At 33.4% G+C, this 144,179-nt stretch overlaps 8 protein-coding genes, 5 long non-coding RNA genes and 1 other non-coding gene across 27 annotated transcripts; 5 read left to right on the forward strand and 9 right to left on the reverse strand.

The window, feature by feature from the left end:
• The first annotated feature begins 365 nt into the window (after positions 1 to 365).
• Positions 366 to 2,337, forward strand: LOC105971339 (uncharacterized). Its single transcript, XM_088820983.1, has 7 exons — positions 366 to 427; positions 520 to 583; positions 906 to 1,038; positions 1,216 to 1,373; positions 1,471 to 1,744; positions 1,834 to 1,982; positions 2,095 to 2,337. Exons 1-7 carry the CDS (start codon positions 416 to 418, stop codon positions 2,250 to 2,252), a joined length of 948 nt encoding a protein of 315 aa, XP_088677109.1. The 5' UTR covers positions 366 to 415; the 3' UTR covers positions 2,253 to 2,337.
• Positions 2,338 to 6,585: 4,248 nt separating this feature from the next.
• On the forward strand, positions 6,586 to 11,599 carry LOC148769747 (uncharacterized). Of its 10 annotated transcripts, none has more exons than XM_088820982.1 (7): positions 6,586 to 6,934; positions 7,102 to 7,165; positions 7,344 to 7,382; positions 7,503 to 7,553; positions 8,087 to 8,190; positions 8,870 to 8,992; positions 9,399 to 11,599. In XM_088820982.1, the coding sequence occupies exons 1-7, from the start codon at positions 6,882 to 6,884 to the stop codon at positions 9,571 to 9,573; spliced, it is 609 nt and encodes a 202-aa protein (XP_088677108.1). In that variant the 5' UTR covers positions 6,586 to 6,881; the 3' UTR covers positions 9,574 to 11,599. The 10 variants fall into 10 exon arrangements, 1 of the variants encoding a protein (XP_088677108.1); XR_016032287.1 differs by adding exons at positions 7,915 to 7,994; positions 8,688 to 8,766 and having other exon boundaries at positions 6,587 to 7,010; positions 7,102 to 7,270; positions 7,344 to 7,553; positions 8,087 to 8,522; positions 8,870 to 11,599; XR_016032286.1 differs by adding exons at positions 7,915 to 7,994; positions 8,465 to 8,766 and having other exon boundaries at positions 6,588 to 7,010; positions 7,102 to 7,270; positions 7,344 to 7,553; positions 8,087 to 8,382; positions 8,870 to 11,599.
• Positions 11,600 to 21,332: 9,733 nt separating this feature from the next.
• LOC105953869 (uncharacterized) lies at positions 21,333 to 23,668 on the forward strand. Its single transcript, XM_088820429.1, has 5 exons — positions 21,333 to 21,459; positions 21,905 to 22,065; positions 22,147 to 22,420; positions 23,159 to 23,307; positions 23,384 to 23,668. The coding sequence occupies exons 1-5, from the start codon at positions 21,338 to 21,340 to the stop codon at positions 23,542 to 23,544; spliced, it is 867 nt and encodes a 288-aa protein (XP_088676555.1). The 5' UTR covers positions 21,333 to 21,337; the 3' UTR covers positions 23,545 to 23,668.
• Positions 23,669 to 30,861: 7,193 nt separating this feature from the next.
• On the reverse strand, positions 30,862 to 31,267 carry LOC105967806 (uncharacterized). Its single transcript, XR_001173691.2, has 2 exons — positions 31,227 to 31,267; positions 30,862 to 31,120 (listed from the first exon to the last, which is right to left on the reverse strand). It is a non-coding gene; the product is annotated as an uncharacterized LOC105967806 (long non-coding RNA).
• A 143-nt stretch (positions 31,268 to 31,410) lies between these two features.
• LOC105967805 (uncharacterized) lies at positions 31,411 to 31,945 on the reverse strand. Its single transcript, XR_016032292.1, has 3 exons — positions 31,875 to 31,945; positions 31,693 to 31,735; positions 31,411 to 31,459 (listed from the first exon to the last, which is right to left on the reverse strand). It is a non-coding gene; the product is annotated as an uncharacterized LOC105967805 (long non-coding RNA).
• A 591-nt stretch (positions 31,946 to 32,536) lies between these two features.
• On the reverse strand, positions 32,537 to 33,084 carry LOC148769748 (uncharacterized). The gene is made up of 2 exons (XR_016032293.1): positions 32,900 to 33,084; positions 32,537 to 32,635 (listed from the first exon to the last, which is right to left on the reverse strand). It is a non-coding gene; the product is annotated as an uncharacterized LOC148769748 (long non-coding RNA).
• A 1,724-nt stretch (positions 33,085 to 34,808) lies between these two features.
• Positions 34,809 to 34,882, forward strand: TRNAM-CAU (transfer RNA methionine (anticodon CAU)). The gene has a single exon. It is a non-coding gene; the product is annotated as a tRNA-Met (tRNA).
• Positions 34,883 to 41,165: 6,283 nt separating this feature from the next.
• On the forward strand, positions 41,166 to 44,811 carry LOC148769750 (uncharacterized). Its single transcript, XM_088820328.1, has 7 exons — positions 41,166 to 41,198; positions 41,326 to 41,410; positions 42,958 to 43,090; positions 43,236 to 43,393; positions 43,794 to 44,067; positions 44,370 to 44,536; positions 44,639 to 44,811. Exons 1-7 carry the CDS (start codon positions 41,166 to 41,168, stop codon positions 44,809 to 44,811), a joined length of 1,023 nt encoding a protein of 340 aa, XP_088676454.1.
• A 7,283-nt stretch (positions 44,812 to 52,094) lies between these two features.
• Positions 52,095 to 58,057, reverse strand: LOC148769751 (AT-hook motif nuclear-localized protein 2-like). 4 transcript variants are annotated; one of them, XM_088820988.1, is made up of 7 exons: positions 57,788 to 58,057; positions 56,137 to 56,800; positions 55,914 to 56,033; positions 54,237 to 55,332; positions 53,278 to 53,424; positions 52,891 to 53,043; positions 52,095 to 52,393 (listed from the first exon to the last, which is right to left on the reverse strand). In XM_088820988.1, exons 4-7 carry the CDS (start codon positions 54,432 to 54,434, stop codon positions 52,304 to 52,306), a joined length of 588 nt encoding a protein of 195 aa, XP_088677114.1. In that variant the 5' UTR covers positions 54,435 to 55,332; positions 55,914 to 56,033; positions 56,137 to 56,800; positions 57,788 to 58,057; the 3' UTR covers positions 52,095 to 52,303. The 4 variants fall into 4 exon arrangements, with proteins under 4 accessions (XP_088677114.1, XP_088677111.1, XP_088677112.1 ...); XM_088820985.1 differs by lacking the exon at positions 56,137 to 56,800 and having other exon boundaries at positions 54,237 to 56,033; XM_088820986.1 differs by lacking the exon at positions 57,788 to 58,057 and having other exon boundaries at positions 54,237 to 56,033; positions 56,140 to 56,237.
• A 6,945-nt stretch (positions 58,058 to 65,002) lies between these two features.
• Positions 65,003 to 66,178, reverse strand: LOC105960464 (uncharacterized). The gene is made up of 4 exons (XM_088820984.1): positions 66,009 to 66,178; positions 65,838 to 65,930; positions 65,605 to 65,763; positions 65,003 to 65,354 (listed from the first exon to the last, which is right to left on the reverse strand). The coding sequence occupies exons 3-4, from the start codon at positions 65,707 to 65,709 to the stop codon at positions 65,019 to 65,021; spliced, it is 441 nt and encodes a 146-aa protein (XP_088677110.1). The 5' UTR covers positions 65,710 to 65,763; positions 65,838 to 65,930; positions 66,009 to 66,178; the 3' UTR covers positions 65,003 to 65,018.
• Positions 66,179 to 80,746: 14,568 nt separating this feature from the next.
• On the reverse strand, positions 80,747 to 115,592 carry LOC148769752 (uncharacterized). Of its 2 annotated transcripts, none has more exons than XR_016032296.1 (3): positions 115,452 to 115,592; positions 81,451 to 81,603; positions 80,747 to 80,917 (listed from the first exon to the last, which is right to left on the reverse strand). It is a non-coding gene; the product is annotated as an uncharacterized LOC148769752 (long non-coding RNA). The 2 variants fall into 2 exon arrangements; XR_016032295.1 differs by lacking the exon at positions 115,452 to 115,592 and adding an exon at positions 81,859 to 82,001.
• Positions 115,593 to 122,487: 6,895 nt separating this feature from the next.
• Positions 122,488 to 123,987, reverse strand: LOC148769753 (uncharacterized). Its single transcript, XR_016032055.1, has 3 exons — positions 123,842 to 123,987; positions 123,305 to 123,460; positions 122,488 to 122,793 (listed from the first exon to the last, which is right to left on the reverse strand). It is a non-coding gene; the product is annotated as an uncharacterized LOC148769753 (long non-coding RNA).
• Positions 123,988 to 131,383: 7,396 nt separating this feature from the next.
• LOC148769754 (uncharacterized) lies at positions 131,384 to 131,971 on the reverse strand. The gene has a single exon (XM_088820330.1). The coding sequence runs from the start codon at positions 131,969 to 131,971 to the stop codon at positions 131,384 to 131,386; it is 588 nt and encodes a 195-aa protein (XP_088676456.1).
• Positions 131,972 to 132,109: 138 nt separating this feature from the next.
• Positions 132,110 to 135,212, reverse strand: LOC148769755 (uncharacterized). The gene is made up of 7 exons (XM_088820331.1): positions 135,207 to 135,212; positions 135,067 to 135,123; positions 134,760 to 134,966; positions 134,252 to 134,684; positions 134,067 to 134,096; positions 133,722 to 134,006; positions 132,110 to 132,675 (listed from the first exon to the last, which is right to left on the reverse strand). Exons 1-7 carry the CDS (start codon positions 135,210 to 135,212, stop codon positions 132,110 to 132,112), a joined length of 1,584 nt encoding a protein of 527 aa, XP_088676457.1.
• Between the last annotated feature and the right edge of the window lie 8,967 nt (positions 135,213 to 144,179).

Raw genomic sequence — 144,179 nt, forward strand, 5'->3', positions numbered from 1 at the left:
TACCCAAACAAGAAGGGAGTTTTCGTAATTTGACCATACCTCAGGGGTGGTTGTAATGTACCCAAATTTTAAATATTGCATTGACTTTTCAATTTATATTTTTGATGAAATTGTTTAAATTATTTTTTTAATTATTCCATCCAATGAAAGTGGAATATATATCAAGATTATTATTAATTTTTAAATTTCAAAATACAAAATAATTATATTAAGGGATAAGTATTATAAATAATAATTTAAGGGGAAAATGTTACATAGAGTATATACTTCAGGGGTGCAAAGCGTATTTAACCCTAAATTAAATTCACTTGGTGAGTAACTTTTACCAATATTCACGGTTCCAAACTTAAATTTCAAGAAAACCTACGAATTAATATTCCCATTGGACAAGAACTCTTCATGCATTAGAATTCTCATGGAAGTCAAGGTAAGTTACGTACGGATGAATATTAATTTTCACATTCATGCATGTATATAATAATATATAAAGAGTACTCTGATTTTACAAACTTAAAGTAGGGCAAAAAACAACAGAAGAAGACGATGGGAAACTGTTTGTGTGTGAAGCCAGCAACGAAGGATGGTATGACAATTCTCTTTACAAAAAATCTATTTTTTGCTTCTCGTGTATATACAGTTAAACCTCTACAAATTTATACAGTCGGAACTAGCAAAATTCTATTACTTTAACGAAATATTAAATTGTCGAACTAATAATTTAGTACGTTTTCACCGATTCGGGACTGGGAGAAGTTAATATTTAAGCGAGGTTATTAATTTATCGATTTATCGAGAGGTTATTAATTTATCGATTTATCGAGATTCTACTGTATGTATGTATGTATGTATGTATGTATGTATGTATATTTTTGTGCTGAAATTATATGTGCATCTACTGTTTTTAGATGTGACCATCCTGAATACAAGAGAGGCACCACCTGGTCACTTCATGATAAAGATTGAATCTTTCTCCGTGTTTGAAAAGTATGGAATTACGAAATACGAAACAAAAGAATTTGTCGCCGGCGACTACAAGTGGTATATTCTCTCTCTCTCTCTCTCTCTCTCTCTCTCTCTCTCTCTCTCTCTCTCTCTCTCTCTCTCTCTCTCTCTCTCTCTCTCTCTCTCTCTCTCTCTCTCTCTCTCTCTCCTTAATAAGCCACTTAATAAGGCAAAATAATAAAGAAGTAATGGAGGATGTTTGAATTTGTACAGGAGACTAATATTCAATTTTAATGGAAGAGAAAGTGATTATATATCTATAAACTTGGCTATGACGGACATAACTTCTCTCCCTACAAACTGGGAAGTCAATGCTCTCTTCAGCATATTTCTATTTAATCAGATTTCGGGCAATTATCATTCTTCAACAGGTATTATATATTACTGACTTTTATTTTTTCTCTTTTTAGTCATAAATTATTTGTTTACTTTAATTTCTAAGGACTATTTTTATAATATTATTGGCAGGAAAAACGAAGTGTTTCCAAGCAACAAAGTCCGAATGGGGAATTTCAAAATTGATCTCTAAAAAGGTTTTGTCTGATCCATCAAATGGATACATAATCAATGACAGCTGTGTGTTTGGTGCTGAAGTTTTTGTGGTCAAAAGAGAAGCAGTCATTGAACGTCTGTTGTTTTCGAATGTCAATACTTATTACAAACATGCTTTGGAGATTTCGGGTTTCTCCCAATTGCCCCGAAGTTGGGAGTCTGAAGAATTTGATGCCGGAGGCCAAAAATGGTACAATTGTTTTGTTTGTCACAACTATTACCTTTTATTTTTTTATTTTTTTTTTGTGTGATTAAATATTTTTATCTATGTAAACGTAGGAAAATCCTTCTTTACCCGAAAGGAAATGGAGAAGGAACTGGCAGCCATGTTAGCATCTATTTGTACTATCTTGGTACCGAAAGAGTGCAGACATGTTTTACCGTATGCATGAAAAACCAGTTTGATGATAAACAAACTAGACGATATTGTAAGTACTTACAATATTTCGTTTAAAATGTTTGAAGTTTCAAAACGGAAACCGAAACCGAAAACTAATTCTTTTTCCTTTTTTTTTTTTTTTTTTTTTTTTGTTTTTGCAGTTTTTAGTTATTGGTTTTCAGCTTCCAGCAGTAGTTGGGGAAGGCATGCATACATTGATCTTGCAACTATTAATGATCCTAACAAAGGATTCATTGTCAAAGATTGTTGTCTTCTAAATATAGAAATCAGCGTCAAAGCTGTTGCGCGAGTATCTTAGTTACCTATTAAAAAGTTGGATTAGACGATTTTGTTGTGTATATCAAACACAACTTTATATTCTCATGATATATATATTTATTGCGATGGTATAGTATTTGCACATTTTTTTTTTATGAAATCGGAATCATTTTCCTTGGTTCAAAGTGCAAACTTGAGAAATACGAAAAGATAGAAATTTGTATCGATCTGTTGATCTTGCAATCTTGAATTCTATCATAACAGAAAAGCCATTACATTTTATGAACCAGAAAAGATAGAATAAGGTTACTCTTTTCTTCGATCTCGTTTATGAGAAAACAACAAAGGAAATATTGACTCCTTTTTTTTTCATGTAAGATAAACTAATTAGTGACCTGACATGGCTGAGAACGGCAAAAAGAAATAGTTGTTAATAGCATTTTGCCACCTATATTTTGCCCCATTTTGCGTTTTGCCTCCTTAAATTTAAACAAGTTGCACGGGCATAGCAAAACCCGTTTTTTTTACGCGCTCGTGCAACTCTTTTTAGTTAATGTTGCAAAGCGCAAAAAACGAACAATGTACAGGTGACAAAATGTTATGAACAAAAAATAAAATAAAACTTGGCCCCACGACATTAGCACCGTCTTTATTTGGACTAGGGTTTGATAGACAACGTAATCAAACGTCATTAATTTTGGGCATATGTTCAAGCGCGTGTTAAAAAAATGAGCATACATTTCAATCAAACACGTCAATGCATGATATTTAGAGGGTGTTTGGTTGAGCTTATAAGTTAATGAGTAAAAATACCTTATAAGTTAATTATGCAAACACTTTAGAAATTAATCTAAAAATAAGACCTAACAGTTTCTCAACTCTTAAAACAGCTTATCAATCGTAAGATCTTATCAACTATTTAAATACGTTTAACGAAACGAACTCTTACTCCATGCCTAACCTTTACTGGCCAATTATTACATAACCCTAAAGTTTATCTTCGGAATCCAACAATTTAAACTAGTGTATGTGCGTCATATTTAAAATAATAAGGCTACTTAATATTAAGGGTAAATAGCATTTGACTCTCCTGTGGTTACAAGCTTTTGCAGATGACCCCCTTGTGCTCGTAATATCAGCACATAACTTCCTTGTGGTTGATTGGGGGTAGATTCCGTTAACTTTTTCGTCAAAATTAACTGAGCGTGTCAAACGTCAAAATACTATATTTTGCATGTCTCCCTTGTGTGTTTACATTTTCCCTTTAACTTCTACAGATGACCGACCCCCTTGAAGTTTGACACGTGTGGTTTAGTTTGATAAAAAAACTAAAGGAACCTCTATTAACGACAAGGGGGTATTGTGCTGATATTACGAGCACAAGGGGTTCATCTGCAAAATCTTGTAACCGTAGGGGTTAAATGCTATTTACCATAATATTAAATAGGGGTCATTGCAAATAAGCACATCAATGGGTACTTATTCATAAAGAGATCCAGACAAAAAACTCCTTTACCAATAAGTCCACACATGGTCCAGATTTTTGTAAAAGACTAAAATAGCCCCTCATACTTTAATATGCTCAAATTTTATCCTTAACTTAATTTAACCTCAATTTGACCCCAAATTTTACAAATTATTCAATTTTAACCCAAAACCTTTTTTTTCAAAAAATAATTTTGTTTCAAAAAAAAAAAAATTGCCGCTGGATTCCGGCGGTCAACGACGGTCTCTGGCGTTGACTTTTCATTTTTTTTTCTTGGATTTTTTCGCCGGTTTCCGGCGTTGACTTTTTCGATTTTTTTTTTCTGGAACATTTTTTTTTCGTTTAAACAACAATATTGTTGTGATTGACATTAATAGTAACTATATTACTGTTAAACACAGTAAAATTAACTAAACTACAGTTAGAAACAGTAATATTGCTCTATTAATCTCTAGCACAGTAATATTAATACAACAAAACTCATTATTATTGTGTAATAGAGTAATATTACTATGTTGACCGTTTAACAAATGTAAACATAATAAAAAGCCAAAAGAATTAATATTACTGTGAGTGACAGTAATATTACTATAACAACAGTAATATTACCGTCAACCACAGTAATATTATTATGTTTACAGTAATATTACAATAATAGACAGTAATATTATTACGTTACTCCGTGAATAACTCAAAGAAAACAAAAAACCCAAAAAAATAATAATATTGATATTATTGACAGTAATATTATTGTGTTTACAGTTATTTTACTGTCAACGACAGTAATATAATTATGTTGACTTGTCAACAAATCAAAGAAAATAAAAAAATAAATAATAAATAAAAAATAATAATATTACGTTAATTTACTGTCAACGGCAGAACAATTACATAAATGTATTGTCAACGGCAGTACAATTACGTTAATTAACTGTCATTAACAGTATTATTACGTTAATTTACTAGCAGTGACAGCAAAATTACAGTCAACGTTTAGCGGCGGACGTAAAAAAAAACAAACAAAAACAAAAAAAAAAAAGAAAAACTTAAAAAAATCAACGCCAGAGACTGCCGAAAAAATCCCGAAGAAAAAAAAAAAAAAAAGTCAACGCCGGAGACCGACGAAAAAATCCGAAAGAAGAAAAAAAATCGAAAAGTCAACGCCGGAATCCGGCAGCAAAAAAAAATTTGAAAAAAAAAGTCAAAATTGGATTTTTGTGGACAAAATTGATTAAATTGGGGTTACAATTAAGAATTGTGTATAAAAGGGTTGGAGGTAATATTGGCATATACATGAATGTTTCCTTTATTTATAATAAATTTTAAAGGGATGGACTTATTGGTGAAAGAGATATAGCCCTAAACCTAGAATAATAAAGATGCTTGGTTGGGGACTTATGTACAAAAACCCCTATCTTATATATAAAAGAAAGAAACGCTAGGGCAACCCTAAGAAACCTTAATGCCATATTTGTAATTGTTTTTTTATTATTTTTGATTTTTATCAAATTTATCTTTTAGATATTATTTTGAATATTATTTTAGATTTTTATCAGATATTTATCTCCAAAATATTATTTTCTATTTGTATCAGATTTTTATCTCCTAAATATTATTTTTCGATTTTTATCAAATTTTTATCTCCTAAATATTACTTTAAATATTATTTTCGATTTTTATCAATTTGTTATCTCCTAAATATTATTTTAATTATTATTTTCGAATTTTATCAAATTTATATCTCCTAAATATTATTTTTTATTTTTAGCAGATTTTTATCTCTTAAATATTATTTTAAATATTATTTTAAATATTATTTTCAATTTTTTATCAAATTTTTATCTCCTAAATATTATTTTAAATATTATTTTAAATATTATTTTCGAATTTTATCAAATTTATATCTCCTAAATATTATTTTAAATATTGTTTTCGAGTTTTATAAAAAAATATCTCCTAAATATTATTTTGTATTTTTATCAAATTTTTATCTCCTAAATATTATTTTAAATATTATTTTTTATTTTGACCATATTTTTATCTCCTAAATATTATTTTAATTATTATTTTCGTATTTTATCAACTTTTATCTCATTAATATTGTTTTAAATATTATTTTCGATTTTTATCAAAGTTTTATCTCTTGAATATTATTTTAAACATTATTTTTCGATTTTTATCAGATTTTTATCTCCTAAATATTATTTTTCGATTTTTTTATCTCCTGAATATTATTTTTTTATTTTCATCAAATTTTTATCTCCTAAATATTATTTTCGATTTTTTATGCCCCCAATCACTCCTATTTTCAGCCATAAATATCTCTAATGCACAAACAATTAAATCTCCTAAATATTATTATGGGATTATTTGTCAAAAGTCCTCCATTACACAAGTCTAATTACAGTAGGTCCAATATTTTAGAACTTTTTGAGATAAATCCATTTCAGCATTAAATAACAAAAAATAATAAATTATCACTATTATACCCCTAACTTAATTAATGAAGGGTGTTTGGCATATAGCCCCATAAATTAATGGGTAAACTTCATTTTACCTACCTGTACTATACCCAACGTATAAAATACCCCCCTGAACTTCAAAATGATTCAAAGAAGCCCCTCCGTTTAAGGTCCGTCTGCTAATTGTGACGTGGCAGTTTGACTTTGAATTTATAATTATTAAAAAAAGGAATTGCAGCTGTATTCACATTTTTACCCCTTAGTCTATATAAATATATATATATATATATATATATATATATATATATATATATATATATATATATATATATATATATGAAGAACATATATATGGGGATCTGCTATTTTCTTTTTATGCCTTTTCTTATTCCTTTTTTTTTGACCCATTTAATTCCAAAACTGCACCGTTTCAATTCCTTCCTCCAATCAACGTCTCCTATTATTTTCTTTTTCATTTATTTTCCAAGTAGCTTGACCACGACACGCCTGCTTAATTTCTGGCTTTTCTTTTATTCCGCTAATTGAAAAACGACGTCGTTCCTTTCTCTTTTACTCTGCTCGGTACAGAACGACGCCGTTTTAGCGCCCGACGTCACATATCGCCCACAACTGTTGACCTCCGCCACCCGCTGTGCCCGGCGTCCGCCGGCGCTTCGACCGATGCCCCTATCACGTGGCGCCGCTTTTTTCCTCCAGTAGTATGGCTCGCCGCCCTCCTCGTCTATATCTCCAGCCACTCCCTTTTTCCTCTACGTGCGTTGTCCTCCTTCTGCCACTGCTTCAGAAATATATTTTTTCCCATCTATATCTCTTAATCCTCAGAACTGAGGTTCATTGAATTGAATACGATGTTTTCTTCCTCACCCATTTCTGATTTCTTATTTAATTTCGATTAAACCTGTTTTCCGGCGATTGTCCAGGTGTTCCATTGACTTGCTTCAAATCTCGGCCAACCCTCGCACCGCCACTGCCACTCCGTTCGGGGTCGGCACCCGTTTCGACGCCAGCTCCAATTTTTTCTTCCAACACTTTTTCTCCTCAAGAACCTTTTAAAGTCAATTTTTCTTCCAGAGCTGCCATCGGAGCGAGGTCAGTTTGATTAGCATCTTTGTTTTTCAGTGGTTTATTCATCAGAAATTCAGAATTCTTCTTTGATTTTCAGGTTCAGTGGAGGATTTCCTGGCGGCGGCGGTGGATGCTGGTAAGAGTGCTGGGAGGTGCTCTTCGGCAATTTTTTGAGGACATAATTAGATCAGCTTTCGCCCACATTTCACTGTTTTTATTATTATTTTTATTTAATTTTTTTGTTTTGGGTAAACAGGTAATTCATTATGGGTTTTACGAGACGAAAAACGTGGAGCACAAACGCGAGGTAAAATATTAGCTTATTTTGATTTATTGATTTATGTATAATATCATTTCATATTCCTAGGTTTAAACATTTTGTGTAACCCTTCAATTTATGAACAAGGGGTATATCTTCAGTAATCTGTAATAGATTTGTTTACTGTTACATAAATTTCGTATTACTCTAAAAACTGTTGGGACTGTGCTATTTATGCTCACTGTTAAGCACAGCTTTCCGATTGTCGACTTCGGTAATGCTTCGATTGCTTCTTCGGGTTTCGGAAATTTGTTCTGATGAATGATGATGTTAGGAGTTTATATATTGGGACGCGTTTGTTTGTTTTTAATTTTTTTATATGCAGATGTGTGTCGATCGTTCCGTGTAGGTACATTTGGTCACAGAGACTGACAAGAAATGCGAAGAACTCGTTTTCAATTTTCTCAAACTACAGTTTTGGATTTCTTGGTAACGTTTTTTTTTCCAGTTGGATGCTCGCTATAGTGAACTCCGCTATAGTGAACTCCGTATCTTGACGTTAGTCTTTTGTTTCATGTTAGTTCATTGGGGAAGAAACTACTGCTGCTTTTGGCACCACAGAATTGACCGACGAAGCGACTTGGATTGTCGATCCGCTATATGGAACCACTAATTTTGTTCACGGGTTCGTATCTTTATTATTATTAGTATCTTGTATTTAATCGAATTGCCTACTGCCTCTGATGTATTTCCACTTATGTTCTATTGTGAGCATTTATTTTATTTTTCTCATGCTACAGCAAGTAAGGTTTCTATTTCCCTGATTTTCCTGATATTTGCAAGGTTGCTGCCGAGACATTCCTAGATATCCTCCATCGTATGAGTCGATCTTATTTATTATCTTTTGATTCTTTACTGATGAATACTATTGGTTCATTTTTATTATCTCCTTCTTACAGTTTGTCCGTGTTATTATACGCCTCTGTCTTTTCTTTTCTTTTCCCTTCTTTTCACGAGGTGTATGATCGACCTCTTTGCTTCTTCTTTTCTCTTTTCTTTTATTCTCGATTTTATTTTTCTTCTCTTGCTTCTTTGTCCTCACTCGTCGCCCACAATTGCTGAATCGCCGTTGAATATTTCTCGATTTTGCTTACAATTTTGGTTCTTCTCTGTGGGTGCCAGTTCCCGGGTCTGAATTGGATTTCCTACAATCTTTAACGAATCATTGAAGCGCGATGTCTATCCGTTCTTGTTTTGTTTGGTAATGATGCAGCTATTTTTATGTGCCTATTTCGAGTTGCAAACTTATTTTCCTGATACCTATCGGTGTTTACGCATATTTAAACACTTTATTTTTGGCACAGATTAAAACGCATGGCTTCGGAAAGGTTTATGTCCAGTATGAAGGAGGTTGGAGAGTTGCATCTCTTCTCTCACATCCTGTTTATTAGACTATGTCTGTTCTTTGTTTGTTACTCAAGTCTGATGTAAGTCAAATTGTACTTTTATGCTTGCATTTTACCTTCCAAGATACCTAATTGATCTGAAATTTGAAATTATATTTTCGTGTGTTTTGGTATATGATTTTAAAAGAAAATTCACTCCGACATCTCAATCACGATTCTGTGTGAAGCAACTAATTAAGGAACCGGATGTTACTATATAAAACCTTTAGCCACCTTCATTAATTATTTACAAATGGCATTTCATGTTTTCGCTTTATGATTGTTTAAAAGAACAATAGATTGCGACATTTAATTTGTTATTAGCACCAACCGTTGTCTTGAAAAATTCCATTAGTTTTCCTATCTTGTTAGTTTCTGATCTTGGTTTATGCACCATTTATCTTACTCTATAGCTACAACTTATTTATGATTCTTTCTTCTCAATCAGTTTATGTGGATCCATCACCGGAGAAGAAGAGGGTGTACAGCATATAATCTTATTCCTCTGTACATATATGTTCATTTCGACATATATATGTTATACGTCCTCCTTTAATTCTTTAAAATATTTTCACTCATTAATTGCATATCTCCTGCTCTTATCTTCGCCAGCAAAACTTTAGCTACCGCTCATTTTTCATTATTTTTTAGTTTATGGATTTACTGATTTGTTTTGTTCCTTACTTTTTTTGGCGTTTAATAAACTTATCTATTTTGTATTTCGAATTTTTGTACACCATGGATCGGTGCAAAATCTGGAGAGGCCAAAGGTAGATACACCAACTAATGAGAATGACTCTGCTTCAGATATTCGTTCCCCTATAAGTGCTTCGTGCCATGTTATATCACGGAAGGAAGAAATCATTTCGTTATCACCAGGTTTTGTTTATTACAAGATATCAGAAAAAACGAGTGAGTTTGGGTATTTAAGAATTTTTCTTGCTCATTGAGTAATTTTGATTTTATTTTTGTTTGTTTAGCGCATAGTCTTGCTCGTTGGCATATGGTTCTAAATAAGTACATTTTTTTATCCAATATCATTTTTTATAAATGTATAGGGAGTTGCAGAATTAGTAAATTTCTTTATCCAATACCATAATTTTCTGAAATGTATAGGGAGTTGCACAATTTTTGTTTCCGTTATGCTCTTTTATTATTTACAATTTATTCTTTGAAATTGTAATCGGTTATTGTTTTTTGGCTGCGAATCTGCCAAGAGGGTACAAGTTCTTCAAAAACTGGTATTGTTGCTACTTTATGATGGTGTTTGTGCTACACCGCCAATTGTTCAACTCGGCAATATTACTAGGTAAAGAGTTATAATTGTATGTCTTTGCCGAAACATCTCTATTTTTGTGTACTCTTTTGTGGTTTTGATGTTTTTGTTTGTGAAGTTTGGAATTTCTTTTTAGTCACGAAGACGTGGATGTTTGAAAGTTTGAATAACAAAACATTGTCGATCCATCACTTTTGTAAGGAACACTTTTGTTTGCTTCTCCTTTATTCTGGACTCCGTTTGTACTATCTACTTCTATGGAACTTTTGAAATTATGTCAAAAAATTCGACCATGATTCCCTCACGACAATTTTTCAAACTTGGGGTTGCATACATACCTCTATTTGGATCCGAGGTACGTCGCTAAAATTCAGCTTCAGACGGATTATTACAAGGAATTTTGAATTATGTGATCTTTGTTATTTATATATCTTACAGATTCTCTTCTTTGACTCCAAACTCGCACAACAATTTCATTTGTTACTATTGTTTAATATTCTTTTCATATGCTGGATAAAAAGTCGGAACTTCTTTGCTTATGGCTTCCAAAGGTTGAGTCGTGGTGCAGGTGACTCTCTTCTGTTTTCCTGTAATTTTCTCTTTTTTGTGTTCACCCAATCTAATTTTATTACTTTCTTCATTCGCAACCATTGTTTCCTTTCTTTTCTTTTTCTTCGTGTTTTCTATATTCAATTACAGGTTAGCCCTTTTTTGGTGTTTCGGCTTCGGTTTGCTGTTGCTCTCTCTGTTCGTACACAGGTTTGCCGCTTGTTCAAGAATTATATTGATGTCTTCCAGTGAAGTTTACTTCTTATAGCTGATTTTATTCGGCTGAGTGAGTTCGTCCACATCTGTAGACGGCGCCACTCTGACGAGTAGCTTTGCGCTTTCGACGACTTCGTTTGACGTTGGACTTCTTTATATTACTTTGGTTTATGCCTCTTATATTTGTATTTTTTCCTTACGATTTACTTCTTGTACATTATCCTTCAAATTATTTGCTCCCTCTCCACCACCTCCTTATTTCCCGGCCTCCGTCGACTGGACACACGAGGCACACATTCCGGCGGTTTTCGATTTGTGTTCTCATATTTTCCCATTTTCTATGCACATATTGGTGCTTTAGGGAAGTGGATGAATCGCTGCTCGATCTCAAAAGGCCTTCCCTATTTCCTTTTATGATTGTATCTTTTGTTCAGGAAAGCGGATGAAATTGCTATTCGATCGCAAAAAGCCCTCCCTCTTTTCTATGAATATTTGTTTTCGTAGTTGGGGCTATTAGGTCTATAATTTAAGCAACCTGTATCGTATAATTGCATTTTCAGAACTTTTGAATGCAACAAAATCAGGTCAGGAATCACACGTTCACCTCATATTCATTCTCTGTTTTCCGGTTTATTATTTTCTTCTTGTTTTTCAATTTCCTATACATCGGATTACAAAAAGATTTCAAGCACTTGAAGGTATTCACAGTAGACACTTAACCAAAAATTTGATTGTACGTCGCATAATTTTTTGAATTGTCTATAAAGTTCGTGGCGTACGTTTAATTTTTGTTTTTAGGTCCCTATATTACATATATTTTTTTTTTAATTTTGGTCCTTAAAAAAGAAATGCGCACCCCAAGTGGGGGTCAATTTGTAAAAAAAAGAAATGCGCACCCCAAGTGGGGGTCAATTTGTAATTTCTGGTAATCTACAGAAACAGTTTTGAAAATTGAAGAATTGCCGCTATACTTACTCCATCTTCCCATTCGTTCCACCCAAATAGCAAATTTAACACAAAGTAGGTCTCTCTTGTAATATCCGAAATATCAGCCACAAAAGCAGTATGCTTCGACTCCTCAACTATAGTTGCATATGACTCATTTACGAAAATTCGCAATACTATCAAATTTTACGATTTACGATTTAAGAAAACAATAATTTATTATATTATTTATAATTAACGTGTTATAATTTCTATTTTGGTTCCTATATTATATCCCATTTTTAATTTGGTCCTTAAACCGGAAATGCCCCAAGTGGAGATCAATTGGTAATTTCCAGAAAATCCACCTCCCTAGCTGAAGCAGTTCTGAAAATAGCATAATCACTCCTATACTTATTCAATCTTCCTAACAACTCCACCCAAATTACAAATTTGACCCCATAGCGGATCTCTCTTTCAATATCCAAAATATCCGCCACATTTATGAAAATTCGCAACACCGAGCATAAAATCGTATGATTTACGATTCAAATCTTACGATTCAATTCATTCATATCTATGTTGATTCAAATGTTAAAATAAATCTTAAATATCAACAAATCGATTAAATTTTACGATTTTTGGTCCCTATTATTATTATTATTATTATTATTATTATATATATATATATATATATATATATTTAATTCCGGTCCTTCAACTATAAATGCACCCCAAGTGGGGGTCAGTTTGTAATTTTTGGAAATCCACCTCCCTGACTGTAACAGTTTTGAAAATTTCAGAATCAGCCCTATACTTACTCCATCTACCCAGCCGCTCCAGCCCAATTGCAAATTTATCCCCAAAGTGGATCTCTCTTGCAATATCTGAAATATCCGCCACCAACGCAGTATGCTTCTACTTTTCAACTATAATCGCGTGTGACTCATTTATGCAAATTCGCAATACCGTGTTTAAAATCTTATGATTTACAATTCAAATCTTACGATTCAATTCGTTCATACCTAAATCGATTCAAAAGTTAAAATAAATCTTAAATATCAACAAAACGATCAAAGCTTACGATTTACGATTTAAGAAAACTTTAATTTATTATATTATTTTTATGATAATTACAGTTTTGGTCCCTATATTATATACATTTTTTTAATTTTGGTCCTTAAACCGGAAATGCCCCCCAAGTGGAGGTTAATTTGTAATTTCCGAAAATCCACGTCCTTGGCTTAAATAGTTGTGAAGATTGCAGAATCACCCCTATACTTACTCCGTCTTCGGCTCCACCCAAATTGCAAATTTGAACCCAAAGTGGATCTTTTTTTCACTATCCAAAATATCCGCCACATTTACGAAAATTTGCAATAACGAGCATAAAATCTTATGATTTACGATTCAAATCTTACGATTCAATTCATTCATATCTATGTTGATTCAAATGTTAAAATAAATCTTTAATATCAACAAATCGATCAAATTTTACGATTTTTGGTCCCTATATTATTATACCTCTTTTTATTTTTGGTCTTTAAACCAGAAATGCACCCCAAGAGGGGGTCAATTTGTAATTTTTGGAAATCCACCTCCATGGCCGAAACAATTTTGAAAATTACAGAATCATCTCTATACTTACTCCATCTTCCTAGCCGCTCGACCCAAATTGCATATTTAACCCCAAAGTGGATTTCTCTTGCAATATCTTAAATATCCGCCACCAACGCAGTATGCTTCAAGTCCTCCTCAGCTATAATCGCGTGTGACTTATTTACGAAAATTCGCATTACCGAGTTTAGAATCTTATGATTTACGATTCAAATATTACGACGTTTATACGTAAGTCGATTCAAAAGTTAAAATAAATCTTAAATATCGACAAGACGATCAAATTGTACAATTTACAATTGAAGAAAACTTTAATTTATTATATTATTTATAATAAAATTACGATAATTACAAATTTGATCCATATATTATATACGAATTTTAATTTTGGTTTTTCAACCGGAAGTGCCCCCAAGTGGAGGTCAATTTGTACTTTCCGAAAATCCACCTCCCTAGCTGAAATAGTTGTGGAGATTGCACAATCAACCCTATACTTACTCCATCTACCTAACTGCTCCACCCAAATTGCAAATTTGACCCCAAAGAGTGGATCTCTCTTTCACTATCCAAAATATCCGCCACATTTAAGAAAATTCGCAATAACGAGCATACAATCTTATGATTTACGATTCAAATCTTACGATTCAATTCATTCTTATCTATGTCGATTCAAATGTTGAAATAAATCTTAAATATAAACTAATCAATCAAATTTTACGATTTTTTGTCCATATATTACATACATTTTTTTTAATTGGATCCTTAAACAAGAAATGTACCCCAAGTGGGGGTCAATTTGTAATTTCTGGAAATCCACTTCCTTGACTGAAACAGTTTTGAAAATTGCAGAATCACTACTATACTTACTCCATTTTCCTAGTCGTTCCACCCAAATAGCAAATTTAACACCAAAGTGGATCTCTTTTGCAATATCCGAAATGTCCGCCACCAACACAATATGCTTCGACTCCTCAACTATAATCGCGCGTGACTCATTTACGAAAATTCGCAATACCGAGTTTAAAATCTTATGATTTACGATTCAATTTTTCATGCCTAAGTCGATTCAAATGTTAAAATAAATCTCATATATCGACAAAACGATCAAATTTTACGATTTACGATTTAAGAAAACAATAATTTATTATATTATTCATAATTAACGTGATATAATTACTATTTTGGTCCCTAACCCAAATTGCAAATTTGACCCCAAAGTGGATCTCTCTTTAAATATCCAAAATATCCGCCACATTTATTATCACAAGTTTATCATGAATAATATAATAAATTAAAATTTTCCTAAATCGTAAATCGTAAAATTTGATCGATTTGTTGATATTTAAGACAACAAAGTCACCTCCCTGTCTGACACAATTTTGAAAATTGCAGAATCACCCATATACTTACTCCATCTTCCCAGCCGCGCTACCCAAATTGCAAACTTAACCCCAAAGTGGATCTCTCTTGCAATATTTGAAACATTCGCCACCAACGCAGTATGCTTCGACTCCTCAGCTATAATCGTGTGTGACTCATTTGCGAAAATTCGCAATACCGAGTTTAAAATCTTATGATTTACGATTCAAATCTTATGATTCAATTCATTCTTACATAAATCGATTCAAAAGTTAAAATAAATCTTAAATATCAACTAATTTTACGATTTACGATTTAGGAAAACTTTAATTTATTATACTATTTATAATAAACTTGTGATAATTACAGTTTTTATCTCTATATTATATACCATTTTTAATTTAATAATACACCATTTTTTAATTTAGTCCTTAAACCGGAAATGCCCCCAAGTGGGGGTCAATTTGTAATTTCAGGAAATCTACCTCCATGGCTGAAACAGTTTGAAAATTGAAGACTTACCCCTATACTTGCTCCATCTTCCCAGCCGCACTACCCAAATTGCAAATTTGACCCCAAGTTGGATCTCTCTTGCAATATCCAAAATATCCGTCACCAACGCAGTATGCTTTGACTCCTCCTCAGTTATAATCGTGTGTAACTCATTTACGAAAATCCGCAATACCGAGTATAAAATCATATGATTTACGATTCAAATCTTACGATTCAATTCGTTCATGCTTACGTCAATTCAAAAGTTAAAATAAATCTTAAATATCAACAAATCAATCAAATTTTACGATTTTTGGTCCCTATATATATATATATATATATATATATATATATATATATATATATATATATATATATATATATATATATATATAATTTTGGTCCCTAAACCAGAAATGCCTCCCAAGTGGGGGTTAATTTGTAATTTCTGAAAATCCACCTCCCTTACTGAAACAGTTTTGAAAATTGCAGAATCACCCTATTTGCTCTATGCTTCTACGACTCCTCAGCTATAATCGTGTGTGACTCATTTACAAAAATTCGCAATTCCGAGTTTAAAATCTTATTATTTACGATTCAATTCGTTCATACCTAAGTCGATTCAAAGTTCAAAAACAATCTTAAATATCAACAAATCGATCAAATTTTACGATTTACGATTTATGAGAAATTTAATTTATTATATTATTTATAATAAACTTGTGATAATTACATTTGTGTCCATATATTATATACCATTTTTTTTTTGGTCCTTAAACCGGAAATGCCCCCAAGTGGAGGTCAATTTCTAATTTCAAAAAATCCACCTCCCTGGCTCAAACAATTTTAAAAATTGCAGAATCACCCTTATACTTACTCCATCTTCCTATCCGCTCCACCCAAATTGCAAATTAGACCCCAAAGTGGATCTCTCTTTCAATATCCAAAATATCCACTACATTTTCGCAATACCGAGCATAAAACTTTATGACTTACGATTCAAATCTTACGATTCAATTCATTCATATCTATGTCGATTCAAATGTAAAAATAAATCTTAAATATCAACAAATCGATCAATTTTTACGATTTTTGGTCCCTATATTATATACTTATTTCGCATCGCACGCGCCGTCATTTAGATAGCTTTAACGGAAGGAAGAAAATTAACTCCTGATTAACCAGCTTTCATTAACACAGAAACGAGTTTGTATTTTGACAATCATTTGTGCACCAGCAAATTACCTTGTTTCTAAGGGAGTGGACCCCACAGCACCCTCCGTAGACAACTTCGAATCGTCACTTCCCATCGCCACATTCGACACAAATTTTACATAATCGTAAAAATGCAGCCTAAAAATCGATATATGAAAGTATGTCGAAAATACATAATACGATAAGTTCTTGTTTTCACCCGAGGCACCCGGCACCGCGCATTGCGCGGTGCTCTACCCTAGTATATATATATATATATAAACTGCAAATCGAGAACAACACAATTTAAGCACTTTTCTTCACACCAACAAAAAAAAAAAGAAAAAAGGAAAAAAAAAAGCTCTGGAACTTGTTAAATATAAGAGATGAATTCACCCCAATAGCCCATATTCAAGATGAAAGAGATGAATTCACCCCAATTGCCCCATCTTTCTCGATAAAAGAAACATTGGGTTGAATCTTTCTCCCTTCGACAAGGTTGTTGAGAAGCTCGACGGCCTGCTCAAATTTGGCGAACACACAGCCAGCCAATATCCACCCTCCTCGACCTCGCAATCTACGCAGCGAAGGGTCGTGGCAGAGCCTCTTGCGTAAGAAAATGGTAGAGAAGGGTGATGAAGAAGCACCGCGGGGCTTAGTCCTTGCTTAGTGTGGGTTGTAATTTTGCTGCTGCGAGGGTTGGAATTCTCATATGGGTTGTTCTTGAATTTGTGATTTTTTATGAGTTTTGAGGATTTGATTGATTGGGGATTTCAGATTTGGGTTTGGTGATGTATAATTCTTCGGTGATTTCTAAGAAAAGCATCTTGAATTCCTGGGATTTGCTGGAATTTGAAATATAAATTCCTGGGTTTAATTATGTTGAAACTTTTCAGCAAGAAAGAAAAAATAATAAATAAATGAAAGGGACGAAGAAGAACAAAGAACTGGAAGAACAAGACAAAGTTGGAGGGTGAAAATGTAAAAGAACTTAAAAACTAACGGAGTCACTTTTTTAACTGGAATTAACGTTGACCCAAAATCGGGAGGGGCTACTTTGGTTCGTTTCGAAGTTCGGGGGGGTATTTTATACGTTGGGTATAGTTCAGGTAGGTAAAATGAAGTTTACCTTAAATTAATTACTAATTAGCACCGAAAAACAAGTCTCCAAAAGAATTCAACCCAAATCCAACTCCTCAACACTGACTCGTAACGGAAAACCCATTCACACAAATTTCACTCACTGTGTGAAGAGAAAACCAAAAATAAAAAAAATTAATGGCTATAAATATTCCAAATCCGGCGGCGGAAGGTGGAGGATATGCATGTGGAGGAGCGGCGGCCGCCGTGGTGGAAGTGCACAGAGTATGTCTTCCGCCGCCGAGGACCACCGTGGAGAAACTCCGGCGCCGCCTAGCGGACATCTTCTTTCCAGACGACCCGCTTCATGGGTTCAAGGATCAGACTCGGTTCAGAAAATTGGTAATCGGGCTACAGTTTTTCTTCCCGATTTTTCAGTGAGGCCTGGATTATAGTTTTGAATTGTTGAAATCGGATGTTGTTTCTGGGGTTACAATTGCGAGTCTCGCAATTCCACAGGTATATTAATTAAATAAATATCTAGAACTTTTAATTTTTTGTATTTTCCTTTTTTTTTTTTTGATTTTGTTAAGGTTGTGTTTGGTTCAGTAAAAGAATATTGGATTTTTGCTACATCACTTGCACACACACACACACACACACATAAAGTGTTTTTTATTGATGATTTTTTTTAACGAAATTGCTGGTGGGAGGAAGAAGATGATGATTTTTTCAAATAGTGGTTTACGTTTCAAATAACGAGACGAAGATGATTACACGGACTATAATCTAGGGTTCATTGGAGAGAAGATTGTGTCCTTTATAGTGGTTTTATAGCTTCTTTTTCGCAGAATTTTTGATGTTTTCTTGTTAGAATTCATACTGATTTTCGATGTTTATATAGTTGTGTATATAAAATGATTTTTATATTTATATAGTTGCTTTATACAGAGTGGTTTTCATATTTATATAGTTGTTTATACGGAGTGATTTTCATAATGTCGGGCTTTGTCTTTGATAAATTTATAGTGGTTTTCAACAAATTTATAGTGGTTTTCAATAATTTTTTTACAGATTTTTATATAACTGTATACATAGAGTGGTTTTTATGTTGACATAGTTGTTATACAAAGTGGTTTTCAAGTTTACATAGTTGTTATACAGAGTGGTTTTCATGTTATATAGTTGTTATACAGAGTGGTTTTCATGTTTATATAGTTGTTTATACAGAGTGGTTTTCATGTTTATATAGAGTGGTTTTTATTTAAAAAAACTGGAAAGAAAATAAAAAAAAACATTTAAAAAAAATTGAAATTAAGAAAAAAGAAAAATCATGAAAAAAAAAACCATTTTTTTAAATTAAAATAAAAAACATGAAAAATATAAATAAGAAAAAAAAGTTTAAAATAAAAAACGAAAAAATAAAATTAAAAAATAAAATAATTACAAAATTTTCTTTTAAATCGAAATAAAGAAAACTATTAAACAAAATAAAATAAAAAAGAAAAGGAAAAAAAAAACTTAATTGGCGTGATAAGGGGAATAATTTTTTGAGAAGATTTGGGTGTAGATCATGTGTATAATTTTTTTTTAAATTAAAAAATTATACTAATTAATAGTTAGTGGGGGCATATATGGTTTTTCAGGCCCATTGAATTTATTTCAAATATCATTTATAAATAAATGATTTATCAAGAATTAAAATCCCAATGAAGGGTGTTTGACATATAGCCCCTATTATTATATCTCCTAATTTATAGCCATAAACATCTCAACACTAAATATTATTTTTTGATGATAAAATACTAATTATCATATTCCCAAAGATGGACGATTCCCAAAGGCTTCCCTTAAGAGTCTCAACACTTTCAACTTCTCTCTTCCACTTTAACATATTTGTGTTTTCTCTTTTTTTTTTTTTTTTTTTTTTATATCCCACCTCTGCAATATTTGAATTTTATTTCTTCATCCTACCTAATTATTCTTCTTTTGGTAATCCGACTTTAGAATTTTTGTCTTATTTTTCTTCTTCATCCTATTGACTGTGTGGTAATTAGTTTGCATCTTTTTTCATCATGGCTTATAGGTAATTTCATTTTGTTAAATTATGTGTTTCATTAATTTATACCAAAGATTTCAAATTGTGTGTATAACAATTATTTCCTTTTAGATGTTATTGGACATGTTATTGAAAGGGATGATTGGAGAGAACTAAGCAAAAATTGGGCGGAGCCACAAGCTATTGGAAGTCGGCCTTCAAGAAATATTGTTTGTATGCGATATTTAATTTATTGTTTATATTTATTTTTGTTTCTTAATTTTCCAATCGTTAATTCCAGTGGCAAAACAGGACCAAAACGAGGCAGTGGAGAATGGCTTAATTACGATGCAAGATGTATAGATGGCCTTTTACGTTGGTATGTTGTCGATAGTTTAGTTTTGATTAGGTTAAGTAAGTTATTAAATCTAATTACTTTCAAGCGCAACATGAAAGATATAGTTGATGATTTTGTTCCTGGTTCAATTTTTCAATCTACTGGTATTAGCTGATTCAATTCATTTGGAAAATTATCCAACAGTAAAGTTATTTGGTTTTTTTTTTTTTTTTTGGGTAGTATACTTAGTAATGTTCCATTGATGAATTATTAATGAATGATTATAATAGAATTTTGATCATACGATACATCAAACGTTTGTTTATATTCTTACAACATCAAAACAATGCAATTTGTTGTCCCGTGCATCGCACGGATACAATTACTAGTTAAATATAAATATATAATACTATGGCCTATGGGGGGCAGTTTGAACGTTCTATGAACAATATATGTTCATAAGCATTATAACCAAACATTAGATTACGGCCTATTATTTTAGGGCAAGCCGCAAATCAACGCACGCGTGTGACTTTAGTTATATTTGCTAATCCGTCCACTGCAAAATCTCTTCCCCAAAAAGGACATCAAACTCAACCTAAGACTAAAATACTCCTCAACATCTAATTTACTCCAATTTCATTACAAAAATCATCATTTAGTCAATATTACACATTGACCCCAATTCAAAATCATTATTGCATATTCACCCCCGATCGCTCTCGTTTAAGTTGTGCTGGAAAGTCGACATAAAAATCTACAACCTTTGAATTTTGCTAATTTTTAGATTCCTTTTGGATCATGCTCTATAATCAATGCAAAGTATTTTAAACAAGACGAGGGTATTTTTATCATAAGGGACCTAGAGATTAAATTTTGTTTTTTTTTTTTGTGTGGACCTATTTGCATGAATATTAGTTCTTAGGGCAAATAAAAAAATTCCCCTATTTCGAAGGTGCTAGTTCAAAAAAAAAAAAACAGTTTAATTATTTCCGTGAAATAATATACAAAATCTTATGCAAAATTATTGACACTTAAAATTCAAGAAAACGAGTGAATTGAAAGTTACTGATAAATAGTCCTAGTTGGAGTGTTGAACAAGAACTCTGCATACGTAAGCATTGGCAAGAACCCTAATTCCTCCAAACACAAAAGCTAGGGCACAATAATATGGCAGTGAATCCAGCAATAGATGGTACGGAAATTCTCACAAAACCTAATTTATTTTTCAATTTATTTTTCTCATATGTTTATATATATTGCTGAATTTATACGAATCTATGTTTGCTTTCAGAAATCACAAATATGGAAACAAGAGAAGCACCACCTGCTCATTTACTGATTAAGATTGAATCTTTCTCCTTGCTTGGCACGTGTGGAATTGACAAATACGAAACCAGGGAATTTGTGGCCGGAGACTATAAGTGGTATATGCATATTCCATGGATTCTTTCTCGGGAAAATTATAGTTTTCATTCCTCAAGTGTTCACCGATTTCACGTTTGGTCCTGTTAAAAAAAACACATTTGGTCATCATGTTCCAATAATTTAACACTTATAGCATTTCCGTCAATTTTACAGTTACTTCATTAGTTGAGACAGTTGAGACAGTGATGGGCACATGCTTGATTCCTTAGTTTAACGGGAAATTGACAGAAATGAGTAAAAGTGTTGAATTATTGAAACATAAGGGACCAAATGTGTTTTTTGTGAACATATCGACCAAATATGAAATCGATGAAAACTTGAGAGATGAACACAATATTTTTCTCATTCTCTCTATATATATGTGTAATTATAATGACACTCGTACAACTGAAGCCATATTGAAAGAATTATATATAGTAATAAAGGATGTTTGAATTTGTACAGGAAACTAATAATCTATTTTAATGGAAAAGATTGCGAGTATGTTTCTGTGAACTTGGCTATGGCGGACACAAGTTCGGATCTTCCTGCAAATTGGGAGGTCAATGTTGTATTCAGCTTCTTTCTCTATAATCAGATTTCCGGCAATTATCTTTCTTCACCGGGTATTTTTCTCTTTCTATATATCATTTTCATCCTACACTTGGCTATTTGTATTTTTATAATACCAAAAAATTCATTGACAGGAAGAACAAGATGTTTCTTAGAAACAAAGTCCGAATGGGGTATTTCAAAATTTATCTCTAAGAAAATTCTGTCAGATCCATCAAATGGTTACCTAGTCAACGACAACTGTGTGTTTGGTGCTGAGGTTTTTGTAGTAAAAAAAGACGCCATCATTGAATGCGTGTCTTTGAATAATATCAATATTCATCACAAGCATGATCTCAAGATTTCGGACTTCTCCAAATTGAACGAAAGATTGTTTTCTGAACAATTCATAGCCGGAGGTCAAAAATGGTACAACTTTTTAGTATTATTGCAACTATCTTTCTGGAAGTGTTATTTCATTACTACTCTACTCTTTTTTTTCCTTAATTTTTTTCATTTAATTTAATTTAATAATAATAATAATAATTATTATTATTATTATTATTATTATTATTATTATTATTATTATTATTATTATTATTATTATTATTATTATTATTATTATTATTATTATTATTATTATTATTATTATTATTATTATTATTATTATTATTATTATTATTATTATTATTATTATTATTATTATTATTATTATTATTATTATTATTATTATTATTATTATTATTATTATTATTATTATTATTATTATTATTATTATTATTATTATTATTATTATTATTATTATTATTATTATTATTATTATTATTATTATTATTATTATTATTATTATTATTATTATTATTATTATTATTATTATTATTATTATTATTATTATTATTATTATTATTATTATTATTATTATTATTATTATTATTATTATTATTATTATTATTATTATTATTATTATTATTATTATTATTATTATTATTATTATTATTATTATTATTATTATTATTATTATTATTATTATTATTATTATTATTATTATTATTATTATTATTATTATTATTATTATTATTATTATTATTATTATTATTATTATTATTATTATTATTATTATTATTATTATTATTATTATTATTAAATTTTTTTTTTATGTAAACTTAGGAAGATTATTCTTGATCCGAAAGGAAGTGGAATGGGAACCGGCAGCCATGTTAGCATATTTCTGAGCTATCTTGGTTTAGAAAGAGTGCAGGCATGTTTTAACGTATGCGTGAAAAGCCAGTTTGATGATAAACAAACAACGCGATATTGTAAGTTACGTTGCAACGTTTTAAACTCGTTTTTAAAGAGGCCGAAAAATTAAACTTTTTTTTTCTTTTTTTGCAGCTACTAGTTATTGGTTTTCAGCTGTCAGCAATGGTTATGGATGGCCTGCATGCATTGAGCTTGCAACTATTAATGATCCAAACAAAGGATTCATAGTCAATGATTGTTGTCTTCTAAGTATAGAAATCCATGTCCAAGCTGTTGCAAACGTAATTAATTAAAAAAATTGTTTTAAACAATTTTGTTTTCGTTACGGTTTTCGTCTATTTATATCGAATACTTATGTTACCAAGTATTTTTGTATATTGACTTTCATATTTTTAGTTATTTTGAAATTTCAATGCATTAAAATATTTACATTATATGTATTATTATATTGTATTCAACAACCTTGTGTTTACATTCATTGTTGAACTCTATGTTATTATGTTAGGGGGGTCTTCGCTAATGTTTTTAACATGGACGACATTGTTTCGGAAATTCGACATTACAGGGTGTGGTGACGGCCGAAAATCGGTGTATTTTGTCCACCTTGGAATAACTGACATTGGGCCAAACATTAGGGACCAAAATTGTAATTCTCTATTGTTTTGCACTTATTCAGACGTATTTGGGGTCACGTGCGCTACAATGGGACTCAGTGGGACCAAATGTTTTTGAAAATTGGTATTTTAATGTGTATTTCTCTACGTTGAAACAACAGGGACGAATTAAAAGTGAAATCAGACCAAATATTAGAGACATAATAATGCTAATAACTCATCGACTATGATGGGGGCAGTTTTAACGATTGTGTAGATTTCAAACTACTCCAATTACGAGTGCGAACGTGCTATAAACAATCTGTTATAATGGTTTTTACTAAGAAAATCTTATACTACAAAGCTTCTTATTTTAGCGGTTAATGAAGTCAAGCAACACTAATGAAATTCAATCTAACGAGTTTTATTGAAGTTAACAATGATTCGAGCTCCACGTTCATCGATTTTGTAGAGATTTTATTATTTTGGACAAAATTGTAGGAATAAATGGAACTTGGGGCTAGATCGATCAAAAATAGAATTAAGGAGTGTGCTGAAGGAGTTATTTTAGCATGCTCATGTGCTCCACACGAGCGTTTCCCGTCAAATCCTGTAATGCACTCACAATCCACTAATTGTTCGATAAGACATTCTGAAGTAAAATATGTCGAATAAAACCTTATATGATCATGACATGAACAGCACAACCCCGGTACCATAAAGCGAGCACATCGTCTGGTTGGAAGCCTACCCTCATATAGTCCAGCTCTACAGAGCCACTACTAGATATTACGAAACGGCCTGAAAAGGATGCTATGGAATAAGTTAATTACCGCGCGTGCATAACAATAATTGGATTCGTAAGTTCAAAGTATTGTATAGATGATGAACTACTTTTCATGAGTTCTTCGATTAAATCTGCACAATTTCCGCACTATAAAATAATTTATTTATTTTTATTTAAATTAAAAAATATTGCCTATAATAATTTGTTATATGAACATGCCATTTTCACTATCTTATTCATTAGTCTCTTTAATCCAAAGACCACATTAGAGAATAAGGTTCGAAGAAACATGCACTAATACTGTCATAAATTTACACTTATGCAGCTTATGTGAAGCGGAAATAAAAAAGGTTTCGATATTATCAAAAAATTAATACTCAAAGTTACGAGTCCCGAAATCAAAATCATGTAATGCTGTCACAGTCTACTAATTGTTCTATAATATATGTCGAACAGTCATCCAGACGAATATAGTCTGCAGTCGAATGTAGATAGCAAACCAATCTAAAACCCTCGATAACATTTCAAATTAATTCAAATTATTACTAGGGCATCTTCGTTTACGGCAAAGCCCTCAGAGGTGCACTGTGGTGACTGGAGGAGAGGTGCTCGTTTCTCCGTTATCCAATCTGGCATAACCCAGAGTGACCTGCATGATGCGATCTCTTGAGTATCATAAGATTTCTTTACTAAACGTAAGAAAACTCTTCTTTATTATTTCTCTTCATTATAAAACCCTAGCACAATACGACTATTTAAAGAGAATAAAACCCTAGAATCATAATCTAACTAGGAAAGATAATTACCTAAACTAATAAAATACTTAATATCTATCCTATAATCATTAAACCTACGGCTCTAACTAAATTAATACTTAAATAATATATATTAAATAATTAAATAATAACTAATGAATAAATATACGATATATTAAATATATATCGTATCAAACCACCCCTCTTGAAATGAACCTTGTCCTCAAGGTTCGAGTCAATTTGATCCCTCTCCTTTGCGTTTCCACCTATGTTTGACTTCATTGACTTGCTTCACGATTGACTCCGAAAAACACGATGAACGACCGAGCTTTTTAATATATTGTTCATGCTGATCCATCGAAATTCCAAAGGCTACTTCAGCGAAAATATTCAATCTTTTTCCCGATAAATAAACTTTTTCAATCGTCTTTGTAGATTTTGTCTCCTCCAAACTGACCATCGGTTCTTCGTCTCCTTTCTTTTGAACACCATGGAAATCTCCCAATATCCATAGTAACTCTTTGCTCTCCTCTCTGGTTAATTTCTCGTCTTCGTCCCACTTTACCTCGGTTGACTCCGATTCTTCTTCTTTCGGTTCTTCGTCCCACTTCATCTCAGTTGAATCAGATTCCTCTTCTTCTGGCGAACTCACAAAAAATTGGAGTTCTTCGAAAAAGTCATCGTCGTCCTCTTCCTCTTCTTCCGGCGATAGGCTTGGCAGCGGCGGCGGCGGTGGCTCTTTGAAAAATTCATCGTCGTCCTCTTCCTCTTCCTCCGGCGATAGGCTCGGCAGCGGCAGCGGCGGTGGCGTTGGCGGTAATGGGTGGTGGTCCCTTCGACTTTTGTGTTGGTGTTGACGTCGTCTGTGACTTTGTTCGAGCAATTTCTGAAAATCAATCCGTAATTTCTCCACGGATTTCTCCAATCGCTCCAACCGTCTTGTTTCTGACATCATAATTTTCACAAAGTTTTGATGTGATCTCAACTTTGCTCCAGCTTAGCTTTGATATAATCGCTGCCTTGCTAACGAAGCGTTGGTGTCAATCGCAACTTCGCTCTGATACCAATTGATGCGATCTCGATTCAATCCCAAGTAAGTATGTTTACCTCAAAATAAGTAGCTAAGCCTTTTATATCGATTCTCGGGTTCGATATGTCACCTGATACAGTATATATACATCCCTCGACCGACAAAGCGCCACACCTTGGGTGGATACGCTCTTGAAAGAAATCTCGTATCCTTTTTCCAATGTCCTAAAAGCAGAAAAGAAATAAAAGAAATTTATACACAAAAAGAAGAGTCGTAAAAGCAAATCGAACATCAGATTACTGTAACTAGTTAACTACTTATACGTCAACTGAACGATCATAGTGGTGCTCGATTTCTTGTTTTTCCCGTACTTCCATCCACGTAAATAGTCTTATTTTTATTTCTTTTATCACAATTTTTCTTCTCTCGGAGTTCAATTATAACTTACTATATTATAAATCTTCTGTGAAGTTAAGACCCTGAAATTTAATGTTGAAATTAATCTATCACGAAGTTGTTCGAAAACGGATAAAAGTAACACCACATTAACATATAATTTGACATAATCAATTTCTTTTTTAATGATTTACCAAAACTCGAGGAGACAATTATTATGAACTATTGATAGAAACTAAAGAGGCTCTTATTCGAGTCGAACTTCTAAAATCGAGTTAAGTTTGCTTCGAATATTGAGATCGAACTCAAGCTTGTAGAGATAAATTATACCACGTCGGGTAATCCATTTGTTTAGCATTAATGGCCCTCCAAATTTTCATAGAACGTGAAAATGAAACCGTATTTACTATATTACTAGTTTGCTAAACACGATTTACGATGGTAAGTTCTAATAACTTAACTTCGAATCTTTATTGCGGTCTTAGAAAACAAAATTCCAACTTCCGATCTGTCACGTATTTGTATACGAGTGTTACCTTTTATTGGTTTTGTGCCCTAATTTGTGACGCCTAGTCGATTTAATTATGATAAGATAGATCTATTCACACAAAATATCGTAGAGTCAAATAAATGCAGCCGTATCCAAAAGGACTCCTATTTATTCACATACTATAAAAGCTAGGTAAAATATTCAAGTTTGAATTCAAATAAAATCAAAAGGTTTCACAATAATACAGATAATCAAATCAACACAGAGAAGCAAAAGTACCCTACCTTGTATACAAAAATCAAAAAATCAAAAATCAAAAATCACAAAATCAGAAATCGAAAAAGAAAATCAAAAAACAAAAAAAAGAAGTCAAAAATAGAAAAAAAAAATCATAAAAAACACAAAAAATAAAGGAAACGAAGACAGAAAATTAAGAAAGGACGCAACCTCTCCAGTCTTTATAGTAACAATGAAAGGGGAGAGCTCGGCAGCAAACGAAGTAAAGGGGTGTTTAGGAATCCTCGGTCGAGGTATAGAAGGTCGACGAACGGAGCTCGATGCATCGAATTTTGTATATTCAAGTGCCAAAATTACGGGACGCTCCTCCGCTGATGGATTTTTTTTACTCCCACGTACATGTGACATTTTAAATTTTATAGAAAATATTCCGGAAAAAATGAAAAAAGAAAATTGCAGATGCAAGGGCTTGAAGATGTTGAGAGAGTGAGAAATAATCGAAATGAAAACGAGGTTAAATAGATAAAGTTCTTGTCTTGGTTGACAACATATTAAGAAATTAATTACAGATTTAGCAAATACGAGAATAGAATCGAGGAATGGTTTTGCAAAATCTAGACTGAAATGGGAGGAAAGTCAAGAGATAGTTATTACGAAATCCGAAAAGATGGATTTCGTAAATAATTTCGTGTGTTTTTGAATTATTTCCATGACTAGCTACAGCATTTAAAACATTATTTGAATTATAGACAAAATAACAAATACATAAAAGTTGGCAAATAATATAAAATTAAATGTTTTATATAATTGAAGCTTCATATTTTAATTTCGACAAAATTCTTCAAGAATAATGTGAAACGGAGTTTTGGATGGCTAAATTAGGCATGTATACGCATACACATATCTTACGTATATAGTCGTACATGTACATACATATATTTTACGAATCCAAAACCGTAAACCCTAAATACTAAACAATTACGCGCATGTTGATATACATATTTGGCATCTTTTATTTCATGATCCCATGCAGCATCGTTACGAGTACTTCTCGTATAAGTTATAATAAAATTCTTCACAGCTCCATTTATTTAGACTCTAATAAACTTCTTTTTACTTTCCATTTTGACCTTGACCTTCTTTTGCTTCATTGGAAATTAAACATACATTAGATTTGAAATCGGACTGCTTGAAAATTCATAAATTTGGGCATCATATATCGAAAATCTTATACCAAAAATCCACAATCATATTCCTCAATAGAATCATTATTATCAGCATTTATTAGTGACCAATGCATTCGACAATAGGAAGTAATTAATCAATTAAAAAAATCATTATTATATATGATAATTATAATAATCATTTATTAGTGACCGATGCATCTAATGATTTGCTTTGATCATAACGAAAACCAGGTCTTTAACATTCAGTTCATCGAATGGCCTGAAAACTATTATCAACTAAGCCCTGAAAACTGACGAACTAAAATTAAAATTAATAAAACTCAACATTAAAGAAATAGTCTATGAGAACTAAAATCCAAGTCCGTGATCTCTCAAACATTACAACTTACAAACGGGGTCGAGAAGCACTAGTTATTTTAACATACGGCTGCTAAAGTATATAAATAATGAAACGGGGTACAAGTTTAATGCAATTAAAACTACAAATAGAGCTGCTAAAATATACATCAACAAAAATGTACTAATTTCGACAAAAATAAAGAGAGAATTATTTATTTTGCATTTAGAAAGTGGCAATGAATAAATGCATTCTTTTAGTTTTAAAACATTGCATATAGAACTGACTAATATGCCTTTCAGTTTATACTAAATGTACAAGTTAAATTCATATACGTACCACCTTATATTATAACGCATGCTTTCCTGTATCTGTCTCATTCCTCGAGTCAAGCACATATAATATATATATTGTGTTGTGTGTATGTCCGCGTGCCAAAATAATATGTATTTGTTGAAAAGAGAAGGTAGGTGTAGCTTTACATGCACGATTAGAAAAAAAATGTCTAAACGAATATTTATTGTTATGAATTCATTATGAAGGTTCGATTTCTGCTAACTACACAGGATTACATCATTGGTTATTTTCAAATCTTACAGTCTTAATTAAGAATTTTTTACAGCAATCATCTGATAATTTTTCAGGTATTCCAAAATGGTTTTTCGAAGTTATATTTGAGACAATGGAATATCAAACGGCACGCTAAGCATCTAAATCGAAAATTCGATTTATGTAAACTGCAGAACGATAGCAACTAAAGCAACAACGAAGTGAATAAATAGAAGACTGAATGTACTTACGTACCTCAGCGGATTCATCATGTAGAAGGGAACTTAGTGCTCGTTCGAACTTCGAACAAAGCATGCACGGTTTCTATCATCATTCAATCGGCACAAGAAATTAGCATATCTGGAAAATAATGAGGTGGTCATATTAATATACCATAGATCGTATAATGAGGTGGGGCCCGCCCAGTTCATCGACACTGATGTTTTGTAAAGATCAACTAGTCGATCATCAAAGCACACTCGTTCCAAATAATAAAATAATTAAAGGAGCACTAAATTTCATGCGAAAAACTTGTCAGCTTATTTGGAAGATAAATATTCCCAATTAAAGTCCACTGGAACTAATGGGATTGACTAAATTCACCGAGCGCAGATTTTGTTTGCAGTTAACAACATTGCTCATGCAAAATTCCGGGATCTGAAATCAGGTACAAATCCGGAATAAATTGGCTTAAACATCCCTATTGCATTGAGGAGAAGAAAAAAAGAATTAGATCTTGCAAAAGTAATTTATGGAGTATAAATTAAGCAATGATATTACCTATGATGAATTAATTAACGAAATGTAAGCTTTAAGTAGCACACTGCAAATTAAGACTATAGCCTAATCATTTCATTTGCATTTGCATTTGCAGCAGAAAACTATAAACCAGAGATAATTAACATTGAATAAAGGGAAAAAAGAAATACTATCACTACAACAAAAATCGTCTTTGTGGACACAAAAATTTGTCCCAATACATAACATTTTGGGACACTTATACTTTTAGAGGCAAATAAAGTATATGTCGCGTAGTTGTGTGTCGCATTAGCTTTGGGATATTTATTATATGCCCCTAAAAGTTTCTCTTTTCAAGGCACTCGTATATGTCCCAATAAATGTTATTAAGACACAAATATATGTCCTCTTAAGAAACTCATGTTTATGCTAATCAGCTTTTTGAGACCGTTATAAATGCTAATATAATTAAAATACATATAAAATTAAAATTAAAATAACAATCAAAACATAACAATAATCTTGATTTTCATAACCAAAATTTCAAATATATTCAACTCAGTAAAATCATAGTACTACAAAGGATCTTCCAAACCAACCAACATTATGGAATCATAGTGTGCTACAATGTAAAATTTGAATATCTTGATTAACTAAAATTTTAATCTCTAACAGCTCTAAACTTCAACAGTATGATTCAACTCCCATCATATTCTAGATGGCTTGCATCAACAATGAAATTCATCATTCAAAGCAACTGCATAAGCAACCTGTAGGAAGAAAAAAAAAATTGCATCACTAAGGAATACAAAACTATGTTACAAATAACAGTACCTTCATTAATGAGTAAACATATATTAATACAAAATAACATACCATCTCCCATTTATTTAATCATTGGGGAAATTCCTTCTCTAGCATAAAAAATCCATATTCAATAACTCATAAAAAAAATAAAAAAGTTACTAAAGATAAGGAAAAAATAAAATAATACATACCAGTAAAAAGGTCCAAATAATATGTATTCTTTGATTATAATTAAACGAGAAACTTATTCTTACCTCTTTTTTTTTACCTGATACTAAGAATCTCAACTTTATCAACACCTTCTGTAAAAATAAACAAGATAGCGGATGAAAATAATCAAATGTAAACTCTAACATATTGCCATGTTTCTAGACTAAATCAAAATCCTTAAAACTTAGGTCAACAAGACATGACATAGTTCAACACACAATCAAGCAACAGTAAATGATAAGAAACAGCTCTTGATGCCACAAGTACAAAACAAAGAATATGAAAGATAATCTTATAAGGAACTATAATTGAAAACAATTAATACCCGAATAGTCTTCACTATAGGATTTTTGAAAATCAGCCTTCCTCTGTAGCAACAAAAAATGTTTAAGCAATTATAAACGAAGAAAACAAGTAAGAAAAGAATAAAGTCGAGTATTACATTAGTTGTTGCTTAAGATAAGTCTAAGTAATAAGATCACTCCGTTAAATAAATTATAGACATACCAGATGCAATAAAGAGATTATGCAACCTGATGCACACTAGGCAAGGCACAAGAGACATCTCCTAAGAGACCACCTATATAACCAAACATACACTAAAATTAGTCTAAATATTTTTATTCCATCAAAATAACAGTTGATGCAAAAATAAAACAACATACCAATTAGATAAGACTAATTAACAAACATGATATTTGTTCATGGTTATTATCCAATAACATTGTGGGGAAAATATCTTGGCAAGCAAAACAAAATAAATGCATTTCTCAAGAACTCCATTATCAAAATCTCATATTCAATATTAAACTTAGTTACGCAGAACCCATCAGTTGTTTTTAGCTTTAAAAACTATTTTTTTTTTTGCAAAAGAAAAATTTAAATTGGTGTATTTTTCTTAACCATAAAAATCATATGTGGAATAGAAAAATCCAATCAGTTATATAACCAATTCCATTTCAAAATTTATAATAGCTAGGCGGTAATAGGGGACCAAATCAAAGAACTCATCACATTAGAGTGAAAAATCGGACAAGTCACACGCATATTCCTTCACACGTGCAAAATTATGGTTAAACATAAAAAAATCCCAAGCAAGGTCTTCGGAGATATTCAAGAAATACATATTATAATCTAAATTTCCATTTGTCAAAAGAAAGAAAAAACAATACCTTTCGTTGTCATTGCTACCATAGCTGAAAAAACTATTAAACTCTTACATCGTAACTCATCAACGCTCGAACATCCCTGACATTGTTGTCATTGAACTGCAAATAGGGAAAAACGTTCATAATCCCAGCCCTAAACCATTTTCGTCAAATTTAAGTGTTCTTTAAACCCTAATATCAATTGATTGAAAGATAGGTGAGAGAAACAAAAATCGATTGCCGTCGAACTGAAAATTGGGGAAAACGTTTCAAGCCCTAACTTCGTTTCGCCCAATTTAAAATTTTGTTTATAAACCCTAGTTTCTAAAAATTACAAGGATTGGAGAGAGACACAAAATCGTAAGATATGAACAGAGATCTTACCTTCATAAGTTTTAATTAATCCAGAAATTCTCCACTTCAAGGAGATGAGACGTTCGTTGCGTAAGAAATGAACGCCGGAGAGATTAAATGGGATGGAAAGAAAATGTAACTAATAAATCAGAATTTATTTTATAATTTTTTTTAGTGCAAATTCCATTTGAGGTATAAGTGCCCCGATAAGTTTAATAATTAGATGCAATTTTGAAGTGTCCCAATATCCTTTATTTGGGACACTTGTGAAAAAGTGTCTCCAACTATACGTCCTAATAGATGTTTTTTGTTGTAGTGTATATTTTCTGTAATGACTCGTAAAAATCACAACTCAAAACTCCCTCGTATTATCTAGTATTTCTACATTGCATACAAAATTACATTTTTCATATGTATAACGTGCATGAAACTGGGAAAAAGAAAACACATAAAGAAATCAACGAAGAATTGAATTTTTAATTCGCCTCGCCGCACTCCTAAAACCAGTGGGCAGTGCTTTTATTTGAATGGTAGAGAGTAGAAATTCGTACCTCAGAGTCCGATGATAGAGATGAAGTGCATTATTTTCTAAATGGTTTGCATTGATGTTGGGGCTAAATACCTAACACGCAGTGCACGTATCGCAAACAAGTAGTAAAAGTGGACTCGTGAGAGTCGGATGTCGATCCCACAGGGAATACTCAAATTATCTAATCCTAAGTACCAAATTCTAACAATTATGATTTTTATCCAGCCTACGCAAAGTTGTCAAATTTAATCAACTAAATAATTAAACTAATTATGAAAGCAAATAAACACGAGAAAATATCAATAAAAACGGACCTAGGATTTTATCTCCCCCCTATGCAAGAATTGCTCACCCAAAACCCCTCAATTATGAAATATATGATTCATGATTATTAACCCGAGACACTAATTTACTCATAACCCGCTGTCGCGTGTATTATGAGTCTATTATTCATAAACGGTTCACTATATGTCTATGCAAACAAATTATGAATAAAGCATTAACCAACAAGTCTCGTAAATGGCTACCTAATGTGATATATGTATGCCTACGACACCACATGCAATTGACACACTCATCCGGTGAAAACTACTCGAAGGTTCTTATACTTACCGTATAATTATCAAAATAGCTCTGTCGAGTCAATCCCAATAATCACAGATAAAGCACATAAATTGATCAAGTTCATGCACTAACAGTCATAACAAGTATAAGAAATAATCATAAAATCATAATTGCGTAATCTCAAGAAAACGGGTTCACCATCCCCACATAGGGTTCCAACAAAATCCTAGATTAAAAGCTTAGCTACTCGAAATTCTTATGATAAACAAAATAGAATAAATAAAATAAATAAGAAAAACTATGCTTGAGTCTTCGTTGATCTTCGTTCTTCGCGTTTTGGGTGTAAAATTTCGTGCTTATGGTGTAGAGACTTGTTGCTTTTATAGGCTTTTCTTGATAAGGAAGTAGTGGAAACCTAATAGGAATCAATTTCCGCCACTTTCCTCCATCAGGATTTGTTCGTCGATTTGTGCCATGTTGGAGTCCGAATGTTGGAATATTGTGTAAATAAGAATTGTAGCCCTTGAAATTAGCATTCCAATGCCGTAAAAATCACCTAATTCGGAGTTCGTATGAGAGAGATATGGTCGAAATGGTGGACAATGTCAAAGCTGTGGCGAGATTCCTTCTTCCAATTTGATTTGTTTCCTTATTTGCTACTTTTTCCTTTATTTTTGATCATTTTTCCTTCATGGAAACCTAATTCTCGTTTTTCACCTATAAAACAAAAAATCAATCAATTAAAGCACAAATATAATTAAATCTAAACAAAAGATCCACGTAAAGTAAACGTATTGAGTGTAATATCTACACTCAACATTCACCATGTACGAGGATCCCCGCTAAGCATCCATGGCTGAATGGTTAAAGCGCCCAACTCATAATTGGCGAATTTGTAGGTTCAATTCCTACTGGATGCACGCCAATGGGCTTCGGGCAATTTGCCGAAGAAAAAACTACTCGGATAAAGGGCAGAATTAATATAGATCAAACTAACGATATTAAGCATAAAAGACATTTTGTTCTTGAGATAATTGCATTTTGATTGAGTTTTTGATATAAAGAACTAGGAAGAAAGTAAGTAATGGTCACAACGTTGTCACATATTGGTCATAAAAAGTTTATAAATCTTAGTAGTACATTCCATCACTTATTTGTCACTCATTCGGTCACTAATGGTGACGGATTTAAGCCGTCACAAAATATCCGTCACAAAAACCCTGTTTTTTGGTAGTGTAAGGTAGACAAAAAATCCTTCTTTTTCTTTGAACCCACCCAACCAAAAATGAACTCGAATTTTGGTGCAATCCCCCGGGAATTGAGACAATTGAATTTTACTAAAATAGTTTCATTAGCTCCCGAGGTATTATAAAAAAAATGAGATCGTGATATCTTTGAGGTATTTGAAAAAATAAATCTTAAGAACTAGATTAATTCGTAGATTGTGTCTCACGCATATACCTCAAAAATTAATATTCATAAACCAATAAAAAAAGAAAAACATGTTGATTTTATCCAATTTTGACAAGATAAATTCAGATACGTACCATCGTATATTATAACTCATACTTCTATGTATCCGCCTTATTCTTCGAGACAAACATCACTTTGCCATGGGAGGAGAACCGAACTATGGTGTAGTGTTGGCCGAAAACCTACACGCAAGTGCACGTATCGTACAAGTAATATAGTGGACTAAAAGTCCGGATATCGAACCCACAGGGAATATTTAATTATCTAATCCTAGACGCTAAATTCTACCAATTATTATCAAGCTCACCCTACACAGTCAAATTTTAGAGAGAATTAACTAAATTAAACTAAATTAAAAGCAAGCAAAAACAAGAAAGCAATTTAAAACGAAGATTTAATCAAGATAAGCAAGCCTAGGATTTTATTCTTCCCCTATGTGATTATTACTCCCCCAATTCCTTCAATTATGCAAGCAAATAACCCGGATTATTAACCTGAGATGCTAAAATAATCGTAACCCGCTTCCGCGTGTATTACGATTCTAATACTCTAGATTCAATTACTATATTCCTATGCAATTAATTCTAGAACACAGCATTAAGCACAAATCTCAATAATGGCTACCTAAGAGATTAACTATATTCCTATGTTAATACCACAAAGGCTCTTCTACCACAGTTCTAATTATTAACCCGATCTTCCGATTCATGCGATTAACAATACCATAAAAGCGCATAAAGTGGCCAGTTTCATGAACTTAATAAAACAAGTAGAAGAAATAATTCGGAATTAAAACTTGCATAAAATCATAGAATTGGGTTCATAAATCCCACATAGGGTTCCAAATAAAATCCTAGAAATAAGAAATTTAGCTACTCATGATTAAAGGAAAAACGCAAATAAAATAAATCATAGACGATAAATCTATGCTTGAAGTCTTCGAATTCTTCGTCTTCGTTATTGCTTTGTTGCTCTTGAAATTGCGTAAAAAGATATTCCCAATTGTGTGCTTGGCTTGGTCTTATATAGGGTGAAGAACTTGGGGAAGAAGGCAGTTTCCTTGTGCAATTAAAATCCCTTTACTGCGCAGCTTCGGAGTCTCGGACGGGGGTCCCACAAGTTGAACTAAAACTCGGACGGGGTCCGAGCTTTAAATTTTCAGAATTTTGATTTTTTCACTTTTGGCCCATATTTTCTCCAAAATTTCAATTTTGACCCCATACTTTTCCAATTCTTCAATTTGTACCTAAAATACAATAAATCAACTTTTTAAGCACCAATTATCGTTAAAACACACCAAAAGCTCAAATAAAAAGGTACGATAAAGTGTAAAAATATACACTTAACATGTAGACGCACGACTCCACCTAGGATCAGAACTGTCGTAATAAAAACAGTATTCGTCTCATTTGACAAGTTCAATGATCCGTAAATAAAGATTTAATCGAGATTTATTTAGATCTAAAAAGTGAAATTGTTTATGACTCTAAAAAATGAAGAAACAATTTTTCGATCGTGCAGATTATACGTGCTGCATGTAAATCAAATATTCCAAAGTGAAAAAAAAATAGATAAAGAAAAGGAAAATAAAGTTTTAACGGTATACAAAATTATCTATTGTGCCAACAAAATCTACCATATAAAAAAATAAGTAAAAGTAGGTACACTAAAAGGTGAACTTGATATAAAACAAACACGGAAATACGTAACTGTAGCGTCATCTCAATACAATAATGGGAGATCGTTCAATAAAGTAACCGTCTTCGTTTTATATTCTAATATATTATACAGGGAGCGGGTTAGAAACAATATATAATTATAAAAAGAAAAGGGGAGAGATTAAAAAAGCGAAATTTAGCCACAGCGTGCTCAAAATTATGTTACGTAAGAGTCTACTTCACCTCTTTTCGGATAGTATATATGTCTGAAAACATGTAGCCTGGATAAAATACATAAGTTTGTTTGCAAACTATATCAAAATAAAGCTACATGCAAATAAAGTATTAACGTAATATTTTTTTATAAAATTAATCATGTTCCTGTTTCACACTCGTTCATATCAACAGCCCCTAAGTATCTAAATCGGAAATTCGATATATGTAAACTGCAGAACGATAGCAACTAAAGCAAAAACAGAGTGAATAAATAGAACTTAGTGCTCGTTCAAACAAAGCACGGACTTTTATATCATCATTCAATCGGCACAAGAAATCAGCATATCCGAAATATAAGGCGACTTAATTCAGCATAGAATTTATAAAAGATCTGCACATAGATATTACCCCAAATAATGAGGTGGCCATATTAATACACGATCGATTGTATAATGAGGTGTTCATTGACACAAATTCTTTTTTCTTTTTTAAAGGAAAAAAAAAAATTATATTTTCTGTAATGACTCGTAAAAATCACAACTCAACACCCGCTCGCAGTATCTCGTATTTCTACATTGCATTTATAATTAAATTTTCATATGTATAACGTACCTCAGAGTCCGATGATACACATAAAGAAATCAACAAATAATTAAATTTTTAATTCGCTTTGATTTGAATGGTAGAGAGAGAGAGAGAGAGAGAGAGAGAGAGAGAGAGAGAGAGAGAGAGAGAGAGAGAGAGAGAGAGAGAGAGAGAGAGAGAGAGAGAGAGAGAGAGAGAGGAGAGTAGAAATTCGTACCTTAGAGTCCGAGATGAAAACCCATTCGTAACTTTGGGAATTCACTACATAATTTTCTTAATGGTTTGCATTGAGTTTGAGATATGAATCTTGTGATGAATTAGGGCTGTTTGATTTGGGAATTTAGGTTTAGTTTTGTACTGAAGCTACGTCGTTTTAAAGAAAAGGGGGGGGAACTCCACTTGTTTCTAATCAGGGCAAATTATGGTCAACGCCCTGAGGTAAGGTCAAATTATGAAAAAATCCCTTATATTTTAAAAATTATAACTACACCCTTCACATATGTATTCTCTTACGGAAAAACCCATTTTTCAGTAAGTAAATTTGATAGTAGACGTGTAACACAATACATATATGAGAGGTGGTTGTAATTACCTAAACATGAGAGGGTTTTTCATAATTTAACTTTACCTTAGAAGTGGCCATAATTTGCTCTTCTAATAAATCGCTTCTGTTTTCATGCTTTTGAGAATCAAACTCAAACTATATCCTTCACGATTCCTCAAGGAAAGATTGATCTTCTTTATGCATTACCCGTTTCCTACTCAAAAAAAAATCAAGATAGATGCCCGCATACGTATAACTCAATTGGTTTCAATGGTAATAAGCCAATGTAAGATTCTGGGATTGATTACCGACAGTTACAGTGTGAAAACTTCAACACCAACGAAAGTTAGTTTTCTGGGGGCATCAGGGTCAGGTTTGCTACCCTAATGAACCGTTGAGTCACCATAATCTTACATTAATCCATCAAATACACGTCGGGCCAGGGGATGGGGTTCCAGAGTGGTAAATTAGTGCAAGATTCTAGGATCGAGTACTGATAAACATAGTGTGAGAATGTCAACTTCACAAAAGATTGGTTACCTTGTGGCCACCAGGCCCAGATCGACTATCCTAACCGACCGTTAAGTCACGATATTTTACATTTCTCCATTAAAATCCTATCTGGCCAGGGGAAAGGGCCCTAGGAATAAAAACATTCGCCTTTTAGTGCAAGAAACCAAGATCGATAAGTCGGTTTCAACTATAATTATAGTTATCAATACTTTTGTCTCCCATCAATTTAATATCCTGGACTAATCTAGTAAACTGATCTATGTTCTCATCAATATCTTTGCTTAGATCCAATTTGAATCTGAAAAAAATTTCAAGTAAAAATAATTTTGAGGGCAGAGAAGTTTTAGTGTATACCTCGTCTAATTTATCCCACAGACCTTTAGCTGAATCATGCATACCTACCTTTCTAATCACAGAGTCAGAAAGATTCAATATACTGGCAGAGTAAGCAAGTTCATCAAGTTCCTTTTTCTTAGTAGCACTAGTGTCAGCAACATAAGATTTATCAAGAGCCACATAGCATCTTTGTTGAATTAACACACCTTTTATTTTTTGTTTCCAAATAGAAAAATCACCTTTACCATCAAAAGGAGCCATGGAATAAGCAGATATAGCAGCCATAGTAATTTTAGCACAAAACAAGATATTTGACCAATTTTTCACAATAGGCCACAAGAGGGCAAGAGGGATAAGTGCATATGCAACAAGTATGAAGGATAGGCAATCTTGGAGCCCCCCCCCCCCCGCGGGTTCCAGGGCACTTGCAGTCCGGTCAAGTGAGGTCGAGAATCCTTCAATATTTATATAAAAGTGAGCAGTTTATATATATGCAGCGGAAGAATAAGATTCACACAGAAGCAAGAGTGGCACACAGACCACAACAGAACACATAGAGTGGCTCACGGACAACGGCTCACATACAGTGGCTCACAGACCACATAATCTAAAAAATAAGGCAGTACCAATCCCAACAACAATTTGAAGAAATAATAATCACAGGAGAAAATTAAATCCCAGTCATAGGGGGTTTAGAGTACAATACCTTAACAAATAAATTACAGAAATAATAATAATAATAATAATAATAATAATAATAATAATAATAATAATAATAATAATAATAATAATAATAATAATAATAATAATAATAATAATAATAATAATAATAATAATAATAATAATAATAATAATAATAATAATAATAATAATAATAATAATAATAATAATAATAATAATAATAATAATAATAATAATAATAATAATAATAATAATAATAATAATAATAATAATAATAATAATAATAATAATAATAATAATAATAATAATAATAATAATAATAATAATAATAATAATAATAATAATAATAATAATAATAATAATAATAATAATAATAATAATAATAATAATAATAATAATAATAATAATAATAATAATAATAATAATAATAATAATAATAATAATAATAATAATAATAATAATAATAATAATAATAAAAAAAACAAGAACTAATCTAGGGCAGATCTGGAAATCTGACCGTTTTCAGCTCCGGTGGAGAAGATGACACAGCAACGGTTCAGTCCTCGTTTTCCCGTGTCCACGTCCGGAGTCCAGTCGGCGGCAGCCAATACACTCCAGGTGTCAAGCTCACAGATCCACGCCCAGCCGTCGTAACTTCCCCCGAGTGCTCAGATCTCAGCCTCACTCCGACTGTAGTCTCAACCCAGCACAAAACCCCATGGAATCGAACTCACACACACAGTGTTTTCCCAGATCTATTACCCTCAGTCACAAGGTCACGAAACCACTCACAACAGAGAGGTTTGAGACAAGAAGGTAGAAGATAGGAATATTTCGTTTTGCTCTTCATCTCCAAGAAGAGATGTATATATACCCATGCAGCTGCAGCAAGAAAAGAAAGAGAGTCGACCGAATCTCCGACCGCCATGGAATTCGGCGAACGATTCGACCGTCGAGAAGAGAGAGAAGAGGGGAGGCGCCTGCTAGGGTTAGGGTTTTGAGGATTAGAGAGACAGGGATGATATATATATATATATATATATATATATATATATATATATATATATATATATATATATATATATATATATATATATATATATATATATATATATATATATATAGTGTGAATGGCTGAGATCGAGAGTTATTAACGAACGGTCCAGATTGAATCTGCTTTGGGCTTTAAGTGATCTGATGGGCCGACACCAAAGGAGTGGGTTGCACAAGGTGGGTTAGCAATTTTGGGCCTGTTTATAGAATAAATATTTGGGCCCCTTTTATCTAAGAGAGATGGTTCACTCGGCTTAAGGAATGGTTGAATGCTTGATAATGTTCTATGATTGTTGCATGGTAGGCGTGGGCTAGAAGAAATAAGGAGGTTAGAAGTGAGGAAGGTATGCGTCTGGAGGATATGGTCTACTGGAGCGGTGGCTACATGAGTAACTACACGGGAGACCAGCTACTTCCAAATCCTAAATTCCACAAACAATTTCCGAATGTTTGCATTTTTTCATGTTACTCTTCCGAACCTATGAAAGAAAGAGCCAACACAAAGAATGCAATATTGAGGATTAAATTATAAACCAACTTTCAATAGAGGGACGAATATCTAATAAATTGTATAGTATATGGAAGAATATTAAATTAGCTCATGAAATTGTACAAAAAAATATATTCAAAAATTACTGTACTTGACAAAATTAGAGTCCCATTAAATTTGAAGAAAACTTAGTAATTTTAGTCCCGAATCGACAAGAACTCTTGGTGTATAAGAATTAGGGTAAATAGCATTTAACCTCCCTGTTGTTACAAGTTTTTGCAGATGACTCCCTTGTACTCGTAATATCAACACATAAGCCCCTTGTGGTTTATGGGGTAGTTTCCGTTAGTTTTTCCGTCAAACTTAACCACGTGTGTCAAACTTCAAGGGGGTCATCTGCAAAAATGAAAGCACAAGGGAGTCATCTGCAAAAAAAAAAGTACTTTAACGTTTGACACAGGCGATTAGGTTTGTCGAAAGAACTAACGGAAGTTACCCATAAACTACAAATGGGTTATGTAGTGGTATTACGAGCACAAGAGAATTATCTGCAAAAGTTTGTAACCACAGGGGGTTAAGTGCTATTTACCCTAAGAATTAATTAAACTTGATTAATTGAGTCAAAATGACAATGAATGTATTTAGAGTTTCTAAGTAATCAAAAGTGGAGATTCATGTATGTGAGTTTTATTATGCAGTAAAGTCAAGAGTCTTGTTTTGGAATTTGTAGCGATTTATTATCCTAATCAGTTGTATAAAATAAGAGGTTCAGCCATGCATTACTTTTGCAAGCAAAAAAATCAGCCGAAAATAAAAATTAAAGAGTAGAGAGTGTTGATTGAGTTGAGCTTCCAAAAATTCTTTTATTTAATTATTTTATTCCAACCTTCCAACATGTCTGCTAAACTCCCAGCTTCAGATGGTATGACAATTCTTACCCGATCCGTGTATTTTTGACTTGGTGTGTGTTTTTGTGTGTGTCTATATATATATATATATATATATATATATATATATATATATATATATATATATGGACAGAATACACTTTATCCCCTATAAAATTTTCATTTTGGCACGTTTCCCCCTAAAATTTGAGAAAAAAAATAATTCCTTCGAAATATTGTTTTGGTTGCACTTTACCCCAAAGCTAATTTTCGGTGGGCATCATGCAACAAAAATAACATTTTAAAGAGGCAATGTGTAGAAATATAGTATTTTGAAAGGGCAGAGTGGAAAAAATAACACTCAATTCCGGTTAATAAATAATAATCCATTGAAATTTTACTATGGGGACAATGTGCATCAAGTGTAACATTTTAAAGGGGGCGTTCACTTTTTTAAATTTTGAGGGGTTAAAGTGCGAAAATTAAGATTTTATAGGAGGTGACATGCAATTTGCCCTATATATTATACTGAAATTTTTTGATATATTTTTGGTGTCAGAAATCACAGCCATGGAGACAAGAGAGGTACCGCCTGCTCATTTTCTGATCAAGATCGAATCCTTCTCCTTGTTCGACAAGTATGGAATTAAGAAATACGAAACAAACGAATTTGTGGTTGGCGAATACAAGTGGTATTCTCTCTCTCTCTCTCTCTCTCTCTCTCTCTCTCTCTCTCTCTCTCTCTCTCTCTCTCTCTCTCTCTCTCTCTCTCTCTCTCTCTCTCTCTCGTAAGCCAAATAAAGTAAGAAGTAATGGAGGATGTTTGAATTTGTACAGGAAGTTAATATTCAATTTTAATGGAAAAGATAGTGATTATATATCTGTAAACTTGGCTATGGCGGACACAAGCTCTCATCCTTCAAACTGGGAAGTCAATGTTGTCTTCAGTATCTTTCTCTTTAATCAGATTTCGGGCCATTATGTGTATTCACCAGGTATATACACTAGTAGAGAAATTGCTTTTTACTTCGAAATTTTTTTGCTGCAAATAAAAGCTATTACAAAAGGTACATTTTACGATGCTACAATCTAGGAGTCCTAGTAAATACTAGGATTTATCGTAGCAAAGTTTATGTCACACCCCTATATGCTATGGGATTGGGACAAATTCGTAGCAAATTATTGGTAAAAGTTTTTTTACTACGAATTTGGTACTTTTTACTACGCCTTAATGATTGTAGTAAGAAGTCACTTTCTAGTAGTGATATTATCTTTATCTTTCTTTTTGTTTCTTCTTTTTTTCTTTTTCGTGTAAATTAGTTTGTTTTAGTCCTATAGAGTAGTTTCATTAAATTGTCAAGGAGTATTTTTTTTATTTATAATATTATTTGGCAGGAATAACAAGACGTTTCCAAGCAATGAAATTTGAATGGGGCCTTTCAAAATTTATTTCGAAGGAAATTATGTCTGATCCATCAAACGGATACCTAGTTAATGATACGTGTGTGTTTGGTGCTGAGGTTTTCGTTATCGAAAGACAAGCGGCCGTTGAATGTTTATCTTTGGAGAATGTCGATATTCGTTACAAGCATGATTTGGAGATTTCAGATTTCTCCAAATTGGAAGAAACATGGAATTCTGCAGATTTTATTGCTGGAGGCCAGAAATGGTAACATTTTTTAGTATTATTAATTAGAGTTTATTGCAATTAGTACCCCTGCGTTATATCGAATTACTGACAAATCACCTCATATTATTTTATTGACAAAAACTCCCGTGGGTTGTGTGCTAAGAAAAGTTGAATCATAAGGGGGTTCTTGACAAAAAAATAACATAAGGTAGTTTTTTTAGTAATTCGACATAGCACAGGGGTACTAATTGCAATAAACCCTTATTAACTTACAACTATTTTTATGGTATCCTTGCAAATTATATTGTTTGTTTCACACTACTTTATTTTGATAAATGTAGGAAGATTATTCTTTACCCGAAAGGAAATGGAGAGGGAAATAAAAGCCACGTTAGCATCTTTCTGTCGTATCTTGGTTCCGAAAGAGTGCAGACATGTGTTACCATATGTTTGAAAAACCAGCTGGACAATGATAAAGACACGAACAATGATAAACACATGAAAAAAAGTAAGTTATATAAATTCCGATTATTTACAATGTTTGCAAGTTTCAAAGTTAATTGGTAGCGAAAAATGCCGAAAATTAAACTTTTTTTTTTCATTTTTGCAGCTCTTAATCATTGGTTTTCACCTTACGAAACTACTTTGGGATGGCGTACATTCATCGAGCTTGCAACTATTAATGATCCTAACAAAGGATTCATTGTCAAAGACTGTTGTCTTCTAAGTATTGAAATCAACATCCAAGTTATTGCTCGCTTATCTATTAAAAAATCGGATTAAGTATTTTTTCTTTTATTGACATTGTAGATTGAAACACCATTTGTTTCACCTCATACCGAAAAACGACCAAAAAGATTTTAGTGACTATGTTTAAGGACGTGTTTTTCTAGAGTTTTTTGTCGATTAAGTTCAATGCCATAGTTTTGCATTAAGAGGGTAGCTGACGGACTAATGGTAAATAATGATAAATAACCAGAAGTGTTGAATTGTTGAAACAGTAGACTTTTTGTGAACTAAGGGGACCAAATATGAAATCAAGGTAAAACAGAAGGACGAAGAGTGCAATTTTCGCTTATATAACTTATTGTTATCTGTCAGCCCTCATTAGAAGAGATGGTATCTAGTGTTTACAATTAGAGTAGAAGTCTAGTGTTCTAGCGTTCATGAATGCACTCACAATCCACTAATTGTTCGATAAAACTGAAAAATGTCGACATAAATTTACACTTATGCAGCTTATGTGAAGGGGGAAAAAAAAGGGTTTCGATATTATCAAAAAATGAATATTCAAAGTTACGAGTCCCGAAATCGAAATCATGTAATGTTGTCACAATGTACATATAAAACGGATAAATGTCAAAGTAAAATATATCGAATAGTCATCCAGACGAATATAGTCTGCATCCCAAATGTAGATAGCCAACCAATCTAAAACGCTCGATAACATTTCAAATTATTACAAGGGCATTTTCGTTTACGGCAAAGCCCTCAGAGGTGCACTGTGGTGACTGAAGAGGAGCGGTGCTCGTTTTTCCGTTATCCAGCCTGGCATAACCGAGAGTGACCTGTATTAAAATGAACATTAGTTGGGTTACGGATACGCAAACAAATCAACGCAAGTTATACCTGCAATTGAATTAAATATATTTCAAAGAAAAATGAAAAAAAAAAAAAAAAGTAAAATCTTTTGGAAAGACATTCAAATTAATGTTGGATAATGCATTTTTTTTTTCTATTTTCTCAATTAATAGAAAATATACTGCAACATAATTAGTGATCAAATATGGCTAAAACATCAAGAAAAATAGAATTAAAATACGGTTCGAACATAAATAACAACTATTAACTGCACAGAGTTGTTGCTAAATCTGCACAATTTCCCCACTAAATGACAATATGCAAAACAAATTAATAAATAAAATAAAATGTTGTTCGTAATTTGAGCTTACCTCAGGGAGGTGGCCGTAATTTACCCAATAAAATAAAATAATGATGTTCCGTGAGATATCATTAACAACATAACAGCATAATCAAGAGAACTCAAGACATAGTACGAGAAAAAACCTAACCTGAACAGCACAACCAGCTATCAGAGGCCCAATCGTAGTACAGCAAACGAGCACATCGTGTGGTTGAAAGCCGACTTTCAAATAGTATAGATGTACAGGTCTGTTATTAAAAATTACGAAACGGCCTGTGAGGGTCGCTATGGAAAAAATACCCTGCAAGTATAACAATAAATTGCCTAAGTTGATGTATTTGTCAAAAAAAACTATATAATGTAATTGTTCTTTTAGAAATGATAAAATGTTTGAAAATTATTTGCATAGAGAAGTTACTAAATCTGCACGAATTCCCCACTAAATGACGAAATCTAATACACTGAATTGTTTATTGAATCAAGCTAAATAGCTAAAGTTAATCATATTCTGCTATATATTATTTCGGATTTCTATATCTTACAGGAAGAAACGAATACGTACTATCGACTCTACTATGTACAGAGATATGGTAAGGAAAGAATGAATTACCTCAAATACAGTTGGTGAGGAGCCGTTTATATGTATTCTAGGATTCGATATATCGCCTGATACAGTATATATACATCCCTCCACTGACAAACCTCCACCGCTCAACTGGTTACGCTCTTCGAACGAATCTCGTATCCTTTTCCCAATGTCCTAAAACCACAAAAAAAAAATATTTTCAAAAAATAAAATAAAATAAGATACCGTGTACGTTGCACAAAAGAAGATTTCTTAGGAATATCATAAATTGCACTAACGTTGCACGTTTAGGAAATTATCATAATTTTAATATCCGATCAAAATATCAGATTGTGACGGAATATAGAGATTTATTGACTCAATAAAAATAAAAAATATATGAAGACGTGACGTCAAAATCCTAGACGTTTAAAGAATGTCGTTTTAAATTTTGATCGGACGTGATTACGTCAACATGCAACCATATTTACTATATTACTAGTTTGCTAAATCGATTTACAATCTTAAGTTCTAACTTCTAATTATCTTAGTACATCATTAAATTACATAACAACATGAATTTATTTCGGATAAAGCTCAACTCTTGAATATGCTTTATCTAGACAAGCTCAATCTAGCTAGGAACGAACCCCTGACGATCTTCTAAAAATAGTTTTTTTCAAAGAAGATAAAATCATTATTTATCATTTTATCTATAATTCCTAATTGAGTGGCCAAAAGGATCTACTTAACTTCGAATTTTTTTTGCATCCTAGAAAAACAAATTCAAACTTCCGATCTGTCACGTATCTGTATACGAGTGTTACCTTTTATTGGTTTTGTGCCCTAATTTGTGACGCCTCGTCGATTTAATTATGATAAGATAGATCTATTCGGACAAAATATCGAAGAGTCAAATAAATGCAGCCGTATCGAAAAGGACTCCTATTTATTCACTTACTATAGAAGTTAGATAAAATATTCAAGTTTGAATTCAAATAAAATCAAAAGGTTTCACAATAATACAGATAATCAAATCAACACATAGAAGCAAAAGTACCCTACCTTGTATACAAAAATCAAAAATCATAAATCAAGAAAAAAAATCAAAAATCAAAAATAGAAAATAAAAAATCAGAGAAAACATAAAAAAAATAAACGAAAAGGAGACAGAAAATTAATAAAGGAATCAACTTCTCCAGTCTTTATAGTAACAATGAAAGGGGACAACTGAGCAGCAAGAGAAGTGAAGGGGTGTTTAGGAATCCTCGGTCGAGGTATAGAAGGTCGACGAACGGAGCTCGATGCATCGAATTTTGTATATTCAAGTGCCAAAATTACGGGACGCTCCTCCGCTGATGGATTTTTTTTACTCCCACGTACATGTGACATTTTAAATTTTATAGAAAATATTTCGGAAAAAATAAAAAAAAAATTGTAGATGCAAGGAAGGGCTTGAAGATGTTGAGAGAGTGAGAAATAATTGAAATGAAAACGAGGTTAAATAGATAAAGTTCTTGTCTTGGTTGACAACATATTAAGAAATTAATTACTGATTTAGCAAATACGAGAATAGAATCGAGGAATGGTTTTGCAAAATCTAGACTGAAATGGGAGGAAAGTCAAGAGATAGTTATTACGAAATCTGAAAAGATGGATTTCGTAAATAATTTCGTGTGTTTTTGAATTATTTCCATGACTAGCTACAGCATTTAAAACATTATTTGAATTATAAACAAAATAGCAAATACATAAAAGTTGGCAAATAATATAAAATTAAATGTTTTACATGATGAAAAGCAGACGAACACTAATTGAAGCTTCAATTTAATTTCGACAAACTTGTTCGAGAATAATGTGGAAACGGAGTTTTGGATGGCTAAATTAGGCATGTACACGTACATACATATATTTTATGAATCCAAAACCCTAAACGCTAAACCCTAAATACAAAACGATTACGTGCGTGTTTATATACATATTTGTGATCTTCTATTTCAAGACCCCATGCAGCATCGTCACTGAGTACTTCTCCTATAAGTTATAATAAAATTCTTCACAATTCTACCATTTATGTAATCACTAATAACTTCTTTTTACATATTATTTTTCCTTCGTTACCATTTTTATTTTCCTTTTTGACCTTGACCTTCTTTTCCTTCACTGGAAACATACATCATATTTGAAATCGGACTGCTTGAATCCAGAAAATTCATAAATTTGGGCATCATATATCAAAAATATTAATACCTAAAATCCAACAATCATATTCCTCATTAGAATCATTATTATCAGCATTATATATGATAATTATAATAAGAATTCTTCAGAGCATGCATCTAATGATTTCTTTTGGTATACATGTTTATTGTGTACTAATATAGATCATAACGAAAGTCAGTCGTTAACATTCAGTTCATCGAGTGGCCCAAAGTTTTTATCAACTAAGCCCTGAAAATTGACAAACTAAAATTAAAATTTATAAAACTCAACATTAAAGACATACTCTATGAGAATTAAAATTCAAATCCGTGATCTCTTAAACATTACAACTTACAAACGGGGTCGAGAAGCACTAGTTATTTTAACTTACAGCAGCTAACAGTTATAAATAATAAAATGAGGTGCAAGTATTAAAATAGAGTTGGTAAAACATACAACAATAATTGTACTAATTCCCACAAAAATAAAGAGACGATTTTCTATTTGGAATCTGGAAAGTGACGATGAATAAACTATTAGATACGATGAAAAGTTACAAAATAAATTCAGATACGTACCATCATATATTATAACTCATACTTCTATGTATCCGCTTTATTCTTCGAGCCAAGCAGCACTTTGCCATGGGCGGAGAATCGGACTATGGTGTAGACGTACGACTCCACTCGGGATCATAACTGTCGTAATAAAAACAGTATTAATCTTATTTGACAAGTTCAACGATCCGTAAATAAATATTTAATTGAGATTTATTTATATATAAAAAGTGAAATTGTTTACGACTCTGACAAATGAAGAAACAATTTTTCGATCGTGCAGATTATACGTGCTGCATGTAAATCAAAGATTCCAAAGTAATCATTTACATTTTATATTCTAATATATTATACAGAGCGGGTTAGAAACAATATAGTATAAAAAGAAAAAGGGGAGAAATTAAAAGCGAAACTGAGCCACAGCGTGCTCAAAATTATGTTACGTAAGAGTCTCTACTTCACATCTTTTCGGTAGCATGGATAAAATACATAAGTTTGTTTTCAAAATATATCAAAATAAAGCTACATGCCGTAAAATTTTATAAAATTAACCATGTTTCTGTTTCACACTCGTTCATATCAACGGCCCCTATGCTAACATAGTTAACCAATTATCACTTTCCTTCGGAAGTTATGTTTTGCGACAATGGAAAATCAAATGACATGCTAAGTATCTAAATCGAAAATTCAATGTATGTAAACTGCAGATTGCAGAACGTTTGCAACTAAAGCAAAAACAGAGTGAATAAATAGAAGACTGATGTACGCCAACGGATTCAAACAAAGCACGGAATTTTATATCATCATCCAATCGGCACAAGAAATCAGCATATCTGAAATATAAGGTGACTTAATTGAGCATAGATTTTATATAAGGTCTGCACATAGATATTACCCCAAATAATGAGGTATTAATATACCATCGATTGTATAATGAGGTGTTCATTGGCACAAATTCTTTTTTTTTTAATAAATTAATCTAGCCGTCAACCACAGCATCTTCGAAGCACAATCTTTCCAAATGAAATGGAAACTATTGTTTTATTTTTATTTTTAATATGAATTGTCAACCGTACCGTAGCATCTTTAAAGCACAGTCGTTTTATTTTTATTTTTTACGGTGAGGTAATTGGGGTTGATGAAAAAGGCATTTACTCGAGAATGTAGCTAGAACGTGATAAAGATATGTTTACCTTACAAAATAATTTTCCCTCGTTTATAGGAAGTCCTTTGATTAAAGTCCTCTCAGCTAAATTTGGAAGATCGACCACTTAAACTAACGGGATTGACCAAATTCACCGAATGCAGATTCTATTGCAGTTAACAACGTTGCTCATGCAAAATTCAGGGATCTGAAATCAGGTACAAATGCGGAATAAATTGTCTTAAACATCCCTATTACATTGAGAATCAAAAAGAAAAATTAAATCTTGCAAAAGTAATTAAATCTTGAGTATAAATTAAGCAATGATTTTATCTACACTGAATTCATGAACGAAAAGTACGCACTAAGTACACAGAATATACTATATACCTCACATTACAAATTAAAGACTATAGCCTAATGGATTAATTGGCACATTGCACCCTTCAAATATACACATTTGGCACATTGCACCCTCCAATTAGCATTTGATTGGCAAAATGCACCCTCGATATCAACATTGAATAAAGGGAAAAAAATAAATTATATTTTCTGTAATGACTCTTAAAATCGCAACTCAAAACCAGCTCGTAGTATCTAGTATTTCTACATTGCATTTAAGAATTAAATTTTCCTATGTATACGAAACTGGGAAAAAGAAAACACAGAAAAAAATCAACAAATAATTGAATTTATAATCTGCCCTCGAACCAGTGGGCAGTGCTTTGATTTGCATGGTAGAGAGTAGAAATTCGTAACTTTGGGAATTCATTACATAATTTTCTAAATAATGGTTTGCATTGAGTTTGAGATTTGAATCTTTTGATGAATTAGGGCTGTTTGATTTGGGAATTTAGGTTTAATTTTGTATTGAAGCTGCGTCGTTTTTGAAGAAAAGTGGGGAGCGGCACTTATTTCTAATAAATCCCTGGGGTTAACTACAAATTCCACATTTCACCCCTATACTATTTTGTCCAAAACCGATGTATTTTGTCCACCTTGAAATAACAGGGACTAAAAGTGACATTGGGCGAAACATTAGGGACCAAAATTGTAATTCTCTATCATTTTGCCTTTATTTAGACGTATTTGGGGTCACGTGTGCTACAGTGGAACTGAGTGGACCAGGGACGAAAAGTGAAATCAGACCAAATATTAGAGACCAAAAGTCTAATTCTCCCTATTTTAAATAATAATGCTAATAACTCATCTACTATATATGATGGGGCGGTTTTAACGGTTGTGTCGATTTCAAACTACTCCAATTACGAGTGTAAACGTGCTATAAATAATCTGTTATAATTGTTTTTACTAAGAAAATCTTATACTACTAAGCTTCTTATTTTAGCGGTTAATGAAGTCAAGCAAAACTAGTGAAATTCAATCTAACGAGTTTTATTGAAGTTAACCACGATTCGAGCTCCACGTTCATCGATTTTGTAGAGGTTTTATTATTTTGGACAAAATTGTAGGAATAAATGGAACTTGGGGCTAGATCGATCAAAAATAGAATTAAGGAGTGTGCTGAAGGAGTTATTTTAGCATGCTCATGTGCTGCTCCACACGATCGTTTCCCGTCAAATCATGTAGTGCACTCACAATCCACTAATTGTTCGATAAAAACTGATAAATGTCGACGTCAATTTACATTTATGCAGCTTATGTGAAGCGGAAAAAAAAAGGTTTCGATATTATCAAAAAATTAATATTCAAAGTTACGAGTCCCGAAATCGAAATCATGTAATGCTGTCCAAATCTACTAATTGTTCTATAAAACGGGTAAATGTCAAAGTAAAATATGTCGAATAGTCATCCAGACGAATATAGTCTGCATCCCGAATGTAGATAGCCAACCAATCTAAAACCCTCGATAACATTTCGAATTAATTCGTTACAAGGGCACCTTCGTTTACGGCAAAGCCCTCAGCGGTGCTCGTTTCTCCGTTATCCAACCTGGCGTAACCGAGAGTGACCTGCATTAAAATGAACATTAGTTGGGTTACGGCTACGCAAAAAAAAAAAATCAATGCGAGTTATACCTGCAATTGAATTAAATATATTTCAAAGAAAAATGAAAAAAAAAAAATCTTTTGAAATGACATTCAAATGTTGGATAATGCATCCTTTTTCTTTTTCTTTTTTTCTATTTTCTCAATTAATAGAAAATATACTGTAACATAATTAGTGATCAAATATGGCTAAAACAACATGAAAATAGAATAAAAATACGGTTCGAACATAAATAACAACTATTGTACGATATTAATTGCACAGAGTTGCTGCTAAATCTGCACAATAACCCCCACTAAATGACGATTATTTGGATTATTTGGACAAAAAGAAATGAAAAATAAAATAAAATGTTGTACAAGAACATAGTGAAATTTCGTTATTCTAATGGAGGACTAATCGTTTTATTTTATCTTAATTAAGAATATCACGAAAAACTATTGTAAGAGAAAAAGCTAACCTGAACAGCACAACCGGCTATCAGAGGTCCAATCGCAGTACCGCAGACGAGCACATCGTCTGGTTGAAAGCCGACCTTCAAATAGTCCAGCTGTACACGTCCGTTTGTAGATATTACGAAACGGCCTTGGAGGGTCGCTATGGAAAAATTACCCTGCAAGTATAACAATAAATTGTTCTTCGTAAGTTGATGTAAAACAAAAAACTTTATAATTTAATTATTCTTTTACGAATGCACAAATATTATTTGCACGGAGAAGTTACTAAATCTGCACTAATTCCCCACTAAATGACAAAATTTAATCATATTAGTTCGATTCGAGTCAAATTCTGCTATACTATTTCGTCTAATAAGTAATGAAATAAACACTCGACTCAATATGTTTACCTCAAAATAAGTAGCTAAGCCTTGTATATCGACTCTCGGGTTCGATATGTCTCCTGATACAGTATATATACATCCGTCCACCGACAAAGCGCCACAGCTTGGGTGGATACGCTCTTGAAAGGAATCTCGTATCCGTTTTCCAATGTCCTATAAGCAGAAAAAAAATAAAAATATGAGATATCATAGTGGTGTTCGATTTCTCTCGGAGTTCAATTATAACTTAGTACATTATAAATCCTCTGTGAAGTTAAGACCCTGAAATTTAAGGTTGTACGAAAACGGACATATGTATGTAACGCCACATTAACATATAATTTCACATAATCAATTTGTTTTTGAATGATTTACCAAAACTCGAGGAGACAATAATTATGAACTATTGATAGAAACTAAAGCGGATCTTATTCAAGTCGAACTTCTAAAATCGTGTCAAGTTCGCTTCGAATATTGACATCGAACTCAACCCTATAGAGATAAATTATACCACGTGGGGTAATCCATTTGTTTCGCATTAAATTTTCATCTTAGAAAACTAAATTCCAACTTCCGATATGTCACGTATTTGTATACGAGTGTTAACTTTTATTGGTTTTGTGCCCTAATTTGTGACGACTCATCGATTTAATTATGATAAGATAGATCTCTTCAGACAAAACATCGTAGAGTCAAATAAATGCAGCCGTATCCAAAAGGACTCCTATTTATTCACTTACTATAAAAGCTAGGTAAAATATCCAAGTTTGAATTCAAATAAAATCAAAAGGTCTAACAATGCAGATAATCAAATCAACATAGAGAAGCAAAAGTACCCTACAAAAATACAAAAATCAAAAATCAAAAAAAAAAATTAAATAAAAAAAAAATCAAAAATAGAAAAAGAAAATCAGAAAAAAAAACACACAAAAAAAAAAAAAAGAAAAAGAACGAAAAGGAGACAGAAAATTAAGAAAGGAAGCAACCTCTCCAGTCTTTATAGTAACAATGAAAGGCGACAACTGAGCAGCAAGAGAAGTGAAGGGGTGTTTAGGAATCCTTGGTCGAGGTATAGAAGGTCGACGAACGGAGCTTGATGCATCGAATTTTGTATATTCAAGTGCCAAAATTACGGGACGCTCGTCCACTGATGGATTTTTTTTACTCCCACGTACATGTGACATTTTAAAATTTATAGAAAATATTTCAGAAAAAACGAAGAAGAAAAACTGTAGATGCAAAATAATTTTAGAAAATATTTCGGAAGGGCTTGAAGAGGTTGAAAGAGTGAGAAATAATCGAAATGAAAACGAGGTTAAATAGATAAAGTTCTTGTCTTGGTTGACAACATATTGAGAAATTAATTACAGATTTAGCAAATACGAGAATAGAATCGAGGAATGGTTTTGCAAAATCTAGACTGAAATGGGAGGAAAGTCAAGAGATAGTTATTACGAAATCTGAAAAGATGGATTTCGTAAATAATTTCGTGTGTTTTTGAATTATTTCCATGACTAGCTACAGCATTTAAAACATTATTTGAATTATAAACAAAATAACAAATACATAAAAGTTGGCAAATAATATAAAATTAAATGTTTTGCATGATGAAAAGCAGACGAACTCTAATTGAAGCTTAAATTTAATTTCGAGAAAAATCTTCAAGAATAATGTGAAACGGAGTTTTGGATGGCTAAATTAGGCATGTATACGCATATACATATAGTACGTATATAGTTGTACACGTACATACATATATTTTACGAATCCAAAACCGTAAACCCTAAATACTAAACAATTACGCGCATGTTTATATACATATTTGGCATCTTGTATTTCATGATCCCATGCAGCATCGTTACTTCTCATATAAGTTATAATAAAATTCTTCACAGCTCCATTTATTTAGTCTCTAATAAACTTCTTTTTACATATATTGGTTTGCCTTCGTTACCATTTTTATTTTCCTTTTTGACCTTGACCTTCTTTTGCTTCATTGGAAGCATACATCAGACTTGAAATCGGACTGCTTGAATCCAGAAAATTCATAAATTTGGGCATCATATACCAAAAATCTTATACCTAAAATCCACAATCATATTCCTCATTAGAATCATTATTATCAGCATTTATTAGTGACCGATGCATTTGACAATAGGAAGTAATTAATCAATTAAAAAAATCATTATTATATATGATAATTATAATAATCATTTATTAGTGACCGATGCATCTAATGATTTGCTTTGGTATACGTGTTTATTGTGTAAGAATATAGATCATAACGAAAACCAGTCGTTAACATTCAGTTCATCGAATGGCCCAAAGTTTTTTGTCAAATAAGCCCTGGAAATTGACAAACTAAAATAAAAATTTATAAAACTCAACATTAAAGACATACTCTATGAGAATTAAAATTCAAATCCGTGAACAAACGGGGTCGAGAAGCACTAGTTATTTTAACTTACAGCAGCTAACAGTTATAAATAACAAACCAAGGTGCAAGTATTAAAATAGAGTTGGTAAAACATACAACAAGAATAGACAGACGATTTTCTATTTGGCATCTGGAAAGTGATGATGAATAAACGCATTCTTTTAGTCTAAAAAGTTACCTAATAGACAGTACAATGAAAATGTACAAAATAAATTCAGATACGTACCATCGGATATTATAACTCATACTTCTATGTATCCGCCTTATTCTTCGAGCCAAGCAGCACTTTGCCATGGGCGGAGAATCGGACTATGGTGTAGACGTACGACTCCACTCGGGATCATAACTGTCGTAATAAAAACAGTATTCATCTCATTTGACAAGTTCAACGATCCGTGAATAAATATTTAATTGAGATTTACTTAGATATAAAAAGTGAAATTGTTTACGACTCTGACAAATGAAGAAACAATTTTTCGATCGTGCAGATTAATTATACGTCCTGCATGTAAATCAAACATTCCAAAGTAAAAAAAAAAAAAAAAAATTAGATAGATAAAGAAAAGGAAAATAAAGTTTTAATGGTATACAAAATTATCTATTGTGTCAACAAAATCTACCATATTTAAAAATAAGTGAAAGTAGGTAAGTACCTTTACAGTTATACGATAACCACTAAAAGGTAATCATTTACGTTTGATAATTATACAGAGAGCGGGTTAGAAACAATATATAATTATAAAAAGAAAAAGGGAGAAATTAAAAGCGAAATTTAGCCACCGCGTGCCGAAAATTATGTTACGTAAGAGTCTACTTCACCTCTTTTCGGAAAGTATATAATTCGGAAAACATGTAGCATGGATAAAATATAGTAATATGATTATAAACACATAGCTATTCAACTATTTAAGTTTTCAAAATATACAAAATAAAGCTACATGCAAGTAAAAGTAAACTGCAGAACGTTTGCAACTAAAGCAAAAACAGAGTGAATAAATAGAAGACTTATGTACGCCAACGGATTCATCGGGTGGAAGGGAACTTAATTAGTGCTCGTTCAAACAATGAACGGACTTTTATATCATCATTCAATCGGCACACAAATCAGCATATCTGAAATATAAGGCGACTTAATTCAGCATAGATCTTATAAAAGATCTGCACATAGATATTACCCAAAATAATGAGGTGGCCATATTAATATACGATCGATTGTATAATGAGGTGTTCATTGGCACAAATTCTTCTTTTTTTTTTTTAAATTAATCTAGCTGTCAACCATAGCATCTTTAAAGATCAGTCGTTTTATTTTATTTTTTACGTTAATTGGGGTTGATGAAAAAGGCACTTACTCGAGAATGTAGCTAGAACTTGATAAAGACATGTTTATTCAGTTTACGTTACAAAATAATTTTCCCTTGTTTATAGGAAGTCTTTTGATTAAAGTCCTCTCAGCTAAATATGGAAGATTAATATTCCCAATTAGTCCACTGAAACTAATGGGAATGACTAAATTCACCGAACGCAGACTTTTGTTGCAGTTAACAACGTCGCTCATGCAAAATTTCGTGATCTGAAATCAGGTACGAATCCGGAATAAATTGTCTTAAACATTCCCGTTGCATTGAGAAAAATCGGAAAAAAATAAATAAATCAATCTTGCAAAAGTAATTTATGGAGTATAAATTAAGCTATGATTTTACCTACGATGAATTAATTAACGAAATGTACGCACTAAGTATCACACTGCAAATTAAAATAAAGACTATAGCCTAATCATTTCATTTGCATTTGCATTTGCATTTGCATTTGCAGCAGAAAACTATAAACCAGAGATAATTAACATTGAATAAAGGAAAAATAAATAAAAATCACAACTCAAAACCCTCTCGGATTATCTAGTATTTCTACATTGCAAATAAAAATTATTTTTTTCATATGTATAACGTGCATGAAACTAGGAAAAAAGAAAACACAGAAAGAAATCAACAAAGAATTGAATTTATAATCCGCCTCGCCGCACCCCTCGAACCAGTGGGCAGTGCTTTGATTTGAATGGTGTAGAGAGAGAAAAAGAATGAGGAGAGTAGAAAATCGTACCTCAGGCCGATAATGGAATGAAGGCCCACGTAACTTTCGGAATTGGGAGGCGAATTCATTACATTTTATTTTCTAAATGGTTTGCATTGAGTTTGAGATATGAATCCTGTGATGAATTAGGGCTGTTTGATTTGGGAATTTAGGTTTAATTTTGTATTGAAGCTGCGCCGTTTTTGAAGAAAAGGGGGAGTTGCACTGGTTTGTTTGTAATAAATCGCTTAACGCTTTTGGTAGTTGGCAATGCTGAGAAATAAATGTTAGCTGGAAGAGATCTTACACCCGGTGAAATACACCATGTGGTTTTAAACTGTAAATCTATGTAAATTGGGTCGATAACGATTTCAATATTTACCAAAGTTGATTGGATGGGTTGGGTTGGGTTGGTTTTATGTCTGGTTTTTAACCAACCAAACCAACACACAACCCTAAACTCATCAACTGTGATGAGGCAGTTTAAACGGTTGTGTCGATTTCAAACTACTCCAATTACGAGTGTAAATCTGTTATAATTGTTTTTACTAAGAAAATCTTATACTACTAAGCTTCTTATTTTAGCCGTACGTTAATGAAGTGAAGCAAAACTAATGAAATTAATGACACCATCTAATAGACAGCAACATTTATTGAATTTTGGAAAATTTTAAATTATGATCCGATTGAAGAAAATAATAATAAAAGTACAGGATAAAATAATTTATTTATTTTTATTTAAATTAAAAAAATATTGCCTAAAATAATTTGTTATATGAACATGTCATTTTCACATTTTTATTCATTAGTCTCATTCATCCAAAGATCACATTAGAGAATAAGATTTGAAGAAACATGCACCAATACTGGCATAAATTTACACTCGATATAATCAGAAAATTAATATTCAAAGTTACAAGTCCCGAAATCGAAATCATGTAATGCTGTCACAATCTACTAATTGTTCTATAAAACGGATAAATGTCGGAGTAAAATATGTCGAATAGTCATCCTGACGAATATAGTCTGCATCCCGAATGTGTCGGAGTAAAATATGTCGAATAGTCATCCTGACGAATATAGTCTGCATCCCGAATGTAGATAGCCAACCAATCTAAAACCCTCGATTACATTTCAAATCAATTCAAATTATTACAAGGGCATTTTCGTTTACTGCAACGCCCTCAGAGGTGCGCTGTGGTGACTGAAGAGGAGCGGTGCTCGTTTCTCTGTTATCCAACCTGGCATAACCGAGAGTGACCTGCATTTAAATGAACACTAGTTGGGTTAAGGCTACGCAAAAACAAAATCAACGCATCGAATTCTCATTGAGTTATACCTGCAACTGAATTAAATATATTTCAAAGAAAAATGAGAGAAAACAAAAAAAAATCTTTTGGAAAGACATTTAAATGTTGGATAATGCATTCTTTTTTTTCTTCTATTTTCTCAATTAATAGAAAATATACTGTAACATAATTAGTGATCAAATATGGCTAAAACTAGCAAGAAAAATTGAATAAAAATACGGTTCGAACATAAATAACAACTATTGTACGATTATTTGGTCTCACATAAAATGCACAAATATTAATTGCACAGAATTGTTGCTAAATCTGCACAATTTCCCCACTAAATGACGATTATTCGGACAAAAAGAAATGCAAAATAAAATAAATACATAGTGAAAATTCGTTATTCTAATGGAGGACGAATCGTTTGATTTTATCTTAATTAAGAACATCGCGAAGAACTATTGTACGAGAAAAAGCTAACCTGAACAGCACAACCAGCTATCAAAGGTCCAATCGTAGTACCACAGACAAGCACATCCTGTGGTTGAAAGCCTACATTCAAATAGTCCAGCTGTACAGGTCCGTTACTAGTTATTACGAAACGGCCTGTGAGGGTCGCTATGGAAAAATTACCCTGCAAGTATAACGATAAATTGTTCTTCGTAAGTTGATGTATTATACAGATGATAACATATTTTTCATGCCTTCTTCGATGATAAAAAAAAAAAAAAAAAAAAAAGGTACATAATTTAATTGTTTTTTTAGAAATGATAAATTGGTTAAAAATTATTTGCACAGAGAAGTTACTAAAATCTGCACAACCCCACTAAATGACAAAATCTAATACACTGCATTGTTTATTGAATCAAGCTAAATAGCTAAAGTTAATCATATTCTGCTATATTATTTCGTACATTATGTAGCGGGAAAACTATTACAGGAAGAAACGAATACGTACGATCGACTCTACTATGTACAGAGATATGGTAGGAAAGAATGAATTACCTCAAATACAGTTGGTGAGGAGCCATTTATCTGTATTCTAGGGTTCGATATATCGCCTGATACAGTATATATACATCCTTCCACTGACAAACCTCCACCGTTACGCTCTTCGAACGAATCTCGTATCCTTCTCCCAATGTCCTAAAACCACAAAAAAAAGTTATATAAAATAAAATTCAAAAAATAAAATAAAATAAGCTATCGTGTAAATTGCACTAAAGTTGCACGTTTAGGAAATTATCATAATTTTAAGATCCGATCAAAATATCAGATTGTGGCGGAATATAGAGATTTATAAACTCAATAAAAATAAAAATAAAATATACGAAGAATGTCGTTTTAAATTTTGATCGGACGTGATTACGTGAACTTGTATTTATTATCTCGCCAACTTATTTTTTATTAAAAGCATTAATTCTAGTCCGAACATTATATTTCGGTTAATTCTACTCCGAACCCCTGCATTTATCAGAGCTTATTCGACCGGTTTACGATCTACTTAGACTCTTCTAGAAGTAGTGTTTTCAAAGAAGATAAAATCATTATTTATCATTTTATCTATAATTCCTAATTGAGAGGCCAAAAGGATCCTTTAGGGGAGGAACTTAACTTCGAATTTTTATTGCATTCTAGAAAAACAAATTATATTCCAACTTGCGATCTGTCACGTATTTGTATATGAGTGTTACCTTTTATTGGTTTTGTGCCCTAATTTGTGATGCCTCGTCGATTTAATTATGATAAGATAGGTCATATACAAAAGGACTCCAAGGTTTAACTTTTTATTCACTTAGTATAAAAAGCTAGGTAACACATCCAAGTTTGAATTCAAATAAATCAAGGGGGTTTCACAATACAGATAATTAAATCAACACATAGAAGCAAAAGTACCCTACCTTGTATACATAAATAAAAAAATCAAAAATCAAAAATCAAAAATCAAAAATCAAAAATCAAAAATCAAAAATGAAAATCGAAAAAAAAAATAAAAAATCAGAATATGTGGACAAATGAAACCAATAAGCACAAGAATTGGGACATAACGAGACAGATATAAACACAAAGCGAATTCTATTATTTTCAATAAAAGCCAATCATTTTTATACTTTAGTAGAAAACGGTAATAAACATGAACTACGTCTTAGTCACATTCATTTGCGAGCAATCAACCAACTTTTGCAGAGAGTTTTGTTAAAAAAAAAAAAAAAACAAAAAAAAAAAAAAAACGAAAAGGAGACAGAAAAATAATAAAGGAAGCAACCTCTCCAGTCTTTATAGTAACAATGAAAGGCAACAACTGAGCAGCAAAAGAAGTGAAGGGGTGTTTAGGAATCCTTGGTCGAGGTATAGAAGGTCGACGAACGGAGCTCGATGCATCGAATTTTGTATATTCAAGTGCCAAAATTACGGGACGCTCGTCCACTGATGGATTTTTTTTACTCCCACGTACATGTGACATTTTAAATTTTATAGAAATTATTCCGGAAAAAATGAAAAAAAGAAAATTGTAGATGCAAGGGCTTGAAGATGTTGAGAGAGTGAGAAATAATCGAAATGAAAACGAGGTTAAATAGATAAAGTTCTTGTCTTGGTTGACAACATATTAAGAAATTAATTATAGATTTAGCAAATACGAGAATAGAATCGAGGAATGGTTTTGCAAAATCTAGACTGAAATGGGAGGAAAGTCAAGAGATAGTTATTACGAAATCCGAAAAGATGGATTTCGTAAATAATTTCGTGTGTTTTTTAATTATTTCCATGACTAGCTACAGCATTTAAAACATTATTTGAATTATAAACAAAATAACAAATACATAAAAGTTGGCAAATAATATAAAATTAAAATGTTTTACATGATAAAAAGCAGACGAACTCTAATTGAAGCTTCAATTTAATTTCGACAAAATTCTTCAAGAATAATGTGAAACAGTGTTTTGGATGGCTAAATTAGGCATGTATACGCATATACATATAGTACGTATGTATTTGTACACATACATATATTTTACGAATCCAAAACCCTAAATACTAAACAATTGCGCGGGTGTTTATATAAATATTTGTCATCTTCTATTTCAAGACCCCATGCAGCATCCTTACGATTACTTCTCGTATAAGTTGTAATAAAATTCTTCGCAGTTCCAGATATTCTACCATTTATTTATCTTTCTATTTACATATGATTTTTCCTTTATTACTATTTTTCATTTTCCTTTTTGACCTTCTTTTGCTTGACTGGAAACATACAAATCCGATTGCTTGAATCCAGAAAATTCATAAAATTGGGCATCATGCATCAAAAATCTTATAGCTAAAATCCAACAATCAGCATTTATTGGTGACCGATGCATTTTACAATAGGAAGTAATTAATCAATTAAAAAAAATCATTATTATATATAAGATAATTATATAATAAGAATTCTTTAGGGCATGCATCTAATGATTTGTTTTGGTATACGTGTTTATTGTGTACGAATATATATAGATCATAACGAAAACCAGTTCGTTAACATTCATTTCATCAAATGAGTCGAGCAACACTAGTTATTTTTACTTATGGCAGCTAACAGTTATAAATAATAAAACGAGGTACAGCAAAGAATTGTACTAATTTCTACAAAAATAACGAGACGGTTTTCTAGAAAGTGACGATCAATAAATGCATTCTTTTAGTCTAAAATATTGCATAGACAAAAAAGGTAACTTTTAGACACTACTTGAAGAATATCTTATGAAAATGTACAAGATAAATTCAGATACATACCACCTTATATTATAACTCATACTTCTATGTATCCGCCTTGTTCCTCGAGACAAACATCATTTTGCCATGGGAGGAGAGTCGGAATATGGTGTAGGCGTACGATTCCACTTAGGATCAGAATTTTCATAATAAAAACAGTATTCGTCTCATTTGACAAGTTTATGATTCCGACAAATAAAGAAACAATTTTTCGATCATGCAGATTCTACGTGCGGCATGTAAATCAAATATTTCATTACTACTCTACTCTTTTTTTTCCTTAATTTTTTTCATTTAATTTTATTTTATTATTATTATTATTATTATTATTATTATTATTATTATTTTTTTTTTTTATGTAAACTTAGGAAGATTAGTCTTGATCCGAAAGGAAGTGGAATGGGAACCGGCAGCCATGTTAGCATATTTCTGAGCTATCTTGGTTTAGAAAGAGTGCATGCATGTTTTAACGTATGCGTGAAAAGCCAGTTTGATGATAAACAAACAACGCGATATTGTAAGTTACGTTGCAACGTTTTAAACTCGTTTTTAAAGAGGCCGAAAAATTAAACTTTTTTTTTCTTTTTTTGCAGCTACTAGTTATTGGTTTTCAGCTGTCATCAATGGTTATGGATGGCCTGCATGCATTGAGCTTGCAACTATTAATGATCCAAACAAAGGATTCATAGTCAATGATTGTTTTCTTCTAAATATAGAAATCCATGTCCAAGCTGTTGCAAACGTAATTAATTAAAAAATTGTTTTAAACAATTTTGTTTTCGTTACGGTTTTCATCTATTTATATCGAATACTTATGTTACCAAGTATTTTTGTATATTGACTTTCATATTTTTAGTTATTTTGAAATTTCAATGCATTAAAATATAGACATTCTATATGTATTATTAATAGTATTCAACAACCTTGTGTTTACATTCATTGTTGAACTCTATGTTATTATGTTCCAATTAGTGTTTGGCTAGTTAGGAACTTTTATAGGGGGGTCTTCGCTAATGTTTTTAACATGGACATTTTTTCGGAAATTCGACATTACAGGGTGTGGTGAGTGCCGAAAATCGGTGTATTTTGTCCACCTTGGAATAACTGACATTATTGGGCCAAACATTAGGGACCAAAATTGTAATTCTCTATTGTTTTGCCCTTATTCAGACGTATTTGGGGTCACGTGCGCTACAATGGGACTCAGTGGGACCAAATGTTTTTGAAAATTGGTATTTTAATGTGTATTTCTCTACGTTGAAACAACAGGGACGAATTAAAAGTGAAATCAGACCAAATATTAGAGACATAATAATGCTAATAACTCATCGACTATGATGGGGGCAGTTTTAACGATTGTGTAGATCTCAAACTACTCCAATTACGAGTGTGAACGTGCTATAAACAATCTGTTATAATTGTTTTTACTAAGAAAATCTTATACTACAAAGCTTCTTATTTTAGCCGTTAATGAAGTCAAGCAAAACTAATGAAATTCAATCTAACGAGTTTTATTCACTAGGCCAAAATGGTGGACTGGCGACGAAATTTGGCGACGAAAATGTGCATTTGGCGACGATTTTTTACGGTTTGCGACGAATTTTTTGCGTCGCCAAATCCTACAAAAAACATCGCCAAACGACCCGTCGCAAGGTCTGCGACGAAAAGACATTTTCGACGCAACGTTTGGCGACGAATGTCATAAATCGTCGCAACATTTGTATTTTCTGGAAAAAAATGTTTTTTTTAATATTCGCGACGGATCCTATACTTTCGTCGCTTACCAGTTGCGACGAACAAATAATAAGTCGCAACACTTTGCGACGAATTAGGTTTTTCGTCGCTATATTAAGCGACGTTTTGTGACGGTTTCGTCGCTACGTTTGCGAAAAAGTTTGCGACTGATAACAGTTTTCGTCGCAAGCCCCACGATTTATTTGCGACGATTTGTTTTATTTATTCGTCGCTAGGTTTTTTTTTTTTTTAATATAATTTCTGGTTTATTTATTTTTTCCAATTAAGAAATTGAACCTGTATTTTGCAGTTGTACAAAAAAAAATACACTTATATCGAAAATATTAAAACCATTTATACGGATTAAGATCGTGTCAAGGTAGCACAAAACATAAATTAAAAAAATACATAAAAACTTAAAAGCATATAATGTAGTGTTTCAAACTTTAATTCAAAAACCAAACAAAATTCATCCCTTTTTATACTCCACCATCATTGGAAGGAGTCGATGTCGAGGCTTGTAGTCCAAAACGACCGACTAAGGTGTTCACAATTTCTCGGGTTTCTTTCAATTCCGCTTCCAATCTTTCCATTTTTTCATCTTTAAGTTGCATTTGCTCTTTCATTGAATTCATTTCCATTTGCACTTCCGGCGGAATTGAAGAAAATCTCGACTTTGAACTCTTTGTGGTGGTTGCAATCTTAATTCCAAGCCCTTTGCTTTTTCCGAGCACTTTTTCTATCGCAATTGAGTTGGCCGTGCTTTCGTCACTTCCATCACGAATTGTCTCATCGTACACTCGTTCCAAATCAGCCTGAAAATGATTAAGTACACTTGTTTAGCAAAAATTTCGACAGCATAACAACTAATAAATGAACATCCCCAAAAAAACCATCCATGTATACAACAACTTAACATTATTTAAAACAAATATTCATATCCACATATCTCAACTACGTACTAATTTAACATATCAAATAATTAAATATGATAAACATGCGACAACAATAAACATAAATAATTAACATACAACCAATTGAAGAATAAAATTGCATTACACTTACCGAAATGCGAAGTTGTTCAGGAGTTGCTATCCCATTATACGGTTCTTCTGTATCTCCTTCCTCACTAATAGTTGGCCCGGTTTCCCTCAGTACATCAATGCCCATATATGCTTTCTTATACGTATCAAACACCGTAGGATTTTTGCCCAATTTTTTAAACTATACTAAAATATTATAAAGTAAGTATCTATTTTAAACTTAAATAAATTAAACTTATAGATCAAATTACTTACATGATTGTGGGACCAACTATTGATACTTGTTCGACCCCAATGGTGGTCTGTCGAGACTTTCTTTCGCGAGTCCTTGCATTTGGTTGATTTGGACTATGAACAATAACACAAAAAATTAAAACTCTTTAATATATTTAAACATTTTCCATAAATTAAATATATATAATTTACCTTCCCATCAACACCAGGAGTGGAAATAGAATGAAATTGATCACATAGTTTCTCCCAAGTTTGAACACTAATCCTATTTGGACAATTTGCCTTAGCCGTGGCAAGGTCTGAAGCTCTATCAAAGACTGCCTTCAATCGTTTAGTTTTTCCATCTTTCCAACGACCGTTAGCAGTCTCATTGAACCATTTTTTTGTAGCCTCAAGTTTCCAAGTTTCCTAAATAAAATATAAAAAATATACAATTGAAGGGAGGTGGCGGCGCCGCCGTATAGAGCTCGCCGGATGTTGGGCGGAGAGTTGGGCAGAGAGTTGCGGCGGACGGCGGACGAGCAAGACGAAGGGGGGGCCGACGGCGGCGGCGGACGCGGAGGTGGAGGCGCCGGCGGAGAGGAAGGCGCCGGCGGAGGGAGTGGCACCGGCAGATGGCAGACGGAGGGGGAGGCGCCGACGGAGAGAGTGAAAGAGAGAAAGAAACTAGTTAGAGAAATTTGGGGAAATCGAATTAGGGTCTGTACTCTAATTAAAATCTTTGCGACGATTTATAACAAATCGTAGCGAACTCAACTTTAACGAATCTCTTAGCGACGATTTTTACCTCTTTCGTCGCACACAACAAAATTAAAAAATAGACTAGCGACGTTTCCTAAGGAATCGTCGCTAGATAAAAACAATTTTTTTTCCAATAATTATTTTGGCGACGATTAATACACTATAGTCGCAAATAATAATTATAATTTTTTAAACAAATTTTTTTCTAGCGACGTTTAGTACACTTTCGTCGCGACGAATAAACATTATTTAATAATTCCACTTTGGTACGCTACGTTTTTCCGAATTCGTCGCAAATCCAATAAAATATTTTTTTTTGACAATTGCACTAGCGACGTATACGTCATATTCGTCGCGAATGTAAAAAAATAAATTGCAAAAAAAAAAATTCGTGCGTCGTTTATATAAATACGTCGCTAAGAGAGGACATTTGCGACGTTTTGTGAAATATAGTCGCCAATTGGCGACGATTAATATTTTCGTCGCGAGATTTCCACCGAAATCTTGTTTTTCGACAATTGGCGACGTTTTTTAATATAATTCGTCGCAAGGTTGCGACGATATCTAAATCGTCGCCAAAAAAAACGTCGCCAGTGAGCTGTTTTGGCCTAGTGATTGAAGTTAACAATGATTCGAGCTCCACGTTCATCGATTTTATAGAGATCTAATGTTTTTTTTTTTTGGACAAAATTGTAGGAATAAATGGAGCTTGGGGCTAGATCGATCAAAAATAGAATTAAGGAGTGTGCTGAAGGAGTGTGCTGAAGGAGTTATTTTAGCACACGAGCATGTAATGCACTCACAGTCCACTAATTGTACGTTCGATAAGACATTCTGAAGTAAAATATGTCGAATAAAACCTTATATGATCATGACATGAACAGCACAACCCCAGTACCATAAAGCGAGCACATCGTCTGGTTGGAAGCCTACCCGCATATAGTCCAGCTGTACAGAGCCACTACTAGATATTACGAAACGGCCTGAAAAGGATGCTATGGAATAAGTTAATTACCGCGCGTGCATAACAATAATTGGATTCGTAAGTTCAAAGTATTGTATAGATGATGAACTACTTTTCATGAGTTCTTCGATTAAATCTGCACAATTTCCGCACTATAAAATAATTTATTTATTTTTATTTAAATTAAAAAATATTGCCTATAATAATTTGTTATATGAACATGCCATTTTCACTATCTTATTCATTAGTCTCTTTAATCCAAAAACCACATTAGAGAATAAGGTTCGAAGAAACCTTATGCAGCTTATGTGATCGAAGCGGAAATAAAAAAGGTTTCAATATTATCTAGGAATGGCAATGGATACGGGTTTGGCGGGTCTTGGACCCGGAACCGACCCGTTTGGGGCGGGTCTGGGTCAGCTAAATGGTTCTGGGTCGGGTAATGGGTTTAAGTTTATAGAACCGGATGGTTCTGGGTCGGGTTATGGGTCTTATTGGAACCGACCCGGAACCAACCCGTATATATATATATATATATATATATATATATATATATATATATATATATATATATATATATATATATATAGATATATATATATATATATATATATATATATATATATAATTTTGAGTTTCATTTATCAGACTATCAATTTCCATCTTGACTATTCTTATTTACCTATTTTCACTATTTTATTTTTCGAATCTCATTTCTCGTGAGTAATATTTATCACTTGTCTACCACCGCTAATTGTCTTACATTTTGAATTTTACTTATTATCGAAGTTAAATATAAGTAATAGTAATTTTATTGTTCATGTTATGTCACTTGTAGAGATTTTTTAAAATATTGTATTTTAGTATTGAAATTATTTAATAAAAACATCCAAGCAAAATGTTATGAAAGTTAAAAAATATTAATTTTTTTGTATGTTAATGGGTCTAGCGGGTCTGGCGGGTCGGAACCGTTTAGTTAGGGTTTAGGTTGGGGCGGGTCTTGGGTTTATATATTTTTCATGGGTCGGGTCTTGGGTTTAGGCAAACCCGGCCCAGAACCGACCCGTTGTCATCTCTAATATTATCAAAAAATTAATATTCAAAGTTACGAGTCCCGAAATCGAAATCATGTAATGCTGTCACAATCTACTAATTGTTCTATAAAACGGATAAATGTCAAAGTAAAATATGTTATTTGTAGTGGTTTTCGAGATAGGAATTTTGAAGAAAGAATTGATAAACAATGAAAAGTCGAGGCAAGAACTTTGTTCTCTCTCCTTAAGACAAAATTGCCCCGCAACAGTGCTTCGGTTTCGGCAATTGTCTCCCAAGATACAACGACTTACAGTTCCAACAGAGCAGCACAACAACTGCTGGAACACAACGAACGAAAAGACGTTTTGGACTTTTATTGACACGAAAGAAAGATATTATGCAGCGAATATGCTTATGCTTATGAATGCTTGGATGATTGAGTGAGATTGCTGGAACACTTAGGGCTGTATTTATAGTTTTCAGAAAGTTGTGTTCCAAAAGACACAACTCTAGAAAATGAAAGGAGCTGAAAAAGCATTGTGTCTTTTCGCAGGGGTTACACACCAATTCGTGTTTAAACTGCCACCTGTTCGGATATGATGCTAGATTAATTAATTAAGCCCAAAAACTTAATTACTTCTAGGCCCAAAACGGACCCAACTCCAAACCAAACATTTCCAAAGTCCAAAGTCCATCGGCCTCGGCCACGCGCACGCGCACGCGCACGCGCCGCGCACGGGCACGGGCTCGGGCTCGGTCTCGGTCCGGGCGGGCGGCGGCGGCGCGCGTGTGGCTTGGTACTTGATCCCTCACTTGATTATACCTCTAGCTATCCATTTGACACTATTTAAAGTGTTCTCATTAATGCTTTTTTCGTGATGTGGGACAAGTGACTTTTCACCTCCCACCAAGCCCTTTGAGCTTACTTTAGCTCATTGAAGTACTTTACTTTGTGCATTTATTTCTCATTCATCCCATATTGGATTTGAGCATTTAAACACACTACAATTATCTACTCGAAGAGTAGATTTTGTTTCCCATAATTTTATACTTCAATATTTTCCACATTTGAGGTAAACACCTCAATTTTCCAACAATCCCCCACATGAATGAGATTAATGCATGCAGACACTTAAAGTCCAAACGATTTGTTATTGCATCGGGAGAGGTAGCTTATGGCTTTGAACCTTCCTTAGTAATATGTTGTTGGATTTACTTGTTGTTTAGTGAACGTGATGTCTTGAACTAATCAACTTTTTATGTAAACCAAGGCAGCAACATTTACACAATAACATTTCTAACGTCTTTTGTTCTCACGTGTTGTCTATTTCGGCCTTGGACCACTCTTGGATTCATAAGTGTTTCATCGAAGCGGCCCTATACTTCACACTTACATAGGTGATCTCCTTAAAAGAATATCCTGTCATATTCCACCTTAAAAGGTCATAGGAATCATTAAAAGTCACTTGACTTACCCTTACCACACTCGACAGGTAGCACTTGGTTTAGGGAATGGTAGGAATAATTTTCCAAGTGCACAATTTGAATTTCCATAACTTAGTTTGCCCATTGAACCAAGATTTTGGGATCTCCAATCTACAAGGTTGGGTTACCATCATGGATTTTCTTTTATTTGTGGGTTTTTAGACCCATTCCCATCACTAGCTTGCACATTTGATCTCTATTGATTCCTTTCGTCAAAGGATCGGCCAAATTATCTTTTGACTTCGTAAAGTCAACTGAGATAATTCCATTAGAGATCAATTGCCTTATGGTGTTGTGTCTTCGACGGATATGTCTAGACTTACCATTGTACATTGTGTTTCGAGCCCTTGCTATTGCAGATAAATTATCACAATGAATCATTACTGCTGGCACAGGTTTCGACCAACAAGGAATATCTTCTAAGAAATTACGAAGCCACTCGGCTTCTTCACCGGCTTTATCTAAAGCTATGAATTCGGATTCCATTGTGGATCTCGCTATACACGTTTGTTTAGAAGATTTCCATGAAACGGCTCCCCCACCAATCATGAATACATATCCACTCGTGGATTTGGAGTCGTTCGTATCCGATATCCAGTTTGCGTCACTATAGCCCTCTAGCACAGCCGGATATCTTGTATAATGCAATCCAAGGTTTATGGTATGCTTTAAGTATCTAAGTACTCTATTGATTGCTTTCCAATGATCTTCACTTGGATTGCTCGTGAATCGACTTAATTTGTTCACGGCGTATGCAAGATCGGGACGAGTACAATTAGTTAAATACATTAGACTCCCTATGATCTTTGCATATTTAATTTGAGAGACAGCATCTCCTTGATTCTTGGCTAGATGTAAAGTCAAGTCCACTGGTGTTTTTGCAGGAGAACTCTCAAATGCATCGAATTTCTTAAGCACAGTTTCAACATAATGAGATTGTGTTAAGACAATTCCATTTGGTGTCCTAGCTATCTTGATTCCCAAGATAACATCGGCTAGGCCCATATCCTTCATGTCAAAATTATTTTTTAACATGTTCTTTGTTTTCACGATAATATCGTGACTGCTGCCCATAATTAACATGTCATCTACATATAAGCAAACAATTACAAAATCGTTTGTTGAACCTTTAATGTAGATGCATTTATCACATTCATTTATTTTGAAACCATTTGATAGCATAGTTCTATCAAATTTTTCATGCCATTGTTTAGGTGCTTGTTTGAGACCATATAATGACTTTACAAGTTTACACACCTTTTTCTCTTGGCCGGGAGCCACAAACCCTTCGGGTTGTTCCATGTATATTTCCTCATCGAGGTCACCATTCAAGAATGCCGTTTTAACATCCATTTGATGTATCTCAAGGTTGTTCAATGCTGCAATAGCAATGAGCACACGTATTGAAGTGATTCTTGTCACAGGCGAATACGTGTCAAAGAAGTCATATCCTTCTTGTTGTCTAAATCCTTTAGCTACTAATCTAGCCTTGAATTTATCAATTGACCCATCGGCCTTGTATTTCCTTTTAAGGATCCACTTGCATCCTAAAGGTTTGCACCCCGGTGGAAGATCTACTAGTTCCCAAGTATGATTTTGCATAATGGAATCGATCTCACTTCTTATGGCTTCTTTCCATAATGGTGCATCGGGACTAGACAATGCCTCTTGAATATTCCTTGGTTCATTTTCCAACATAAAAGTTAGAAAGTCGGGACCAAATGTCTTAGAGACTTTGGCTCGCTTGCTACGTCTCGGTTCATCTCCATCTTGAGTTGGAGCACTTGTAGCTTCGTGAGTTCTCTTTTTTGAACTTCCTTCAACTATTTCCTTGCACGGAAAAATGTGTTCAAAGAATATTGCATTCCTTGATTCAATTGTCATTCCACGATTTAAGTCGGGAATTTCAGACTTATGCACTATAAATCTATAGGCACTACTGTTATTTGCATGTCCAATGTAAATGCAGTCAACAGTCTTGGGTCCAATTTTGACTTGTTTTGGTTTAGGTACTTCAACCTTAGCCAAACACCCCCACACTTTGACGTATTTATAAGATGGTTTTCGACCCTTCCATAGTTCATATGGAGTTTTATCCATCTTTTTATGGGGAATCTTATTTAAGATGTAATTTGCCGAGAGTATGGCTTCCCCCCACATATTTTGGGGTAAACCCGAGCTAATTAGCATTGCATTCATCATCTCCTTAAGAGTTCGATTTTTTCGCTCGGCAACTCCATTAGATTGCGGTGAATATGGTGCTGTTGTTTGATGAATTATACCATTAGAGGCACAAAATTCTTCAAATGGAGCAACATATTCTCCTCCTCTATCACTTCGAATCATTTTGATCTTTTTACCAAGTTGATTCTCTACCTCACTTTTGTAAGTTTTAAATACTTCAAAAGCCTCATCTTTACTGTTAAGTAGATATACGTAACAGTACCTTGTGCAATCATCAATAAATGTTATGAAATATTTTTTTCCCCCTCTAGTTTGCACAAATTTCAAGTCACAAATGTCCGTATGAATTAATTCTAGAGGTGCTGTACTTCTTTCCACTTTATGGAACGGTGCTTTGGCCATTTTTGCCTCAACACAAGTTTCACATTTATTTTGTGAATTTATTTCCATTTTAGGCAATAAGTCCAAATTAACTAGCCTTTGTAATGTACTTAAATTCACATGTCCTAATCTATCATGCCATAAATTAGAACACTCAAGCAAGTAAGAAGAAGCATTTATTTTATTCATAGTACGCTTCACAGCCATTACATTCATTTTGAAGAGCCCTTTCTCGAGGTACCCTTTGCCTACAAACAGACCATTCTTGGTCAACACAAACTTATCGGCCTCGAACACTAGCCTAAATCCCGCCTTGCTTAACAGGGCTCCGGAGACTAGATTCTTGCGAATGTCCGGGACATGCATCACATCCACAAGCGTAAGCTCTTTGCCGGAAGTCATCTTTAGAACCACCTTGCCTTCACCCACTACGTTTGATGTAGCGGAATTTCCCATAAATAGCTTCCTTCCTTCAACGGGTGTGTAGGAGGAGAACATCTCTTTGTCCGAGCATATGTGGCGTGTTGCTCCGGTGTCCACCCACCACTCTCTTGGATTGTCAACCAAGTTGGCTTCAAACACCACAGCGGTGAGGTCCATCTCGGACAAGTCGGTAGGGACAGCTTTTTCCTCGGCGAGGTTAGCTTGGTTATGTCCCTTCTTTGGCTGACGACATTCTCGAGCCATGTGACCAATTTTTCCACAGTTGTGGCAGCTTCCTTTGAACCTTTTAGTAGGATTTGGCTTGCCTTTGGTCACCTTTCTTTTCTTGGTACTTGGCTCGGCCAAATTCACTTTTGCCTCCATCTTTCCTTTCACGGTTTTGGCTTCGGCTTGACGATTATCCTCCTCAATTCGAAGCCTCACAATCAAGTCCTCAAGCCGCATTTCCTTGCGTTTATGCTTGAGGTAGTTCTTGAAATCTTTCCACAGAGGCGGTAGCTTCTCGATGATAGCGGCTACTTGGAAAGACTCGCTTAGTTGCATTCCTTCGGCATGAATCTCATGCAGAATCAATTGCAACTCTTGGACTTGCTCAACCACTGTCTTGAAGTCCACCATTTTGTAGTCAAGGAACCGTCCGACTATGAATTTCTTCAAGCCGGCATCCTCCGTTTTGTACTTCTTTTCGAGAGAGTCCCACAACTCTTTCGCAGTCTTGAAGTTGCTGTAGACATTGTACAGCGTATTGTCGAGTCCGTTGAGGACGTAGTTACGACAGAGGAAGTCACTGTGGTACCAAGCATCATAAGCATTTCTCCTTTGAACGTCAGTGTCGTCTTCAGCCACCGTAGGAGCAGATTGTCTCAAGAACCCTTGAAGGTTCATGGTGGTAAGGTAAAACAGCATCTTTTGTTGCCACCTTTTGAATTCAACACCGGTAAATTTTTCCGGTCTTTCTCCATGAGCAGGGGCAGAGTTGTGGATCGGAAGAGCCATTGGAATTGTTGCAGTAGCAGAAGTGATAGCAACATTAGGAACGGCAGCGGCAGCAGCAGCAGCGGCGGCGGCATCAACATTTTCGTTTCCTTGATTTTCCATCTCGAAAGCAGAGAGCAGATAAATAAATTTTGTCTTAAGATTGTTATTTGTAGTGGTTTTCGAGATAGGAATTTTGAAGAAAGAATTGATAAACAATGAAAAGTCGAGGCAAGAACTTTGTTCTCTCTCCTTAAGACAAAATTGCCCCGCAACAGTGCTTCGGTTTCGGCAATTGTCTCCCAAGATACAACGACTTACAGTTCCAACAGAGCAGCACAACAACTGCTGGAACACAACGAACGAAAAGACGTTTTGGACTTTTATTGACACGAAAGAAAGATATTATGCAGCGAATATGCTTATGCTTATGAATGCTTGGATGATTGAGTGAGATTGCTGGAACACTTAGGGCTGTATTTATAGTTTTCAGAAAGTTGTGTTCCAAAAGACACAACTCTAGAAAATGAAAGGAGCTGAAAAAGCATTGTGTCTTTTCGCAGGGGTTACACACCAATTCGTGTTTAAACTGCCACCTGTTCGGATATGATGCTAGATTAATTAATTAAGCCCAAAAACTTAATTACTTCTAGGCCCAAAACGGACCCAACTCCAAACCAAACATTTCCAAAGTCCAAAGTCCAAAGTCCATCGGCCTCGGACACGCGCACGCGCACGCGCACGCGCACGCGCACGCGCACGCGCACGCGCACGCGCACGCGCACGGGCACGGGCTCGGGCTCGGTCTCGGTCCGGGCGGGCGGCGGCGGCGCGCGTGTGGCTTGGTACTTGATCCCTCACTTGATTATACCTCTAGCTATCCATTTGACACTATTTAAAGTGTTCTCATTAATGCTTTTTTCGTGATGTGGGACAAGTGACTTTTCACCTCCCACCAAGCCCTTTGAGCTTACTTTAGCTCATTGAAGTACTTTACTTTGTGCATTTATTTCTCATTCATCCCATATTGGATTTGAGCATTTAAACACACTACAATTATCTACTCGAAGAGTAGATTTTGTTTCCCATAATTTTATACTTCAATATTTTCCACATTTGAGGTAAACACCTCAATTTTCCAACAATCCCCCACATGAATGAGATTAATGCATGCAGACACTTAAAGTCCAAACGATTTGTTATTGCATCGGGAGAGGTAGCTTATGGCTTTGAACCTTCCTTAGTAATATGTTGTTGGATTTACTTGTTGTTTAGTGAACGTGATGTCTTGAACTAATCAACTTTTTATGTAAACCAAGGCAGCAACATTTACACAATAACATTTCTAACGTCTTTTGTTCTCACGTGTTGTCCATTTCGGCCTTGGACCACTCTTGGATTCATAAGTGTTTCATCGAAGCGGCCCTATACTTCACACTTACATAGGTGATCTCCTTAAAAGAATATCCTGTCATATTCCACCTTAAAAGGTCATAGGAATCATTAAAAGTCACTTGACTTACCCTTACCACACTCGACAGGTAGCACTTGGTTTAGGGAATGGTAGGAATAATTTTCCAAGTGCACAATTTGAATTTCCATAACTTAGTTTGCCCATTGAACCAAGATTTTGGGATCTCCAATCTACAAGGTTGGGTTACCATCATGGATTTTCTTTTATTTGTGGGTTTTTAGACCCATTCCCATCACTAGCTTGCACATTTGATCTCTATTGATTCCTTTCGTCAAAGGATCGGCCAAATTATCTTTTGACTTCGTAAAGTCAACTGAGATAATTCCATTAGAGATCAATTGCCTTATGGTGTTGTGTCTTCGACGGATATGTCTAGACTTACCATTGTACATTGTGTTTCGAGCCCTTGCTATTGCAGATAAATTATCACAATGAATCATTACTGCTGGCACAGGTTTCGACCAACAAGGAATATCTTCTAAGAAATTACGAAGCCACTCGGCTTCTTCACCGGCTTTATCTAAAGCTATGAATTCGGATTCCATTGTGGATCTCGCTATACACGTTTGTTTAGAAGATTTCCATGAAACGGCTCCCCCACCAATCATGAATACATATCCACTCGTGGATTTGGAGTCGTTCGTATCCGATATCCAGTTTGCGTCACTATAGCCCTCTAGCACAGCCGGATATCTTGTATAATGCAATCCAAGGTTTATGGTATGCTTTAAGTATCTAAGTACTCTATTGATTGCTTTCCAATGATCTTCACTTGGATTGCTCGTGAATCGACTTAATTTGTTCACGGCGTATGCAAGATCGGGACGAGTACAATTAGTTAAATACATTAGACTCCCTATGATCTTTGCATATTTAATTTGAGAGACAGCATCTCCTTGATTCTTGGCTAGATGTAAAGTCAAGTCCACTGGTGTTTTTGCAGGAGAACTCTCAAATGCATCGAATTTCTTAAGCACAGTTTCAACATAATGAGATTGTGTTAAGACAATTCCATTTGGTGTCCTAGCTATCTTGATTCCCAAGATAACATCGGCTAGGCCCATATCCTTCATGTCAAAATTATTTTTTAACATGTTCTTTGTTTTCACGATAATATCGTGACTGCTGCCCATAATTAACATGTCATCTACATATAAGCAAACAATTACAAAATCGTTTGTTGAACCTTTAATGTAGATGCATTTATCACATTCATTTATTTTGAAACCATTTGATAGCATAGTTCTATCAAATTTTTCATGCCATTGTTTAGGTGCTTGTTTGAGACCATATAATGACTTTACAAGTTTACACACCTTTTTCTCTTGGCCGGGAGCCACAAACCCTTCGGGTTGTTCCATGTATATTTCCTCATCGAGGTCACCATTCAAGAATGCCGTTTTAACATCCATTTGATGTATCTCAAGGTTGTTCAATGCTGCAATAGCAATGAGCACACGTATTGAAGTGATTCTTGTCACAGGAGAATACGTGTCAAAGAAGTCATATCCTTCTTGTTGTCTAAATCCTTTAGCTACTAATCTAGCCTTGAATTTATCAATTGACCCATCGGCCTTGTATTTCCTTTTAAGGATCCACTTGCATCCTAAAGGTTTGCACCCCGGTGGAAGATCTACTAGTTCCCAAGTATGATTTTGCATAATGGAATCGATCTCACTTCTTATGGCTTCTTTCCATAATGGTGCATCGGGACTAGACAATGCCTCTTGAATATTCCTTGGTTCATTTTCCAACATAAAAGTTAGAAAGTCGGGACCAAATGTCTTAGAGACTTTGGCTCGCTTGCTACGTCTCGGTTCATCTCCATCTTGAGTTGGAGCACTTGTAGCTTCGTGAGTTCTCTTTTTTGAACTTCCTTCAACTATTTCCTTGCACGGAAAAATGTGTTCAAAGAATATTGCATTCCTTGATTCAATTGTCATTCCACGATTTAAGTCGGGAATTTCAGACTTATGCACTATAAATCTATAGGCACTACTGTTATTTGCATGTCCAATGTAAATGCAGTCAACAGTCTTGGGTCCAATTTTGACTTGTTTTGGTTTAGGTACTTCAACCTTAGCCAAACACCCCCACACTTTGACGTATTTATAAGATGGTTTTCGACCCTTCCATAGTTCATATGGAGTTTTATCCATCTTTTTATGGGGAATCTTATTTAAGATGTAATTTGCCGAGAGTATGGCTTCCCCCCACATATTTTGGGGTAAACCCGAGCTAATTAGCATTGCATTCATCATCTCCTTAAGAGTTCGATTTTTTCGCTCGGCAACTCCATTAGATTGCGGTGAATATGGTGCTGTTGTTTGATGAATTATACCATTAGAGGCACAAAATTCTTCAAATGGAGCAACATATTCTCCTCCTCTATCACTTCGAATCATTTTGATCTTTTTACCAAGTTGATTCTCTACCTCACTTTTGTAAGTTTTAAATACTTCAAAAGCCTCATCTTTACTGTTAAGTAGATATACGTAACAGTACCTTGTGCAATCATCAATAAATGTTATGAAATATTTTTTTCCCCCTCTAGTTTGCACAAATTTCAAGTCACAAATGTCCGTATGAATTAATTCTAGAGGTGCTGTACTTCTTTCCACTTTATGGAACGGTGCTTTGGCCATTTTTGCCTCAACACAAGTTTCACATTTATTTTGTGAATTTATTTCCATTTTAGGCAATAAGTCCAAATTAACTAGCCTTTGTAATGTACTTAAATTCACATGTCCTAATCTATCATGCCATAAATTAGAACACTCAAGCAAGTAAGAAGAAGCATTTATTTTATTCATAGTACGCTTCACAGCCATTACATTCATTTTGAAGAGCCCTTTCTCGAGGTACCCTTTGCCTACAAACAGACCATTCTTGGTCAACACAAACTTATCGGCCTCGAACACTAGCCTAAATCCCGCCTTGCTTAACAGGGCTCCGGAGACTAGATTCTTGCGAATGTCCGGGACATGCATCACATCCACAAGCGTAAGCTCTTTGCCGGAAGTCATCTTTAGAACCACCTTGCCTTCACCCACTACGTTTGATGTAGCGGAATTTCCCATAAATAGCTTCCTTCCTTCAACGGGTGTGTAGGAGGAGAACATCTCTTTGTCCGAGCATATGTGGCGTGTTGCTCCGGTGTCCACCCACCACTCTCTTGGATTGTCAACCAAGTTGGCTTCAAACACCACAGCGGTGAGGTCCATCTCGGACAAGTCGGTAGGGACAGCTTTTTCCTCGGCGAGGTTAGCTTGGTTATGTCCCTTCTTTGGCTGACGACATTCTCGAGCCATGTGACCAATTTTTCCACAGTTGTGGCAGCTTCCTTTGAACCTTTTAGTAGGATTTGGCTTGCCTTTGGTCACCTTTCTTTTCTTGGTACTTGGCTCGGCCAAATTCACTTTTGCCTCCATCTTTCCTTTCACGGTTTTGGCTTCGGCTTGACGATTATCCTCCTCAATTCGAAGCCTCACAATCAAGTCCTCAAGCCGCATTTCCTTGCGTTTATGCTTGAGGTAGTTCTTGAAATCTTTCCACAGAGGCGGTAGCTTCTCGATGATAGCGGCTACTTGGAAAGACTCGCTTAGTTGCATTCCTTCGGCATGAATCTCATGCAGAATCAATTGCAACTCTTGGACTTGCTCAACCACTGTCTTGAAGTCCACCATTTTGTAGTCAAGGAACCGTCCGACTATGAATTTCTTCAAGCCGGCATCCTCCGTTTTGTACTTCTTTTCGAGAGAGTCCCACAACTCTTTCGCAGTCTTGAAGTTGCTGTAGACATTGTACAGCGTATTGTCGAGTCCGTTGAGGACGTAGTTACGACAGAGGAAGTCACTGTGGTACCAAGCATCATAAGCATTTCTCCTTTGAACGTCAGTGTCGTCTTCAGCCACCGTAGGAGCAGATTGTCTCAAGAACCCTTGAAGGTTCATGGTGGTAAGGTAAAACAGCATCTTTTGTTGCCACCTTTTGAATTCAACACCGGTAAATTTTTCCGGTCTTTCTCCATGAGCAGGGGCAGAGTTGTGGATCGGAAGAGCCATTGGAATTGTTGCAGTAGCAGAAGTGATAGCAACATTAGGAACGGCAGCGGCAGCAGCAGCAGCGGCGGCGGCATCAACATTTTCGTTTCCTTGATTTTCCATCTCGAAAGCAGAGAGCAGATAAATAAATTTTGTCTTAAGATTGTTATTTGTAGTGGTTTTCGAGATAGGAATTTTGAAGAAAGAATTGATAAACAATGAAAAGTCGAGGCAAGAACTTTGTTCTCTCTCCTTAAGACAAAATTGCCCCGCAACAGTGCTTCGGTTTCGGCAATTGTCTCCCAAGATACAACGACTTACAGTTCCAACAGAGCAGCACAACAACTGCTGGAACACAACGAACGAAAAGACGTTTTGGACTTTTATTGACACGAAAGAAAGATATTATGCAGCGAATATGCTTATGCTTATGAATGCTTGGATGATTGAGTGAGATTGCTGGAACACTTAGGGCTGTATTTATAGTTTTCAGAAAGTTGTGTTCCAAAAGACACAACTCTAGAAAATGAAAGGAGCTGAAAAAGCATTGTGTCTTTTCGCAGGGGTTACACACCAATTCGTGTTTAAACTGCCACCTGTTCGGCCACCTGTTCGGATATGATGCTAGATTAATTAATTAAGCCCAAAAACTTAATTACTTCTAGGCCCAAAACGGACCCAACTCCAAACCAAACATTTCCAAAGTCCAAAGTCCAAAGTCCAAAGTCCAAAGTCCAAAGTCCAAAGTCCAAAGTCCATCGGCCTCGGACACGCGCACGCGCACGCGCACGCGCACGCGCACGCGCACGCGCACGCGCACGGGCACGGGCTCGGTCTCGGTCCGGGCGGGCGGCGGCGGCGCGCGTGTGGCTTGGTACTTGATCCCTCACTTGATTATACCTCTAGCTATCCATTTGACACTATTTAAAGTGTTCTCATTAATGCTTTTTTCGTGATGTGGGACAAGTGACTTTTCACCTCCCACCAAGCCCTTTGAGCTTACTTTAGCTCATTGAAGTACTTTACTTTGTGCATTTATTTCTCATTCATCCCATATTGGATTTGAGCATTTAAACACACTACAATTATCTACTCGAAGAGTAGATTTTGTTTCCCATAATTTTATACTTCAATATTTTCCACATTTGAGGTAAACACCTCAATTTTCCAACAAAATATATGTCGAACAGTCATCCAAACGAATATAGTCTGCATCCGAATGCAGATAGCCAACAAATCTAAAACGCTCGATAACATTTCAAATTATTACAAGGGCATTTTCGTTTACGGCAAAGCCCTCAGAGGTGCACTGTGGTGACTGAAGAGGAGCGGTGCTCGTTTCTCCGTTATCCAACCTGGCATAACCGAGAGTGACCTGCATTAAAATTAACATTAGTTGAGTTACGGCTACACAAAAAAAAAAAAAAAAAAAAAAAAAATAACGCGAGTTATACCTGCAATTGAATTAAATATATTTCAAAGAAAAATGAAAAAAAAAATCTTTTGGAAAGAAATTCAAATGTTGGATAATGCATTCTTTATTTTTTTTTCTATTTTCTCAATTAATAGAAAATATACTGTAACATAATTAGTGATCAAATATGGCTAAAACAGCAAGAAAAATAGAATAAAAATACGGTTCGAACATAAATAAAAACTATTGTACGATAATTCGGTCTTACATAAAATGCGTAAATATTAATTGCACAGAGTTGTTGCTAAATCTGCACAATAACCCCCACTAAATGACGATTATTTGGATTATTTTGACAAAAAGAAATGAAAAATAAAACAAAATGTTGTACAAGAAAATAGTGAAAATTCGTTATTCTAATGGAGGATGAAACGTTTGATTTTATCTTAATTGATAAGAACATAATGAAGAACTATTGTACGAGAAAAGCTAACCTGAACAGCACAACCAGCTATCAGAGGCCCGATCGTAGTACCGCAGACGAGCACATCGTCTGGTTGAAAGCCGACTTTCAAATAGTCCAGCTGTACAGGTCCGTTATTAGATATTACGAAACGGCCTTGGAGGGTCGCTATGGAAAAATTACCCTGCAAATATAACAATAAATTGGTTTCGTAAGTTGATGTGTATAACAAAAAAACTATATAATTTAATTATTCGTTTAGAAATGATAAAACGCACAAATATTATTTGCACGGAGGAGTTGCTAAATCTGCACAAATTCCCCACTAAATGACAAAATTTAATCATATTAGTTCGATTCGAGTCAAATTCTGCTATACTATTCGGTCCAACAAATAGAGAAATAAACACTCGACTCAATCGTAAGTAAGTATGTTTACCTCAAAATAAGTTGCTACGCCTTTTATATCGACTCTCGGGTTCGATATGTCACCTGATACAGTGTATATACATCCCTCGACCGACAAATCGCCACACCTTGGGTGGATACGCTCTTGAAAGAAATCTCGTATCCTTTTTCCAATGTCCTAAAATCAGGAAGAAAAAAAAATGTGAGATATCATTTATACACAAAAAGAAGAGTCGTAGAAAAGCAAATCGAACATCAGATTATTGTAACTAGTTAACTACTTATACGTCAACTGAAAGATCATAGTGGCGTGCAATTTCTAATTATATTTCCCGTACTTACGTCCACGTAATTAGTCTTATTTTTATTTCTTTTATCGCAATTTTTTTTCACTCGGAGTTCAATTATAACTTACTATATTATAAATCCTCTGTGAAGTTAAGACCCTGAAATTTAAGGTTGAAATTAATCTATCACGAAGTTGTACGAAAACGGACAAAGGTAACACCACATTAACATATAATTTGACATAATCAATTTCTTTTTGAATGATTTACCAAAACTCGAGGAGACGATAATTATGAAAAATTGATGTACAAAATTCCTCCACCACCTAATTATTCATAGAAACTAAAGCGGCTCTTATTCGAGACGAACTTCTAAAATCGAGTTACGTTCGCTTCAAATGTTAAGATCGAACTCAATATCCATTTGTTTAGCAATAGTGGCCCTTTAAATTTTCATAGAACGTGAAAATGAAACCGTATTTACTATATTACTAGTTTGCTGAACACGATTTACTATGGTAAGTTCTAATAACTTAACTTCGAATCTTTATTGCATCTTAGAAAACAAATTCCAACTTCCAATATGTCACGTATTTGTACCTTTTATTGGTTTTGTGCCCTAATTTGTTACGTCTCGTCGATTTAACTATGACAAGATAGATCTCTTCAGACAAAATATCGTAGAGTCAAACAAATGCAGCCGTATCGAAAAGGACTCCTATTTATTCACTTACTATAAAAGCTAGGTAAAATTTTCAAGTTTGAATTCAAATAAAATCGAAAGGTTTCACAATAATACAGATAATCAAATCAACACAGAGAAGCAAAAGTACCCTACATTGTATACAAAAATCAAAAAATCAAAAAATCAAAAAATCAAAAATCAAAAATCAAAACTCACAAAATCAGAAATCAAAAAAGAAAATCAAAAAAAAAAAACCAAGTCAAAAAAAATCAGAAAAAACACAAAAAATAAACGAAACGGAGACAGAAAATTAATAAAGGAAGCAACCTCGCCAGTCTTTATAGTAACAATGAAAGGGGAGAGCTCGGCAGCAAACGAAGTAAAGGGGTGTTTAGGAATCCTCGGTCGAGGTATAGAAGGTCTACGAACGGAGCTCGATGCATCGAATTTTGTATATTCAAGTGCCAAAATTACGGGACGCTCGTCCACTGATGGATTTTTACTCCCATGTACATGTGACATTTTAAATTTTATAGAAAATATTCCAGAAAAAACGAAAAAAAAAATTGTAGATGCAATGAAGGGCTTGTTGAAGGTGTTGAGAGAGTGAGAAATAATCGAAATGAAAACGAGGTTAAATAGATAAAGTTCTTGTCTTGGTTGACAACATATTAAAAAATTAATTATAGATTTAGCAAATACGAGAATAGAATCGAGGAATGGTTTTGCAAAATCTAGACTAAAATGGGAGGAAAGTCAAGAGATAGTTATTACGAAATCTGAAAAGATGGATTTCGTAAATAATTTCGTGTGTTTTTGAATTATTTCCATGACTAGAGCATTTAAAACTTTATTTGAATTATAAAAAAATACATAAAAGTTGGCAAATAATATAAAATTAAATGTTTTACATGATGAAAAGCAGACCAACTCTGAAGCTTCAATTTAATTTCGACAAACTTGTTCGAGAATAATGTGAAAACGGAGTATTAGATGGATAAATTAGGCATGTATACGGATATACATATCGTACTATATACATATATTTTACGAATCCAAAACCGTAACCCTAAATACTAAACAATTACGCGCATGTTGATATACATATTTGGCATCTTCTATTTCAAGACCCCATGCAGCATCGTTACGATTACTTCTCGTATAAATCGTAATAAAATTCTTCACGGTTCCAGATTTTCTACCATTCATTTATTCTTCTTTTTACATATTATTTTTCCTTCATTACTATTTTTCATTTCCTTCTTGACCTTGTTTTGCTACTTGACTGGAAACATACAAATCCGATTGCTTGAATCCAGAAAATTCATAAATTTGGGCATCATGCATCAAAAATCTTATAGCTAAAATCCAACAATCAGCATTTATTGGTGACCGATGCATTTTATGAATCCAAAACCCTAAACGCTAAACCCTAAATACAAAACGATTACGTGCGTGTTTATATACATATTTGTGATCTTCTATTTCAAGACCCCATGCAGCATCGTCACTGAGTACTTCTCCTATAAGTTATAATAAAATTCTTCACAATTCTACCATTTATGTAATCACTAATAACTTCTTTTTACATATTATTTTTCCTTCGTTACCATTTTTATTGTCCTTTTTGACCTTGACCTTCTTTTCCTTCACTGGAAACATACATCAGATTTGAAATCGGACTGCTTGAAAATTCATAAATTTGGGCATCATATATCAAAAATATTAATACCTAAAATCCAACAATCATATTCCTCATTAGAATCATTATTATCAGCATTATATATGATAATTATAATAAGAATTCTTCAGAGCATGCATCTAATGATTTCTTTTGGTATACATGTTTATTGTGTACTAATATAGATCATAACGAAAGCCAGTCGTTAACATTCAGTTCATCGAGTGGCCCAAAGTTTTTATCAACTAAGATAGATCATAACGAAAACTGACGAACTAAAATTAAAATTTATAAAACTCAACATTAAAGACATACTCTATGAGAATTAAAATTCAAATCCGTGATCTCTTAAACATTACAACTTACAAACGGGGTCGAGAAGCACTAGTTATTTTAACTTACAGCAGCTAACAGTTATAAATAATAAAATGAGGTGCAAGTATTAAAATAGAGTTGGTAAAACATACAACAATAATTGTACTAATTCCCACAAAAATAAAGAGACGATTTTCTATTTGGAATCTGGAAAGTGACGATGAATAAACTATTAGATACGATGAAAAGTTAGAAAATAAATTCAGATACGTACCATCATATATTATAACTCATACTTCTATGTATCCGCTTTATTCTTCGAGCCAAGCAGCACTTTGCCATGGGCGGAGAATCGGACTATGGTGTAGACGTACGACTCCACTCGGGATCATAACTGTCGTAATAAAAACAGTATTCATCTTATTTGACAAGTTCAACGATCAGTAAATAAATATTTAATTGAGATTTATTTAGATATAAAAAGTGAAATTGTTTACGACTCTGACAAATGAAGAAACAATTTTTCGATCGTGCAGATTATACGTGCTGCATGTAAATCAAATATTCCAAAGTAATCATTTACGTTTTATATTCTAATATATTATACAGAGCGGGTTAGAAACAATATAGTATAAAAAGAAAAAAGGGAGAAATTAAAAGCGAAACTGAGCCACAGCGTGCTCAAAATTATGTTACGTAAGAGTCTCTACTTCACATCTTTTCGGTAGCATGGATAAAATACATAAGTTTGTTTTCAAAATATATCAAGATAAAGCTACATGCCGTAAAATTTTATAAAATTAACCATGTTTCTGTTTCACACTCGTTCATATCAACGGCCCCTATGCTAACATAGTTAACCAATTATCACTTTCCTTCGGAAGTTATGTTTTGCGACAATGGAAAATCAAATGACATGCTAAGTATCTAAATCGAAAATTCAATGTATGTAAACTGCAGATTGCAGAACGTTTGCAACTAAACCAAAAACAGAGTGAATAAATAGAAGACCGATGTACGCCAACGGATTCAAACAAAGCACGGAATTTTATATCATCATCCAATCGGCACAAGAAATCAGCATATCTGAAATATAAGGTGACTTAATTGAGCATAGATTTTATATAAGGTCTGCACATAGATATTACCCCAAATAATGAGGTGCCCATATTAATATACCATCGATTGTATAATGAGGTGTTCATTGGCACAAATTCTTTTTTTTTTTAATAAATTAATCTAGCCGTCAACCATAGCATCTTCGAAGCACAATCTTTCCAAATGAAATGGAAACTATTGTTTTATTTTTATTTTTAATATGAACTAGTATTCACCCGTGCGATGCACGGGGTGGCATATTTTCAACTGGAAATACATGTCTGAAAAATAAATTTACGCATATATAAATTATTACGCTCATTGAATTTAAATACAAAAAGCAACCAGCAATATTGAAGCATCATGTTCTTCATAGTTACATCATAAGAATAATTTTAAAATATTAGTATATCGTCAAAATTAAATCTTAAAGATAATAAAATTTGCACTGAGCATCCTAGGGATATGATTGAAAATAACATCGCACGGGGGAAATTATATAGAGAAGAAACACCTGTCAAAGTATAAGTTGTTAAAAAAAAGACATGTTACATGAATAATTGGTAAATATGGAAATATTCTCTACCTTCAAATTCGATAATAATTGGTAAATATGAAAATATTCTCTACCTTCAAATTCGATGAAATACTTCCTTGTACACGGCATTTCTAGTAACATTGGTGAGTTCACTCGAATCCAACTTGATGAATATCTTAATGCCACCTCTGCTCGTAACTCTGGACAGTGCAACATATAGTTGATCATGGCTGAAGACATGCTTAGGAAGATACAAACCAACATGCGAAAGAGTTTGACCTTGGCTTTTATTGATCGTCACTGCAAAAGAAACAATCAATGGAAACTGTCTTCTCTGAAATTTAATTGGCAGTCCGGTAGATGGTATTAAAGTCATCCGAGGAATGAACACCATGTCACCGATATTCATTTCGGAAAGAGTTTTGCAACTCAGAACGTGAATAGTTCTAATAATTTGAAGTTTGGTCCCGTTACACAATCCTTTAGCTTGATCGATGTTTCTTATTAGCATAACGGGTGCACCAATCTTGAACTTCAACGCATGAGAACGAAGTTCGGAGCATCTTATTGTGTTGAGGAATTCAGTCGAATAAATTTCTGCACTATCCTCCATTGTTTGCTCGTCCCTAAACATACTATCTGAGCTCAGGTACACCTTCTCCTCTCCTAGAAGGAAAGACATTAAGTGATCGTTCACAAACTCGACGCATTCATTAGTTGGTGCAAGAATTGCTCTCCATTGAAAATAATCTGGATCATATATGTTACTCAACAATCCGGGTAAACGAAATCCAATAGGTCTCTGAATGGATCTTCTGAATCACCAATCAACATGTCATCGGGAATCACTATCGAAGCTTCACCATGATTTTGTTCCCCAACATCCTCACTACCAACCTTCAGTATCCAGTCTCCAAATTCTTTTACCTCATCCACGTTAGATAGAGAAGAGCATGACTGCAATCTCATGTTCTTAGTCAACTTCATGACACGACAGAAATTCCACAGCGAAGAGGAGTTTATCGTAGCATGTACTATGTCCTGCCTTGATGCTTTGAGCACAACTGGTAAAATCTGCCTAAAATCTCCTCTAAAAACAACCACCTTTCCACCAAAGAGTTTGTCAACCTGTAATATTGGCTTCATTGTCTTGTCAAGCGCTTCAAAACAACATCTATGCATCATAGGAGCCTCGTCCCATATAATAAGCTTTGCCCTTATGAACAACTCCGCATGTGGACTTTGTTGCGATATGCTACAGGTGGAACTCTCGTGTACATTTATGGGTAGTCCGAATCGAGAATGAGTTGTTCTTCCACCGGGGAGCAATAACGATGCTATACCACTCGATGCAACGTTAATTACAATCTCTCCCTTGGAACGAACTGCAACCGAAAGAATTTACCCATAGAAACGTCTTTCCCGTTTCACCATGGCCATATAGAAAGAACATTCCACCACAGCCATTGGATACAACATCCATGACTACATCATAAACCTTTGTTTGTACGTCTGTAATTCAAGCAAGACACCGTTGAAGTTCCCTACCCATTTCAAAGCGGTCGTAATCCAGTTCATCTAACACCAATATGTTTACTGTGTCATCCGCTGAGAATTCGATTGGAACTGGCATGGGCGCGTAATTTCGCAAGCTTTTACCATTGCTTTGCAATATTTTTTCTATTTCGGTGAGAGTATAGTTCTTCAAGCTTTCATCCGATATATGTAAATTTCCAAAAAAAAAAAAGTGGATAAATTATGTGCATTTAGTTCAAAACGACAATATTAAAAGGATGAGTAATATTTAAAATCTAATTGAATAATGTGTTATACAAATTGCCATACCTGGATTAGTATGAAGACTTTGTTGTTTGTAAGCAATACCCTCAGCCAAATCCAACCAATAACTTTGTCAAACATGTTCGGGCCGACTTAAGCTATTGGAAAGAAGCATAACTACAAATAACCTTCTTATATAATTCCTCGGTGCCCAAGTATTCACTTCTATTAATGAATATATGTATTCTTTGTCGTTATCTAATAAACCCAACACATAACATGCATCCCTGAACGTAGGGTAGACGGTGTCAAAAACTTTTCTGATGTCCTCGTAGCACGTATATCCCCTCTGAATGTTAAGTAGCCTACCAATAGAAAATCTTTTTTTCCTTGGCGCCCAAGTTCGAGAATCCTCTTTTAACCCAAGTTCGCAAACCTCCACATTGCCTCACATGCCGAAAGATTTCTGCACTCGTAGTACATATTTATCTCATCACAAATCTAAGCACCGCCATCTGTATTGCATGTTTCATAAAATGCCGTCGTAACTCGGCCATGCCCCTTGTTTACGTATTTGAACATGTATTTGATTTACTTGTTCTGGTTGCATAACTCGATATTAATGTGAGATCGGTATTTACTCAACAATATACGATTGTACGGGACTACAAACCCATTGTCAAGAGTAGTCTTCTTCTTCGTAACTGTTCTGCCATCTTCCATTTTTCTGTACACAGTAAAACCATCTGCATCTGATTCAGTGCGCTGCAAAAATGACTTTGGAAATCGCTTCGTGCAAACTCGATCCTTCATACAGGGAGATTTCAAATTCGCCTGACCGCACGATCCATGTGCCATATACTTCTCCATTAACTGGTACATCTTTCGGTCGTTTACTTCGTCAGGATTTTCAGCACATATGATCCTATCAATTTCTTCTGGGTTATTGGGCTTATCGTCATTATGAAATTACAATAAAATTGTTAGAGTAGGTGACCAACAAGCCAACTTGTGGCTGTGGTCTTTCGTATTTATTATTGTAATAAACGAACCTTTATTCGTATTAATGATAAAACACATTGGCATTCTATATCTTTGTCCCTTTGTCACAAGCATAGATATAGTCCTTACAGTTATTACAAGTACTAGTAATTGATCGTTAGGATCGTGAGATATTTACTTAAGTATTATAACTGTTAAACGTGTTCCTAGTCGAAGGGTTACGCCACTAATGAGGATATCGGCCTTTCCCATTAAGACTAGCACTTAGTGTATGTGTACTGCATCTCATCAGTAAACGGTATTGTGATATCGGCATGCATAAGTGGGTGCTCGTAAGTTGACGAGTTCACTGAACTCCCTCACCCTAGAAATCTCTAAGTGGTTCCCAATAATCGAGTAGAGATATCTATGGTATAGTTGTACACCATTAGTCCTTATGACCTAGACATCACCGTGACTTCACTAGAGGACCAGCTGTATCGTGACCTGTCCCTGAGTTCCACCGAGGACCATCCCAAGGGCCAGTGTTCGTGCAGTCCGAAATCTAGTGGGAGGTCTGTGCATTGTAGTCGGGGATTCGATCGCTAGAATAGTCTTGGATGTCCTGTGTGTTCTGAAAGTTTGTAATCATTCTAAGTCTCTGGCCAGAGCTGACTAAGTGATGATTAGAGGATTCGATTCTCTAAGTCATGCACGTAACGATTACAACACTTAGAACGATCGCACCGTTATTGAACATATAAAGAGGTCTCGATGAACCAATGCCTCTAGTTCAATCGGGACATATGAATCGAAGGGACCGTACTGTACGTTAACTATATCTGAAGGTTCTTGCAGGCACTTCATTTGTATCTAGGGAATCATGACGCGTAGTTGCTAGACGCCAATCTTGATTCGTTGGGTGATTAAGGTGAAACGAGCTTCATCTTAATTGTAACTCAAAGGGGACGAGTTTTGACCACAAAGAGTTGTGGGCCCACGGCTAGCTTACACCTGAACCATCGAGGGTCACACTGCTCGTGCACATGAGATCTTTGAATAAACGGTCAGAGATAAAATAGTTTATCTTTGCATAATTGGAAGTCAATATGATTGAGTCCAACATTCGTAATTTGGAATTATGAATGAGAATAAGAAAAGGAAAAGAATAAGCGAACATGTTAGTGAACTTTCTAAATCGGGAAGTTTCCAAATTTAGAAAGTCCACTGAACTAGGGTTTCCACTTTTGGAAAGTTGGAAAATAAGAGATGGCACTCGTAATGACGAGAAAATTATAATGACTCGGAAATTGTAATCGTTACAATTTTTCGATCATTGAATTGAGAGATACGAGCGATTAAAGAAACTAACGAGCTTAAGCTGTTGGGCCCAGTCCAACTTAAGCCCGCTAGGGTTTCATGCTAAGGGACTATAAATACATGATTTATAACCCTAGCACAAAAAAAAACAAAAAAAAAACCCTAACCCTAATCGGCCACCCTCTCTCTCTCGCCCTCTCTTCCGCGCGGCCACCACCGCGCCACCACCGCCGCTCCGTCGCCGGAAACGGCCGTTCCTCGGCCGGCTCTTGTTCGGTATTCTTTCTCCTTTATTTTCTTTCCGTTTTATTCTAACTACTTCGTGTCTAGTGCCACGATTTAGTAGATCGAAGTATACGAGGTGAAATCCGAGAGGAGGAAGACCGTAGATCGAAGAATCGAGGAGCAACGCACGAGCCGAAGCCGCACGCTGCCCCACGCGCCGCCTCGCACAACCGCGCGTGCTGTACACGCGCCGCCGTGAGCTGCCACACCGCCGCTGCTGCTGCTCCATTGCTGCCCCGATTCTACGGATTGGTTTCCGTAGTAATCACGACGAATCGTTCGCTCCTACCTCACGCGTCAAGAGGTAAATACTCGAAACCCCAGTTTCGTTTTAGGGTTTAATTTAAACTATGATTTCATGCTTGTGTTTGTATGATTTTATGTGATTATGTGTAATCGATTAAATCGTTGCGAGCATGTTATTTGGTTTAAATTGCGAGCATGTTAATTGATTTAAATTCGGTTAAATTTATTAGCATGTATGTTGTTTTTAATTTCGCTGGAAGCGCAAAGGTACGCAATTAATTGATTTAATTTGTCGGGCATGTACTTGTGTGCTTTAAAGTGGTTTAAATCACGTAAAATTTTTGTTTTCCGCTGCGTATGCGTGCCCGAAACCCAACAGTGGTATCAGAGCTCGTTGCGCAATTAATTGCGTTCGTTTTAATATGCATGTTCGATTTATTAAAGTAGCGATTGTCGTATTATGTAATTGGGAGTTTTCGTAAGTTTAAAATATTTTTGAAATATTGTTTAGAATTTTTCCAGCTTTAAAATTGTTTAAAATTGGAAAATCGGATCTGAAATTGTTTTTAAAATGTCGGTTTTTTAAATGTTCGGATCGAACCGGCCGAACCGGCCGGTTCGATGGTTGTGTGCGGTTTAGTTGACCGAATCCAAGTGGATTCGGGTCGGTCAGACCGGTTCTCGGTCCGACTGACCCGGCCCACTGATTTGGGTCAGCTGGACCGGACAGAACCGGCCCGATTCGGTCCGAACCGGTCAGACCGGTTGGGCCGAACCGGACCACTGAAAAATAAAAAAAAAAAAAAAAAAAAAAAAAAAAAAAAAAAAAAAAAAAAAAAAAAAATTATTTCAGATTTCTAAAATTAAACTTAAAACAAATTGATTTTAATTTTTGGAAAATTATTTTCAATTAATCCCAATTAGATAATTGGATCGACAATCATCTATTTTAGTAAATAGGTGTTAGATTAATTAATTAATTTAAATTGTTAAATTGATTTCAATTAATAGAACACATATATAATATTGATTATAAGTTCAACTTAATTAGTAGTACCTCAACATTATTTGAATGACTTATGCTAGTTGAGGTTCTATAATTATTTTGAAAACTCGATAATTAATTAATGTAATTAATTATGAAATTAGGTCGTATGTTCCTCTTAGGACAATATGCGTTTTCCATATACCTTTAGAGAACATAGATGTAGGAATCACATAGACCAATCCAAAACCTTCTGATGAGATAAAACACTTAATCAAAACCCCTCATTCTTTTAATTAAGAATCATTTCAAGCTATAAAGAAAAACCCAATCTGTTGAGTTATTTCTTTCCTTCTGCCAACGGTTGGATTATGTGTAGCCCTTTACTATAGTGCAGTAAGCCGTGTTAGCGGGGAGTGCTATGGTAGAGTAAGCTGTAATTCAATTGACATAATGATGAAGGTAGCCATAGAAAAGGGTTATGTTGAATTAACGTGGTCGGCTAGATTAACTAGGGACTGCATTAGTTTGGCATAATCGAGTTCTATGAGCATCTTTGATTGGTAGGTTAGACTTGACACACGACGATTTTGATATTCGCGAGATTAACTTAGGTCATTATCAAGTGTGAGGAAAATTAATTTAGGGTCATATTGTGGATATGATTGATTGTGATCTACCTTTGGGCAAATATAATCGGGCTAGATTAACTACGGGTTATATTTGTCTATTGGACCTAAAGCCCATTAAGAAAAATCAGTTTTCTCGTTTGTCTACTAGAGGGAAGTGGAACTCGATAAAATTAGTGGGAGAACAATTAAATAACATAAGTCCAAACATTTAATTGTAACAATCATTTAACGCGAATCTCTAATAATCCTCTTCTCTATATGTCTCAGATAATTATGTCTAAGAATCCCATAATGTCAATCCTCGACAATAAACTCAATGGCCCTAATTACCTAGATTGGTTGCGTAGTCTTAAGCTTGTGCTAACTGTTGAGGGGCGTCTCTACGTTTTGAACGAGAGGCTTCCCGCCACTATACCTGCCACAGCGACTGATGCTGAAAAGGAAACTTATGAAGTTTGGAAGAAAGATGACACTCATGCTAGGTGCTATATGATAGCCGCCATGGAGCCCGCGCTTGCGAGGAAATATGAGTCTCACTTGCATGCTTTCGATATAAAGGCTCATCTCGATAGCATGTATAGTGAGAATATTAGGGCATCGAGGTACGCTGCTACAAAGGAGTTGATCACAGCGAGACTGCGCGAAGGGACTTCGGTCCACGAGCACTGTCTCAAAATGATCACTCTCCTTGAAAAGCTAGTGAATCTCGATGTCACCCTCCCGGCCGAGCTCTCGTTGGATTTGATCCTGTTGTCTCTTCCTAGTTCCTATGAATCGTTCATAGTGAACTTCAACATGAACAAACTAGATCCTCCCTTGGATGAGTTAATGAACATGTTGGTCAGCTTCGAGTCCACCATTAAGAAAGAGAAGTCTGTTCTCATTGCTGCTCCTTCTGGAAAGAAGAGTTCTTTCCAAAAGAAGAGAAAGGAAAGAGTTTCCTTCCCAAACAGCAAGTTCGAAGTGGGTGAAGGCAGTGGGGGCCCCAAAGCAAAGGTTAGCAAACAAGTTGATGATGCTTGCCATCACTGTGGAAAGAAAGGACATTGGCGCCGCAACTGCAAGGCTTACCTAAAGCAGAAAGGTTCTGAAAAGGGTACGTATTTCATTGACGTAAATTTGTCTGTCAACTCTTCTTCTTGGGTATTGGATACGGGCTGTGGCTCACATTTGTGCAATGATTTGCAGCTAATGACAAGAAGTCGAAGACTTAGAGCGGGTGAGACCTACCTAAGGATGGGGAATGGAGCAAGAGTTGCTGCTGAAGCCATTGGGACTATTTACTTAAATGTTTTGGATTCTAGTTTTCCTATTGTTTTGAACGATTGTTTATTTGTTCCGTCGCTCATTAGAAACCTTATTTCTATTCCTGTATTAGATATTGAAGGTTTTACTTTTGTTTTTGGAAATTCGATTTGCATTATACAAAAGAATGAGAATTTAATTTGCAAAGGACGGCTATTAAACAACTTATATGAACTAAATCCAAGTGAAATACCTATTAACGTTATATCAGCAAAACGTAAGGAGATAGATCAAAACCCCGCACAACTTTGGCACGCTAGATTAGGTCATGTCTCTTTAAGAATGATGAACGATTTTGTTAGTGAAGGATTGTTCTCTTTGGAGGACGTGAAATCACTACAAACTTGTGAATCTTGCCTTAAAGGGAAAATGACCAAGTCACCCTACAAAGGGGTAATGGAACGAGCCGAAGGTCTTTTGGATTTGATCCATACAGACGTATGTGGTCCACTAAGTGTTAGTGCGAAGGGTGGATATAACTACTTCGCTACCTTTACCGACGATTATTCTAGGTATGGGTATGTGTACTTGATGAAGTACAAGTCTGAAACATTTGAAAGGTTCAAAGATTTTAGACACGAAGTGGAAAAGCAACTCGGACGAAGTATTAAGAAGCTGCGATCCGATCGTGGTGGGGAATACTTGAGCATCGAGTTCATTGACTATCTAAAAGAAAATGGGATACAGTCCCAATGGACTCCACCGGGAACTCCTCAACTTAATGGAGTATCCGAACGTCGGAATCGAACTCTATTAGATATGGTTCGATCAATGATGGGGTTCACAAACTTACCGGCATACTTATGGGGTCATGCACTTCGTACTGCCGCGTATTTGCTGAATAGAGTTAACACCAAAGCAGTTAAATCCACACCTTATGAACTTTGGCATTCCCGAAAACCCAATTACAAACATATTAGGATATGGGGTTGTCCCGCTTATGTGAAGCGATTAGTGGGAGATAAGTTGGATAGTAAATCCGACTTGTGCTATTTTGTGGGGTATCCCGAAGACTCAATGGGATACGAGTTCTACTATGTCAAAGAAGCAATGACGTTTGTTTCGAGAAATGCCACCTTTTTGGAAAGGGAGTTTCTATCCGATAGAAAGGGCAGCATGATAGAACTTGAAATAGTTCAAGAACCATAAAATGAAGTTCAAACGCAAGAACAAGTAATCGAACCAAAACAACAAACCACTAATATACCTCCTGAACCTACGGTACGTAGATCCGAAAGAGTTCGGAAAATACCGGACAGGTTATTCCTCCTCGAAAATGATGAAGATCATGTTGATCTTGGACGAGATCCAAGAACATACAATGAGGCCGTATCGGATGCGGACATGGGACATTGGCTAACTGCCATGAAATCCGAAATGGACTCCATGTACTCCAACAAGGTATGGACCTTGGTAGATCCACCTAAAGGAATTGTTCCTATAGGCTGCAAGTGGATCTATAAGAAGAAAATTGGAGTAGATGGAAAGGTGTCGACCTATAAAGCTAGATTGGTAGCAAAAGGATACACTCAAAGGCAAGGTGTTGACTATGAGGAAACCTTTTCGCCGGTCGCGATGCTGAAGTCCATTAGGATTTTGCTGGCCATAGCTGCGTGGTACGACTACGAGATATGGCAAATGGATGTGAAGACCGCCTTCCTTAATGGAGATATTGAGGAAGAAATTTACATGGCGCAGCCGGAAGGCTTCATATTTTCTGGAAGTGAGCAAAAGGTTTGCAAACTCCAGCGATCCATTTATGGATTGAAACAAGCATCCCGTAGTTGGAACATTAGATTCGACTCAACTATCAAAGAGTTTGATTTTGAGAAGAATCCGGAGGAACCTTGTGTATACAAGAAGGTTAGTGGGAGGGCAGTAATATTTCTAGTGCTTTACGTTGATGACATTCTACTCATTGGGAATGACGTAGGAATGTTACAGCAAACGAAAGCATGGTTGTCCACACGTTTCTCAATGAAGGATTTGGGAGAAGCATCTTACGTATTGGGAATACGCATCTATAGAGATAGAGCAAGAAAGATGCTTGGCTTGTCCCAAAGCCTGTACATAGACACCGTTATGAAACGTTTTAGCATGGAAGAATCCAAGAAGGGATTCTTGCCAATGTCCCATGGGGTTCGTCTCTCGAAATCTATGTGTCCCCAAACACCTAGTGAAATCGAGGAGATGAAAAGGACGCCCTATGCTTCTGCCATAGGAAGCATAATGTATGGCATGCTATGTACTAGACCCGATGTTGCGTATGCTGTGAGTGTCACAAGCAGATATCAGTCTAACCCCGGCCCGGCTCACTGGAAAGCCGTGAAAGATATCCTCAAGTACTTGCGAAGAACTAAGGATATATTTTTGGTCTATGGGGGTGCCGAGTTGAAATTAGAGGGTTTCACTGACTCTAGTTTTCAATCGGATGTGGACGACTCGAAGTCGAATTCTGGATTCATATTCACGCTTAATGGTGGTGCCGTGTGTTGGAAGAGTTCCAAGCAAAGCACGACGGCCGATTCCACTACCGAAGCGGAATACATTGCAGCGTCCGAAGCTGCAAAAGAAGGGACTTGGATAAGGAAATTCATCCAAGAGTTGGGTGTCATTCCTGATGCTAGTGATCCAGTACCGTTGTACTGTGATAACACCGGAGCCGTGGCACAAGCTAAGGAGCCGCGATCTCATCAGAAGTCGAAGCATATTCTGAGGAAGTATCACGTGATCCGAGAGATCATTGATAGAGGTGAAGTTAAGGTAGAACGAGTCACCTCGGAAGAGAACGTTGCAGACCCCTTCACGAAGCCTTTACCAAGATCGGTCCATGAGAAACATCGAGAGTCGATGGGATTGCGGTTTATGGGTAGTTGGCTTTAGGTCAAGTGGGAGATTGTTAGAGTAGGTGACCAACAAGCCAACTTGTGGCTGTGGTCTTTCGTATTTATTATTGTAATAAACGAACCTTTATTCGTATTAATGATAAAACACATTGGCATTCTATATCTTTGTCCCTTTGTCACAAGCATAGATATAGTCCTTACAGTTATTACAAGTACTAGTAATTGATCGTTAGGATCGTGAGATATTTACTTAAGTATTATAACTGTTAAACGTGTTCCTAGTCGAAGGGTTACGCCACTAATGAGGATATCGGCCTTTCCCATTAAGACTAGCACTTAGTGTATGTGTACTGCATCTCATCAGTAAACGGTATTGTGATATCGGCATGCATAAGTGGGTGCTCGTAAGTTGACGAGTTCACTGAACTCCCTCACCCTAGAAATCTCTAAGTGGTTCCCAATAATCGAGTAGAGATATCTATGGTATAGTTGTACACCATTAGTCCTTATGACCTAGACATCACCGTGACTTCACTAGAGGACCAGCTGTATCGTGACCTGTCCCTGAGTTCCACCGAGGACCATCCCAAGGGCCAGTGTTCGTGCAGTCCGAAATCTAGTGGGAGGTCTGTGCATTGTAGTCGGGGATTCGATCGCTAGAATAGTCTTGGATGTCCTGTGTGTTCTGAAAGTTTGTAATCATTCTAAGTCTCTGGCCAGAGCTGACTAAGTGATGATTAGAGGATTCGATTCTCTAAGTCATGCACGTAACGATTACAACACTTAGAACGATCGCACCGTTATTGAACATATAAAGAGGTCTCGATGAACCAATGCCTCTAGTTCAATCGGGACATATGAATCGAAGGGACCGTACTGTACGTTAACTATATCTGAAGGTTCTTGCAGGCACTTCATTTGTATCTAGGGAATCATGACGCGTAGTTGCTAGACGCCAATCTTGATTCGTTGGGTGATTAAGGTGAAACGAGCTTCATCTTAATTGTAACTCGAAGGGGACGAGTTTTGACCACAAAGAGTTGTGGGCCCACGGCTAGCTTACACCTGAACCATCGAGGGTCACACTGCTCGTGCACATGAGATCTTTGAATAAACGGTCAGAGATAAAATAGTTTATCTTTGCATAATTGGAAGTCAATATGATTGAGTCCAACATTCGTAATTTGGAATTATGAATGAGAATAAGAAAAGGAAAAGAATAAGCGAACATGTTAGTGAACTTTCTAAATCGGGAAGTTTCCAAATTTAGAAAGTCCACTGAACTAGGGTTTCCACTTTTGGAAAGTTGGAAAATAAGAGATGGCACTCGTAATGACGAGAAAATTATAATGACTCGGAAATTGTAATCGTTACAATTTTTCGATCATTGAATTGAGAGATACGAGCGATTAAAGAAACTAACGAGCTTAAGCTGTTGGGCCCAGTCCAACTTAAGCCCGCTAGGGTTTCATGCTAAGGGACTATAAATACATGATTTATAACCCTAGCACAAAAAAAAACAAAAAAAAACCCTAACCCTAATCGGCCACCCTCTCTCTCTCGCCCTCTCTTCCGCGCGGCCACCACCGCGCCACCACCGCCGCTCCGTCGCCGGAAACGGCCGTTCCTCGGCCGGCTCTTGTTCGGTATTCTTTCTCCTTTATTTTCTTTCCGTTTTATTCTAACTACTTCGTGTCTAGTGCCACGATTTAGTAGATCGAAGTATACGAGGTGAAATCCGAGAGGAGGAAGACCGTAGATCGAAGAATCGAGGAGCAACGCACGAGCCGAAGCCGCACGCTGCCCCACGCGCCGCCTCGCACAACCGCGCGTGCTGTACACGCGCCGCCGTGAGCTGCCACACCGCCGCTGCTGCTGCTCCATTGCTGCCCCGATTCTACGGATTGGTTTCCGTAGTAATCACGACGAATCGTTCGCTCCTACCTCACGCGTCAAGAGGTAAATACTCGAAACCCTAGTTTCGTTTTAGGGTTTAATTTAAACTATGATTTCATGCTTGTGTTTGTATGATTTTATGTGATTATGTGTAATCGATTAAATCGTTGCGAGCATGTTATTTGGTTTAAATTGCGAGCATGTTAATTGATTTAAATTCGGTTAAATTTATTAGCATGTATGTTGTTTTTAATTTCGCTGGAAGCGCAAAGGTACGCAATTAATTGATTTAATTTGTCGGGCATGTACTTGTGTGCTTTAAAGTGGTTTAAATCACGTAAAATTTTTGTTTTCCGCTGCGTATGCGTGCCCGAAACCCAACAAAAATATGTGCATGCGGTAGACCTCGTTTCTGAAATTCAATTAAGCATACATCTGCATAGAAAATATAAACATATGGTATTAAAAAAATATGCATTAATTTAGTTAAGGAAACAATAAGTAGTTAAACTCACACATGAGAAAATTCTTTAATTTATATGAATGAAGTAAATGTATAATTATAAACTGAGATCTAATTAAATACTTACATGCTGTAATACGTCTGAATATACAACCTTTCTTGATTTCTGTCATCATACTATCGAGCTTTATCTTGCACACACGACAAAGAATGTCTGGCCGATCCTCCGGCCTGAGATTTGTATCTTTCAACACCCTTTGTATTTCTGGCCATTGAGGATTGCATGTGATGGCAATAAAGAGGGTTGGAGATCCAATCCAGTTACATATTTGAAGAGCATCCACGAAGTTGTTAAACATATACCTTGGACCTGCGGTGAACGACCCTGGAATTATAATGCGTTGTCCAATTGATTTACCCTCAGTGTCTCCTTTAAAAATATTTTCTTCGATACCCTTGTATATGTCAACCCTAAGTTGATCCTGATTGAACCTTATGAAATTCAACCTCTGTGACTCTACCATCGAAAATACATCAACACAGAACTGCTGAAATAACTTCTTGAAATGCAAAAGTAACAAATGTTATCAACGTCGTTTATGGATTAGATATGCAAAAAACTCTCGCATGCTTACCTTCCTCCATTTTCTATTATTAGCAAGCGAAGATTCTCTCAAACAAATATCGTCTCGATAATCATCTTCCCTGTAAGGAAATAAAAGAGGATAATGTAGAGGCAAGTAAAGAGGATGGAGCTCACTGATTCGTTGAAGCTTATTTGAGCGTGTCTCAGCTACAATATCCCTAAACGCATGTAACGAATCCAATACAATGCAATTGACCTGCTATTTTGTACAATGATTATACAAAATAAGTAAAACGTTACCAAAATAATACAAATATAAATATTTAATGACATAAAATCATTCTACAATAAATTACCTTGATAAAAATATTGAGTGGAGCCCGTAGCAAGTTCCTAGTACAATGCAAATCAACCTACAAATGAGGAATTCCAAAACATATAAGTTATACAAAATAAAGGTCATTATGTAAAATTGTATAATATTTTATATAGTTACCTTCATATATGCCGAAAAACATCCTTGTACCACATTATTTGTAGTTGGTTGTATCGCCAGATTCCGATGTGATCAAAATCCTTATGCCACTTCAACTATTAACTCTCGAGAGTGCGACATAGAGTTGTCCATGACTGAAAACATGTCTGAGCAAGTGCAATACTATATGGGAAAGAGTTTGTCTTTTAACTTTTATTGATTGTTATTGCAAAGGAAACCATCGCCGAAGACTGACGTTGCTAAAATTTAATAGGCGATGTAGAGTTGGACGGTACCAATATCATTTGAGCAATGAACGAACTATATGGTCAACATGTTTATCGGGTAGTGTCTTGCATTTGAGAACATGTTTTCCCATATTAATAACCTGAAGCCTAGTTCCACTGCACGGTCCTCTAGCCTGATCAATATTTTTGATGAGCATAACGGGAATACATCTTTTCAATGCAACCTAGGTGGAATTCTGGAGCACGATATGGTGTTGAGGAACTCGGATCTATGATATTAACTCCTCATTGTACACACTATCGGAATTCAAATAAACCTTCTCTTCTCCAGTTATGAGCGACAAAAAATGATCATTCACAAAACCGACACTTTCATTAGTCGATGCAATAATTGTTATGGCCTCAAAGTACTCAGGATTGAACAGGTTGCTCACCATATCCAGGTAAACAAACTTTATAAAATCAAAAAATGGATCTGCAGAATCACGGATAAGCATGTCATAAAAAATTTCAATTTCAAAATTATTTTATTAGTATTAGTCTTAGTCATAATCATAATACTAATATTAATATTAATATTAATATTAATACTAATACTAATACTATTACAAATACTTATACTAATACTAATAATACTAATACTACTACCAATACTAATACTTTAATGTTAGGGGCCTTAAGATATAGGTCCCTAGTGACAAACCTTATTAGAACTAAATGACAACCTTAACTAAACATTTGCTACACATCCTTCATAAAATTCATTCCAAAAATGCCCTTGTGCATTAAATATACTTTCATTTTTCCAACCAATATTTTTTTTTATACAAAACACGTTTAATTTTTTGTTTCTTTCTATTTCTCCATTTTAACAATTGTACACAATTAAAAAATTATTTTTCCCTTCATAATATTGAAGATTACGAAAAAAAATATTTTTTTTATTTTTTTAAATTCAATTTACGTATTTTTAAATATATTTTTTTTTATTTTATTTGTTGTTAACACTGTAGTAGACTATAGTATACTACGGTGTACTGTAGCATACTACGGGTTACAATAGCATACTTGTGCAATAACATACTACAGTTTACTATAATTTACTACGGTCTTATATGGTGATATCGTCCTTCTAGATGTGACACCACTGTCTTTGGGATTAGAAAGACTCGGTGGAGTGATGATTAAGATTATTCCCAGAAATACCACACTGCCACTTCAAAATCAGAAGTATTCTCAACCGCTGCTGATGGTCAGACTAGCATTGAGATCAATGTTCTTCAAGGTGAAAGAGATTTTGTTAGGGACAACAAATCTGTGGGCAGCTTCCGACTCGACGGAATCCTTCCTGCTCCTCGTGGAGTTCCACAAATCGAGGTCAAATTCGATATTGACGCAAATGGAATCCTCTCAGTTGCTGCTATTGACAAGGGAACTGGGAAGAAACAAGACATCACCATTACTGGTGCTAGCACATTACCAAGTGACGAGGTAATCCTGGCTAGTCCCAATCACTCCCTTAAGTGCATGTTTGGGCTCCAAACCCTAGCCACAAAACAATTCTCAGCCGTCGTCGAACCCTAGCCTTCAATAAATTCGCAGCCGCCGCCGCCAACTCGCCGCTACCGGCGACCAAAGACCGCCGCCGCTACCAGCGCCAAAAACCGCCGCTGCTATCCGCGACTAAAAACTGCCGGCGTCCGCCGCCCCACATCGAGATCCGATCTGAATAACTCCTCATACAACGAGTACCTCCAAGTCAGGACCACTACTGCAGAGAGAGAAAGAGAGAGAGAGAGAGAGAGGGTGGGGCCGATGAAACAGAGAAGAGGCCATGGTGGGATGCAAAAAAATTGAAAGAAAGAGAGAGAAGTTGATGGTGGGCGGCGGTTTAGAGAGAGAGAAATAGAAAATGACGGAAAAAATAAGGGTTTGTTTTTTTATTAGGTATAAGGGTATTTTTGGGTTAAATAAAAATAAAAGGATGAGTGTCAAATTTTATTTTCACCTAAGGATTTAATTAAGATGTTTTATTTGAGGTTGTGCCCCATATCTAATTAGGTTTGGTTTGAGGGGTGTCTCCAATATTAACCCTTAATGTTAATATTAATGTACTAATGTTAATACTAATATACTGATACTAAAACCAATATCAATACAAATATCAATACCAATTATTTTATTAGTATTAATCTTAATCATATTCCTCATACTAATACTAATATTAATACTAATACTAACACTAATATTAATACTAATACTAATACTAATATTAATACTACTACTAATGTTAATACGTTAATGCTAATATTAATGTACTAATGCCAATACTAATGTACTAATACTAAAACCAATAGCAAAAAAAATAGCAATACCAAAACCAATATCATTACCATTACCATTACCATTACCATTACCATTACCATTACCATTACCTTTACCTTTACAAATATTAATACTAATCTGATAATAATACTATTACTATTAGTAATACTAATGCTACTGATAATCCTAATATGCTAATGTTAATGCTAATACCATTGTCAATATCAATTATAATCTTAATCATAATCCTAATGCTAGTGTTAATGCTAATCCTAATCCAAATATGTTAATACTAATGTCAATCTTAATATGCTATTATTCACATTAATCCCAATACGCTAATGCTAATATATTAATGTTAATTCTACTTCTACTTCTAATGTTAATGGTAATCCTAACCCTAACACTAATTCTAATGCTAATCATAACCAAAATTACAATCCTAATATTAATTTTAATCATAATTATAATCATAATCTTAATCCTAATCATAATTATAGTCCTAATCATAATGCTAATCTTAATTTTAATGTTAATTCTATTCATAATAATAATACTAATCATAGTTCTTATCCTAAAAATACACATATGCTAATGCTACCGCTAATCTTAATACTAATTATGTTATGCTAATGTTAATACTAATGCTAATCCTAATCCGAATCCTAATTCTAATTATAATGCTAATATTAATACTAATTCTACTAATTCTGGTCACAATACTAATATTCATACTAATAGTAAAATCCTAATGTACCTAATGCTAATGTTAATCCTAATGCTAACACTAATACTAATATTAATATTAATACTTATATGATAATGCTAATTCTAATTATAATTCTAATTCTAATATGCTAATGTTAATATGTGGCTTAATCCCACTTTGCACCCTTGAAATATGCCATTTTGGCACTTTGCACCCTCGAAATAAATTAATAGTACTTTGCACCCTCGAAACATAATAAATCATGCATAATGCATCCCAAATGAATGTTTAAAGCTAATAAATGTAATTTAATATTTTTAGTGGTAGTTTTTAGGATGACAAATGTCAAATAATTTTTTTTTATTCATCAATCATTTTGAAACTATAAAGTCCATAAAAAAAATACATCTCATCAACTTATTTAAAAATTATATTTTTTATCCCAATAAAATATTTTACGAAAAAAATAAAATCATTCATCTATTTCGTTATCAAGTTATCTGAAAATCATATTGTTTTCCAAATATTTTTACTTCATATTTCCACCAGTTACAATAAAAAAATCCATCAATCGAATAATTTAGTGATAAAATTTTATTTTAGTTTATTTTGTAAGAAAATATAGTTTTTTCCAATAATCAGGTGTTCGTGTGATGCACGGGAACCTATTTGGAATAGACTGAGAAAATATTATGAGAAAATATTAAACAAAATAGATTGAATTGTACCTTAAAAGGTTAATTAAATTATTACCATATATAAATTGGAACATTAATATAAAGCAAATAAAATAAAATAAGTATCAAAATTTTAAAAAAAGTTGGAGTTCAACAAAAACATAAACAATTAAAGAAATTGTTATATACGACTGCAAATATAAAAAATTATTCAACTATATTGAAATAAAAAACCCAATCTTTTAACCCATAACAAATCATTTAAAACAAAATCTTAACAAAGTTTACATTTATTTGTTTAATTCATTTCCATTGTTTAACAAAGTAAGATATATGTAAACTGGTGATGCTATTAGAATGTATACGTTCGAAATACTATTAAAATTTGACAAACTTTTATAAGGATTAAAAAAATGGATAAAAAAATAAGGATTAAAAAAGCTACTTATATTTTACTAAACATATTTTTTTTTGTGATTCAAAATAAATATAAATATTATCATAATAATGTAAACAAAATCTTTGTTTTTTATGACAATTGCTATCAAAATTTCTATGAATTATGTAACATATTAGTATAATGATAATTTGCATTAATACCAATTTATTAGCTTTCATGAAATACCTCATGACCAAGAAGTATGTCATTATTCTAGTTTGCATCATTATAAATGGTGATACACATTTTATACATTCAATGGCAAATAGTGAATAGTATAATTATTGTATTATATAAAAAATAAGTCACATTATTATATAAAAGCAAACATTCGATATAAAAACAGTTATAAAATAGCGAAAATATTGAAAATTACTAATTACTATATCTTGTTAATATCTATATTATAACAGCAAAAAGTCAAATTATTATAAAGAAAAAACAAAAAAAAGGGCAATATGGCATTGAAAAATATAATATTTATCTACCGAAAAAGAATTAATTTATTATGTAATGATTTTAAATCAATCTCGTTTCTATGAATGCTGACTAATATATTTCCTAAATTTTTTATTAAAAATTTTAGCAATAAATATGTATGAAGTTTTTTTTTTTAATTTAGTGTGTGTGTGAGTGAAAAATAAATTCTTAAAAAATAGTATATATTGATTTTAAAAGAATCTCATTTTACAAAATTTTGTAACGTAGAAATATACTACTATTTTTTAATGTATGTATAAATATAAATATAAATAAATATACATATATATATATATATATATATATATATATATATATATATATATATATATATATATATATATATATATATATATATATATATATATATATATATATATATATATATATATATATATATATATATATATATATATATATATATATATATATATATATATAATTTTCTTCGGCTTTAAATTTGAGCACGACATATTTCATAAAACAATAGACACAAATTATCAATTTAATTATAATAATCAAGAGCAAGATTAAAACATAAAATAAATTATAAATTAGAATGTCCTAACGCTATTAAACTCCCAACATTAAACAAATTTCATTAAAAGAAAATTCTAACAAATATTTCAATGAAACAAAAAAAAATATTTAAGGAGTAAGTCTTCTTCTTGACTTGCACAATGCACTTTAATGACGTTTTTGTTGGGATAAACAAAAATTGTGTGATTTTTCCACGAATAAATCTCAAAGAAATCTTATTTTTTTTACCAATGTATCCAGCAACATCTCCAAGATGCTTGGATATGTGCTACACGGAAATTGATCAATTAACAACATATTATTAATTACACATTAGTTATAGAAAATATAACAAAACAAAATATGAATATAACCTTTGATTTTTGAACTTTCAAGATGTAATCGCACTTTTTGCAAATTCATAGAACTTTTCCATATCCGATATCAGTCGTGTAAAATACATGACTTAACAACGTCCATATCTACAGATCATTAAAAAAATGTTAGAGATATATACTTATGTAAAAATAACAAATAATATAATGCAAAGTTAATTTGGAGCAAATAATTATCATGTGCATCGAAACAAATAAATCATAATGATCTATTTTGTCGAGAAAAAAAATGTACACCGAAATATGAATTTCAATATAATTACCAGAAGAAAAAAACAGAAAAACTAAAAAGAGAAACCAAGAATAAAAAAATACTCCTTCCTCTCTCTCTCTCTCTCTCTCTCTCTCTCTCTCTCTCTCTCTCTCTCTCTCTCTCTCTCTCTCTCTCTCTCTCTCTCTCTCTCTCTCTCTCTCTCTCTCTCTCTCTCTCTCTCTCTCTCTCTCTCTCTCTCCCTCTCTCTAATTGGATTTTTTTTGGTGGTGATGAATTTTGTGGTATGAGATTTTATAGTTGTATTTATGCGATAAAAACGTAAATAATATGTAAGAAACGAAAATAATTAATTAACATTAAAACAAAGATTTTCAAGATTGAATGTTTGAATTTGAATTTTAAAATAAATTAAAGTACATGTTTAAATAAGGAAAACCCGAAACCAATATAATTAATGATATGCTTCAATTTTGCTAAATTACACACACACACACACACACACATATATATATATATATATATATATATATATATATATATATATAACTAATGATATCTAGAAATAAATTAATATCGTTTCTATAATTATATATATTGTAATTGATATTAATTGACATTCTTGTATAAGATATTATGAAATATGGAAAAGATATAAATCAAATTAATACACAAAATAATAATATCTTATATAAAGTTGGTAAGTTTTAATTAATATGCATCTATTATCGGTAATTGCATTAGATAAATAATTAATGTGTGTATATTAATATTGTGATTATAATGGAACAAAAAATGCCACATTAGATATGAGGTGGATGCCACATAGATATGCCACATGTCGATTTCTTAAGCTATGAGGGTTTCAATTTATATATTACATAGATATATTTATTGTTTATAAAAAAAGAAACTCATTAACCAATAAAAATACACTATTTTGACACGTAGGAGAGATAAAATTTGAAACAAAAAATGTGGAATTATTTCATTAATAATATGAGTGATTCTTGTAAGTGGGTTATTTTTGCAATTAATATAATATTGTGCATAAAATTTACTCAATTGTGAAATTATAAAAATTGCAATTAAGTCCTACGTTTTTTAAATCAAAATATTGTTTATAAAAAAAAACTCATGAACCAATAAAAAAACATTATTTTGACATGTAGGAGAGATAAAATTTTAAAATCAATAATGTCAAATTAATTAATTAATAATAATGATTAGGATAATTGGGGTTTTTTTGCAATTAATATAATATTGTGTATACAATTTAATTAACCCAAAAAAAGAATTAACGTATTTATTATGAAAAAATGGATTAAAAAAGGAAACTAAATAACCAATAAAAAGACACTATTTTGACATGTAGGAGAGATAAAATTTAAAAATTAATTATGTGAAATCAATTACATAATAATATGGTGATTATGGTAAGTGGGGTTATTTTGAAATTAATAATAAAATGTGGACTCAATCTCCTCAAGTAGATAAATTTTATTGTGTATCTTAGTTTTATATATAATATAGATTGTCAACTGTACCGTAGCATCTTTAAAGCACAGTCGTTTTTATTTTTATTTTTTACGGTGAGGTAATTGGGGTTGATGAAAAAGGCATTTACTCGAGAATGTAGCTAGAACGTGATAAAGATATGTTTACCTTACAAAATAATTTTCCCTCGTTTATGGTAAGTCCTTTGATTAAAGTCCTCTCAGCTAAATTTGGAAGATCGACCACTTAAACTAACGGGATTGACCAAATTCACCGAATGCAGATTCTATTGCAGTTAACAACGTCGCTCATGCAAAATTCCGGGATCTGAAATCAGGTACAAATGCGGAATAAATTGTCTAAAACATCCCTATTACATTGAGAATCAAAAAGAAAAATTAAATCTTGCAAAAGTAATTAAATCTTGAGTGTAAATTAAGCAATGATTTTATCTACACTGAATTCATGAACGAAATATACGCACTAAGTACACAGTATATACTATATACCTCACACTACAAATTAGAGACTATAGCCTAATGGGGTAATTGGCACATTGCACCCTTCAAATATACACATTTGGCACTATAGGAATAATAGAATATGAGAAAGACAGAAATAATAATACGTGATATAATAGAAACCCTCATTGTGTTATGGGTTGATTACATGGAATATATATAGAGAAATAATGCAAGGTAATAGAGTTTGACTAGGTAACTAAATCCTAACTAATCTAGGTAACCGAATCATACTAGAATCCTACTATTAGGAGAATTCTATAATATAATATTCTCTAACACGCCCCCGCAGTCGAAACGTGACGAACGTGAAGACTGGACAATCCCTTGCTAACACGCTCCCGCAGTCGGAACGAATAAACTCCAAAAGTGAAGACTGGAAAGAAAACCCGCAAAATCCAGTCCTTGGTGAAAATATCTGCCAAATTAATAGAAAGAAGAAAATAACATAGAGATGTGTTTTTTTTTTTTTTTTAAAAAAAATTTTTTATATGAATCGAGAGGGATAGAAGATATGAGAGAGGGAAGAAGAATAATTAAAAGAAGATAGAGATTAAAGAGAGAGAAATTAGATTAACCGACGAAGAAGAAGAAGATGTTGGATAATAAGAAGAACTGATAAAGATAGAGATGATGCACCACCACCGGGGAGGAAAGAAATTGGGGTGGTGGTCCCCGGCCATGGAGAAGAATAGAGGCGGCGGCTAGGTTTTAGGCCATAGGCCATGGAGAAGAAGATGAACAGAAAAGATAGAGAACCACCGGGGGAGAGAGAAAATTCAGGAAAAGATAGAGAACCACCGGGGGAGAGAGAAAATTCGGGTTCATGTAAAAGATAGAAAAAGAAAAAAATATTAGAGTACCACCACCGGGGGAGGGAGAAATTGGGTGGTCACCGCCATGGAGAAGAAAGGCGGCTAGGTTTTCACCGCCATGGAGAAGGAAGGCGGCTAGGTTAAAAAAACATAAACCTAGTGCTCTGATACCATGTAGGAAAAATAAATTTGGAGAAAAGAGAGAGTTATGTCTCTCACGTATATTAATCATATATATAGGTACATGTAGGAAACCCTAACCTATTACACAAGGTAACTAGAATAAATAATAATAATAATAATAATAATAATAATAGATACGTATAATATATATATATATATATATATATATATATATATATATATATATATATATATATATATATATATATATATATATATATATATATATATATATATATATATATATATATATATATATATGCACGCTAATACACCCCCGCAGTCGAAACGGGAAAGGAGAGGACGTGGAGACTGGAGACAAACTGTTGGAACAGTTGAGTAGGAAGTCCTTTCGTGAAGATATCGGCAAACTGGTAGGTGGATGGGACGTGAAGAACGCGAACGTGTCCCAAAGCAACTTTGTCTCGGACAAAGTGAATATCGATCTCCACATGTTTCGTACGAGAGTGTTGAATAGGATTGCTGGATAGGTAGACGGCACTGACGTTGTCACAGTAGACAATAGTGGCTTTCGAAAGTGGACAGAGCAACTCGGAAAGTAGGTTGCGTAACCAAGTCGTTTCGGCGACGGCATTTGCGACAGCTCGATATTCGGCCTCCGCACTCGATCGAGAAGTAGTGACCTGTCGTTTGGAGGACCAAGAGATGAGGTTGTTGCCGAGGAAGACACAATAGCCCGATGTCGAACGACGAGTGTCAGGGCAGCCACCCCAATCGGCGTCGGAGTAAGCGATAAGGGAGAGGTCCGGATTGGGGGAGAGCTGAAGGCCGTGATCGAGAGTACCACGAATGTAGCGAAGGATACGCTTGAGAGCAGCCATATGAGGTTCCCTCGGATCATGCATGAATAGACATATTTGTTGCACAGCATAGCAGATGTCGGGACGAGTAAACGTGAGGTATTGCAGTGCACCGGCAAGGCTGCGATAAAGAGTAGGGTCAGCAACGGGGGGTCCAGTGGTCGAAGACAACTTGCTCTTTGTGTCAGCCGGCGTAAGACAAGGGTTGCAGGAAGCCATGTGTGCACGCTCTAGTATCTCGTCGGCGTATTTGCGTTGAGAGAGAAATAGCCCATTCGACGAGCGAGTAACTGAGATGCCGAGAAAGTAGTGAAGATCGCCAAGATCCTTCATTGCGAACTCTTGATTGAGGGCAGCGATGATAGAGCGAAGCAATTCAGGTGTGGAGGCCGTAAGTACAATGTCATCGACATACAACAGAAGGTAGGCGCATGAACTGCTGCGACAGTCGCGTGAGCTGTTGCGACAGTCGCGTGAACTGTTGCGACAGTACACAAAGAGTGAAGTGTCGGACTCGCATTCTCTGAACCCCATGGTAGTAATGTGAGATGCAAAACGTTTGTACCAAGCACGTGGTGCCTGCTTGAGACCGTAGAGTGCTTTGTTGAGACGACACACGTGAGTGGGGCGAGATGGATCGACGAATCCGGGAGGCTGCTCGCAGTAGACAGTTTCAGAGAGATTGCCATGTAAGAAGGCATTTTTCACATCAAGCTGGTGGATTGGCCATGATCGCGAGAGAGAAGTACTGAGAACTGTTCGAACAGTGGTTGGTTTGACAACTGGGCTAAAAGTCTCGTCAAAATATTTGCCAGCCTGCTGGTGAAACCCACGAACACCCACCGTGCTTTGTATCGCTCAAGGGAGCCATCAGACTTGAGTTTCTGTTTGTATATCCACTTACCAGAAATAACATTAGTGAACGGGGGGCGGGGCACAACATTCCAAGTATTGTTTTTAATTAAAGCAGTATATTCCTCAATCATGGCGTTTCGCCAGTTTTGGTCAAGAAGAGCTTGGCGATAGTTGGTGGGAATGGGAGAGGTAGAGGACGCAACGAGAGAGAAAGGGACTTTGGGTTTGTGGGTGCCCACTTTACTGCGAGTCACCATAGGGTGAGCAGGGGGAGGTGGGGGAGGTGTGGGAGTAGGAGAAGGAGTTGTGAGCTGGTCGTGGTCGAGAGGTGGTGCTGCAGGAGAAACAGGTGTTGGCTGTATTATAGGACTGTTGGACGAACTGTTGGAACAGGGTGGTTCACTGTTGGAACAGTTGGAGGAACTGTTGCAACAGTTAGACGAAGTCTGATGGAGGAGGAACAGGGAGGGTGTGCTCTGATACCATATAAGAAGAATAGAATATGAGAAAGAGAGAAATAATAATACGTGATATAATAGAAACCCCCATTGTGTTATGGGTTGATTACATGAAATATATATATAGAGAAATAAAGCAAGGTAATAGAGTTTGACTAGGTAACTAAATCCTAACTAATCTAGGTAACCGAATCATACTAGAATCCTACTATTAGGAGAATTCTATAATATAATATTCTCTAACAGGCACATTGCACCCTCCAATTAGCATTTGATTGGCAAAATGCACCCTCGATATCAACATTGAATAAAGGAAAAAAAATAAATTATATTTTCTGTAATGACTCTTAAAATCGCAACTCAAAACCAACTCGTAGTATCTAGTATTTCTACATTGCAATTAAAAATTAAATTTTCATATGTATAACGCGCATAAAACTGGGAAAAAGAAAACACAGAAAAAAATCAACAAATAATTGAATTTATAATCTGCCTCGCCGCACCCCTCGAACCAGTGGGCAGTGCTTTGATTTGAATGGTAGAGAGTAGAAATTCGTACCTTAGAGTCCGATTGATAGAGATGAAGACACATTCATAACTTTGGGAATTCATTACATAATTTTCTAAATGGTTTGCAAATAGGCCCATAATTAAAAAAGAGGGACATCCAACTTTTTTGTTTTCCAAATAAATCCAGCTCATTCAAACTTATTTGCAAATAAGGAAAATCCTTTTATATATACCAAAATTACCCCCAATTCATTGAAACCCAATTTAACTCCAATTTCATGATTTACACCCCAATTTAGCCCAATTTCATCAATTAACCAATTTTAACCCTAATTTCAATTTTGACCCTGCCACCACCGGAGACCGCCGGTCTCCGGCGTTGACTTTTTTTTTTTTTTTTTTCTGAAAACTTTTTTTTCCTGAATTTTTTTTCCGGTCGGTCAACTGCCGTTGACCGCCGGGTCTCCGGCGTTGACTTTTTATTTTTTATAATTTTGTTTTTTCTTAAAAAAAATAGGTTAATTAATATTACTGTTGGCTGCTAAATTACTGTCTCCGGCAGTTATTTAACTGTCGGAGACAGTAATTTAACTGTTAATTGATTTTTTTTTTTAATTTTTTTCCTTAAAAAAAATTATTTTAATTAATATTACTGCCTTGGATGTTAAATTACTGTCTCCAATAGTAATTTAACTGTCTTAGACAATAATATTAATAATATTACTGTTCGGAAAAATAATATTCATAATATTACTGTCCCAAACAGTAATATTAGTGTCTGAGACAGTAATTTAGTAGCCAAGACAGTAATATTAATTAAAATATTTTTTTTCTAAGAAAAACAATTCAAAAAAAAAAAAAAGTCAACGCCGGAGACCGGCGGTCAACGGTGGTTGACCGGCCGGAAAAAAAAAAAGTTTCAAAAAAAAAAAAAAAAACAAAAAAGTCAACGCCGGAATCTGGCCGGAAAAAAAAACATTTCAGAAAAAAAATTATTTTCTGAAAAAAAAAACGTTTTGGGGGTTAATGTGATATATTTGTTTAAATTCGGGGTCAATGTGTAATATTAAGGAAGTTAGAGTATAATGGGTGGAATTGATAAGAATTATATTATTGAGGGTATTCTAGACTAAAGACATGGGGATGGGCTTAATTGAGAGACTGTTTTTTTTGTGGACCAAAATGCATTTAAGTCCCATGTGATGGGCTTTTTTGCCATTTGCCCTTTTAATAAATCCCTGGGGTTAACTACAAATTCCACATTTCACCCCTATACTATTACCAGTATTGTATATATCCCCTGTACTACAAAATGCGACAAAATGGCCCGTCAACTTAACGGGCTAACCGTAAAATCTCTAACAATGTTAAGTTTATGTAGCATAGTTACCGTTTTACCCTTCCATTTATATGATATAAATAGGCAATTTTTTGATTTTATTATTTGGCCAATTTTTTTACTTTATTACATTACACTTAGGTGGCATCGACAAGTGGTTCTAGAAAAAATATGTCTTGTAGTGTTTGGACGTAAAAACTGAAATGCATGAATTTTGAGAATTAGAATTACGGGAAACATTTTAAATCGAGAATTTTTAGGCTGAAAGTTCAAAAAAAAATATTTTCATAAATCTAAAAAGAATTTTAAAATATTATCCCAAATAAAAGAAACTCATAAATTTTGGGTGATATGATTAGCCTGGGAACATAATTACAAAATTTCATAAATTTAATAGGAAATTATAAATAATTTTCAGAATATAATTTTTTTTGAGAAAATTTTGGTGAAACTAGGTTGTGAATAAAATTAGGGAAGAAATATGAAAAACATTGAGAGTAAATTGAGTACAAGAGAGAAAGAAAGAGGCACACTTTTTATACATAACATAGGGGTATTTTTGTTTGAACTTGTTCAACATATAGTGCAATAGTCGGTTAATTTTGAAAATTGATGAATTCTCTAACATTGTTGGTCAATGATTGTTGTCTTCTAAGTATAGAAATCCATGTCCAAGCTGTTCCAAAAGTATCACCCTTGTCATTTAATTAAAATATAGTTTTTAAACAATTTTGTTTTCGTTACGGTTTTATTCTATTTATATCTAAAAGTGTTTTGAATCATATTTCAGTCTTTTTTGAAATTTCAATGCATTAAAATATTTACAATTTATATGTTATTGTATTCAGCAACCTTGTATTTACATGCCATTTTCACTATCTTATTCATTAGTCTCTTTAATCCAAAGACCACATTAGAGAATAAGGTTCGAAGAAACATGCACTAATACTGTCATAAATTTACACTTATGCAGCTTATGTGAAGCGGAAATAAAAAAGGTTTCGATATTATCAAAAAAATAATATTCAAAGTTACGAGTCCCGAAATCGAAATCATGTAATGCTGTCACAATCTACTAATTGTTCTATAAAACGGATAAATGTCAAAGTAAAATATATGTCGAATAGTCATCCAAACGAATATAGTCTGCATCCGAATGTAGATAGCCAACAAATCTAAAACGCTCGATAACATTTCAAATTATTACAAGGGCATTTTCGTTTACGGCAAAGCCCTCAGAGGTGCACTGTGGTGACTGAAGAGGAGCGGTGCTCGTTTCTCCGTTATCCAACCTGGCATAACCGAGAGTGACCTGCATTTAAATGAACATTAGTTGGGTTACAGCTACCAAAAACAAAAAAAATCAGTGCATCGAATTCTCATTGAGTTATACCTGCAATTGAATTAAATATATTTCAAAGAAAAATGAATTAAAAAAAATCTTTTGGAAAAACATTCAAATGTTGGATAATGCATTCTTCTTTTTTTTTTTTTTCTATTTTCTCAATTAATAGAAAATATACTGTAACATAATTAGTGATCAAATATGGCTAAAACAACATGAAAATAGAATAAAAATACGGTTCGAACATAAATAACAACTATTGGACGATAATTTGGTCTTAAATAAAATGCACAAATATTAATGGCACAGAGTTGTTGCTAAATCTGCACAATTTCCCCACTAAAATGACGATAATTTGGACAAAAAGAAATGAAAAATAAAATAAAAAATGTTGTACAAGAACATAGTGAAAATTCGTTATTCTAATGGAGGACGAATTGTTTGATTTTATCTTAATTAAGAACATCGCGAAGAACTATTGTACGAGAAAAGCTAACCTGAACAGCACAACCGGCTATCAGAGGCCCGATCGTATTACCGCAGACGAGCAAATCGTCTGGTTGAAAGCCAACTTTCAAATAGTCCAGCTGTACAGGTTCGTTATTAGTTATTACGAAACGGCCTGTGAGGGTCGCTATGGAAAAATTACCCTGCAAGTATAACAATAAATTGGTTTCGTAAGTTGATGTATAACAAAAAAAAAACAAAATTATTCGTTTAGAAATGATAGTAATACATTGCAATATTTATCGAATGAAGTTATAGCTAAATTTAATCATATTATTAGTTTGATTCGAGTCAAATTTTGCTATACTATTCCGTCCAACAAATAATGAAATAAACACTCAACTCGGTCCCATGTAAGTATGTTTACCTCAAAATACGTTGCTACGCCTTTTATATCGATTATCGGGTTCGATATGTCGCCTGATACAGTGTATATACATCCCTCGACCGACAAAGCGCCACACCTTAGGTGGATACGCTCTTGAAAGGAATCTCGTATACTTTTTCCAATTTCCTAAAAGCAGAAAAAAAATAAAAATACGAGATATAATTTATACACAAAAAGAAGAGTCGTAAAAGCAAATCGAACATCAGATTATTGTAACTAGTTAACTTCTTATACGTCAACTGAAAGATCATAGTGGTGTTCGATTTCTAATTATATTTCCCGTACTTCCATCCACGTAATTAGTCTTATTTTTATTTCTTTTATCGCAATTTTTCTTCTCTCGGAGTTCAATTATAACTTACTATATTATAAACCCTCTGTGAAGTTTAGACCCTGAAATTTAAGGTTGAAATTAATCTATCACGAAGTTGTACGAAAACGGATAAAAGTAACACCACGTTAACATATAATTCCACGGATAAAACAGCTTGGGTGGATACGCTCTTGAAAGGAATCTCGTATCCGTTTTCCAATGTCCTATAAGCAGAAAAAAATAAAAATATGAGATATCATAGTGGTGTTCGATTTCTCTCGGAGTTCAATTATAACTTCCTACATTATAAATCCTCTGTGAAGTTAAGACCCTGAAATTTAAGGTTGTACGAAAACGGACATATGTATGTAACGCCACATTAACATATAATTTCACATAATCAATTTGTTTTTGAATGATTTACCAAAACTCGAGGAGACAATAATTATGAACTATTGATAGAAACTAAAGCGGATCTTATTCAAGTCGAACTTCTAAAATCGTGTCAAGTTCGCTTCGAATATTGACATCGAACTCAACCCTATAGAGATAAATTATACCACGTGGGGTAATCCATTTGTTTCGCATTAAATTTTCATCTTAGAAAACAAAATTCCAACTTCCGATATGTCACGTATTTGTATACGAGTGTTAACTTTTATTGGTTTTGTGCCCTAATTTGTGACGACTCGTCGATTTAATTATGATAAGATAGATCTCTTCAGACAAAACATCGTAGAGTCAAATAAATGCAGCCGTATCCAAAAGGACTCCTATTTATTCACTTACTATAAAAGCTAGGTAAAATATCCAAGTTTGAATTCAAATAAAATCAAAAGGTCTAACAATGCAGATAATCAAATCAACATAGAGAAGCAAAAGTACCCTACAAAAATACAAAAATCAAAAATCAAAAAAAAAAATTTAAATAAAAAAAAAAATCAAAAATAGAAAAAGAAAATCAGAAAAAAAAACACACACAAAAAAAAAAAAGAAAAAGAATGAAAAGGAGACAGAAAATTAAGAAAGGAAGCAACCTCTCCAGTCTTTATAGTAACAATGAAAGGCGACAACTGAGCAGCAAGAGAAGTGAAGGGGTGTTTAGGAATCCTTGGTCGAGGTATAGAAGGTCGACGAACGGAGCTCGATGCATCGAATTTTGTATATTCAAGTGCCAAAATTATGGGACGCTCGTCCACTGATGGATTTTTTTTACTCCCACGTACATGTGACATTTTAAAATTTATAGAAAATATTTCAGAAAAAACGAAGAAAAAAAACTGTAGATGCAAAATAATTTTAGAAAATATTTCGGAAGGGCTTGAAGAGGTTGAAAGAGTGAGAAATAATCGAAATGGAAACGAGGTTAAATAGATAAAGTTCTTGTCTTGGTTGACAACATATTGAGAAATTAATTACAGATTTAGCAAATACGAGAATAGAATCGAGGAATGGTTTTGCAAAATCTAGACTGAAATGGGAGGAAAGTCAAGAGATAGTTATTACGAAATCTGAAAAGATGGATTTCGTAAATAATTTCGTGTGTTTTTGAATTATTTCCATGATTAGCTACAGCATTTAAAACATTATTTGAATTATAAACAAAATAACAAATACATAAAAGTTGGCCAATAATATAAAATTAAATGTTTTACATGATGAAAAGCAGACGAACACTAATTGAAGCTTCAATTTAATTTCGACAAACTTGTTCGAGAATAATGTGAAAACGGAGTTTTTGAATGGCTAAATTAGGCATGTATACACATATACATATCGTACGTATATAGTTGTACACGTACATACATATAATTTACGAATCCAAAACCGTAAACCCTAAATACTAAACAATTACGCGCATCTTCTATTTCATGATCCCATGCAGCATCGTTACGAGTACTTCTCGTATAAGTTATAATAAAATTCTTCACAGCTCCATTTATTTAGACTCTAATAAACTTCTTTTTACATATTATTTTGCCTTCGTTACCATTTTTATTTTCCTTTTTGACCTTGACCTTCTTTTGCTTCATTGGAAACATACATCAGATTTGAAATCGGACTGCTTGAATCCAGAAAATTCATAAATTTGGGCATCATATATCAAAAATATTAATACCTAAAATCCAACAAACATATTCCTCCTTAGAATAGTTATTGTCAGCATTTATTGGTAACTGATGCATTCTACAATAGGAAGAAATTAATCTATTAAAAAAAACATTATTATATATGAATTATAATAAGAATTCTTTAGGGCATCTAATGATTTGTTTTGGTATACGTGTTTATTGTGTAAGAATATAGATCATAACGAAAACCAGTCGTTAACATTCAGTTCATCGAATGGCCCGCCCAAAGTTTTTTGTCAAATAAGCCCTGAAAATTGACAAACTAAAATAAAAATTTATAAAACTCAACATCAAAGACATACTCTATGAGAATTACAATTCAAATCCGTGATCTCTTAAACATTACAACTTACAAACGGGGTCGAGAAGCACTAGTTATTTTTACGTATGGCAGCTAACAGTTATAAATAATAAAACGAGGTACAACGAGAATTGTACTAATTTCCACAAAAATAAAGAGACGATTTTCTATTTGGCATCTAGAAAGTGACGATGAATAAACGCATTCTTTTAATCTAAAAAGAATTCTATGAAAATGTACAAAATAAATTCAGATACGTACCATCGTATATTATAACTCATACTTCTATGTGGATGCCTTATTCTTCGAGCCAAGCAGCACTTTGCCATAACTGTCGTAATAAAAACAGTATTCATCTCATTTGACAAGTTCAACGATCCGTAAATAAATATTTCATTGAGATTTATTTAGATATAAAAAGTGAAACTGTTTACGACTCTCACAAATGAAGAAACAATTTTTCGATCGTGCAGATTATACGTGCTGCATGTAAATCAAATATTCCAAAGTAAAAAAAAAAATAGATAAAGAAAAGGAAAATAAAGTTTTAACGGTATACAAAATTATCTATTGTGTCAACAAAATCTATCATATAAAAAAATAAGTGAAAGTAGGGTCAACAAAATCTACTAAACGGTGAACTTGATATACAACAAAAACGGTAATACGTAACTGTAGTGTCATCTCTATCCAATAATGGGGAACCATTCAATAAAGTAATCATCAACGTTTTATATTCTAATATGTTATACAGAGCCGGTTAGAAACAATATATAATTATAAGAAGAAAAGGGGAGAAATTAAAAGGCGAAATTTAGCCACAGCGTGCTCAAAATAATGTTACGTAAGAGTCTACTTCACCTCTTTTCGGATAGCATATAATTCTGAAAACATGTAGCATGGATAAAATATAGTAATATGATTATAAACACATAGCTATTCAACTATTTAAGTTTCCAAAATATACAAAATAAAGCTACATGCAATTAAAAGTGTATAATTTAAAATTTTATAAAATTAACCATGTTTCGGTTTCACGCTCATAGTTAACCAATTATCACTTTCCTTTGGAAGTTATGTTTTGCGACAACGGATAATCAAATGACATGCTATCAAAAAATTCAACATATGTAAACTGCAGAACGTTTGCAACTAAAGCAAAAACATAGTGAATAAATAGAAGACTGATGTACGCCAACGGATTCATCGGATGGAAGGAAGGTTAGTGCTCGTTCAAACAAAGAACGGACTTTTATATCATCATTCAATCGGCACAAGAAATCAGCATATCCGAAATATAAGGTGACTTAATTCAGCATAGAATTTATATAAGATCTGCACATAGATATTGTTAGAATTTATTTCGTGCAGATATAAATTATTTGTGTCAGATTCAGTTTTTCGTTACTGTTGCGTGAAGAGTTGCAACAGTTCGTGAAGCAGTTCGTAAAAACAGAAATAAACGAGACACAAATTTTAATGTGGTTCAGACACTATTGTACCCTACATCCACGGGGACCTGCAAATAAAATTTACTAATTTTTAGTTTTACGAATACAATAATAGGACTTAATCAAAATACAAAGACTCCCTCTTTGTTGACGCCGTTCTTGTATACTACGCTGAATTATAAATCTTCAATTTGCAGCACGTCTCTTGCTCCGCACGGTTGAACTCCCTTCAACGCTGAATCCCTCAGTCGGCGGATCGATCTCCTCCCGAGATCTGTTTAAGCCCCTCTCCCGAAGAACCGATCTTCTTTTTGTATAGAAGAAGCAAACTGGTGATACTCATTGAATCTTGGTGTCTTCACCACAAAGCCTTGAAGTCGATATATTTCTATGAAAATCACATATCACGATGGAGCAATAAAAACGAGAACAAATAATAATTTATCTGTGAATTTTTCTCTCTCGATAAAAAAGACGCTTGAAGAGCGACACAGAAAAGAGAAAATCTTTCTCTCCAAAAAAAGCCGCACACAATCACGTTGTAATGTCGTCCCTTTTATATGTGATTGAATCTTCCTGTACAAGAAAAATAATTAGGTTAAAAAGTCATGGTCAAGAAGGAAAAGGAATTTAATAACATAGAAAACTAAATATTTATTCCTTATCTAACCTAATTTCCACAATTAACAAAATACTAATGCATGGAAATAGATGACAATACGTAAGAGGAATTCTTGACTTTTATTCCTAATAGAAGACTCCTTATAATAAATAACACTTAATTAATGACAAATAAGAAAAATATCAATATATAAAAGAAATCTGTTTCTCTTTCACAATCACACGAATGTGTGTAATATATGGCAAGAATGAATTCTTCTTTCACAACACTTCTACACAAGTCATTAAGTTAAGAATAAATCTTTTTAATTAATAAGATAGTTTCCTATATAAAAGAAACAATTAATGACAAATTAAAGAATTAGAGTAAACAAGGAGACTTCCCTTTTGTGTTTCACGGTACATAAGGACTTGTTGCACAAGTCTTTACTCATCCCTTATTTATTAGAATCCAATTAGATTCTAACAGATATTACCCCAAATAATAATTAATATACCATCGATTGTATAATGAGGTGTTCATTGGCACAAATTCTTTTTTCTTTTTTATAAATTAATCTAGCCGTCAACCATAGCAATATGAATTGTCAACTGTAGCATCTTTAAAGCACAGTTGTTTTTTTTGTTTTTTTTTAATGGTGAGGTAATTGATATGTTTATTCAATTTACGTTACAAAATAATTTTCCCTGTTTATAGGAAGTCCTTTGATTAAAAGTCCTCTCAGCTAAATTTGGAAGATTAATATTTTCTCAATTACAGTCCACTGAAACTAATGGGAATGACTAAATTCACCGAACGCAGATTTTTGTTGCAGTTAACAACGTCGCTAATGCAAAATTTCGTGATCTAAAATCAGTTACAAATGCGGAACTAATTGTCTTAAACATCCCTATTGCATTGAGAAAAAAAAAAAAAAAAAAGGTTAAATCATGCAAAAGTAATTAAATCTTGAGTATAAATTAAGCAATGATTTTATCTACACTGAATTCATGAATGAAATGTACGCACTAAGTACACAGTATATACTATATACCTCACACTACAAATTAGAGACTATAGCCTAATGGGGTAATTGGCACATTGCACCCTTAAATTGCAAATTTGGCACTTTGCACCTTCCAATTAGCATTTGATTGGCAAAATGCACCCTCGATATCAACATTGAATAAAAGTAAGAAAATAAATTATATTTTCTGTAATGACTCGTAAAATTCACAACTCAAAACCCGCTGCCCGCTGGCAGTATCTAGTATTTCTACATTGCAATTAAAAATTACATTTTCATATGTATAACGCGCATGAAACTGAGAAAAAGAAAACACAGAAAAAAATCAACAAATAATTGAATTTTATAATCCGCCTCGCCGCACCCCTCGAACCAGTGGGCAGTGCTTTGATTTGAATGGTAGAGAGTAGAAATTCGTAACTTTGGGAATTCATTACATAATTTTCTAAATAATGGTTTGCATTGAGTTTGAGATATGAATCTTTTGATGAATTAGGGTTGTTTGATTTGGGAATTTAGGTTTAATTTTGTATTGAAGCTGCGTCGTTTTGAAGGAGAGGGGGAGTTGCACTTGTTTCTAATAAATCGCTTAACGCTTTTGGTAGTTGGCAATGCTGAGAAAGAAATGTTAGGTGGAAGAGATCTTACATCTGGTGAAATACACCATGTGGTTTCAAACTGTAAATCTATGTAAATTGGGTCGATAACGGTTTCCAATATTTACTAAAGTTAATTGGATAAGTTGGGTTGCAGCCGTAAACTCATCTACTATGATGCCAATTACGAGTTTAAATGTGCTATTTATAATTGTTTTTACTAAGAAAATCGTATACTACTAAGCTTCTTATTTTAGCCGTTAATGAAGTCAAGCAAAACTAATGAAATTAATGACACCATCTAATAGACAGCAACATTTATTGAATTTTGGAATATTTTAAATTATGACCCGGATCGAAGAAAATAATAATAAAAGTACACGATAAAATAATTTATTTATTTTTATTTAAATTAAAAAAATATTGCCTAAAATAATTTGTTATATGAACATGTCATTTTCACATTTTTATTCATTAGTCTCATTCATCCAAAGATCACATTAGAGAATAAGATTTGAAGAAACATGCACTAATACTGGCATAAATTTACACTTATGTGAAGCGGAAAAAAAAAAAGATTTCAATATAATCAAACAATTAATATTCAAAGTTACAAGTCCCGAAATCGAAATCATGTAATGCTGTCACAATCTACTAATTGTTCTATAAAACGGATAAATGTCGGAGTAAAATATGTCGAATAGTCATCCTGACGAATATAGTCTGCATCCCGAATGTAGATAGCCAACCAATCTAAAACCCTCGATTACATTTCAAATCAATTCAAATTATTACAAGGGCATTTTCGTTTACGGCAACGCCCTCAGAGGTGCACTGTGGTGACTGAAGAGGAGCGGTACTCGTTTCTCCGTTATCCAACCTGGCATAACCGAGAGTGACCTGCATTTAAATGAACATTAGTTGGGTTACGGCTACGCAAAAACAAAATCAACGCATCGAATTCTCATTGAGTTATACCTGCCATTGAATTAAATATATTTCAAAGAAAAATGAGAGACAACAAAAAAAAAATCTTTTGGAAAGACATTTAAATGTTGGATAATGCATTTTTTTTTTCTATTTTCTCAATTAATAGAAAATATACTGTAACATAATTAGTGATCAAATATGGCTAAAACTAGCAAGAAAAATTGAATAAAAATACGGTTCGAACATAAATAACAACTATTGTACGATTATTTGGTCTCACATAAAATGCACAAATATTAATTGCACAGAATTGTTGCTAAATCTACACAATTTCCCCACTAAATAACGATTATTCGGACAAAAAGAAATGCAAAATAAAATAAATACATAGTGAAAATTCGTTATTCTAATGGAGGACGAATCGTTTGATTTTATCTTAATTAAGAACATCGCGAAGAACTATTGTACGAGAAAAGCTAACCTGAACAGCACAACTAGCTATCAAAGGCCCAATCGTAGTACCACAGACAAGCACATCGTGTGGTTGAAAGCCGACTTTCAAATAGTCCAGCTGTACATGAGATCCGTTACTAGTTATTACGAAACGGCCTGTGAGGGTCGCTATGGAAAAATTACCCTGCAAGTATAACAATAAATTGTTCTTCGTAAGTTGATGTATTAATTATACACAGAAGATAACATATTTTTCATGCCTTCTTCGATAATTATATCGTACACAAAAAAAAAAAATTACATAATCTAATTGATCTTTTAGAAATAATAAATTGTTTGAAAATTATTTGCACAGAGAAGTTACTAAACCTGCACGAATTCCCCACTAAATGACGACATCTAATACACTGAATTATCTATTGAATCAAGCTAAATAGCTAAAGTTAATCCTATTCTGCTATATTATTTCGTACATTATGTAGCGGGAAAACTATTACAGGAAGAAACGAATACGTACGATCGACTCTACTATGTACAGAGATATGGTAGGGAAAGAATGGTTTACCTCAAATACAGTTGGCGAGGAGCCGTTTATGCGTATTCTAGGATTCGATATATCGCCTGATACAGTATATATACATCCCTCCACTGACAAACCTCCACCGCTCGACTGGTTACGCTCTTCGAACGAATCTGGTATCCTTCTCCCAATGTCCTAAAACCACAAAATAAAATATTTCAAAAAATAAAATTAAATAAGATAACTGTGTATGCACAAAAGAAGATTGCTTAGGAATATCACGTTTAGGAAATTATCATAATTTTAAGATCCGATCAAAATATCAGATTGTGGGGGAATATAGAGATTTATTAACTCGATAAAAATAAAAAAATATACGAAGATTACGTGAACATGCAACCATATTTACTATATTACTAATTTGCTAAATCGATTTATAATCTTAAGTTATAACTTCTAATTATCTTAATATATCATTGAATTACACAACAACATGTATTTATTATCTCGTGAACATTATTTTTTTATTAAAAGCATTTATAAGACCTTATTCAACCGTTTTCCGATCTACTTAGACTCTTCTAGAAGCAGTGTTTTAAAAGATGATCATAAATCATTATTTATCATTTTATCTATAATTCCTAATTGAGTGGCCAAAAGGATCTACTTAACTTCGATTTTTTTTTTTGCATCCTAGAAAAACAAATTCAAACTTCCGATCTGTCATGTATCTGTATACGAGTGTTACTTTAATTGGTTTTGTGCCCTAATTTGTGACGCCTCGTCGATTTAATTATGATAAGATAGATCTATTCGGACAAAATATCGAAGAGACAAATAAATGCAGCCGTATCGAAAAGGACTCCTATTTATTCACTTACTATAGAAGTTAGATAAAATATTCAAGTTTGAATTCAAATAAAATCAACAGGTTTCACAATAATACAGATAATCAAATCAACACATAGAAGCAAAAGTACCCTACCTTGTATACAAAAATCATAAATCAAAAATCATAAATCAAGAAAAAAAATCAAAAATCAAAAATAGAAAATAAAAAATCAGAAAAAACATAAAAACAATAAACGAAAAGGAGACAGAAAATTAATAAAGGAAGCAACCTCTCCATTCTTTATAGTAACAATGAAAGGGGACAACTGAGCAGCAAGAGAAGTGAAGGGGTGTTTAGGAATCCTCGGTCGAGGTATAGAAGGTCGACGAACGGAGCTCGATGCATCAAATTTTGTATATTCAAGTGCCAAAATAACGGGACGCTCCTCCGCTGATGGATTTTTTTTACTCCCACGTACATGTGACATTTCAATTTTTTTTAGAAAATATTTCGGAAAAAACGAAAAAAAAAATTGTACATGCAATGAAGGGCTTGAAGATGTTGAGAGAGTGAGAAATAATCGAAATGAAAACGAGGATAAATAGATGAAGTTCTTGTCTTGGTTGACAACATATTAAGAAATTAATTAAAGATTTAGCAAATATGAGAATAGAATCGAGAAATAGTTTTGCAAAATCTAGACTGAAATGGGAGGAAAGTCAAGAGATAGTTATTACGAAATCTGAAAAGATGGATTTCGTAAATAATTTCGTGTGTTTTTGAATTATTTCCATGACTAGCTACAGCATTTAAAACATTATTTGAATTATAAACAAAATAACAAATACATAAAAGTTGGCCAATAATATAAAATTAAATGTTTTACATAATGAAAAGCAGACGAACTCTAATTGAAGCTTCAATTTACTTTCGACAAACTAGCATGTTCGAGAATAATGTGAAAACGGAGTTTTGGATGGCTAAATTAGGCATGTATATGCATATACATATAGTATGTATATAGTTGTACACGTACATACATATATTTTACGAATCCAAAACCCTAAACCCTAAATACTAAACAATTACGGGCGTGTTTACGTACATATTTATTAATCCGTACGAGTACTTCTCGTATAAGTCATAATAAAATTCTTCACAATTAAAGATATTCTACCATTTATTTATTCTTCTTATTACATATTATTTTTCCTTCATTAATATTTTTCATTTCCCTTTTTGACCTTCTTTTGCTTGACTGGAAACATACAAATCCGATTGCGAGAAAATTCATAAATTTGGGCATCCTATATCAAAAATCTTATACCTAAAATCCAACAATCGGGATTTATTGGTGACTGATGCATTCTACAATAGGAAGCAATTAATCAATTAAAAAAAAATCATTATTATATAGAATAAGAATTCTTTAGAGCATGCATCTAATATTTGTTTTGGTATCCGTGTTTATTGTGTACTAATATATATAGATCATAACGAAAACCAGTCGTTAACATTCAGTTCATCGAATGGCCCAAAGTTTTTATCAACTAAGCCCTGAAAATTGACAAACTAAAATTAAAATTAATAAAACTCAACATTAAAGACACTAGTTATTTTAACTTACGGCTGCTAATAGTATATAAATAATAAAACGAGGTTCAAGTTTAATGCTGGTAAAATATACGACAAAAAACATGTAGAAATTTCGACAAAAATAAAGAGAGGATTTATTTATTTTTTTTAAATCGTCCACGTCATTACCCTCCCTCAACTTCCAAGTCATGATAGAGTGCAGAAGATCTTCATATTATTGCAATTTGTCGTCGACAATGATAGAGTGCAGAAGATCTTCATATTATTGCTATGGAAAAATTACCCTGCAAGTATAACAATAAATTGGTTTCGTAAGTTGATGTATAACAAAAAACTATATAATTTAATTATTCGTTTAGAAATTAGAATTGATAAAATGCACTAATATTATTTGCACGGAGGAGTTACTAAATCTGCACAAATTCCCCACTAAATGACAAAATTTAATACATTGCAATATTTATCGAATGAAGTTAAATAGCTAAATTTAATCATATTATTAGTTCTATTCGAGTCAAATTCTGCTATAATATTCCGCCGAACAAGTAATGAAATAAGCACTCGATTCAATCCCAAGTAAGTATGTTTACCTCAAAATAAGTAGCTAAGCCTTTTATATCGATTCTCGGGTTCGATATGTCACCTGATACAGTATATATACATCCCTCGACCGACAAAGCGCCACACCTTGGGTGGATACGCTCTTGAAAGAAATCTCGTATCCTTTTTCCAATGTCCTAAAAGCAGAAAAGAAATAAATGAAATTTATACACAAAAAGAAGAGTCGTAAAACCAAATCGAACATCAGATTACTGTAACTAGTTAACTACTTATACGTCAACTGAACGATCATAGTGGTGTTCGATTTCTTGTTTTTCCCGTACTTCCATCCACGTAATTAGTCTTATTTTGATTTCTTTTATCACAATTTTTCTTCTCTCGGAGTTCAATTATAACTTACTATATTATAAACCCTCTGTGAAGTTAAGACCCTGAAATTTAATGTTGAAATTAATCTATCACGAAGTTGTGCGAAAACGGATAAAAGTAACACCACATTAACATATAATTTGACATAATCAATTTCTTTTTTAATGATTTACCAAAACTCGAGGAGACAATAATTATGAACTATTGATAGAAACTAAAGAGGCTCTTATTCGAGTCGAACTTCTAAAATCGAGTTAAGTTTGCTTCGAATATTGAGATCGAACTCAAGCTTGTAGAGATAAATTATACCACGTCGGGTAATCCATTTGTTTAGCATTAATGGCCCTCTAAATTTTCATAGAACGTGAAAATGAAACCGTATTTACTATATTACTAGTTTGCTAAACACGATTTACGATGGTAAGTTCTAATAACTTAACTTCGAATCTTTATTGCGGTCTTAGAAAACAACATTCCAACTTCCGATCTGTCACGTATTTGTATACGAGTGTTACCTTTTATTGGTTTCGTGCCCTAATTTGTGACGCCTAGTCGATTTAATTATGATAAGATAGATCTATTCACACAAAATATCGTAGAGTCAAATAAATGCAGCCGTATCCAAAAGGACTCCTATTTATTCACATACTATAAAAGCTAGGTAAAATATTCAAGTTTGAATTCAAATAAAATCGAAAGGTTTCACAATAATACAGATAATCAAATCAACACAGAGAAGCAAAAGTACCCTACCTTGTATACAAAAATCAAAAAATCAAAAATCAAAAATCACAAAATCAGAAATCGAAAAAGAAAATCAAAAAACAAAAAAAAGAAGTCAAATATAGAAAAAAAAATAATAAAAAACACAAAAAATAAACGAAACGAAGACAGAAAATTAATAAAGTACCCTACCTTGTAATGGAAAATCAAAAATCAAAAATCAAAAATCAAAAATCAAAATCTAAAAAAAACTAGAAAAATGAAATAAAAAATAAGAATATGTGGACAGATGAAACCATTAAGCACACGAATGGGGAGATAACGAGACACGGATAAACATGCAAATAGATAAATAAAATCGAATTCTATTATTTTAATAAAAGCCAATCATTTTTATACTTTAGTAGAAAACGAAACACAAAAAAAAGACAAAGAAAAGGAGACAGAAAATTAATAAAGGAAGCAACCTCTCCAGTCTTTATAGTAACAATGAAAGGGGAGAGCTCGGCAGCAAACGAAGTAAAGAGGTGTTTAGGAATCCTCGGTCGAGGTAAAGAAGGTCGACGAACGGAGCTCGATGCATCAAATTTTGTATATTCAAGTGCCAAAATTACGGGACGCTCCTCCGCTGATGGATTTTTTTTACTCCCACGTACATGTGACATTTTAAATTTTATAGAAAATATTCCGGAAAAAATGAAAAAAGAAAATTGTAGATGCAAGAGGTTGAAGATGTTGAGAGAGTGAGAAATAATCGAAATGAAAACGAGGTTAAATAGATAAAGTTCTTGTCTTGGTTGACAACATATTAATAATTATAGATTTAGCAAATACGAGAATAGAATCGAGGAATGGTTTTGCAAAAATCTAGACTGAAATGGGAGGAAAGTCAAGAGATAGTTATTAAGAAATCCGAAAAGATGGATTTCGTAAATAATTTCGTGTGTGTTTTTGAATTATTTCCATGACTAGCTACAGCATTTAAAACATTATTTGAATTATAAACAAAATAACAAATACATAAAAGTTTGCAAATAATATAATTTTAAATGTTTTACATGATGAAAAGCAGACGAACACTAATTGAAGCTTCAATTTAATTTCGACAAACTTGTTCGAGAATAATGTGGAAACGGAGTTTTGGATGGCTAAATTAGGCATGTACACGTACATACATATATTTTATGAATCCAAAACCCTAAACGCTAAACCCTAAATACAAAACGATTACGTGCGTGTTTATATACATATTTGTGATCTTCTATTTCAAGACCCCATGCAGCATCGTCACTGAGTACTTCTCCTATAAGTTATAATAAAATTCTTCACAATTCTACCATTTATGTAATCACTAATAACTTCTTTTTACATATTATTTTTCCTTCGTTACCATTTTTATTGTCCTTTTTGACCTTGACCTTCTTTTCCTTCACTGGAAACATACATCAGATTTGAAATCGGACTGCTTGAAAATTCATAAATTTGGGCATCATATATCAAAAATATTAATACCTAAAATCCAACAATCATATTCCTCATTAGAATCATTATTATCAGCATTATATATGATAATTATAATAAGAATTCTTCAGAGCATGCATCTAATGATTTCTTTTGGTATACATGTTTATTGTGTACTAATATAGATCATAACGAAAGCCAGTCGTTAACATTCAGTTCATCGAGTGGCCCAAAGTTTTTATCAACTAAGATAGATCATAACGAAAACTGACGAACTAAAATTAAAATTTATAAAACTCAACATTAAAGACATACTCTATGAGAATTAAAATTCAAATCCGTGATCTCTTAAACATTACAACTTACAAACGGGGTCGAGAAGCACTAGTTATTTTAACTTACAGCAGCTAACAGTTATAAATAATAAAATGAGGTGCAAGTATTAAAATAGAGTTGGTAAAACATACAACAATAATTGTACTAATTCCCACAAAAATAAAGAGACGATTTTCTATTTGGAATCTGGAAAGTGACGATGAATAAACTATTAGATACGATGAAAAGTTACAAAATAAATTCAGATACGTACCATCATATATTATAACTCATACTTCTATGTATCCGCTTTATTCTTCGAGCCAAGCAGCACTTTGCCATGGGCGGAGAATCGGACTATGGTGTAGACGTACGACTCCACTCGGGATCATAACTGTCGTAATAAAAACAGTATTCATCTTATTTGACAAGTTCAACGATCAGTAAATAAATATTTAATTGAGATTTATTTAGATATAAAAAGTGAAATTGTTTACGACTCTGACAAATGAAGAAACAATTTTTCGATCGTGCAGATTATACGTGCTGCATGTAAATCAAATATTCCAAAGTAATCATTTACGTTTTATATTCTAATATATTATACAGAGCGGGTTAGAAACAATATAGTATAAAAAGAAAAAAGGGAGAAATTAAAAGCGAAACTGAGCCACAGCGTGCTCAAAATTATGTTACGTAAGAGTCTCTACTTCACATCTTTTCGGTAGCATGGATAAAATACATAAGTTTGTTTTCAAAATATATCAAGATAAAGCTACATGCCGTAAAATTTTATAAAATTAACCATGTTTCTGTTTCACACTCGTTCATATCAACGGCCCCTATGCTAACATAGTTAACCAATTATCACTTTCCTTCGGAAGTTATGTTTTGCGACAATGGAAAATCAAATGACATGCTAAGTATCTAAATCGAAAATTCAATGTATGTAAACTGCAGATTGCAGAACGTTTGCAACTAAACCAAAAACAGAGTGAATAAATAGAAGACCGATGTACGCCAACGGATTCAAACAAAGCACGGAATTTTATATCATCATCCAATCGGCACAAGAAATCAGCATATCTGAAATATAAGGTGACTTAATTGAGCATAGATTTTATATAAGGTCTGCACATAGATATTACCCCAAATAATGAGGTGCCCATATTAATATACCATCGATTGTATAATGAGGTGTTCATTGGCACAAATTCTTTTTTTTTTTACTAAATTAATCTAGCCGTCAACCATAGCATCTTCGAAGCACAATCTTTCCAAATGAAATGGAAACTATTGTTTTATTTTTATTTTTAATATGAACTAGTATTCACCCGTGCGATGCACGGGGTGGCATATTTTCAACTGGAAATACATGTCTGAAAAATAAATTTACGCATATATAAATTATTACGCTCATTGAATTTAAATACAAAAAGCAACCAGCAATATTGAAGCATCATGTTTTTCATAGTTACATCATAAGAATAATTTTAAAATATTAATATATCGTCAAAATTAAATCTTAAAGATAATAAAATTTGCACTGAGCATCCTAGGGATATGATTGAAAATAACATCGCACGGGGGAAATTATATAGAGAAGAAACACCTGTCAAAGAATAAGTTGTTAAAAAAAAGACATGTTACATGAATAATTGGTAAATATGGAAATATTCTCTACCTTCAAATTCGATAATAATTGGTAAATATGAAAATATTCTCTACCTTCAAATTCGATGAAATACTTCCTTGTACACGGCATTTCTAGTAACATTGGTGAGTTCACTCGAATCCAACTTGATGAATATCTTAATGCCACCTCTGCTCGTAACTCTGGACAGTGCAACATATAGTTGATCATGGCTGAAGACATGCTTAGGAAGATACAAACCAACATGCGAAAGAGTTTGACCTTGGCTTTTATTGATCGTCACTGCAAAAGAAACAATCAATGGAAACTGTCTTCTCTGAAATTTAATTGGCAGTCCGGTAGATGGTATTAAAGTCATCCGAGGAATGAACACCATGTCACCTATATTCATTTCGGAAAGAGTTTTGCAACTCAGAACGTGAATAGTTCTAATAATTTGAAGTTTGGTCCCGTTACACAATCCTTTAGCTTGATCGATGTTTCTTATTAGCATAACGGGTGCACCAATCTTGAACTTCAACGCATGAGAACGAAGTTCGGAGCATCTTATTGTGTTGAGGAATTCAGTCGAATAAATTTCTGCACTATCCTCCATTGTTTGCTCGTCCCTAAACATACTATCTGAGCTCAGGTACACCTTCTCCTCTCCTAGAAGGAAAGACATTAAGTGATCGTTCACAAACTCGACGCATTCATTAGTTGGTGCAAGAATTGCTCTCCATTGAAAATAATCTGGATCATATATGTTACTCAACAATCCGGGTAAACGAAATCCAGTAGGTCTCTGAATGGATCTTCTGAATCACCAATCAAACATGTCATCGGGAATCACTATCGAAGCTTCACCATGATTTTGTTCCCCAACATCCTCACTACCAACCTTCAGTATCCAGTCTCCAAATTCTTTTACCTCATCCACGTTAGATAGAGAAGAGCATGACTGCAATCTCATGTTCTTAGTCAACTTCATTACACGACAGAAATTCCACAGCGAAGAGGAGTTTATCGTAGCATGTACTATGTCCTGCCTTGATGCTTTGAGCACAACTGGTAAAATCTGCCTAAAATCTCCTCTAAAAACAACCACCTTTCCACCAAAGAGTTTGTCAACCTGTAATATTGGCTTCATTGTCTTGTCAAGCGCTTCAAAACAACATCTATGCATCATAGGAGCCTCGTCCCATATAATAAGCTTTGCCCTTATGAACAACTCCGCATGTGGACTTTGTTGCGATATGCTACAGGTGGAACTCTCGTGTACATTTATGGGTAGTCCGAATCGAGAATGAGTTGTTCTTCCACCGGGGAGCAATAACGATGCTATACCACTCGATGCAACGTTAATTACAATCTCTCCCTTGGAACGAACTGCAACCGAAAGAATTTACCCATAGAAACGTCTTTCCCGTTTCACCATGGCCATATAGAAAGAACATTCCACCACAGCCATTGGATACAACATCCATGACTACATCATAAACCTTTGTTTGTACGTCTGTAATTCAAGCAAGACACCGTTGAAGTTCCCTACCCATTTCAAAGCGGTCGTAATCCAGTTCATCTAACACCAATATGTTTACTGTGTCATCCGCTGAGAATTCGATTGGAACTGGCATGGGCGCGTAATTTCGCAAGCTTTTACCATTGCTTTGCAATATTTTTTCTATTTCGGTGAGAGTATAGTTCTTCAAGCTTTCATCCGATATATGTAAATTTCCAAAAAAAAAAAATGGATAAATTATGTGCATTTAGTTCAAAACGACAATATTAAAAGGATGAGTAATATTTAAAATCTAATTGAATAATGTGTTATACAAATTGCCATACCTGGATTAGTATGAAGACTTTGTTGTTTGTAAGCAATACCCTCAGCCAAATCCAACCAATAACTTTGTCAAACATGTTCGGGCCGACTTAAGCTATTGGAAAGAAGCATAACTACAAATAACCTTCTTATATAATTCCTCGGTGCCCAAGTATTCACTTCTATTAATGAATATATGTATTCTTTGTCGTTATCTAATAAACCCAACACATAACATGCATCCCTGAACGTAGGGTAGACGGTGTCAAAAACTTTTCTGATGTCCTCGTAGCACGTATATCCCCTCTGAATGTTAAGTAGCCTACCAATAGAAAATCTTTTTTTCCTTGGCGCCCAAGTTCGAGAATCCTCTTTTAACCCAAGTTCGCAAACCTCCACATTGCCTCACATGCCGAAAGATTTCTGCACTCGTAGTACATATTTATCTCATCACAAATCTAAGCACCGCCATCTGTATTGCATGTTTCATAAAATGCCGTCGTAACTCGGCCATGCCCCTTGTTTACGTATTTGAACATGTATTTGATTTACTTGTTCTGGTTGCATAACTCGATATTAATGTGAGATCGGTATTTACTCAACAATATACGATTGTACGGGACTACAAACCCATTGTCAAGAGTAGTCTTCTTCTTCGTAACTGTTCTGCCATCTTCCATTTTTCTGTACACAGTAAAACCATCTGCATCTGATTCAGTGCGCTGCAAAAATGACTTTGGAAATCGCTTCGTGCAAACTCGATCCTTCATACAGGGAGATTTCAAATTCGCCTGACCGCACGATCCATGTGCCATATACTTCTCCATTAACTGGTACATCTTTCGGTCGTTTACTTCGTCAGGATTTTCAGCACATATGATCCTATCAATTTCTTCTGGGTTATTGGGCTTATCGTCATTATGAAATTACAATAAAATATGTGCATGCGGTAGACCTCGTTTCTGAAATTCAATTAAGCATACATCTGCATAGAAAATATAAACATATGGTATTAAAAAAATATGCATTAATTTAGTTAAGGAAACAATAAGTAGTTAAACTCACACATGAGAAAATTCTTTAATTTATATGAATGAAGTAAATGTATAATTATAAACTGAGATCTAATTAAATACTTACATGCTGTAATACGTCTGAATATACAACCTTTCTTGATTTCTGTCATCATACTATCGAGCTTTATCTTGAACACACGACAAAGAATGTCTGGCCGATCCTCCGGCCTGAGATTTGTATCTTTCAACACCCTTTGTATTTCTGGCCATTGAGGATTGCATGTGATGGCAATAAAGAGGGTTGGAGATCCAATCCAGTTACATATTTGAAGAGCATCCACGAAGTTGTTAAACATATACCTTGGACCTGCGGTGAACGACCCTGGAATTATAATGCGTTGTCCAATTGATTTACCCTCAGTGTCTCCTTTAAAAATATTTTCTTCGATACCCTTGTATATGTCAACCCTAAGTTGATCCTGATTGAACCTTATGAAATTCAACCTCTGTGACTCTACCATCGAAAATACATCAACACAGAACTGCTGAAATAACTTCTTGAAATGCAAAAGTAACAAATGTTATCAACGTCGTTTATGGATTAGATATGCAAAAAACTCTCGCATGCTTACCTTCCTCCATTTTCTATTATTAGCAAGCGAAAATTCTCTCAAACAAATATCGTCTCGATAATCATCTTCCCTGTAAGGAAATAAAAGAGGATAATGTAGAGGCAAGTAAAGAGGATGGAGCTCACTGATTCGTTGAAGCTTATTTGAGCGTGTCTCAGCTACAATATCCCTAAACGCATGTAACGAATCCAATACAATGCAATTGACCTGCTATTTTGTACAATGATTATACAAAATAAGTAAAACGTTACCAAAATAATACAAATATAAATATTTAATGACATAAAATCATTCTACAATAAATTACCTTGATAAAAATATTGAGTGGAGCCCGTAGCAAGTTCCTAGTACAATGCAAATCAACCTACAAATGAGGAATTCCAAAACATATAAGTTATACAAAATAAAGGTCATTATGTAAAATTGTATAATATTTTATATAGTTACCTTCATATATGCCGAAAAACATCCTTGTACCACATTATTTGTAGTTGGTTGTATCGCCAGATTCCGATGTGATCAAAATCCTTATGCCACTTCAACTATTAACTCTCGAGAGTGCGACATAGAGTTGTCCATGACTGAAAACATGTCTGAGCAAGTGCAATACTATATGGGAAAGAGTTTGTCTTTTAACTTTTATTGATTGTTATTGCAAAGGAAACCATCGCCGAAGACTGACGTTGCTAAAATTTAATAGGCGATGTAGAGTTGGACGGTACCAATATCATTTGAGCAATGAACGAACTATATGGTCAACATGTTTATCGGGTAGTGTCTTGCATTTGAGAACATGTTTTCCCATATTAATAACCTGAAGCCTAGTTCCACTGCACGGTCCTCTAGCCTGATCAATATTTTTGATGAGCATAACGGGAATACATCTTTTCAATGCAACCTAGGTGGAATTCTGGAGCACGATATGGTGTTGAGGAACTCGGATCTATGATATTAACTCCTCATTGTACACACTATCGGAATTCAAATAAACCTTCTCTTCTCCAGTTATGAGCGACAAAAAATGATCATTCACAAAACCGACACTTTCATTAGTCGATGCAATAATTGTTATGGCCTCAAAGTACTCAGGATTGAACAGGTTGCTCACCATATCCAGGTAAACAAACTCTATAAAATCAAAAAATGGATCTGCAGAATCACGGATAAGCATGTCATCAAAAATTTCAATTTCAAAATTATTTTATTAGTATTAGTCTTAGTCATAATCATCATACTAATATTAATATTAATATTAATACTAATACTAATACTATTACAAATACTTATACTAATACTAATAATACTAATACTACTACCAATACTAATACTTTAATGTTAGGGGCCTTAAGATATAGGTCCCTAGTGACAAACCTTATTAGAACTAAATGACAACCTTAACTAAACATTTGCTACACATCCTTCATAAAATTCATTCCAAAAATGCCCTTGTGCATTAAATATACTTTCATTTTTCCAACCAATATTTTTTTTTATACAAAACACGTTTAATTTTTTGTTTCTTTCTATTTCTCCATTTTAACAATTGTACACAATTAAAAAATTATTTTTCCCTTCATAATATTGAAGATTACGAAAAAAAATATTTTTTTATTTTTTTAAATTCAATTTACGTATTTTTAAATATATTTTTTTGATTTTATTTGTTGTTAACACTGTAGTAGACTATAGTATACTACGGTGTACTGTAGCATACTACGGGTTACAATAGCATACTTGTGCAATAACATACTACAGTTTACTATAATTTACTACGGTCTTATATGGTGATATCGTCCTTCTAGATGTGACACCACTGTCTTTGGGATTAGAAAGACTCGGTGGAGTGATGATTAAGATTATTCCCAGAAATACCACACTGCCACTTCAAAATCAGAAGTATTCTCAACCGCTGCTGATGGTCAGACTAGCATTGAGATCAATGTTCTTCAAGGTGAAAGAGATTTTGTTAGGGACAACAAATCTGTGGGCAGCTTCCGACTCGACGGAATCCTTCCTGCTCCTCGTGGAGTTCCACAAATCGAGGTCAAATTCGATATTGACGCAAATGGAATCCTCTCAGTTGCTGCTATTGACAAGGGAACTGGGAAGAAACAAGACATCACCATTACTGGTGCTAGCACATTACCAAGTGACGAGGTAATCCTGGCTAGTCCCAATCACTCCCTTAAGTGCATGTTTGGGCTCCAAACCCTAGCCACAAAACAATTCTCAGCCGTCGTCGAACCCTAGCCTTCAATAAATTCGCAGCCGCCGCCGCCAACTCGCCGCTACCGGCGACCAAAGACCGCCGCCGCTACCAGCGCCAAAAACCGCCGTTGCTATCCGCGACTAAAAACTGCCGGCGTCCGCCGCCCCACATCGAGATCCGATCTGAATAACTCCTCATACAACGAGTACCTCCAAGTCAGGACCACTACTGCAGAGAGAGAAAGAGAGAGAGAGAGAGAGAGGGTGGGGCCGATGAAACAGAGAAGAGGCCATGGTGGGATGCAAAAAAATTGAAAGAAAGAGAGAGAAGTTGATGGTGGGCGGCGGTTTAGAGAGAGAGAAATAGAAAATGACGGAAAAAATAAGGGTTTGTTTTTTTATTAGGTATAAGGGTATTTTTGGGTTAAATAAAAATAAAAGGATGAGTGTCAAATTTTATTTTCACCTAAGGATTTAATTAAGATGTTTTATTTGAGGTTGTGCCCCATATCTAATTAGGTTTGGTTTGAGGGGTGTCTCCAATATTAACCCTTAATGTTAATATTAATGTACTAATGTTAATACTAATATACTGATACTAAAACCAATATCAATACAAATATCAATACCAATTATTTTATTAGTATTAATCTTAATCATATTCCTCATACTAATACTAATATTAATACTAATACTAACACTAATATTAATACTAATACTAATACTAATATTAATACTACTACTAATGTTAATACGTTAATGCTAATATTAATGTACTAATGCCAATACTAATGTACTAATACTAAAACCAATAGCAAAAAAAATAGCAATACCAAAACCAATATCATTACCATTACCATTACCATTACCATTACCATTACCATTACTATTACCTTTACCTTTACAAATATTAATACTAATCTGATAATAATACTATTACTATTAGTAATACTAATGCTACTGATAATCCTAATATGCTAATGTTAATGCTAATACCATTGTCAATATCAATTATAATCTTAATCATAATCCTAATGCTAGTGTTAATGCTAATCCTAATCCAAATATGTTAATACTAATGTCAATCTTAATATGCTATTATTCACATTAATCCCAATACGCTAATGCTAATATATTAATGTTAATTCTACTTCTACTTCTAATGTTAATGGTAATCCTAACCCTAACACTAATTCTAATGCTAATCATAACCAAAATTACAATCCTAATATTAATTTTAATCATAATTATAATCATAATCTTAATCCTAATCATAATTATAGTCCTAATCATAATGCTAATCTTAATTTTAATGTTAATTCTATTCATAATAATAATACTAATCATAGTTCTTATCCTAAAAATACACATATGCTAATGCTACCGCTAATCTTAATACTAATTATGTTATGCTAATGTTAATACTAATGCTAATCCTAATCCGAATCCTAATTCTAATTATAATGCTAATATTAATACTAATTCTACTAATTCTGGTCACAATACTAATATTCATACTAATAGTAAAATCCTAATGTACCTAATGCTAATGTTAATCCTAATGCTAACACTAATACTAATATTAATATTAATACTTATATGATAATGCTAATTCTAATTATAATTCTAATTCTAATATGCTAATGTTAATATGTGGCTTAATCCCACTTTGCACCCTTGAAATATGCCATTTTGGCACTTTGCACCCTCGAAATAAATTAATAGTACTTTGCACCCTCGAAACATAATAAATCATGCATAATGCATCCCAAATGAATGTTTAAAGCTAATAAATGTAATTTAATATTTTTAGTGGTAGTTTTTAGGATGACAAATGTCAAATATTTTTTTTTTATTCATCAATCATTTTGAAACTATAAAGTCCATAAAAAAAATACATCTCATCAACTTATTTAAAAATTATATTTTTTATCCCAATAAAATATTTTACGAAAAAAATAAAATCATTCATCTATTTCGTTATCAAGTTATCTGAAAATCATATTGTTTTCCAAATATTTTTACTTCATATTTCCACCAGTTACAATAAAAAAATCCATCAATCGAATAATTTAGTGATAAAATTTTATTTTAGTTTATTTTGTAAGAAAATATAGTTTTTTCCAATAACCAGGTGTTCGTGTGATGCACGGGAACCTATTTGGAATAGACTGAGAAAATATTATGAGAAAATATTAAACAAAATAGATTGAATTGTACCTTAAAAGGTTAATTAAATTATTACCATATATAAATTGGAACATTAATATAAAGCAAATAAAATAAAATAAGTATCAAAATTTTGAAAAAAGTTGGAGTTCAACAAAAACATAAACAATTAAAGAAATTGTTATATACGACTGCAAATATAAAAAATTATTCAACTATATTGAAACAAAAAACCCAATCTTTTAACCCATAACAAATCATTTAAAACAAAATCTTAACAAAGTTTACATTTATTTGTTTAATTCATTTCCATTGTTTAACAAAGTAAGATATATGTAAACTGGTGATGCTATTAGAATGTATACGTTCGAAATACTATTAAAATTTGACAAACTTTTATAAGGATTAAAAAAATGGATAAAAAAATAAGGATTAAAAAAGCTACTTATATTTTACTAAACATATTTTTTTTTGTGATTCAAAATAAATATAAATATTATCATAATAATGTAAACAAAATCTTTGTTTTTTATGACAATTGCTATCAAAATTTCTATGAATTATGTAACATATTAGTATAACGATAATTTGCATTAATACCAATTTATTAGCTTTCATGAAATACCTCATGACCAAGAAGTATGTCATTATTCTAGTTTGCATCATTATAAATGGTGATACACATTTTATACATTCAATGGCAAATAGTGAATAGTATAATTATTGTATTATATAAAAAATAAGTCACATTATTATATAAAAGCAAACATTCGATATAAAAACAGTTATAAAATAGCGAAAATATTGAAAATTACTAATTACTATATCTTGTTAATATCTATATTATAACAGCAAAAAGTCAAATTATTATAAAGAAAAAACAAAAAAAAAGGGCAATATGGCATTGAAAAATATAATATTTATCTACCGAAAAAGAATTAATTTATTATGTAATGATTTTAAATCAATCTCGTTTCTATGAATGCTGACTAATATATTTCCTAATTTTTTTATTAAAAATTTTAGCAATAAATATGTATGAAGTTTTTTTTTTTTTAATTTAGTGTGTGTGTGAGTGAAAAATAAATTCTTAAAAAATAGTATATATTGATTTTAAAAGAATCTCATTTTACAAAATTTTGTAACGTAGAAATATACTACTATTTTTTAATGTATGTATAAATATAAATATAAATAAATATATATATATATATATATATATATATATATATATATATATATATATATATATATATATATATATATATATATATATATATATATATATATATATATATATATATATAATTTTCTTCGGCTTTAAATTTGAGCACGACATATTTCATAAAACAATAGACACAAATTATCAATTTAATTATAATAATCAAGAGCAAGATTAAAACATAAAATAAATTATAAATTAGAATGTCCTAACGCTATTAAACTCCCAACATTAAACAAATTTCATTAAAAGAAAATTCTAACAAATATTTCAATGAAACAAAAAAAAATATTTAAGGAGTAAGTCTTCTTCTTGACTTGCACAATGCACTTTAATGACGTTTTTGTTGGGATAAACAAAAATTGTGTGATTTTTCCACGAATAAATCTCAAAGAAATCTTATTTTTTTTACCAATGTATCCAGCAACATCTCCAAGATGCTTGGATATGTGCTACACGGAAATTGATCAATTAACAACATATTATTAATTACACATTAGTTATAGAAAATATAACAAAACAAAATATGAATATAACCTTTGATTTTTGAACTTTCAAGATGTAATCGCACTTTTTGCAAATTCATAGAACTTTTCCATATCCGATATCAGTCGCGTAAAATACATGACTTAACAACGTCCATATCTACAGATCATTAAAAAAATGTTAGAGATATATACTTATGTAAAAATAACAAATAATATAATGCAAAGTTAATTTGGAGCAAATAATTATCATGTGCATCGAAACAAATAAATCATAATGATCTATTTTGTCGAGAAAAAAAATGTACACCGAAATATGAATTTCAATATAATTACCAGAAGAAAAAAACAGAAAAACTAAAAAGAGAAACCAAGAATAAAAAAATACTCTCCTCTCTCTCTCTCTCTCTCTCTCTCTCTCTCTCTCTCTCTCTCTCTCTCTCTCTCTCTCTCTCTCTCTCTCTCTCTCTCTCTCTCTCTCTCTCTCTCTCTCCCTCTCTCTAATTGGATTTTTTTTGGTGGTGATGAATTTTGTGGTATGAGATTTTATAGTTGTATTTATGCGATAAAAACGTAAATAATATGTAAGAAACGAAAATAATTAATTAACATTAAAACAAAGATTTTCAAGATTGAATGTTTGAATTTGAATTTTAAAATAAATTAAAGTACATGTTTAAATAAGGAAAACCCGAAACCAATATAATTAATGATATGCTTCAATTTTGCTAAATTACACACACACACACACACACACACACACATATATATATATATATATATATATATATATATATATATATATATATATATATATATATATATATATATATATATATATATATATATATATATATATATATATATAACTAATGATATCTAGAAATAAATTAATATCGTTTCTATAATTATATATATTGTAATTGATATTAATTGACATTCTTGTATAAGATATTATGAAATATGGAAAAGATATAAATCAAATTAATACACAAAATAATAATATCTTATATAAAGTTGGTAAGTTTTAATTAATATGCATCTATTATCGGTAATTGCATTAGATAAATAATTAATGTGTGTATATTAATATTGTGATTATAATGGAACAAAAAATGCCACATTAGATATGAGGTGGATGCCACATAGATATGCCACATGTCGATTTCTTAAGCTATGAGGGTTTCAATTTATATATTACATAGATATATTTATTGTTTATAAAAAAAGAAACTCATTAACCAATAAAAATACACTATTTTGACACGTAGGAGAGATAAAATTTGAAACAAAAAATGTGGAATTATTTCATTAATAATATGAGTGATTCTTGTAAGTGGGTTATTTTTGCAATTAATATAATATTGTGCATAAAATTTACTCAATTGTGAAATTATAAAAATTGCAATTAAGTCCTACGTTTTTTAAATCAAAATATTGTTTATAAAAAAAAACTCATGAACCAATAAAAAGACATTATTTTGACATTTAGGAGAGATAAAATTTTAAAATCAATAATGTCAAATTAATTAATTAATAATATAGATGATTAGGATAATTGGGGTTTTTTTGCAATTAATATAATATTGTGTATACAATTTAATTAACCCAAAAAAAGAATTAACGTATTTATTATGAAAAAATGGATTAAAAAAGGAAACTAAATAACCAATAAAAAGACACTATTTTGACATGTAGGAGAGATAAAATTTAAAAATTAATTATGTGAAATCAATTACATAATAATATGGTGATTATGGTAAGTGGGGTTATTTTGAAATTAATAATAAAATGTGGACTCAATCTCCTCAAGTAGATAAATTTTATTGTGTATCTTAGTTTTATATATAATATAGATTGTCAACTGTACCGTAGCATCTTTAAAGCACAGTCGTTTTTTTTTTTATTTTTTACGGTGAGGTAATTGGGGTTGATGAAAAAGGCATTTACTCGAGAATGTAGCTAGAACGTGATAAAGATATGTTTACCTTACAAAATAATTTTCCCTCGTTTATGGTAAGTCCTTTGATTAAAGTCCTCTCAGCTAAATTTGGAAGATCGACCACTTAAACTAACGGGATTGACCAAATTCACCGAATGCAGATTCTATTGCAGTTAACAACGTCGCTCATGCAAAATTCCGGGATCTGAAATCAGGTACAAATGCGGAATAAATTGTCTAAAACATCCCTATTACATTGAGAATCAAAAAGAAAAATTAAATCTTGCAAAAGTAATTAAATCTTGAGTGTAAATTAAGCAATGATTTTATCTACACTGAATTCATGAACGAAATATACGCACTAAGTACACAGTATATACTATATACCTCACACTACAAATTAGAGACTATAGCCTAATGGGGTAATTGGCACATTGCACCCTTCAAATATACACATTTGGCACTATAGGAATAATAGAATATGAGAAAGACAGAAATAATAATACGCGATATAATAGAAACCCTCATTGTGTTATGGGTTGATTACATGGAATATATATAGAGAAATAATGCAAGGTAATAGAGTTTGATTAGGTAACTAAATCCTAACTAATCTAGGTAACCGAATCATACTAGAATCCTACTATTAGGAGAATTCTATAATATAATATTCTCTAACACGCCCCCGCAGTCGAAACGTGACGAACGTGAAGACTGGACAATCCCTTGCTAACACGCTCCCGCAGTCGGAACGAATAAACTCCAAAAGTGAAGACTGGAAAGAAAACCCGCAAAATCCAGTCCTTGGTGAAAATATCTGCCAAATTAATAGAAAGAAGAAAATAACATGGAGATGTGTTTTTTTTTTTTTTTTTTTTTTAAAAATTTTTATATGAATCGAGAGGGATAGAAGATATGAGAGAGGGAAGAAGAATAATTAAAAGAAGATAGAGATTAAAGAGAGAGAAATTAGATTAACCGACGAAGAAGAAGAAGATGTCGGATAATAAGAAGAACTGATAAAGATAGAGATGATGCACCACCACCGGGGAGGAAAGAAATTGGGGTGGTGGTCGCCGGCCATGGAGAAGAATAGAGGCGGCGGCTAGGTTTTAGGCCATAGGCCATGGAGAAGAAGATGAACAGAAAAGATAGAGAACCACCGGGGGAGAGAGAAAATTCAGGAAAAGATAGAGAACCACCGGGGGAGAGAGAAAATTCGGGTTCATGTAAAAGATAGAAAAAGAAAAAAATATTAGAGTACCACCACCGGGGGAGGGAGAAATTGGGTGGTCACCGCCATGGAGAAGAAAGGCGGCTAGGTTTTCACCGCCATGGAGAAGGAAGGCGGCTAGGTTAAAAAAACCTAAACCTAGTGCTCTGATACCATGTAG

This window comes from Erythranthe guttata, chromosome 7 (assembly GCF_056151865.1).
Source record: "Erythranthe guttata isolate IM_541 chromosome 7, IM_541, whole genome shotgun sequence".
Lineage (NCBI taxonomy): Eukaryota > Viridiplantae > Streptophyta > Magnoliopsida > Lamiales > Phrymaceae > Erythranthe > Erythranthe guttata.

Coding starts and splice junctions, on each gene's coding strand:
- LOC148769754 (XM_088820330.1), bottom strand. CDS start 131,971: ATGTCTTTCCTTCTAGGAGAGGAGAAGGTGTACCTGAGCTCAGATAGT.
- LOC105971339 (XM_088820983.1), top strand. Junction 584..905: donor GAAGCCAGCAACGAAGGATG/GTATGACAATTC, acceptor TACTGTTTTTAG/ATGTGACCATCCTGAATACA. Junction 1,039..1,215: donor GTCGCCGGCGACTACAAGTG/GTATATTCTCTC, acceptor GAATTTGTACAG/GAGACTAATATTCAATTTTA.
- LOC105953869 (XM_088820429.1), top strand. CDS start 21,338: ATGGAAACAAGAGAAGCACCACCTGCTCATTTACTGATTAAGATTGAA. Junction 22,066..22,146: donor CAATTATCTTTCTTCACCGG/GTATTTTTCTCT, acceptor ATTCATTGACAG/GAAGAACAAGATGTTTCTTA. Junction 22,421..23,158: donor ATAGCCGGAGGTCAAAAATG/GTACAACTTTTT, acceptor ATGTAAACTTAG/GAAGATTATTCTTGATCCGA.
- LOC148769750 (XM_088820328.1), top strand. CDS start 41,166: ATGGGCCGACACCAAAGGAGTGGGTTGCACAAG. Junction 41,411..42,957: donor CTGGAGCGGTGGCTACATGA/GTAACTACACGG, acceptor TTTTGGTGTCAG/AAATCACAGCCATGGAGACA. Junction 44,537..44,638: donor TGATAAACACATGAAAAAAA/GTAAGTTATATA, acceptor TCATTTTTGCAG/CTCTTAATCATTGGTTTTCA.
- LOC105960464 (XM_088820984.1), bottom strand. CDS start 65,709: ATGGGCATTGATGTACTGAGGGAAACCGGGCCAACTATTAGTGAGGAA. Junction 65,355..65,604: donor CTGAACAACTTCGCATTTCG/GTAAGTGTAATG, acceptor AATCATTTTCAG/GCTGATTTGGAACGAGTGTA.
- LOC148769755 (XM_088820331.1), bottom strand. Junction 134,097..134,251: donor ATTCAGACGTATTACAGCAT/GTAAGTATTTAA, acceptor TTTTCTATGCAG/ATGTATGCTTAATTGAATTT. Junction 134,007..134,066: donor AATTGAATTTCAGAAACGAG/GTCTACCGCATG, acceptor CCAATAACCCAG/AAGAAATTGATAGGATCATA.
- LOC148769751 (XM_088820985.1), bottom strand. CDS start 54,434: ATGTCACATGTACGTGGGAGTAAAAAAAATCCATCAGTGGACGAGCGT. Junction 53,044..53,277: donor GCTTAGCTACTTATTTTGAG/GTAAACATATTG, acceptor TTATACTTGCAG/GGTAATTTTTCCATAGCGAC. Junction 52,394..52,890: donor TAGCCGGTTGTGCTGTTCAG/GTTAGCTTTTTC, acceptor ATTTTAATGCAG/GTCACTCTCGGTTACGCCAG.
- LOC148769747 (XM_088820982.1), top strand. CDS start 6,882: ATGGCTCGCCGCCCTCCTCGTCTATATCTCCAGCCACTCCCTTTTTCC. Junction 6,935..7,101: donor CCACTCCCTTTTTCCTCTAC/GTGCGTTGTCCT, acceptor GCGATTGTCCAG/GTGTTCCATTGACTTGCTTC. Junction 8,191..8,869: donor ACCACTAATTTTGTTCACGG/GTTCGTATCTTT, acceptor TTTTTGGCACAG/ATTAAAACGCATGGCTTCGG.